The sequence below is a fragment of the Pteropus medius genome, unplaced genomic scaffold (genome assembly GCF_902729225.1).
Source record: "Pteropus medius unplaced genomic scaffold, Ma_sr-lr_union100, whole genome shotgun sequence".
Classification (NCBI taxonomy): Eukaryota; Metazoa; Chordata; class Mammalia; order Chiroptera; family Pteropodidae; genus Pteropus; species Pteropus medius.
This window is the reverse complement of record NW_024351730.1, coordinates 10,313,104-10,457,282: the sequence shown is the minus strand read 5'-3', so window position 1 is coordinate 10,457,282 and position 144,179 is coordinate 10,313,104. Positions and strand designations below refer to the sequence as shown.

Sequence of the window (144,179 nt, the reverse complement as noted above, 5' to 3'; positions counted from 1 at the left end):
GCAATCTGAAGGCTGAATAGGCAAATTCATCCTGAGAAGAGGTGACCAGAGAGGTAAAAAGCAGCTAGGTGAGTGAGAAGAAACGGGCAACTGTGTTCATTGCTAAGAAGGCAAATGAATTAATGAATGAAAAGTGTCCACTGCATTTAGCATAACGGTATTGAGTGATGACCTTAACAAAAGCGGTTGTGTTGGTGAGATGGAGACAGAAGCCAGCTGGAGTGGATTGAGAAACTAAAAGGTAGTTAGTGAGTGATCAAGCAGGAACAGCAAGTGTGGATAACTTTTCAATATGTTAAAGCTATCAAGAGGAAAGAGTGGCTAGAGAGTTTTTGTTTTAGAATGGATGAGGTAAGCCTGTTTGAATACCAATTGAAAAAAAAAAAAACAAAAACAAAAAGAACAGTACAAAGACTAAATACGTAAGGTTTATAAAGTTAGAGAAGATAGCACCAGAGGATAGATGGAGGCTGTAGCCTTTCGTATAGGGACAAACCTCCATTTTAACAGGAGAGAAGATAAAGATGGACAAGTTTAAGATTTGGAAACTAATGGAATTCCTCCCTGATAGTTTCCATTCTCTTAGAGAAACTGGAGGTAAGATTGCCTACTTAGAATGGGGGGTGGAATGAGAGTCACAGGCTTACTAAGAATGGAACATATTTGAAAAGTTCCCTGTAGAGTGGGAGATCAAGCAATAAGAAACATAGAATAAAACCTCCATACATCACTGAGGGTGCTGCTGAGGTTCAAGATCACCTAATCTACAGTGCTATAGATGTGTCTGGTGCACAACAAATAGTGTTTAGCTGCTCATGTGTAAACATGTAGAAGGTAAAAGTTTTGGTTGATCCATGGCTGGGTTTTTAGCAGGGTATGCATCCGAAACACAGAGAAACAAGCGAGTTTCATGTATCTGGAAGATGATGCTGAAACGACAGACCATAGCTAGCTATGAAAGGAAGTAAATTGCAAACTTTTATACATAGGTTAAGCACTTTAATATATTAACCCATTTAATACTCATAACCTTTTGGGTAGGTGCCATCATTAACCCCACAGATAGGGTAACTACGGCATACAGAGGTTAAATAATGTGCTCAAGTCATATAGCTAGTAAACAGAAAAGAATTCAAACACATTATCCATGTGAATGCTGAAGAGCCTAGGAAAAGCCTCTTTTTAATATAACATACTGGCTTTCTTTCATTTCCTTCTGCACTTACCACTCCGTGTGCCTGAAAAACTCTGCCCTCAAATCTTCATCTGGCTGGCATCTAATCACTGAGCCCTTCAATCAGTAGATCTCTAGCATTTCCCATTTATTTTGATACCTCTTATCTAAAATTAACCTCTTCATTGACATGCTACTACTTTGTTTAACTAGAATAAAGGCTCCAAAAGAGCAGGGATCTTGTGTATCTTGTTTATCTTCATATACCCTTGCATCCTGAACACAAGAGGCTCATAAACATTTGTCAAATGAATGAATGGATGCATGGACGGATGGATGGGCAGACGGACAGATGGATGAATTCTTACATGCTTCTTTAAAAATCATTTAGGACTGGTACCTAACAGAAAGTCAGACTATTTTATTGTGTGTGTGTGTGTGTGTGTGTGTATGTATGTGTGTGCGCGCATGCGTGTGTGCATGTGTATACTTTCGGGTGATACAACTGCATTTCCTTATAAAAATTCTGTTCTTTAATTTTTCATTACTTCATTTTATTTATTTTTTTATTTCTTAGGCGAAGCAACCCTTGGTTGACCTCACAGATTGCAAGGACTCTGTCAGATTACAATCCCTTATTTTTTTATTTTTCATGCCTACAGCACCTGGTTTTCCTAGGTGGTCTCCCATCCAAGTACTAACCAGGCCCAACCCTGCTTAGCTTCCGAGATCAGATGTGTTCAGGCTTGTTCAGAGTAGCATGGCCATAGACAATTTTTCACTATTTTACAACAGTCTTCCTCTTAGTCTTAATTAATTCTATTATCAGTCTGCCTCAAAGAAGAATATACTTCTATTAAAAGATATTCAAGTAGGGTTCCCTATACTAACTAGTCAAAATGACAAGAATTCTGTAAGGCCTTTGAGGGAGAAAGATGTTCTACTATCTCTACACTGTAGTATGGCTTCTGTCATACTGCGAGCACTCTACAGATATCATCTACTAAGAAAAATAATACACCGAGAGACTATCACAATCACTTTTTAAGTTATCAACATTTTACATTTTACCTGTAACTGCAAAACTTTCCAGTTTTTTGGCAAGTCTTTGCTTTTCTTGTTCAAGCTGATGAACGACAGTTTCCAAGTCTGATTTTATAAGGAGTTCATCATTTAGTCTCTCTTTTTCTTTATGGCATAAGTTTAATTCCTGCAAATTTTAATACTTCAATTAAGATTTCCAATGACTTTATAAAATACTATAGCACTTAAAATAGATATTTTTGTAAGCATGTTTAAAGAGTAATTCACATACACATATATAAACACAAACACTTTTATCAAATATATGGTTTCGACTAAAGTTAAATTGGTTGTGGCTAAAAGCACCATAAAACCCAAATGTTAACAGTGCTCTTTTCTGAGTAGCAGTATTAGATTTTATTTCCTTTTAATTTGTTTAGTATACATTGTCCTATTTTTTTAAATGAAAATTTTCTTGTGCAATATTTTTACTTTTAAAGGAGGGCAGAAGAAAGATAGTGCTCTAACACTATCATAGGTATTTATAACTCCAGTGGTTATTCTCTCAGCCTCAACTGCACAATGGGAATAAGACTGGTACCTGACACTGAAGATTCACTGATGAGAATGGATCTATGGATGTGAAGCACTCTACAGTGTCCAGGATATGGCAAGTGCTTAATAAATGTTAGTTACAGATATCATTAGTGCTTATCTTAAAAATACATAAAATATGGCACTAACGGAAAAAGTAAGATGAGTCAGAAAGTAATTACAGCAACGCCTTACTGTCAGCCAACACTGTTAAAACTTGGTAATAGTTATGAGACAAGCATTTTGAATCACATTTAACTGTTTATAGTTTGCATATAAACAGTAGCAAACAAACGGCAAAATCCCTACCCTCATGGAGCTTATGTTATGTTTTACAATGTAAAAACATCATCAAACATGTAGATGTTCGTCTCTTTTCTGTTTATTGACCACATGAGAGCATTTTACAATATCCATGAGACTCAAGAATGGACTAATATTTAGCAGGTTTAGCTAATTCGATTATTCAATACTGAATTGAACTGAATCCCTTCAGTTGAATAAAAAGGAAACCATTGTGATATGTTTTCCATAGTAAGCACATAAAAAATAAACAAGAACTTGAGCACCTAATATGTGCCAGTGTATCACAATGGCTTCATTTTTTAAAGCTTTTTCTTTTTTCAACATAGTGATTAGACATTTATATAACTTACGAAGTGATCACCCCAACAAATCTAGTACCCATCTGATATCATACAGTTACTACTATATTCCTTACGCTATACTTTACAACCCCGTGACTATTTTGTCATTACCAATTTGTACTTTCTAACCCCTTTCTCTTTTTAACCAACCCTCTCAACCCCCTCTCATCTGTCAACCCTCAAAATGTTCTCTGTATCTCTGAGTTTTATTTTGTTCCTTAGATTCCACATGTAAGTGAAATCATATGGCATTTGTCTTTCTCTGACTTACTCTACTCAGTACAATACTCTCTAGGTATATCCATGTTATTGCAGATGACAAGATTTCATTCTTCTACTTATTTATTTTTATGTATTTATATATACAATATTCCATTGTATATATATCACCTCTTCTTTATACATTCGTCCACTGATGGACACCCAGGTTACCTCCATATCCCTATCGTAAATAATGCTGCAATGAACATATGGATGCACATGTCCCTTCAAAGTAGTATTTTGGGTTTTTTGGATAAATATCCAGAAGTGGGATTACTGGATTCTTCTTTGTCTGTTATAGTCTTTGTTTTAAAGTCTATTTTGTCTGGTATAAGTATTGTCTGGTATAAGTAAGCTTTTTTCATTTTCATGAAATATCTTTTTCCATCCCTTTAATTTTAGTCTGTGTGCATCTTTTGATCTGAAGTGAGTCTCTTGTAGGCAGCATATGCAAGGATCTTGTTTTCTTATGCATTCAGCCACCCTATGGCTTTTGGAGTACTTGTTTACATTTAAAGTAATTGTTGACAGATAAGTAGTTATTGACATTTTATTATTCATATCTTTGATATTTTTTTCTTCTTAAAGAAGTCCCTCCAGCATTTCCTGTAATATTGGCTTGGTGGTGATGACTTCCTTTAGCTTTTTTTTTGTCTAGGAAACTCTTTATCTGTCCTTTGAGTCTAAATGATAGCTTTGCTGGGTACTCTTGGTTGTAGATCCTTGCTTTTCATCACTTTGCATATTTCATGCCAATCAATTCTGGCCTGCAAAAATTTCTGTTAAGAAATCAGCTGACAGTCTTATGGGAGCTCCCTTGTACATAACTAATTGCTTTTCTCTTGCTGCTTTTAAGAGTCTGTCTTTAACTTCTGGCATTGTAAATATGTGTCTTGGTGTGGGCCTGTTTGGGTTCATCTTGTTTGGGACTCTGAGCTTCCTGGGCTGTATGTCTATTTCCTTCACCAGGATAGGGAAGTTTTTCATCATTATTTCTTCAAATAGGTTTTCAATTTCTTGCTCTCTCTCTTGTCCTTCTGGTACTCTTATCATGCAAATGTTGGTATGCCTGATGTTGTCCCACAGGCAACTTAAACTATCTTTATTTTATTAAATTCTTTTTTGTTTTTGCTGTCCCAGTTGGGTGTTTTCTGCTACCTTATTTTCCAAATCGCTGATTCAATCCTCTGCTTCATCTAATTTGTTGATTCTCTCTAATGTATTCTTCATTTAACTTACTGTATTCTTCATTTCTGACTGGTTCTTTCTTATGTTTTCTATCTCCATTTTCATGTTTTCTATCTCTCTGTTAAAGTTCTCACTGAGTTCATCTACTCTTTCCCTAAGTTCACTGAGCATCCTGATAACCAATGTTTTGAACAACCATGTAGTTAAAAGAGTACAAAATTCCTAAGAACTTTTCCAAATTTGAATTTTGCTATCTACTATATATGAGATTAAAAAATTGTATAAATATAAATGAAACTCAATATACCCATACAATGGAATACTATTCAGCCATAAACAGGAAGTACTGGATACATGCTACAGCAAGCAAGAACCTTGAGAACACTGTGCTAAATGAAAGAAGCCAGATACAAAAGATCATATGTTGTATGGTTCTACTTATATAAATTGCCCAGGATAGGCAAATCTATGGAAATAGAAAGTAGATTAGTAGTTATCAAGGGCTGAGCAGAGGAAAATGGAGAGTGGCTGCTAATGTGTATGAGATTTCTTTTTAGAGTAAGAAAAATGTTCTTATTAGATAATAATGATGTCTGTGCTACTTAGTAACTAAAACAAAACCACTAAATTATACACTTAAAAGCCTGAATATTATGATATGTCAATTAAAAAATATATATATATGTAAAATAAAGCATAAAAATTTTCTTATGGAAAGTTCTGGCAAATCGATATGACATCTACTTACCAGTTGAAGTTTTGCCATTGTTTCTTCAAGATTCCGCATTTCAGAGAGATTTCTTTTAATCTCTTTCTAGGAATAAAAAGCCTATTAGGTAAAACACCTTAAAGTCAAGAATACTTATCACTAAGTCACATTAAAAATAAGACCAAGTCATTTTTCAAGTAGTTCATGTTCCCTCTCACCAGTGGGATCTGAAGCTTTAGCCCTGAGCCTCAATATCAATGAAGAGGAGGCAAAGTTGAGGCTACTCTTTAATTTCTTGGTATCCTGAATGCTCACAGGAACCTATTTGTAATATCTGAAACAAGAGGGCCCCTGAAAATCTTTTTTTTTTTGCCTGTATACTTGTAGGACTTTCCTTGAACCCTGATTTTCAAAATTAATCTTATGGCACTATCATTTCTTGATTTTACTATCCTATTTGCTTTCTCTCCACCTTCTACTATCAACACAGATCCTCTGTACTGCAACTCAGAACACTGAATGCCAAGATGAACCCATAATGCAATATATATATATGACATATTACTGAAGTGTAGACTTGAAACATAATTTTATTAGCCAATGTCACCCCAATAAATTTAATTTAAAAAGTACTACGACCAAATGGGAATCTTTTGTGAGCCAGTTGTCATTCTTGAGCAATGCCAACAGGACATGAGAAGTTGTGTTCAGTATGTTGTGTGCATGAGCACAGAAGATGTAAAAGGAGGTAGAATAAGAAAGGTATGAGATATATGAGTATTGCAATAAAACTAAAGCCACAAATGCAGAATTAAAAGTGCACTAACAATGTTCTTCATCTTTAAGACTGTTTTGGCTATTCCGGGTCCCGTGACATTCCATACGAATTTTAAGATTTTTTTCCTATAAATGCCATTTATAGTTTTAGGGATTATTTCGTTTATTCCCTTTTTGGATTTTAATTATTAGTGTATTGAAACACACCTGATTTTTGTGTCTTGCATTTATATCCTGCAACTTTGCTGAATTTGTTTATCAGTTGTTTTTTTTTTTTGCGGAATCTTTAAGGTTTTCTACATATAAGACTCATGTCATCTGAAAACATAAATTTACTTCTTTCCAATGTGGATGCCTTTTATTTCTTTTTCTTGCCTAAATGCTCTGGCCACGACTTCCAGTACTATGTTGAACAGAAGTGGTAAAAATGGGCATCCTTGCCTTGTTTTTGATCTTAGAGGAAAAGCTTTCAGTCTTTCACCACTGGGATTGATGTTAGCTGTGGGCTTTTCATAAATGGCCTTTATTATGTTGAGGTAGTTTCTTCCTTAGTGGAGGTGACACTGCATAAAATTAATTCAGTGATGTAAAATAGAGTAGTGATCTTCAAACTACGTTATACCTATTTCTGAGATAATATAAAGACTTTCCAAGTATTATGTAAAACTATCATATACACATGGTTTTAAGGACGCAATATCTAGGTTTTTATTTTTATATATTTATTATTTTTTTAAATTTTTTAAATTTATTTTTCCCCCCTCTTTGTTTCCCCCACACTCCCCACCTTCCGCCCCTGACCTATGGATGTTGCCGTTTCCCCTTAAGAACTGGATCTCTGAAGGCGGGGCGTCTCCTCCCACAAGCTCGGGGTGTGCACCTGGGGCCTGGCGCACCCCCAGGGCTGGCGCACCAGGGGTATGGTCCGTGGCTCCACCTGGGGCGCCGACCTAGGACCTTCTGCGTGTAAAGCAGACGTGCTAACCACTACACTATGGAGCCACCCCGTAATATCTAGATTTTTAATTTACATAAAGTCCTTCTTAAAAATTATCTCAGAAACTGCTTGTGGTCTAGGAATTATGTGAGTTCTCCTTTCCCACCTTCTCTCTCACAACTGCCTCTCTCCCACTTTTCAAAAGAAAGGCATACATTTAATGTCACACTGTCTCAAGATATTGAAAAATTGTTGAAGCACCAGACAAAAAGATAATCTGATGTTAGAACTGTCCAAAGCCTTGAATTAAGGCATTATTTTCTCCCATTATATCTTATTGAGAAATGCATTTCCAATAAAATTTTACTTTTGTATTTAATAAGAATTTATGAGCATTTGTACTATATCTGTCTCTTTGATCCACTGATTGCTAATAATTGTAATGATAACACTATTCGGAGGAAAATGCTAACACTTTGAACCTTATACTAAGAATATTTTAAAAAATAAAACATTTCAATTCCTGTATTTGTTTTATTGCAGAGACATCTGATAGGGTGATCAGAAAAAGATACTCAAGCATAAAATATGTTAAAATAGGATAAAATTTTGTGGAGATTTCAAGAAAGGGTCATTTGGATTCTACTGGCTAAGAATAATGTGACAGTGTTATTTTAATAGAATATTAAAAAAAATCGATATTTACAGTAGACCAGATTACATCCTTTGTATCTATTTAAACTTAAAGATGAAAAATGTTAGCCACCAACTTAAAAATGTGCAAGAACATGTAGAGTTTTAAAAAATACATTTAAAGGGGCTCATGAGCACAAAACAACAAAAAGAACAAACTTCCAAAGCTTGTTCACAAAGCAAAGAATAAAAGGACAGAGATGGAGATTTGAAAGGAAAATAGGACAGCATGGAGAGAAATACACCCAAACAACCAGTACAAGCATTTAGAGCATATAAACAACACTTTAGAAAAACCTGAATTACAAAACAAACGAACCAAAAGACTCAAAATCAGATATCAAAAGGGCTCAAGCTCACTATGCTCTAAGAGAATTAGTAGTCCTGCAACCTAGACATACCTTTGCTTCCCCAAGTTCTTTATCAGCAGTCTCAAGCACTTCTTCTTTATGTCTTTCCAACTGCTGTGCTAACTGGTCTATTTCAGTTAATTCTTGGCAGAGTTTTTCATTTTTGTTACTTAAGTTAACAACTTCAGTAGTCACTGTATCCTTGGTTTCCATAAGCTCTTGTATATGCTTCTCCAGGTCTTTATTAGCTTGCTGAAGAAAGTCAACCTAAATTGAATTTGTTAGGTACATGAATTGGAAAATTATTCTAAATACTAAACTTTCAAGATAATATTTCAAAATATTACATTCAAAAAAAATACCACAACTATTTTATATTCACAAACTTATACTGTTTTGATTTATAAAACTGACAATATGGTTTAATATATAGCCACTGACTTTAGATTTTCAAGCATGGAAGGAAAGGATAAGAAATTTGTGTGAACATTTTCCCAACACAGAATTCTAAGAATATGACAAGAATATCGATCACTATGATGATAATATTACTCTAGGCCGTTCTGTCTAATGTAGTAGCCACTAGCATCCACATCTGGCTACTGAGCATTTTAAACGTGGCTAGTCCAGACTGAAATGTGCTATAAATGTAAAATATACACAGAATTTCGGACTTAGCACAAAAAGAATGTAAAATATCTCAATATTTTACAAATTAATTACATATTGAAATACTTTAGATGTATGAGATAAATATTTTAAAATTAATTTCATCTGTTTTTTACTTTTTTAATCTGGCTACTAGAAAATTTTAAATAATATATATGGCTCATATATAGTTTATTTTGGACAGCACTACTCTAGAACTATTGCTGAAACTTGAGCCATACTCTATTCTGGTTGTGCCCAGGCAGCACTGACATGTCTAAATTTGTAAAGGTCATGTGTCATGCTTTATGAAACTCTCCTATTCTTGCACTTTTAGGTCAAATGCATGGCAGGGAATCCATTACATAGATTGTTAAAAAACTGCAAGTTTAATTTTTATATTTATTTTTTAAAATCCTCTTTTTTACATTGTAAAAGAAATAAATATTCATAAAATTTTAAAAAATAAAATCCTAAGGAAGACTATCCCATCACACAAAGATAAACTCTGGTAGTATATTTTGATATGATCTTTCCATTGTTTTATTTGAGTTTACATACATTTTAAAACAGCAAAAAAGATCACATTCTGTTTACAGTTTAGTCTCTTCTCTTAAATACTTAACATTATGGTATATATATTCCTGCCTCATCAATATTCTTCACAAATATAATTTTTCAATAGCTTCATTCTATCTGAATATTTGGGCTCTATCAAATTTTTCCCACTGTTACATAATACTTCAGTGAACAACACTGTCACTTTTACAACCCCAGGGACCATTATAAACACTTAGGAGTTTATACACTTAGTGAAATAACTATAAAAGTCATTACCTGAATATTTAAATGAGCGATAAGCTTTTCATTGGTTTTATTTTTAGTCTCCAGAGAGAGGATATCAGAGGAGCGGCCACCATCCAATGCGATGGAAAGTCGTTCTATTTCTCGTTCTCTTAGTTCAATCTGAAAACATAAAGTCATGATAACATTTTTAAAAATCTAGTTTTCAACCAAAATGATTAACACTGAATAAACATTTATTTAGATATACTTCCATTTTTCTTACGTTGCACAATGTACATATACAAGAGATTAACAAACATTCATATATGTATTCACACATATATGAGATTATGAAACATATATGTAGAACAAAAATACAAAAAACCCCCACAAAATGTCAACATAAGAATAGTCAGCATGGTTTTCATAAGTATTTCTACTGAATAGATTCTTCCTAATTTATTTTTTGGTTTTTATTCCCCTCTGCTAAGATTAGGCAGTGTTTACATAAAAGAAACTGCTGAGTACTAAAACTGCGTCTGAACTACTTCAGTGCCTAGTGAAATAAATGTAGAATAAACAAATGAATTTAAAACACACCAGAAAATGAATTGCTACTGAAATTCAATATTAAAAAGAATAGGAAGCTGGAGTAAATTTAATGATTATTTAGGAAACAACAGTTGTACAAAAAGATCACTATTAATCATGAATTCACACTATTCACACGCAAGAATTTGGAAAAACTCACACACTTTAAAGATTTTTTTTCCCCCCTAAAAATTGAAAACAAAAACCAAGCATTCAATTCAACAACTATTGAGCACAGTTCTAGGTATATAGAGACGAATAAAACATGACTCCTGACTTTCAGGAACACAGCTTTACAAAGAAATCTAGCAAGTAAGCCAATAATTTCTGTACAAAGTTGTTTAATGTTAAAATAAAGGAAATAGGTATATGGCACCAAAGTAGTTAAGGGAATAAAGTGATTTACTTTCCATATGTTCATACCTGTGGAAATTAGTGAAGGCCTTATCAAATAAATATGTTCAAAAAGGTAATAAATGATTCTATAAAGAGAGGGAGGGGATGTTCCAATTAGTGACACAGAAGGATAAAACAACATGGTATGTTTGAGGGACTAGAAATGGCTCAGTATGACTGGACTGTAATGTGCAAGGGAACTAATGGTTGGAGGTGAGTCTGAAGAATTAGGCAGGAACTAATTATGACAAACAATGAATACCTTGCTGATAAGATTACTCTGAACTCAAGAATGAATTTGATAAGAATAAAACCAGAGGCAGGATTAAGCCTAAAACAGTGGAATAGGGAAGAGCAGAAATAAGTTCAAGGAGTACTTAGGCAGAAGAAATGACAGAACTTGGTGAGTGGTATTTAAAGAGAAGAGAGTGAAATCTAGGAAAACTACAAATATTGACTTGGGTAGATGGTGATGTTATCAACCAAAGTAGAAATTATAAGAGGAAAAACAGATTTGAGACAGAAGACAAACAAGTTCAGTACAAAACATGTAAATATAAAGAGTCTTTATTCAAGTAGAAATGCCCAGTATTAAGTTGGATATATGGGTCTAGAGCTCAGCAGAGAGGTTCAAGCCTAAGAGAGATTGGGGAGTCATCAACATACAGACAATATTTTAAATCAAGAGAATGAATGAGATCACCAGAGAAAAAATACAGGGAAAGGAGAATGGGTCAAAGACAGAATCCTGGAAAATAGTAATATTTCAGGGAAAGGGCAGAGGAGAAAAGCAGAGAAAATTATAAGAGGTTAAAAAAAAAAAAAGAAAGAAAATGGAGTCATAGAAGAGTTCAAGGAGAAATTATGAATAATGTCAAATACTGGAGCGGGTCAAGAAAATAAAGACTAAAAGTATCCTTTTGGATCTAGCAATTCATGTCAGTGGTGTCATTAACCAAACTAACTTATGTCCTGGTGGGGTAGAAGCCAGACTGCAATTAGTTAAGGAGTGAGCAGAAAGTAAAGAAGCAGAAACAGAAGAGTAAGGTACTCTAGAGAAGTTTTCATGAGGGAGGAGGAAGCAGTAGCAAGGAGAGGTAGTTAAAAGAGATTTTTTAAAGGGATGGTAGTGATGACGATAATAGCTCCTTCTCAAATGACTGTTATGAAGATTAAAATAATTAATAATTATAAAGTGGTCATATAACTGTTTGTTAAAGAAAGAATAATCGATTAAAGCAAGGTCCTAAGGAAAACAGAGGACATGTGGCCAAGAAAGACTAAGCTTTAAACAGAATACTACTCATTAAGTCTTGAGAGCCTGATTATAGAGGTAGAGATAAGCAGTTGAGACAAAGTAATATCCTGAGAAGGAAGGTGTTATAGATTGGGGAAAGAGCATGAAAAGAACAGCAAAATATAGAATATATGCTGAGAAAAACATAACTCAAGCAAAAAAAAAAAAAAAAAAGACAGGCAACACAGAGGACTCAGCTCAGACTGATAACCACAATACATTGGAAGTTCCAATCACAACGGTCAGACTATTTTCTCCAAACCTCAGCCACCTCACAGAGATAGCGGAGGCTGGTAGGTTTATGTTTATAAAGTACTTAGAAAAAAATGTGATGAAAGTGTGATTATAAGTTGAAAAATATTCAACTCATGTATATCTGATATTTTCATCTGTCCATTAAGGAAGTTTTTGGCTATTATTATGATGCCTTTTCTTTTAACTCTATTTTTATCCAAATAATCTTCAAAATACTTTACAAACATAAGAGTTATACCAACATTTAAGTTACATCTATATTTGCATGTGCAGATCACATTACTCCAAAAAAAAAAAAAATACTGAAAATGAAAAAACGTGTTACCCCATTTAAACTTCAGTAAGTACATTAAGGAAAAAAAGCCTGTAATTACCCAAATCAGAACTTAGTTATGAAACAAACAGAAAGTATGAAAGAACAAAGCTTGTATGGTTATGATCTAACTGTATCTATTAACTCCCCTGCTTCTTCAGAAAACTGTTTTATGAAATACTTAGTATTTGTAGAGAAAACAAAAAAAATATAGCAACACAGAAGAGTAACATTCAAATAAATTTATGTTCAAAATGACAAAAACTGTAAGAATAAAAAAATTAATAAACACACCATGATAAAGCAAAGCACACTTTAATAAAATATCTCCTGAGATGGAAAGAGTAATATGGTTAAAAATTATATATGGGGAAATAGATGATTCACCTAAAAGAAAAACAAAATAACAAGACAAAAAACTACTATTTACCTCAATGCATAATGAAGGGAATGGAGTAGAATTTACCTCAATGTATAATGAAGGGAATGGAGTAGAATTGCTCTAAAGCCATCTAAGCTATTCAGCTATTAACTCTATCAACAAATTGATGAAAAAGATAAAAGCTATATAAACACTCAATATCAGTAATATCAAATATAACCCAATTCTATTTATAATCACAGCATACCCAACTGAAACCCTACTATGCAAATAAATAAAAATCCTACCTGCTTGTTATAATCTCTCAGTCCACTTTCCATCACTGATAATTTTTCTTGTAACTGGTGGACTTCCTGTTGAAGTTCTTGAATTCTGAAACACATTCATAACTAATACCAATATACTTTTGTTAAGAAATATAAAATAACAAGAAATGAAACTAGACACATTCCTTTATAAATTCTCTACTTTGTTTCTCAACGAATTATGAAGTGTTGTGCCAAAGCATAAAGTATATCATCTTGTAAGTTTTATAAGAACAGATAAAAAAATTGAGTTATAAATAATTTGAAACTAAGAAACATTATACAATAAAATACCTACTACTGCATTTTGATCCTTAGGACAACTCTTTGAAATGATGCTAATTCTCAGGTTCAGAAATTGAAGTACAGTCTAAAACTCACAACATTATTAAGTAATGTAAAGGCCTTAAATATGTTTTCTGACTCTAACTAACTCTGTATTTTCTAAAAAACTGTATTTTCTATAATCCTGGAGAAAAAAAAAAATATTGAGAAATACTAAAACTTTCCAAATAACTAAAAAAGCAACTCCTTTCTGGAACTTGTTAATTGTAACAGAATTAAGATTTGTCCAAATTACCTCAATTCTGCAATTGCCCATATGTATGTATATGACATCCAACCTTGCCAAGCATTAACATACATATGACACAACCACTTTCATACTGGAAAGATAAGGCCTGAAACCAGGTCTTCTTTAAGAGAGATTTTCCATGGGGTAGAATAAGTGAGGCTGGACACAGTTCGTCTCTGCTAACACTGGAACCAACATTTTCTACTAATCTATGTTTAAGAGAAGAGTACCTATGCAACTGCACTCATATATATGCAGGAATGACTGAAGACAAATGTGCATTTGCAAATTAAAACAAACAAGATAACCAAGAACTAATGCACCTATAATGGTTTGATAGAAAAGAAAAATGGTGAGAAAGAAAAAGACAGAAAATGATTCATATGCAGCCAAAAAACTTCCTTAAACAATATCAACACATTGTCTAAGAAGGCCTAGATTGTAACTGCAACAGAAAAACACAAAATATTTCAAGGTTAAGGCCAGATAGCTATATAAATAAAGACATGTTATACTGTGTGAGAATAACTGAGCTATGAGAGCCTAATCAGTACTTTACCCAAAGTACTTCTTTAGATTGTTACATTGAGATTAATAAAGTGGAAAAACTCCCCCATAGTCTCTGCATAATCTATAAAATGAAAAGTTATCTGCACTGCTTCCATATTTTAAAATGTTTCTCTATCTATGACCATAGAGAATTTCACTAGTGCTCTCTTGCTTCTTTGAACCCCTTTAAATTTTCTTAATGGTATTTTGTGTATTTCTCTTGTCTCATTTCACTACTGGATTATAAGCTTCTCAAAAGCAGCTATACCATCTTTTTTATCTTTACATCCCCAGAACACTGATATCATGCCTCTCCTAGAAAGCTTAATGAAGTTTTAATTAAAACAGAATTTATATGATTCCAATTAAGCAAACATGTAGACCTAGAGAATCATGAAGCAAGAATTTCAAAGCCAGTTAGTTACAAATCTATCCATGTCAATTGGCATTTGACATAAATATCAATAAAGTCCTGTAAAAGATAACTTAACTTGGGAGATGAAACTAAATGTCAAAGCAACTCTACTAAAATACATTCTAGATGGCACTAAATTGTTTTAAAGCAAGTATGGTCAGAAACATCAGGTATATGATCTCTCTGAAATCAAAGTTTCAAAATAAGTAAAAACATTCTATATTCAGAATATATTCAGAAAGTATTTACTGAGTGTTTATGCCAAGTTCTGCGCTAGGCACTGGAGATACAACAGTTACTACAAAAGCCCTACTGTCAAGAAATATTTACTTAATCAAGTTATCAATTAAATAAAGCCAACAAAAAATTATTTAATGCACCTGTTATCAGCCACTTGTAGGAGGTCTGCAATGTAAGGGTCATCTGGCTGAGGAACTGGATAGGAACTGACTTCGGAGGGAGGGGCTGGTTCGTCAATTTGCATACGCTGGCGCCTAAAAGCAATACTTCTTTTCTTGCCACCTAAAAAAAAGGGGGAATTTTAAAAAATTTTTAAAGGGAATTTTAAAAAATTAAAAAGAAACAAACTATTGTTTTAGAATTAAATATTCCAGAAAGTTAGCCTTTTTGTTATAAAGTCTATCTCTGGCTCATGTTCCATATTGATAAAATATTTTCTCCCTCATTTATACCCACCTAGACCTTAAATTAAACAATGCCTTCCTGAAAAATCTCAGCAAGAACACAGTTATAAAACAAGTTTTATTCTGCATGTTTGGCATGTATGCCCAGATTTAATCTGTTCCTCTACTAAAGACCAGCCTTTGGCAAGATTAAAAGTTGAGTGTAAGTTGTGGTGGTATTCACTATTATGAACTCAAGAAGTCACCATCAGCAGCAAACTGTCAAATGAGGAGCTTAAAGGCAGTGAGAACTAAAATACTAATGTTAATTAAGCAATGTCAAAAGAGCAGATAACTGAAATTTTAGGCAGTAAAATTAGTATACAATGAAGTATCATCTGTAATATAAAATCATGCTATAACCGGAATTAGTGGGTAATGCTTTCTTAATTATCCTTGAAACTAGCTAACGTAATTTCTTTTTTATGAATAAATATACCCTGTTTTGGTCCAAACCATGTGGATAATTTACCTTTTCTAGCATCTAATCAAGATTAGGCATGTACTTAAAAAACTCATTGATCCTCATGAAGAAAAAAATAACCCACAACTTTGTCTTCATTAGAATCCTAATAAATTTAGGATGAAGTAAGCAAGTAAAAAGTATTTAAATGACCTGCCTGTAGTTATACACCTAGACAAGACGAACCATTTTCTTCTTCCCTTATCTACAGGTTTTCTACCTTGGTTGTACCTCAGTTTCTTTCAAAGATCCTCTTTTTCCATTAGTCTCTTAAATACCAACTTCCCTAGGGTCTGTCTCTGGTATTCCTCTCTTCCCAGACTACATCTCACTAGATAATTCCTACTACGTCCATAGCTTCAATTGCCATGATACCCCAATGACTCCCAAATCTGAATCTCAATCAGGGACCACACTTCTGAGAGCAGATCTACACATCTGACTACATACCAGAAATCTCAAAGTGAATATCCTGTGGGTATAATACATCCAACACGTCCCGAAGAAGACTCCTATTCACCTCTCACGTTCTCTCCGTTAAGAAATAGCATCATCATCCACCTACTCATTCACTTGAAACAGAAATCTGAGAATTCCTCTACTTCTCATCTATCACATTCAGTCACTAAATTCTAGTGATTACACCGCCTCAATCTCTCTTGAATCTGTCTCATTCTTTTCTCAGGAAACTTGATTATCCTCTTTTTTCCTCAATCTTCTAGTTATGTCCAAGATCTTTCCCACTTTTCTCCATCTTTGCCTCACAGTCCACTTCTCCATTTCATTTCCTCCCTTCTCAAGTACCACTAATTCTTCCCTACCCTGGCTTCTCAGTTCCTTAGCTGTCAACTCTCATGAGTGCCCTCTCCACTCAACTTCAAGCATACAACCACATGACTATATTTGGACTTGGTCACCACTCAGAACTGTGCCAGCTTCTAGATTTTCAACTCCCATCTGATCATAATCTTAATTCTGACCAAATTATTATTGGTCCTCACCATGCTCTTTAACTCCTCAGTCTCTACATAGTCTCATAATCTAGCACTTTCCTATGTCTCACTTACTTTTATAATCATGATCCCATGGTTCAGATATCTCAATGATACTGTCACTAGTACTAGACATTCTCCCACCAACCTTATGCCTTGACAACCAACTTGGATATGCCCCATCATTCCTTTTCTTGTGCTTGAGAACTACTGAGCATAAAGCTAAAAATAGTAAAATTAAGAAAGTATGTCATTTACAAATTCTTTCAGTATGGATTACTTTTATAACTAAAATAATAATAATAATAGGAAAGAGAATTTAAAATAATGATTAAAGAAATAAAACTCTGGGCATTGAAGTTAGACTTCTTACATCTTAGAAGCTATTATTATATAAGTTTCTAAGTACATGTAAAAAAATACTACCAGGATATTCAAATACTGAAGTCTAAGCACAAAAATCCAAAGTCCTATTTGAGTCCTATTAATGGTTTTAATATCTTTAAAACATTAGATGGGTATAATTGGTTCTGAGAAGGAACAGACTTACCTGGAGTTTGTACAACAGCATGCAAATTCTTTTCCTGAAGTTGTTGAATTCGTTCATTCTTAGCTTTGCTTTCTTTCTCCAAAAGTTTGAGTTTATGAACATATTGGTTATTCAAAAATTTCAGATCATCTGTTTCACACGCGCACTTCTTCAATGTAGTTTTCAACTCTTAAAAGATTCAAACACTATTTTATAGGTCAAGAAATCTATGAAGTTCTTCCATTTCTCAAAATGCAGAAAGTCACATCAGTTTGAAAGGCTCTGCCTGGTTCTTATGCATGGTTAGTTTGAAAGGCTATTATCTTTTCTATCACTATTAACAAAACTGCAAATAAGTTATTAAGCACAAAAGGAAATTATATTTTCTTCTGCTGTATGAGCCTAATATAAACCATGGCTTTTGATCCAGTAAATTGGGTATAATGCCAAAAGATTATAAATTCATAATTCTAGGTTTTAGGCAGGGCTTTCTACTGAACATAAGAATTTATAATAAGATAGCCATATAATTACCCTTTGCCCAGTATTTTTTGAAATCATTCTTATTTTACCTTTTAGCTCAAAGATGGAGTATTAAAGAATCAGAATGATACAGAGCTTTCGACTAACTTTACTCCCTCTACTTCCCCCATCAGAGAGAAACAGAATTGTTCCAAAATCATCTCCTCAGTTTCAGCATTTAATCTTTTCTATAGCAATTATAAATCTAAATATTTAATCCAGATATAGTGGAGACAAATACAGATATGAAAAATAAAAATTTACTTTACTTCTTGGGAACTCTTCAACATATCCTACAGAATTTCATGAGCTGTAGCAAGTAGACCCTTTTATTTTCTAATCAATGGTTTAAAAATTACATTAGCCTTTCCTACATATAAAACAAAAAGGGCAAAAATATTGTATTTTTAAAATCACAAAATTTTACCTTTAATGTGTTGGGCTGATTGTTCTCTCAGTTTCATTAATTCCAGGTATAATTCATTATTTTCCCTGCTCAATCTTGCATTTTCAAGTTTATAAGGTTCCAAAACAAAATCAAAATTGGCACTTTCTTTTTCAGCTTTCACAGAAGATAATTTTGATTTCCGAAGACTTTCTGTTGTATGAACTAGGTCACTAAAATGAAAGAAAAGAAAATGTAAATACGAGGAAACGCTCTTTTAACTTAAAAAAATTTTTTCTTTAACTTCCTAATAACTAAAAATATATTTCTAAATAAGCTTAAATGTGTAAATGCTAAGTGAGCTGAAATCTAAAAACAAAAACACTAAGAGTCTTTCAAGATACCAGGAAGTATTCCAAAATTTCTCAAAACAAGATTAAAAATTATGAAGTAATTTTTCATAATTATTATTTGAATCTCCCCTCTGGTTCATCCCCCACGTCCAATTGGTTGATCCTGGAATCAGTGAAACTTATTTGTTCATTCAGCGAATATTTATTGAGTACCTGCTATCTGCTAAGTGCCAGGTACACGATAAAGAAGAATCAGTTCCTTACCTCTAAGAACATAGGCTAGTGGAATATTTACTCCAACAATATTTATTGAACAGAGAATACAATAAAGAACCCACTGTCCATGGAGCTTATAATCTATTGACAGTTTGTCAAAAAGTTAAAATACTATGGGATAAACTCAACAAAATAAACTTCAGTGCCAAGTATGTGTTCAGCCTGTCCTAGGTATAGCAGTGATAAAGTCAGTCTCTAGTCTCATGGCATTTGATTCTAAAGAGAAGCAAAAGTTTCTGTTCATGAAAGCAGTTAGGGTAGAATGGAACAGCCATGACAAAGTTTTGCAGGCCATATAGCTGACCAAGCACAAGGGCAAGGGAGGAGAGAGAGAAGAAAGAAACTTTGCAGGCAGATATTACAGCATATGAAGAAACCTAGGGTAAGAGTGTACATATGTTTAGCAAGTTTCAAGTCCTTCTCCACATGGGAGATGAATCTGAAAGGACTAGATCAGGAAGAGTTTTTAAGGCCATACTAAAAACCACAAAATATCTTTCATACATTCTCTCTCTTTTCCATCATCTCTTATAGTCCTACTGTGAAAGCTCAATAAGCAATTTCCCTGCTCCAGTCTCAAATCACAGTAAGAGAACTTGTGGAAAAAAACAAAAATCACAAAGAATCTTTCAGTTAAAGTAACATGTAACAGCTAAAGAAATGACCAATTATCACATATTAGAGAACCATTATTAATAGTAATTAAAGACTAGTAAGTAAGGCAGACATAGAACTCCCAACTATAACAGAAAACCACATAAAAAACTATAATTCTACTCACAGAAAATACTTTCAGAAATGTTTATTCTGAAAGGTATAGTGTGAATGGTGACCCCTAGAGTTTTGCAATGTAGAAGCCCTGAATTGATGACAGGGGACCAGGATCTAGGATGAATAGATGAGCTTCAGATGATTTAAGGACTTTTCAGAAACCTACCTATTTCTTTACTAAAGCAAAAAGTTCAATCAGAAACTAGATAAGTGGGATTAAGGATCACATAGGTTTAGAACTCTATTTTCATCTTTACCTGAAAAGTTTTTCTACCAAAGGTAAACATTCCACTGTCAAAGTCTGGCGGTATCCCAACTGATCCAATCTTTTTCTAATATTAATATATTTTCTTTCTGCAGCTGTAGTCATTTTGTCTTCCAAAACTAGTTTTATTCACTTCCAAAAATTAAAGTCCTAAAAGAAAAGAATGAAACATCATTCTATTAGTATAGCTATTATTATTGTTTTATGATAAAAAGAAGAGTCTTTTAATAGGAAGTAATTATTTTTTTCTCTTTAGGCAGATTTAGATCTCTTTAAATCGAATGCTTATGATATTCATGTTGCTGCATTAAAATAAGTAGCTCTTCATAAACTTACATGTGAAACTTAAAACAATAAGGCTTCTTGAAAAAAACAAAGGAGAATATTTTCCTGAGCCTGAGGTAGGCAGAGAATCCTTACAGAAGCCTCTTTTAAAAGCAATAAATATAAAAGAAAAATTTGATAAATTAGATCTCATCAAATTAAAAAATATCTGCTTATCAAAATATTCCATTAAGAAACAAAAAGGAAAATATAAGAGTGGGAGAAAATATTCATAATATCTAACAAAGGATTTGAACATGGGATATATAAATAACTCTTACAATTCAATTCTTACTAAAGACAACTCAGTAAGAAAATGGCTAAAGCCCTGAACAGGCACCTTACAAAAGATATCTTAATGAGAAGAATCATATGAAAAGGTGCTTAACACCATCAGGCATCAGGGAAATAAAATTTAAAGCCACAGTGAGGTACAATTTCACCCATACTAGAATGGCTAAATTAAAAGTACAATATCAAATGTCAAAGATTTGGAGCAACTGGAATTTTTACACTGACTAAAGTGTAAAAGCACTGTGGAAAATGTCTTGGCAATTTTTTATAAAGTTAAACACACTCTACCCTATAACTCTGTAATTCTATTCCTAGGTGAAATTAAAATAAATATCCACTAAGAGGCTCTACAAGAATATTCATAGCAGCTTTATTCATAATAGCCCCAAACTAGAAACAACCTAAATATCTGTCAACAGCAGGATAAGCTATGATATATTTACACAATGTAATAATATTCAGGAATAAAAGGGAAGAACTACAGATACATGTCAACCACACAGATGAATTCGAGTAACATTATTTGAGCAATAGAAGCCAGACACATATACCATATGATTCCCTTTATATAAAGTTCAAGAACAGGCAAAATTAAACCAGGTGGGCAGAAATTAGAACAGCAGTCACCTGTGGCTGGTGGGTGGTTATTGACTGGAAGGTTTAAGAGGGAACTTTCTGGGGTGATGAAAATATAACCTTGATTGGGGTAGTGGTTACCCAGTGTATACATTTATCAATGCTTTTCAAATAGTACACTTAAGATCTGTGTGTTTCACCATGTAAATTTTACTTCAATTATAAAAAAATACACAAACACCTAAGTAGCTCTGGTACGTTTTTATCCTTGTCTTTTAAAATATTAATAAATATATTGTCTATCGATCTGCACAAAAATGTAGTTATCCAAAGATCACTTCTCTAGAAACTTTGCTCTTTTCTAACCTTTCCCAGGCAAATATAGTCCTAGTACTCTAAACCAAGTGAAACACTTCTATTGTTTTATTTGACATCTCTATCGTTCTTCACAATTTATAAACCGTGAACACATGTGAATACATGCGAAACTTGATCCTCACAACTATCCTGTCAGGGAGATGAGAACAACGAAACCCTCCCTATTCAAAGATCAAAGGTTGCCTCAATAGAGTAACCTTCTCAAACCGCAGGGCCACAAAGTCGGTGAGTAGTCAGGTCTCCCGAGTCGTGATCCAGCACTCTGGTTTGGTTTCCGTACCATGCCGCCTCAACTTAGTAATCACTTCTAAGTTAGTACCTCTCCTTAATTATTCCTTTCTACAAATCTTTTCCCTCCATACTCTCCCTAACCTTTTATTCGCGTGGCGGCAACCCTTTGGCCTTTCTCTGTTCCTTCCACAGAGGGACCTGGCTGATGCAGGGTGTATTAGAGAAACTTCTGGAGACATCAGAAATACACCTGTACAACTAAGAACTAACAGGCCTTCACCACGCAAACATTTCCCCTCTTTGTCTGGTACCAAACTGGGTGACCCAGAAATAATACTTCCTCACATACTGCAGCGGGGGGCAGAGGTGAGGGATGAATAAATATGAATCAAAAAAGCATCATGACACAGGATAGATGCAAAAGATTAAAATTCTCCCAAGGACAAAAAACTTGTATTAGGCTTTCCCCACCCATGGAACTACTGTCTCCACCCGCCCCCACACCACACCTCCATCACTCAATACTGTGGCTATACTGAAAGTTTCTAGCAAAACAACATAAAAGGTTAGATTTGGAGGTCCCCCACGCATGGTGTTTAGAACTACCCACCTACTTAAGTCTGGGGGATTGACGTCTGAAAGCCAGCATATCTTATTCTACTAAAGTATCGGTGGGTATGCATGCACATGGGCTAAAAACTAAAACAAAACACAACCTTAACTGAGGTTGTCTCGGAGTCCTTCCCTAAAGACTGGAAGGGAAAGGATGTTTTCAAAGGTGCAGACAAAGGTTAACAAACGGCTCTTGTTCTAACTTTTAGGGGCATTTCTGTGTTTACAAAGAGCACGTATGAGTATGAGTCTAATACGAAGAGGCCATTTTAACTTTTAAATCAACCCATCAGTCAGCAGCTGGCCAGTCTGCACGGACTGCACAGACGCCCGTGGCGAGCAGGGCAGGGGGCAATCAGGCAGCTCCAGGAGGCCGACCTCCCGCCGCAGCTTCCCGGTCGGGGGTCGAGGGGAAGGGGTGTAGGAAGCGGAGCCGGCTGAGACTCTCCGCGCCCCGCCCGGCCCCACTTCCTCCTCCCGCGGTAGCGCGGCCCCCTCCCGGCAGTGCCCGGGCCGGGCCGCGGGGACCGCCCGGGAAGCGAAGGCACCGCCCCCGCCAGCCCTACGTCCCGGGGGCCGCACTCACCAGCAGCTCCGGCCGCGGCTCCCTCCGCCCGCGGCCGCATCGCCCTGGAGCCTGCCTCCCTCGCTGGTTCCTTCCGCCCCAAACACCGGCTCCGGCACAGGGGCAGTTTGAAAATGGCGCGGACAGACGATCCCAGCTGGCGCGGAGGAGGCGCCGCGGTTGCCCCGGTAACGGGAGCGGTGACCGACTCGCGGCGCGCAGCGGCGGCGCGCCCGGCGGCGAAGGCGGTGCCGGGCGCCTCCGAGCCCGGAAGCGGAAGAGCCCCGGAGTGCGCGGACGGGGGCCGGAGGTGGCCAGCAAACCCTTGTGGGCTGGGTGCGTTGACATCCGGACGCTGGGTTAGAATGCTGCCCCAGCCCTGGCTCCCGGTGGGGTAAGCCTTCGCTGGCAAGGTGGAGGCCTACTCACTAGTAAACTACAGCTTAAATGTCACACACATTTCATTTGCAACTTTCCCAGACAGTCACCCAATATAGTTGTTGCTCCTAAATCCGTGTCCCCTTAAGGCTCAGTGTAGGTCCTTATACAGTAAGCCCTCTGAATTTTGCGACTTTAAACAAAGGACATACAATGAAACCAAGTTTATCATAGGCTAATTAACATAAATAAGAGTTAAGTTACTACTACATATTTTTGGTCACAAAAACCACTGAACTAAATAAAGACCCCCAAACACTTATATGAACATTCAAGGAAATGTGAGCTATACATATATTTAAGAAAGATTAATAAAAACAAGATAATTACTTTTCTAACGTCCTTATTCCACTTCAGGGTGGTAGGTGGCCATAGTTTATCCAGGCAGCTCAGAGCACCAGGCAGGAACCCAACATGGACAGGACACCCTTGCCTCGCAGAGCACACTAACACTCAGAGGCCCTAGTTAACCCAATGTGCGCATCTTTGGGTTGTGGAAAGAAAACAGAGTCCCCAGAGAAAACCTATGCACACATAAGGAAGAGCAGGCAAACTACACGGACAGTGACCCTAGCCATAATTGATTTTTTCCTCATAAACGTTATAATGAAAGGCCCTTTAACAAAAAGATGTTATTTGAGGACCTGCCGTATTATAGAACCCATCCCATCAAAACATAATTATTTGTTTATATATCTCTCCCTGCTGCCCCAGTTGTGAATTCCTTGAGTTAGAGGTTATGTTACTCAGCTGTGTTTCTCTAGCACCTACCACAATAAACATTTGTGAATGGAATTAAATTTAAATAAACAGGTTATAGAGAACTGGCTCACATACAGAAAACACATGGTCAAATCCTAGAATTTTTTTCTCTCCCGAAAACTTGTAGATAATTTTAGAGGAACGCAATTGCTTTCTGTTTACTACTCTCCCAAATAGGCCTGCCATCTGAAAATGTACTTACTCTGTATCATGTAACTGCTCTGTAGGTAGTGAATATTTTGTACCCATTCATGTTTTGCTTGATTGTTTCTGTTTTGCGTGCCTTTTCTGTTTTCTTGCATACTTTAATGAGCTGTTTTATGGAATTTCTAGGAAGCAATGAGTTAAGTTCTGTAGATAGCTTTTGCAGTCTTGAACAGGTACAATTAAACACATTTTTTGCCGAGCAACAATTTTTTTTGAAAACAAGGAGCCATAAATAAATTAATATCATAGCAAATTGGCTATGCAACAGCCATTCAGTTTCAATAACTCTTTGGCTTCCCTTTGTCCCAAACACATAGCAATTAGAAATGTAATAATGAGATTATTTCACAGTTCTGGAGGCCAGAAGTCTGAAATTGAGACATCATCAGAAAGCTCCTAGACACAGCTGATATAAATGCATAGATAATCTTTCTTGCAGAGGCTTTTTGGCTTGCTTGCTCAATGCGTGGGTGTGAAAATCAGGGATTTCCTAGGCTCTGAACTTCAAGGCTAACTCTGTTAAGTCCATCAGTTCCCTGCCCTCGTTCTCCTCCCGGTATTACTATAGTTTCCTCTGGCTTCCATTATAAATTATCACAAACTGGGGGGCTTAACATAATAGAAATGTGTCTATTAGCCACTTCTAGCCACTGTTTTGGTGGCTAGAAGTCTGAAATTGAGGAGTCGCCAGGGCCACACTCCTTCTAGAGGCTCTAGGGAAAATTTTTCCTTGCCTCTTCCAGCTTCTGGTGGCTATTAGTATTCTTTGGCTCCCTAGACTTGTGACCACATCTTTTCAATCTCTGCCTCCATCTCCACATTGCCTTCTCCCTTGTATCTATCAAATCTTCCCTGTGTGTCTCTTATAAGGACACTTGTCATTAGATTTAGGGCCCACCAAGATAATCTAGATGATCTCTTCAAAGTCCTTGATTAGATTTCCAAAGATCCTTTTTTCAAGTAAGATAATGTTAGCTACTTCTGGGGGTTAGGATGTAGACATATCTCTTGGGAGGCTATCATTCAACCTACCACTCTCCCCTAGTTCTTGACATTTTTATTTAGTCTGAGTGAGCAAGAAGACAAAAGACCATGTCATGTATCTTAAGAGTTTTACACTTGCATAAAGATTTTTCATTTTTCGTTACCCCCCTCCCTCCATTTTTCCCTTTTTCATTTTAGTTAAAAGCCAGGAACTTTCCATCTTTGTCTATTTGTTTAGTTGTAGCTGGTGATGGGAGAGGGATGGGAAAGCTGTTTAGGTAAAAGTGAAAGATATTCAATGAAGTATATAAGCACAGCCAAATATGAAATAGCATCTTATTGGAAATTCAATTATAAAGCCAGCCTATAAAGCAAATATTACATGTTATCAAATTCACATTTTTAAACACTAGATCACATTCTGAAGAGGAAGTTGTGATTGACAGAGTGAACAGCAGACTCGCATCTTCCACCTCTATTTCCCTGGGGGATATAAAGTAAAATAGTGGGCAAAGATGCCCAAATTATTCAAATTGTGTTTGTCCTTCCTTCTTATTTCTTGGCTGAGAGCATTTTGTTGAGTTTGTGTCAGTAAATACTTTGTAATGGAACTCCTTTATATATTGCTACGGATTGAATTGTGTCCTCCCTAAAATCATATGTTGATGTTCTTCTAACCCCTGATACTTCAGAATATGGCCTTATTTGGAAATAGGGTCATTGCAGATAAAATTGGTTAAGATAAAGTTATATTGGAGTAGCCTGGACCCCTAATCCAACATTCTTATAAAAAGAATGCCATGTGGAGAGAAAGGGACACAAATGGAAGACACTGTGAAGGCACAAGGAGAACCCCATTTATAAGGAATGCAAAATATTCCTAGAAAGCCACTAGAAGTTAGGAGGACAGCATGGAACAGATTACTTCCTCACAGCCCTCAGAAGGAGCCAACCCTTCTGACACCTTCATCTTGGACTTCTAGCCTACAGAGACAATACTGTGAGACAATAAATTCCTATAGTTTGAAGCACCCAATTTGTGGTACTTTGTTACAGCAGTCTTAACAAACTAATATATATATGTTTAGATGCCAGTTGATGGCAGAGAATAAATGTCACAGGAATTCATTTAAAAAAATCCTCTGAGGACAAGAACAACCACTGAAAGTTTCACAGAACAAATAGGACTTGGAACTGAACTTTGAAACAACTAGAACCTGGATGCATAAAGAAGAGGGAGAAAGAGATTTGTGGAGAGAAAAGGAGGAAAGGAGATAACATGATGAGAAAGATATTGATGGGGAAGCATGATTGCTTCAGTAATAACAAAGGCAGCAATATTATGGGGACAGGGATGAGCAGAGTGACATAGATGACAAGATTAGAAATGAAAAGCGACATCAGATTACTAAAGAACTCAGCAAATGTTAGATTTTAGTGCTTGAATTTTATCCACTATGTAATGGAGAATTACGGAACGTTTTTAAACTGGAAAATCACACAACAAAATTAGTTTTAGAAAAATTATTTTGGGTGGTAGAGGATGGAATGGTAAATGGTGCAGAAAACAATGTTATGTAGGACAAGAGTTAGAAGATTACTTTAATTATAAGATAAAGATCTGAGGGAAATATGAGAAATATTACAAAGGAGAAATGGGTGGGGTGTAGTGAGGGACCAGCCTTTGAGTGAAAGAGTGGAAAGAATCCAGGTAACTGTCAAGATTTTGAGCTTCAGAGACTAAACGATGTTTCTGCACAGACTCTGAGATGGTATAATCAGGAAGCCATTTTGAGGTGTGCTGGAGCAGAGAAGAAACAAGGGGCAAATAATAAATTTAGTCTGTGATATAAGGGGCTTGAGGTGATATTACAAAAATGCCAAAGTGTAACATAACAAGTAAGATATTTGGTCTTTGTCTCTGGTTCCTGGCACAGAGCTCCTAAATCCTTGGAATTTCCTCATGATAAGGGTGGTAGAAGGGTCTTTTTTCCTAATGAGGCAATTCTCAGCAGAGCCCTAGATAGCTTCAAAATGAGGGTTAATCACCAGAAAGATCAAGCCTTGATTAGAAGCTTGGAACTTTCAGCCCAATCCTCCAATCTCTAGACAGGAGACAGAGATTGAGTTCATCACCAATGGCCAATGATTTAATCAATCATGCTATGTATTTGAACCTCCATTTAAAAAAAAAAAAAAACAACTAAATGGCAGGATTGGGGGAGCTTCTAGGTTGGTTGACACATTGAGGAGCTGGGAGGGTGGCGCAGCTGGAGAGGGCATGGAAACTCCACATTTGCTCTATGCATCTCTTCCATTGGGCTTGCATCTTTTGTAATAAACAGGTAACAGTAAGTAAGGTCCCTTCCTGAGTTCTGTGAGCCATTCTAGTAAATTATTGTATCTGGGAGAGGGTCATGGGAATCTCCAATTTATAGCCAGTCAATCAGAGGCCTGGGGCTTGTGACTGACCTCTGAAGTGGGAGGCAGTCTTGTGATAACCCATGTCATTTTCACTAACTCTGGGTAATTAGTGTCAGAATTGAATTGCATTCTGGACCAGCTGATGTTCAGAGAGTTGGAAAAGCAGTTTTGTAAAAGATACCATGTATTTGGTGTCAGGAGGGAAAAAACCCTCTCATAGGGTGTCAGAAGTGTTGTGAGTAAAAACAACTCACCAGAAAACAGCTGGGAGTCTGTAGGTAATGTGTAGGAGAAACTTAGAGATAAATTAGCTTCCTTTCTCAGCATTTTCAAAACATTCTGTCTATCTGGACGTTACTGACCCTACTGTAGTTACTGATTATCTTGTTTCCCCCCTTTAGACTGTGAGCTCCTTATAGTACACAAAAGACTAATTGGTGCTCTTAGTACCTAAAACCTAAGCAGAGTGTCTGGAGCTCAATAAAAGATCAAAAAGTGTGAACTGAATCCAATTGAATTGAATGGAGCTGAACTGAATTGAATAAACTAGGCCTTCTGACACCAAGTCTAGTTAGTGTAGCACAGTTACCTCCCTTCAGTGACTAGCCCAGAGATAGGACTAAAAATGTCAATATTACTACCAGTTAATTTAGGTCCTTTTATTTAGGCAGTAGGGACTCGATTTCTCTGTTGCCCCAGGTGTATGGTTTGGCTGGCAACCTGATCATTACTGGCAGATAAGGATAATGATTATGATAGTTCCAGTCTGTCTGGAGCCTTGCAGTGGAGCCTCTGTACTGAGTTGGCTACAAAAGGCACTCAAGCTATGTAAATGATCAGATGTTATGGAAGCTTTCTTTAGTAGCAGAGACACTAAAAAATAATTCTCAAGAAAGGGTTATTTTTAAAAGCACAATGCTGAAGCATCTTGATGATGTAGCAGTATATTTTGTGTGTCTACAAAGACATCAGAAATTTTCATTTCATAATGCTAGTGCAAGGAATACACCTTTTTAAATCACCTTTTTGAGTCAGTAAAAATAGGGATACGAGTAGGAGCTCTACATGAATGAAAAATTGATAAATACTAATATATTTTAAAAAGCCTTCTACATGTCAAAAATTCTATGGTCAAAAGAGAAAGGATAAGCTGGGGAAAACATTTGCAATTATTACCATAGACCTAATACACAAAGAGCTCCCATAAATTCACAATGAAGTGACTATCAAATAATAGAATGTATTAAGAAAATAATTTTTAAATGGACAAAGTTATGAAAATACAATTCATCAAATGTTTCCTTACCATATGAAGAGAGACTCAAACTCACTGAAAGAGGCATGTAAATTAAAACTAACAGAGGTGTTAGTTTTAATTTAATTTCAGGATGAGTAAGTAGCCAAATGAAAGGTGGAGAAAGACAATAAGTGTAGATACTAAAAACCGATAATAGCCAGTGTGTACTGAATGCTTGTTAGGTTCTGTTTTAAGTGCTGCTTTATAGGTACTATTTCCATTAATCACCATAATAACCCTATGAAGTAGGAAGTATTGGCATCCCCATTTTACAGATGGGATTAAGTAATTTATGAGAAGTTACAGGTAAGTGATAAAGAGAACCTTGACTTCAACTCTGGAAGTTAAAACAAGTCTGAATTAGGCAGACTGCCAAGGAAGGGGACTCTACAGGACAATAGCCAATAAAGAGAATATTCACATGATGATCAATTAAACTTTGTGGAGACATAGAGTTGCCACAAACATCAATTAGACCAACTTTCCACATAAAACACAGACTTCCTGTGCTACCTCTTCAACAGATGGCCACCCCAGCTGCTTCTGACCTTACAATGACAAGAGAACTTAAATATTCTTCAAAGCAGCTCATTGCATTGCTGAATTCTTTGCTAGAAAAAATTTTCTTTATATGAAGCTAAAATCTGCCTCTCCTTGACTGTGAACAACTTGTTCCAAGCAATAGAAAGAATGTGAGTTTTTCCTTATACATGTCATGACCCTTTCAGAAATACCCCAGGTCCTTCAACCTTTGCTCACAGGATCATCTCCAAGCCCTTCATCTCACTTATCTGGCTACTTTCTTTGGAGTAGAAACACTCTAGTTTCTAAATTTTCGTGTTGAAATTTAAGAAGTGATCGCATAAGATTACGGCTAAGCACTAGGATATATTTATTTTCTTTGAAATATCTGCGTAGCACATGCAATGTATATGAACAGTTCATTAACCTTTTTTGCAACCGAGTCACACATTCTCCAGTGAAGAAGTATAGTATCCTGAATGCAAATACGAGGTTCCTGGAGCAGATATTAGAGTTATTACTTATATCAGTAACTACCAGTTTTCTTGCGCAACACCATGATATGATGAGATGGTATGATATATTGACATGATGAGAACCAAATGTCACCCTACATGTACAGGATTCTGTGCTGCAAGAGGAACAACACCCCCCCCCTTCCCCCAACCTCCACCTCCAGAAATTAAGAGTCTGGGCGTTTACATATGAAAGGACAGCTCTCTCCCTTCCCCTCTAGAGAAAGGGAGAGAAACCTGCAGCGCGCGGTACGCTAATTTTCCCAGGGAAAAGAAAGGAAAGGTCCTGAGGTCCTACCTTGTGGAATGTAAATAAATGTCATGGGAGGAAGACAAGGAAAGCCAGTCCTGGTTTACAGCTCCTGGAATGTCACCTTGGTTCCAGGTTTTGTCTCTCTTTGAAACGTAAAAACATACCTCCAGGGAAGTAAATCTTTCCAGAGTTCTTTCACTATTTGTTCAGTCATAGTTAATTTAACTCCCAAGTTAAATCAGATTCCAGTAAAATTGGCTCAAAAACTCAACTGCAGAGACAGAAAAATACTCACTGTTGACTTGGGCTTGATCCAAATCTTTTTCCTAGGCTCAGACTGTCACACGTGAACTCAATTTCGCTTGTTCTCTCCCTGACACACTCCTCCTTCTCTCCCTCTCTCTTCTCTCTCTCTCTCTCTCTCTCTCTCTCTCTCTCTCTCTCTCCTCTCTCTCTCTCTCTCTCTCTCTCTCTCCCACTCTCTCCCTCTCTCCCTCTCTCCTCTCTCACACTCTCTCCCTCTCTCCCTCTCTCCTCTCCCGCTCTCTCTCTCTCCTCTCTCCTCTCTCCCTCTCATAAACAAATATAAAACTCTCCTCTCCCTCCCTCTCTCTCTCTCTCTCTCCCACTCTCCCTCTTTCCTCTCTCACTTTATTTCCCTCTCCTTTTCCCTCTCCCTCTTCTCTCCCTCTCTTTCTCCCTCCCTTTCCTCTCCTTTTCTCTTCTCTTTTCTTTTTCTCTTCTATCACAGGTTGCAGCAACTCAGCCAGAGTATCTGTCAGCATGCATTTACCTGCAAGTATCAGAAGGCCTGGGTAATAATTGGTTAAGTAATAAAAGCATTTTGTGGTCTCACTTGACAAAATAGCTGGCAGTCACAGGTCCTAATTTGGCTTGCAATTCAATGGTGCCACTGAGGACCTGACCAATTTTTGTCCTTCTACACTTTCTCCTCAGTGGGGGGCTTTTGTCCTAGAACCTTTTGCCCCATGGTCATAGAATGGCCGTCACAACTCTAAGAAACAAGTCTGCATGCAGTAGCACCCAAAGTAAGAAGTTAAGGCTGGGGACAAAGTTGCATGACAAAAAAAAAAAAAAAAAAAAAAGGTTTTGCCTCATAGGCTTCTTTTTCATCAGGGAGAAAAATTTCTCCCAGAATCCCTTAGAATTCTTTTTAATGGCCAGAACTGGATGCCATGGCCACCTCTAGAGCAGTCACTGGCCAAAAAAGGCCTGAATCAGCTATGATTTATGTCCAAACCAAATTCTATTAACAAGTATAAACATTAAAATTGATCCAAGAATTTTTGGAGAGCTTCTCCCTTCACCTTAAATCAAAAAGTTTAAAGAGCCTGCCTAATGTGTATCCCTTAAGCAAAGGAGAGGATCCTGTTAATGGGCGTTATATCTTAAAGTTTGTTTGTTATATCCTTTCCACAACCAGGTATGAGCCTCATGTGAGAGAAGATCTTGGTTCCTGTACCAGATCCTGTGGTTGGGTCTGGTGGCATCTACTCCAGGCTCCTGAAGTGCCTTCCTGTAGAAGAGGCTGTAGAGCTAAGCATTGTTTCATGGATTCAGTTCAGCTGAAGTTCTACTGTCATTCGCTCTCATGTGAGACTCTCATTAAGAACTGGGTGAAGGAGAGGGAGGGGCAGGATGTCAGGCATCCTTTGGTGGGTGGGTAGTGGCAGCGGTAACATCGAGAACATCCTGTAGCATTAGTGGAAGCTCTGACTACAAAGGAGCTGTGACCCTGGGAGCAGGACCTGTTTCTAGAAGCCTTGCCTAGAGCCTGTTCTTCTAGCCCTTCCAAACAATTTTGTAAGCCTCCTACAACCTAGTTGTCAGTGCCTTTTTATTTAAACCTGCAACTAAACCCTAACAGAAAAGGGTCCTATCTAGGAAAGCCTCCAGGGAAAACAAGGAGTCTTCTGCAGAGGAGCTGGAGATTGTGCTAGCTGCAGGGGTGAAGGAAGTAGTGACAGATCCCTGGAAACAGAGATGCATTTACTCTTGTCAAGTGAGCTGCAGATGAGAGACCCTCAGGGAAGGGAGGACTGGTTCCCAAACACCCATAACTAAAAAGGGAGTCAGGTTTAAACATTCGGCAGGGCCAGAGAGCAGGTGCTGATTCACAGCAACACTATTCAAGACAGAACTTTCCTGCCGCTTTCCCTCCTTGCCCTCCATTAACAATTTGGGTAGAGGAGGAACTGAAGTTGGGAATGGGAAAAGAGGAAAGCAGTGACCACTTCCCTTTTCCTCTGCATGCAGCAGGCCCAAGCTAGGGAACGTGAGAGCTTTAACCATTAAGCCACATTTAAAATTTTGGTTATGACAATGAATTAGAAATTTTAATTACTGACCAAGGACTTATTCTACTCACAGAGACCAAAAAAGTCATGGGTCTGCCTGAGTTATCATCCAGAGGCAAAGGGAAGAACTGGATGCGAGGAAATAAAATTTATGTTTTGAGCCGTTCTGAGTAAACCACACTTACTATCTAATCCTTGAACATCTTTGGCCTCTTTTTTTGCCCCTCAAAGTGGAGGAAGAGCATCCAAAAGAGGAAGATTCTGATGGACAGAACCTGCTTCACCTCACTCTTCCTAACTCACCCAAATTGGATGATAACAGACAGAACTTTCAGGAATATCCTCCACAGAGACTTAAAAGCTCAAAGAGATGGGGCAGGTGTATAAAAATGTTCGAGAAGAGTAGGAGAAATCAATGGATGCCAAATTTGTAATGGGATATTATGAGAAGTTGGTGATATTTTGATAAATACCCTTAATTTTCTAGTTGACAAAACGCAAAGTCAAAATCAACCATGCTCCCTCACCCCATCCCTCTGCGAAAGTGAGCAGGTTGCACTGGGAAGACAGAATCCTGGGCTGGGTGCTCCATGGGTCTGATCCAATACAGCAATTACTTCTGTGTAGAGCTCCCATAGCACCCTAGGCTTCTTTTCATGGCATTTAATTTGCTGTATTGTAATTGATTTTTAAATTTATTTAGCAGCATTGTGAATTTAACTCACACCAAATCCCAGAAGTATGGAGAAATTATAGTTCCTTTGTTAACTCATCCAGCCTTCTTCTTCAGTCCCCACCTGCTGGTAGAGAGTGAAAACAATTAACATTTAAATCCTTCCTGGTTTAAACTTCATCTGATCCAATAATTTCAACAGTCCCTTTAGGCGATGTTAATCTGTCTAGGAAAATAAAAGCTTAGTCTGTCAGATCTCTTATTTTTTCAGCTCTCAGATGTTAACTGGCTATATGTGGGGAGGTGTGGGGTTGTCTGACCATGTGACCTAGGGGAAGACTGTCATTCTTCTGTGAGAACCTCTTCTACTCTTGTTTACCTGGTTGTTCTTAGCATTGCTGGCATTGCAGTTGAAGCCTGTGGCTGCTATGATGCATGAATTTCTCTCTCTCTCTCTCCCCACCTTCCAGCATTACATACTCCTCTGATGGCTCTCTCTGACTTAGTTGGCCTCCCCTGGGCTCCTCCCAGCATTACATACTCCTCTGACTTCTGGTTGTGACTCTCATTTCCTTCTGGCCCATCTTGCAGTCCCTCACCCACCTCACCAGCACCGTGGATTCTCAGTCTGATTCTCAGCCAGTCTTGGTCACAAGGGCCTCATGAGGTAAGTATAGGTGACTCTAAAGTTAAACCTCATGACTTCCCTTCATCTGGGCATGCTGGCCCCACTAGGGTTGAGATGAGGCAGCCTGCAATGAGTCCTCTTCTTAGAGTCTCAAATGGGGAGTTGGGAAGAAGAAACGCTTTCTGCCCTTGGTATCTCCCCCTGTCACCTGACACACAGTCAAGACATGTCAGACTACCCCTCTTCTCTCTTGCTCTCTCCTTCCCACAATCCTGAAGGGACGGGGAGAGAAACGGCTTCTCTCCCTGTTTCCTAGGTAACACACCTTCTTTCCACTACAGTGCAGTTAGACCGCCTCTGTGGGGTATCTTCACCCTAGGAGAGAACTCTCTGAACCAGGTCATCCAGGCTTGGTTTCTAATTGGTGGGAGATGAAAGCAAATAAAAGAATTTAGAAAATCCCCTCCTGATTCAATAGCCTGGTATTTGAGGCTATTTGACTGCGCAATCTTATTTTTAAGGTCAGAAGCTGAATGTTAATTTTATCTCTCTCTTTCTGTTATGAGTAAATTGCTTAGAACAGTGCCTTGCACCCAGTAAACAATCAATGTTCTCTTTCTGCCACAATCTCTTAATTCTTCTCTGAGACTGGTTGGGGTCTTGGGCCAACTAGGTAAAATATGTGCTAAGAAAAGCAAAAGAGAAAAATTATATTAATAATTTCTAAGATATTAACTTTATTAACATTTACATTTTACCATATTTCAAAATTATCAACTAGTAAATGCTTGTAGAGGAATTCAAACAATATGGAATTATCAAGATTACTAAGTGAAAGTCTCATTTAACTTCTAATATTTTCCCTGTCCTGGTCCCCATTCTACTCTTTTGCCTAAGATAATAATGACCATAAGCATTTTATGGTTGGATTTCCTACTTATTCATCTCCCGCATAACGCTATGAGCTTTTTGAGATGGTTTCTGTAGTCCCACAGGCCATCGGTAAATGTTTGCTGACTGAGTAATTGATTGAATAATGAATAATCAAATAATATAGAACGAATGAAATAACTTTAAGAAAAAATTACTATAATATAAGTTTATTAGATGTTACTTAGTTTTGAGTTTTCTTGATAGAATTACATCTGGTTAAAATAGAGCAGAGATTAATTATGAGGCCTCATTTTCCTAGGCTCTGGAGATAGAGAGGTGAATCAGAGGCAGGATCTATGCTCTCAAAGAGCTTATCTTCTAGTGGCGAGTGTAGGTGGGAGACAGAAAATAAATGAGTAAAAAAATAAGTAAATAATTTAACTACAGATTATTATAGGTGATATGAAGAAATGAGATGGGGTAATGTGAGAGCATAATGGGAGGCAGGAAGCTACTTTACACTGGGTAATCAGGAGAGACCTCTCTGAGGAGTAGCATATGAGCTGAGACTTGAATGACAAGGAAGCAGATCTGGAGTCAGAATATTTCAGAGAAAAGAAATGAATTTAATTTAGTGGGTTCATGGGACAGGAAAAAGGCAAGTGTGTACAGCAAATGAGGGTGAGAGGTAAGAGATGAGTTCAGAGAAGTAGCTGGTGATATCTAGGCTGCATAGGGCCCCATGGGCCATGCATATTAAGGAAGCGAAATTTTTCTAAGAGCAACAAGGAGCTGTTGAAAGAATTTTCTAAAGATACTGTACCAATGAATATCCCATTCACATGCTATTCTTATAAAGTGACTGAAACTCTCTCATTGAGAAATGAGGTCTATGTTCCCTTAATTTGAGTTTAGGCATGGGGCTTGTCACTTCTCTGACCAATAAAGTGTGGCCGAAGTGAAGCTATAGGACTTGTAGGTAGGGAGGGATAAGGGTTAAAGAAGTACAAATTAGTAGTTGATAGATAGTCACAGGGGTGGGAGCTTGGCATAGGGAATACAGTTAGCATTAATGTATTGGCTAGGTAGAGAGCCAGAGGAGAGAAAGAGCAATTAGGGGGATCATTTTATAAACTATATAATTTCTAACCAATGTACCATATACTTGAAACTAATAAAATACAATTAAAAAAAAGAATTCACACTTAAAAAAAAAAGAAGAATGCAGTCTCTCTTCTCCCTTCCCACCTCCCTTCCTCTTTCCTTTCTTGTGATACCTAGCCACCATCATGCGACATAGTCCAAACTAGTCTTCACAGAGAGACTCTTTGGAATGGCCTGTGTGGAGAGGTGCAAAAGCTTCCAACAGCCAGCCATGGGGCAAAATGTGTCTTCAGGTGATTCCAGCCCAGGCTCTGAGTGCACCAGCTAAGCTTCTAGACATCATGGAGCAGGGACAAGCCATCTTTGCTATGCCTGGTCTTAATTCCTGACCCACAAAATTTGTGAGCATAAAAAAATGGTTGTTTTTCCCCACTACAGTTTGGGGTCATTTGCTATATAGCAAGTATAGTAACTGAGACAAAAGGGCACAAACAAGAAAGTTTGTGTGATCTATTTATATTTTAAAATGTCATTTATGCTCTTGTGAGAAGAATAGATTATATAGAGTAGAAGAAAAAAGACTTATGAAGACTCCCTAATATGTCCCAATTAGAATCAGTTATTCCTTCTTATACATATATCTAGCAACTCTCCTATAAATGTATTATATTTATCGGCCTACATCTCCGTCAAGGAGCTTAGAGTTTAGTAGATAGTTTTTCTTTCTAGGAAAGCTATAATAGATCTTTAAAAATCCTGAAAGATTTCCTAATGAAAATAAATCATTAAAATAGTTGCCTTCTTAGCCTTGTTTGGCTATATATCAAAGGAACAGAAGCTTTATGAATTGGGAAAGGCATCAAATTAATAAACATTAATTTATTAATCTTCTGGTAATACTTTGGATTATCTGAGTGAAGACATTATACTCATTGTGCCTCTCTTATTTGTAATAGTGATAATAATGCTCATCTCGCAGGGTTACTAAAGGCTAATGAAATAACATTAGCAAGTTATTGAAGACTTTGTGGATAACAGCTTCTCAAAGATCTTGATGAGGCTCCCCCTATCCTGAGAAAATGTGTGCACATGTGGTGGAGGGTAAAGTGGGTGGTGAGGAATGGATCCTTTTTGGGTATCATCATTTTCTTGGACAAAGGATGTTGTTCCATTTCACCCATTCACCCTAAAGAGTCAAGTTCGACTTTTCAACTATTGCCAAGAAACATGATTTGTTCACTTCTTTAAAAAATTGAGTGTTTATTAGCACTGTGCTAAACATTTTACAAACATTATCTGATTTAATCCTTACAACACACTTATGAGAGGAGTACTACTACTTCCATTTTACAGATAAGCATACTTAAGCACAAAGCAGCTAACTTACTACAACAAATCTAAGATTTGAGGCCAGTTCTGACTTCAGAGTCTGAGCTCTTAGCTCAAGGCTATACTGCTATTGATCTTCATGGATGCTGCAGTAACTCAATCATGTCCCATTTCCTTTATAAAGTCTTCCTTGACTTTATCAGACCACAGATACATCTAACTCTTCTGAGCTATTATAGCATTTACTATCTGTGTCATTCACTTAGCATCTATCATTTATTGTCTTATGTAGTTTATTTGATTTTTGTGTATATACATGTTTTGTGCCTGCAACAATTGGGGGGATCTTTGGTTGCAAGCTGCAGAAACTAACTTCAGCTAACTTAAGTGCTCCTTACCACTCCCTGACTCCATATAGGGAGGAATATGGGGTGATTCACAGAGCCAAAGGAAAACAGAACCACCTTGGGAAAAATAGAATCTGAAGTAACTCTGGAGACCTTCACAGAATAAGTTTATGGACAGTCATTTTGGTATGACCATCGAAATAATTTAGCTCCAAGTGTCTTCATTCCAGCCAGTGTCACTCTACTCAAGATTTGGATTCTTGTCAGAGGCAGAGAGTCTGATTGGTCCAACTAGTATAATCATCTGCCTGATCCTAGCAGAGCATGGGGACTATGATGGATAGACACTAGGATCCAGAATAATTCTACTGTAATGTAGAATGAGCAACTGTTCTATTCATTTCTGGAGTATTTTGATCAATTTTATGCCGCCCGATGAAAAGCAATGTAATTTTTTAGGCAGAAAAAAAAGGAACTTTTTTTGGTCCAAACGCAAGGCTAAGAGGGAGGAAATTATTCAAAAGACGAGGGACCCTGGGAATAAACAGAGAAATCACAATTCTTAGGATGATGTACTAGGGAGAGGCACATTACTTCAGACTTCATCAGTAACAGTCAGATATTCAATCTACTGCACTCTTATTAACTGTCCTTCCTCTTTCTCCCATTTAGAACTGTTCACTGTGACAAATTTTATCGTTTGATCAATCTTACAGAAGTTTACGTCTCTTGAATAAACAAATATGGAAACTAATTTTTATCAGCACAGGTTAGAAGTAGCACATTTATAGCTATAGTTAAAGTAAACTTGGTTTATAAATTCCAAGTAAAGTTATAATAAGTAAATTTTAATACAAACCAGTTCAAAAATTTTTTTTCAAATTAAAATTTAGGGCCTACGAACTTTCTTATGAAAGCATGTGGTATTTTGTATTAAATGTTGTGTTATTCCATTACTTAGAAATCCTTTCAGAAAGTTCTCTTTCCTTAAGTACTGTAATATTGACTGGTCAATGCTGAGCTCAGAGTAGTTGTGGAGAATCAATATTGGCTTAGCTACAGCTTGGCAAAGCCAAGGGCGTAAACTAATGAGAGCTGTTGGACCAGAAAAACCATCTTAAGACCAAAAGCTCTTTTTAAAAGTATAGCAAATACAAGATATGTTCAATCCTAAAGAAACAGTATAAAATTTCTTCCAAAAAACTCTCAAATCTCCATGTACATATTATTTAAATCATCTACAAAATACCAAAAAAAAAAAAAAATCATGATTGTGCTTCTCAAGACCCAAAAATGTTAAATTACTTTACCAATGTTACCCAGTAAATCAGTGTAAAAGTTTGGGTAAGAATTTTTTCATCATATATTTAATCTACTATGCAGATAAAGTTAAATATAAACCTCTAAAGACTAGTAGTAACATATAACCATTAAAGAAATTAAACTCAATTTTCTAAAATTTCAAATAATTGTACCTACTCTGTTGTTTATATATGTTATTTTTTACACATTTCCTATTCATGTATACATGTCATTCTATATTTTTCTGTGATTCCTCAATATAAGCCTCCTACCATTTTCCCTCATGCTGGACAAAAGGAAACCAATCTAATCCCTCTCACTTGAGAATGCTCACCAGGGCATTTGTATTTTAATATAGTGAAGTTTTTAGTTCATCTTTCCTTCCCAAACAAGTGCATATCTTCTGTTCTTGACTTAGCCCTAAAGAACTAATGGATATATGACTTTAGAACTAATGCGCTAGTTCATTAGCTAGTTAAAACAATAACTTCATACTTCTCTTGATTAGTAAAATCAAGTTTACAGAATCATTAATGAAACAAAAAAATGATCTCCTAATCTACAACAGAGTGTCTGCTACCACATCTTACCTTCTATTAATTGCATATGAATGGAGCCAGACTGCTGCTGATGGAATATTCCTTTTCTTTTCATAGACTGCTTCCAAAAAAATAGATCACTACCCTGTTATAGATCTCATATTTCGAGAGGTACGTGGAGATTCTAAAGTATGATTTGTGAATAATAAAATTTTTATTTTGATTAGTGTCTAGGAAAATCCTCAGGTCATATTTAGTAATCAGATGCATTACTGAATATAATTCAGAATAGGTACACTTCAAAAAAATTATTTATTTTATAGTTTCAAGTATACAGTACATTGGTTAGACATCTATACAGTTCATAAAACTATTCCAATTGCTTCCTCCCTCCACCCAGCCAACGTATTAATGCTAACTGCATTCCCTATGCTGTGTTCCCCATCTCCGTGACCATCCATCAGCTACTAATTTGTACTTCTTTAACCCTTTGCCCCATTCTCCCAGCTCCCCAAAGGGAAGTCGTCCATCATTATTTCTTCAAACAGCTGTTCAACATCTTGATTTTCTTCAGTTACACCGATCAGACAGATATTTGGACTCTTAATGGTGTCCCATATACTCCTTAAATTATTTTCATAGTCTTGGCATCTTATCTCTTGCCATTCTGATTGCGTGTCCTTGGCTTTCCCATCCTCTAGGTAGGGCATTTGATTCTTTTCTTTATTCACTTTGTTTATTCAATTTAATATACTTCTCATCTCAGATAATGTGTTCTTTTCAGACTGGTTCCATTTTATAATTTCCATTTCCATTTTTATGCTTTTTATCTCTTTGTTGAAGTTCTCACTGAATTTATCTACACTTCTCAAAAGTTCATTGAGCATCTTTATAACCAGTGTTTTGAACTCTGCATCTGTTAGATTACTTGACTCCATTGTTTCTGGATCTCTGTTCTCTTCTCATCATTTCTGCTTCTTTGTCTTCCCATTTTGGCTGCCTTTCCATGTCTGTTTCTATGTCCTAAGCAAAGCTCCTAAGTCTCCCGGTTTTATTAGTGTGGATTTGTGAAGTAGGTGTTTGTCTGGTGACACAGTCCTGAGAGGTTCAGCTGCAGGCCAAACTTAGCCCAAGTCTCTACCCCTCTAGGGCCACCTGTTAAGATTCAGCAAGCAATCTATAGATGCTATGCTTATAGTTGCCTCAAAAGGCCACACCAGAAACTGAGGCCAGCTGCCTCCAGTGTGAGTCTAGGCACTGCTCAGCAAGGAGTACCTGACTTATTGAGGACACACCTGGATGTGACTTGTGTGGGGTCGTGAGTTGGGGGAGGTGGGGTTTCAGGGAATCCTCTGGGCGGAGCGATCTCTGTTATCCAGTTTGATGTTGTCAGGGCCATGGCGGCACTGTGTCTGTAAACTGGGAGTTGGGGGGGCTCAACAGAGGAACAATAGATACCACAGGCACTTCTGTACAGAACTAGTCTCTCCTCGGTCCTCACTCCGACAATGTCTCCCTGTAAGTCCGTGGTGCCCGCTGTGCGCAGCCAAATCAGCACTGGTGCTCAGAGCGAGCAGGTCCATCACTGAGAAAATCCGCTCGTGAATGTGGCCCCTTTAAGAGGTGTCTGCCGCTGCTGCAGCCTTGGTCTCACTTATCCGGTTGGGATTGGGCAGCCCCGTGACCTTGCCCTGTCCTACCTTCTGCCGTTGCAGGGTGATTTCTTGAACTTCTCCCTAGCTGTATGGCTTGTTCATCTAGATTCCAGGCGATTTTTCCTCGCTGTTTGCTCCTTGTTTCCGTCAGAACTTTGATTTGTTCGCCAGAGAGATGAACAGAGCTTCTATCATCTATGCCATTTTTCTCTCTTCTCACCCTGTACTATAGCATTTTCAGTTTTAGAATTTTCATCTCTCTGTTAACACTGCCTGTTCTTGCATGCTACCTACTTTAGCTATTACAGTGTTTAATGTATTAATCATAGCTGTTTTAAATTCCTTGTCTGCTAATTCTAACATCCCTGCCATATCTGGTCTTGTTCTGGTGTTTGCTGTCTTTAGTATATGTGCTGCTAAAGCGAGCACAGTGATCTCTTTGCCTTTTATTATGCTTTGTAATACTTTGATAGCTGGACATGATGTACTGGGTAAATTGAACTGCTGTGAACAGGTCTTTTGTAATGTGGTGTGGTAAATTGAGAGAAGTGTTTTATAGTCCTACAAATAGCCTCCATCTTTTAGTGAGCGTGAGCCTGAATCTATGGTCTGTGAACTTCACCTGTGCTTTTCAATCCCCCTACTCTGTTTAGGTGGGCAAGAATGACTAGAGTGGGTTGAAGTTGATTGGGTATTTCTCTTCCTTCATGTAGAAAGCTGGAGGCAGCTGGAGTTGAGTATTTCCCTTTCTCAGGTCATTTAGGCTCTGGTTAAACAGTATCTCCTGAGGGCAGATTTGTTAAGAACAGAACACTCTGGCATATTTCAAAATGGTTCCATTGCCTTCCCCCTGCCAGAAACACAGATTTTTCTCCTGATATTCACTGTGAGAATCTGGTAGAGCTACAGGAAATAAAACTCAAAAAAGTGTGTGTGGGGGCGTGCAATGACTGGGTTCCCCTGGAGTTTTCTCAGACATCCACACACAGGCTTCAGCAGTTTGTCAATTATAGTTATTCAATTTTTCCTACCTCAGCACTGTGGACATTTTAGCTTGTGGGTTTCTGCTCTGGTTAAGTTGTGCTCTGTCAGTCTCTCTAATTGTAGCAGTAGTTTGCCTTGTGACTTCACTTCTCTTACAGATCTAAGAGTTGATTTTTCAGTTTGTTCAGCTTTTTACTTAGGATGGAGAGGCGACTTCCAAGCTTATGTGCTAGACTGGAAACAAAGTATGCACTGAATCTTTAAATTTGGGAATAACTGCCATCTGTACTGTGTTATGTGTTCTTATCTGGAAACATGAAATATTCCTCCACTTTAGACCTTCTTTAATATCTTTCAGTAGTTTTAAAATTTTCTGCATAAAGGTCTTACATATCTTGTCAGGCCGCCATAACGAAATACCATATACTAAATGCCTTAAACAAGAGAAATTTATTTTCTCAATTTTGGAGGCTGGAAGTGTAAGATTAGGGTGCCAGCATCCTGGATTGTGGTGGGAGCTCTCTTCCTGTCTCGCATGTGGCTGCCTTCTTGCTGTGTCCTCACATGTCAGATAGAGCTCTCATTGTTTCTTCTCATAAGTGCACCAGTTGTACTGGATCAGGGTTCCACCCTTAAGACCTTATTTGACTTTAAGCACCCCCTTCTCTCTAATACAGTCACCTGAGAGGACTTCCACATATGAATTTCAAGAAGGACATAATTCAGTCCATAGCACATTTTGTTATAGTCCTAAATACTAAATATTTGTATGCTATGATAGATGATTTTTCTTATTGTCTTATCATACTTTCGTGTTTTATAGTAAATGGACATGTAATTAATTTTTGTGTATTAATTTTATATGAACTTTGTGTACTGACCTGTTAAGCATATAACAGATCTAAGAATATCAAATTTCGACTTTTTTGAAAATTTCTTTACTTCAGAATCATTGCTACACAATCACATAATCCTCAAAATCAGAGTTTACAAGTGATCATCATGAGATCCTTTATCCATATGCACATTCGCTAGACACTGGGAAAAAAAATCTGTACAATATTTTAGTAGTTACATGATTTGTAAGCAATAGTGAATTAGTGAAAGATGAAAAACTCCCAAAGCATTACTCATAGAATAACCACTTACAAATACAAGAAGCTAGGCAATAAAGGAAAATTTTCTATTCAGTCACAGAAAAATGCTAAAGGCATTTTATGATGAAAAAAACACTTTAAGTTAGTACACAACCTATTGGTCAAATAAAACTGCTCCATAAGTTGGTACTTTTGTTCTTGAATATCTGTAGTATGGTATTATCCATTTATCTGACATTTAATACTACATAAAATTTCAAATCTGGGTTCTCAAAACAATTGCTGATATTTTTGAATAGTGTCTGGTATACTCAGAGTGCTTTTTTCATTTATCTTTTCTTTCATAAGGTTTAGTGGGACTGTGCAATGCTGGAGCAATAATCTAGAATGTCTTGAATAGTGAATTCCATTGTAACACCAGATCCAGGATAACAGCGAGCTATCAAACCTTCAAAGTGCTTGTACTGGCGTATAAATTCATCTTGCATGGAGTGCCACACCACCTATTATAAAAATGAAAATAAAACTCATTAAACTATGAATGGAATTAATACATAATCAAGTATGTAGAAACAATGTTAAGACATGTTTTAAGAATTTAGCCAAGTGTAATACTTCAAAACATGTATCCGAGTTCCTTCTATTTACAAGATATGGGATATTGCCACTCTGTACCTCAAATTCTTCATCTGTAAACCAGGATGATAATACCTTCCTAAGTTTCTTGTGAGGATTAAATGAGTGAATGTATGTGAAGTGTTTAGAACAGTGTTTGACACAGTAAGCACTCACTACATTTTAGCTATTATTATATCTACTACAATATCTAACACAGATGTGGAAATACACAGTTATGTATGGAACCAAGACTGTGATTAAATGAAATGCAATAGCTCATGCTTAAATTTCATTTCGAATAAAAGTTTAAAAATTTCTTTGCCTAAAATGGAAGATGCAAAACAATGCTTGATGCCATGGAAGACACCAAGAGAGACAAATGGATTATCTGTAATCCAAGGAATTTATAATCTAGCAGTGGAAAATAATATGTTGACAACCATCAAGATAGAATCTGATACACACATTGACATATTGGCTAATACTAATAGGTTACATTTATTGACACTCTATATCAGCACAGTACAAAGCGCTTTATGTATATGTTATCTTATTTTAATCTTATCATAACCTGGTGAAGAAAGGTATTCTGATCATCATCCCTATCTGACAGTTGAAGGAATGTATTCTTTTAGGATTTTTCCTTATAAATCTTAAATCTTATAAATCCAAAATTCCTGTCAATTTAAGACTATTAATAGTATTACACTTTTTGCTTTTCAACTTTTAGCTCATGGTTATTTCTTCCACCTGGAATGCCACTTCTCCCACTTTATCTGTTAAATTACTATCTGACTTTCAGAGGCTAACATAAATCTAATATTACACATGAAGCCCTTGAAGATGTTGAAATCAGAATTATTCTCATTCATTTCTGTGTCTTTGGTATGGTTTATAAAGAATGGCTCAATTTGGGATTTAAATCTGGCTCTACCATCCATCAGCTCTGGGGTCTTGGTCATATAACTCCACCTCTCTAAGGTTTGATTTTTCTCATCTATAAAATGTCAATGACAATAATAGTAATGTCTGCTATTATTGTCTACTATATGAGAGGTACTTATTTCCACTTTTCAAATAAGGAAATTGAGGTTCAGAGAAGCTAACTTGCCCAAAGTCACACATCTTAATCTGGGCACAGATTATGAACCAATTTCTAACTCTAACCCTGATGATGAGAATCACTCCAGTATACTGTACTATATGCTATTTAATTACTCCTCTCAAATCAAAAAAACAATAACAAGAACAAAACCCCTACAAAAACCCATCCCCAAACAAAAAGAAAGCTTAATGCCTCAAAACAATAAAACAGAAATATAAAATAAGCAGAAACAGCCACATAAGTTTATATAAATGTTGTTCATTTCTTCCTTAGAATTCTTTAATCTGGTCTGTACTTCCCTCCTGCACTAAAATTAGAAAATCTGTAGCATTTCCAGAGGAATATTTTGAAAAACAGTAATATACAAAAGTATGTGCAATCTAGGATGATTAAAAAAACTAAGCATACCTGAAGTAAGTTTTCCTCTTCACATAAATGTTTATCAACCTTCTTGTAGAGGTTATCTAGACCTTTTTTCACCTCCTTTCCAGGATACTCTTTAATAACTTTACGAAGTTCTTGTTTGTTAAATGCAAGTTGATAGCTCACTTCCTCCTCTCTTATACCCTGTGCTACACGAGCTTCAACACCTTCGAAGAAATGCTTCAAAGAAATAAAAAGAAATAATGGCTAAGAATTGCTTTTATTTTCATATAAATTTAAGAAAAAAATCAATTATAAAATTGTATATATTCATTAGATAAAAACCAGGCAATGTGTAAAAGTATAAAATAATAGAAAAAGTATAAAAGATAAAATAATAATTACCTATTATGATACTATTCAGAGATAACCACTGTTAATATTTTAAATTTCCTTCTAGTCTTTTGATGTGTGGGTATAGAAGAGATTAGAATTTTGTATACTGTATTTTCCATTTAATTTGTTTTTTTCTAAAGTATAACTTTTAATGTCTGCATTATATTCCATCCAATGACTAAACCACAATTTATTCATTTCTCCAGTAATGGATATTTAGTATTTTTCACTTATTTTCCAGCAGCAAAATCTATTCAGAGTTTTAAAAAATCTATTATAAATACAGTTGTCATAAATATCTTTTGTATATAAGTATTTACTTACATTACTGATTACTTTCCAGCATAAATTTCTAAGACTATAATTCCTCGGTTAAGGAGTATACTTATAAGTATTCTGAAGATTCTTCATATACACAAATTGCTTCCAAGAAAAGTTCAATCAGTTTATATTTCTGTCAACAGCATATGAGACTGCTACCTTACCATACTATCAACAGCATTATCACAATAAAAAATAATTGTTGCCATTTTGATAAGTGAAAAAAGTTTATTTGTTGTTTTATTTCACAATTCTTTGGCTACAAATGAAGTTAACTTGCTTTTGTATGTTTAGTAGTATATTCAGAACCCTTGCCCATTTATAAACTGGGATATTAGTGCTTTTCCTATTGATTTTAAAAAAAGATCTTTTCTATTAAATATACTGGCTTATAAATATTCTTCTCAGGTTGTCTTTCAAGTATATTTATTTTTTAAATATGCAATTTTTATCTATTGGCATGCCTTTATTTGAGCACTATACAATATGATTTGATACTGACAAGCCAAATCCCCTTCTATTACTTTTCTCTAAAATTCTCTTAGCAAGTATTATGTGTTTGTTCTTCATTATTTTATAATAATTTTTTGACAAGTCTATTTCTGGGGCTTTTAAATTTTTGTTTCACATAAACTTTTATTTGGTTATTATGACATACAGGAAATAAATTGTTTTTTGATATATTTATTTTGAATCCTACTTTACCAGAGACCAGTAATTTCAGAATATTATATATAGGTAAATATAATCTTTACTCTCATTGATGTATCTTTTATTTATGTTTTAGGTCTTATTACATTGCTTAGAGCTTTCTTAACAGTGTTAAATAATAAAGGATCTAATAATATTTCTGCTTTAAATATGATTTTAAAGGGAATGCCTCTGATATTACAATTAAGTATCATGTAAAGTTTGATTTTCTTATCTATAAAATGTCAATGACAATAATAGTAATGTCTGCTATTATTGAGACTGCTATTATTGAGACGGACCTTTTATTTTAAAATATCTGTCCTTAAGTTTTATAAGGAGCTGATTCTGCATTTGATTAAATGTCTTTTAAATATTTCTTTGAATTGTTAACAGAAATATATTTTTTATTTAACTAATTTTAAATTAAAATCTTATAAAAGATGTCTAATCACATTGTGGACAAAGTTAGAAGGGTCCATTTAAGCATCTACAGTTAGTCTTAATGTCGTCGGTAGGTTCTGTGACTAAGCAAAATGATGCATAACAAACCAATTTTACCATAGCCTAATTGATATAAAGAGTTAAGTTCCTGGCATCTCATCAATGTTATAATGAAAAGACATCGAATGAAACAATGTTATTAGAGGACCTGCCCGTACTATATTGCAAAGTTTTCTAAAACTATCATTTCTTAATTTTAATGACTGGACTTGCTCTGGGACTGATTCAAGTCAGGAAAGGAAGGGAAAAGGCAATAAACAAAACAATTTTTATTTTATCTCAATAAAGCTTTGAAATTTTCATCTGAACTAAGGATAAAGATTAGCCATTTGTAAGGTAAGAAATGAGAAAGACTGGTATAACAGAAAAGCCTATTCTAGGGTTCATCCTCCAGCTTTGCTACTTGCCAGTTAAAACTTCAAGCAAGTTTTTTTTTTTTACTTTGTTTCTTCATTTATAAAATAGGAATAATACTATCTTTACCCCATATCATTGTTTATAAGAACAAAAAAAAATAATGTAAGTAGAGTACTTAGCAGTCAGTGTCTTGGCACACTGGCAGTTTCAGTAACTGTGTCCCTTCTTCATTATTCTTCTGCATCAATATATGAGCAAATTTAAGATAAATATCTGTTGTATTCATATACAAACATATATGTATGTGTTCGAAATCAGGAAAAATATACTAAATGAAAATATACTTACATTTAGTTTTTCAAGAGGTTGTCCTAAAGAGTAAATGACGTAAGACTGAAGGTGATCTGTGTATTTTTGTTTGGCTTCTTTTTTTTCAGCTTCTAGACACGAGATTTTCAAACGAGAAAGTGTTGCAAAAATATGGTGAAAGTTTTCCATCATGACTACATCCCTAGGCGTCTTCTGGCTTTCGTTTGCTACTTTCTCCACTAAATCAAAACAGAAAAAATAAAACATCTCGAATATATGCAATCGAATCATTTATTTCAAATTAAATGACATGTTCACACTGTTTCTATACTTCAATTGTGGGATTTGACATAGGAAGACAGTGAATTATATTATTTTAGCATTAATCTACCTCATGTGACAGATATGAAAAATGAGGCCTAAAGTGACCTGATTTGCTTAAGGTCACACAGACATCACTGCCTGTCACCTCCAGAAGACTCTTGCTAAAATGCAAATGTAATCTGGGAGGTCATTTTTTGTGTTTATAAAAATAAATTCAATTTTGTATAATAAGCCCATATGTACTCTAAAATGTAAGTGTTTCCTGATGAATAAGAATGGATTTTATATACTGCTTGCTTTTCAAATTTAAGAAATCTTTAATTTCAGAAAACTTAAAAAAAGACTTTAGAATATGAGAAGTAATGAACATACCTGCTTCCCAACTTCTGAGTTATGAGAAATAATAAAAACAACCAACCAAAAAATTCTTTAGGACATAACAAAAGCTTACCATTAACGAATACTCCTCTGATAAGTTTAGTATATGCTTTATCTAGATCTCCACGACGCTCAGCATTTTTAAAGATTGATTCTGCAAGGCCAGCAAATTCTTCAAATTCAGCAACAAATGGAAGAATTCCCACTTTACTCTTCTTTGAGATCTTTACTTCTTCCATTTGCCTTATTTGGTTACTCTAAAGTTAGGCAGAAAACAAGGAAAAGAAATAGCCAAGAAAACTTCTTAGAAGCAACATATATAATTATAACCAAATGTATACATCATAGAGGATCATTTAGTACCTATAACATTTTGGATGCTTACTAATTAAAGATTAATACAATAGAATTAATGAAGAAAAACTACTTCTATAGATTAAAAAGTACATATATTTTAAGAAAATTAAGAAAAAAAAAATCCAATTTAAAACAGGATGTAATCAAGGCCTGGGAACCTTGTCTTTGTTCAAAGTAAAAACCAATAAACTTTTTATCATTTATAAAAGATAAGTATAAGGTTACTGCCCATTTTGGGGCACAGACGATAAAAGCATCCATAGGATCTCTCCAAGTTACTTCTGGTTGGAGGCCACAGGGCCAATTTTGAGAACCATAGCCAGTTCCAATTTTCATTTGCCTAAAATGATTGGATAAGCAAGTTCTGTATTTTTGAGTGTGAGAACAGAGAGGAAAACAGGCACTTCTACTACGGATTTGCATTATATAGTTTTCCATTATCTATTCACAACTTATTCTAAATGAGTTCAGCAAAGTGCTTGCGTATGATGGTGACAAAGTACATAATAGATGTTTCACATAGAATCCAGACATTTGGGTTCAAAAGATCCATGGATTCAATTATGGTTCTGTGTACCTCTCAGGGCATCTAAATCTATTAGTAGTAAGAATCACACTGCCAAATACTGTTGGATCATTTTCAACTTCTACCTAAAATTTCATTGTGTTGAGATTTTTGGGGTTATAACTTAAAAACCACATGATGTACAGATTAGAAAAGTAATTATTTAGGCTACAGGCATTTCGTATAAGAAAGCCCTGTGAGTACTGTTAACCATTTCCTATTATCTTTACTACTATTCTCCTTCATCAGTATTAATAACTGTGAGGAGTAAAAATGGATGCACTGAGGAGGGTAGTATAAGACTGTAGGCACCGGAACCAAACTGTGGGGGTATGAATATCAACTCCTTCACTTTTTAACTATTGACATGGGGAAAGCAGCATAACTTCTCAGAGTGTCTACCCTGTATGGGAGGGAGGGGGTTGTGAGGATTAGATGAGATAATGTGTGCAAAGTGCTAGATCAGTGCCTGGTACATTGTAAGCACTAATTTGTGAATGCTGGTCTATTGCTATTAAGCTATGGGAAGATTTTTGTTCTGTGGCATTTAAATGCACAGCATGTAATTATAGCCTGAATATACTTGAATATTAATAGGAGATGTTCTAAAGGACAGCTGTCTTCTTGGGCTTTGTAACTAGTAGGGTAAATGGCTCATTTAAAAAAGAGCTATCAACGAACTAAATCTCACAAAAATAAAAATTCAAGCTAAAGTTGCACATAATTTCCAGCTGATTGCCAAATCATACTGCCATCACCAGAAGGACATGTAAGTTATTCAGTGTTTAACACTACGACTTTGATGCTAGCCACATATTATGTTACTTGTCCATCCTTTGTCCATGGCAATTTAACTAAATCATGTCCTTCTCATAGGGTTGAGTACAAGTCTATATCACTATAGTGTGAGGAATCCTGAAAAGCAAATTAAACACAGTTAAGAAATGTACTGGGCTGCAGAGCCTAGCTTGGTAGAACCTGATGTGTCAGTTACTTTCTAATTTTAGCTCTAGCTAGGCTAGGCTAGCTTTCTTAGCTCTGTTCTTTGAAGACCTGGGAACAGTACCCTTCTTTCTCAGAGCCTTACTCTAAAAGCACCTCCTCATTGTTCTGAATCCTTGCCAATATTTCCATGAGCACCTTTATATTACAAAGTTTTCTGTTAATAATTGCAATCCATATGTCCTAGTGATATTACCCTTTGGTAAAAATGCCTGCTTTGCAGTATTTTGCACATTAGACATTCTTAACATGGCAGCACATTCTGGTTTTGAAGCTTTCCTTTTGTCATTTTTCCTTCTAAGTAAATAGTAGTATTTTCTAATTCTGACTTAATTCTGTTATTTGTCATAAGGGGTTTAGTTTAATTCATGAAGTAAAGTTGCATACCTATGATGTAAAAAAACAAAACAAAACAAAAAAAACCCAGACCACCTGGGTTTGAAAAGAGCTAAACTCAGGTGCTATCTCCTCCATTTTCTGCAATTATCTGACATTCATACTTTTGGCTCAATACACACAGACTCATTCATTACTTTTTCGAGGTATGCCCTAGGTCTTGATCTTGTCCCAAATACCAAAATATGTAACACTTACTGAGCACACACAATCTACCAGAAACTGTGAGAAGATACAAGTTAAAATAAGAGACAGAGATGACAAGCAGCCAAAGAAACCGTCCTTCCCTTTAGTGACGGAAGGCAGATCTTTTAGAAACACATGCAATTTACAAGAAAATGTGAGTTTATACCTTTGGCTAGGTTAATTTTACTTTGCTGCCCACTGTCCTGTCTTGAGAGTAATATGAACATTCTTTAATCTTTTAAATTACTACTACTATCACCACCACCTCCACCACCACCATTACGAGCTATCAGTTAATAAGCTCTCATTTTGTGCCAGACAATGTGCTAAGTACTTAATATGAATCCACATCTACCTGATACTACATCTTATGCTTTTAATAATTATGTTCTACTGGGTTGAGAGGTATTACATAAAGTTATATTTTACTGATAAAAGCAACAAAGTCTTCATACTGTGGAAATGTACAGTGTCCTTAAGATTCAGTGTTCTAGCTACGTCACATGGGATTCATTATCTTAGCCTTTGGTAGCCCTTCCTTTTGCTATTAGCTTATAACAGACCTTCTAGGTTTATCATCACCTCTGGAGAAGGTGGGGGAGGGAAGAAGATAAGTAAATTGCCAAATTTCATAGTATTTCAAATAGCAAGTAAAATCATTTGGTAGGGAAGGGGGAGTAACACGCCTACTGAGGGGACCTTTAGGTTTCTACAGTGGTAACAGACTGCTTTTATACTTTCAAACACTCAATTTTAGTTTTTAAAAGTATAAAAGATGATAAGGATTTTAATAGCCCTTAATATTTTTATCTCCTATTACTCTATGGATATTCAAGAGCTGGATATAACTTAAAAGTTACATGGGAGAAATATTCGTGATACATATCCACTTTTACGTACTATATACATTAGTAAAAAAACCTTCTTTTTAGAACCTGGCCAAGCCCAATTCACACCTACAAGCTTACTAAAACCTAAAGACAAAAATAAAGTTGTTAATGATTTTGTTTTTTCTATAGGAGAAAATGATAATTGCTGTAAGTTATTATAAAAACAATTCTTAAGCAATGATTAAGTAAAGCTATTAAACATAAAATTAACAAATTAAGTAATTTAAACAATCAATAGAAATAATCCAATTATTAATTTTCTTATTAGACTATATTAAAATAACAACAATAAATCCAAATGATAGTTTCAATAAATATGGTCACCAATCAGTTAAGTGAGATTTCAGTTACCTAGTGGATCTCTTAAGTAGCTGGAGTCTCTATGCTACCTACTCCAGAATTTGGCAAGATTCACCATGTAGAAGGGAAGTTAACTAGCATAGTACCATCGAACTACCTCTGTTCATGTATATTGTAGCCCACACCCTGCTCAAGGCTTTGGGAGATGTGAACAGTAGCTCCCCCAATGGAAAGCTGTAAATCCCCTGATTTAAATACACTTCCCTATTTTTTGAAATGATTAGAATTTTAAGTTTTTTTAAAAAAACTTACAATGCATTTGTCAAAGTTCCTTTTGACAGTCACCAATACATTTCCCAAAGTAGTACTCAAAAAAGAAGCAGGGTCCACATTTTGTGCAGTCCACACATGATGACTCATTTTGACTAGCATGTAAAGGGAGTTAAAGCTATCAATTTTGTCTCCTAATGCAATTAGGTTGTTCAGTTCTGGCTCAATGCAGCGAAATATTTTGGTCATCATTTGACGAATCATATCTTTCCTGTTCAGAAAACACACAAAATATAGAAAGTTACTACAAGCTTCAGGTGTATTTATCTTTAATCCACTGCATATATACGAAAAGACTAAAAATAATATTTCCATAGTTTTAATGATTTCCCATATAAAAATATTTTCTGAAGTTAAGTTTTATACTCAAAATAACTTTGTCATTTGTAAAGCTGGATTTGAAATGCGCTTTGTGATTTCTGAGAAATACATGGCAATTCAAATGCTACTTCTTACCAGCAAACATCAAAATTGATTGCAATTTTTGTGATTACTAGAGTAAAAGAGAACTGCAAAGACATACAACAGTACCGATTTTCAATTTTAATTCAGTAAGACACATGTTGGTGCTCTGAGTGCTGTCAGGTTACTGAAAACCATCTGGACTCCTCATTGAGCAGCACTCCTCTATGCTCAATGTAAAAGTTTATTTTTTTCCAAAATAAAGAACAGAGAGTAACAAACACATACTCAGATGAAACAGGCAGTGGTGCGCCAGAATTATGTTGCCGTGATAACGTTCCTCCGTCTAGGTCATCTGTTTCAGTCTGCAAAAATTATTCAGGTACTTTACATGATAAAAGACCAACAATTTGACTAGTTTATATAGCAAAAGCCTGCTCAGTCTTAAAATTCCTAGGAAAGAATACATTATGAAAAATAATGATTTTTAAAGGTAGTATTACTGATAAAACTACGTAATTTAGTATGCTGTTTAAGAATGTTCATGAAATGCTTTCTTAGATTTTATCCAAGAATAACTGTGGGGTGAGAAGTTGTGTTTGTATGTGTGCACATGAGGGGAAAGTGAGGGGAGAGAAGGTAAAGGAGGCTGGGAGAGGGGGAGGTCAGAATAGGAAGGCAGCTCAACAAAACCAGAAAACGTCTAGAAACAACTTTCAAGAGAACTTTAAAAATTAAAGCAAATCTCAGTAATCATTCTAATAAAACTTTGGCATTTAAAAAATGCTATCAACAATTCTTACAGAAGCTAAGAAGTAAGTAAATGTACTACTATCACCATCTACAATAATACATTCAACCATTTGAGATTTCTCATTCATTTTGTGACTGCTTTTGATGTTCTCTTTTTAAAGATGACCTTAATTTTAAAATCACTTTATTTGGATTGTGCTTTTAAGTTCTTCAAAATGTCCTAGCAAATATTTTCTCATTTTCTTATATTTTTGCCACCTGAGAGGAATGCTAAATAGGCATTATCATATCCAATAAAGAGATGAGGAAACTGGGGATTAAATAACTGGTTAAGGTCTCATAGCTAATTAGTAACAAAGCCATAGAAAGATTCAGATTCGAGGCCTCACCTTTCCTTCCTTTCTTAACTTCCTCCTTCTCTCCCTCCTTTTTCTTTTTTTTCTTTTTTTGCTAGACCATGTATAATAAACATCAAACACCTTTTTTTGAAAATCATATATTTTTCTTGATGATTAATAAAATAATGCTAAAACTGCTTTTCAAATAATTTATTTTTGCAAAGTAAATTCAGACATTACCCTCCACCCCCAATAACTTAGAGAATGTTTAGGCCTAAGATGGATGCCCAAGCTATTACTGTTTTTATTATCTTGTGGTATAACAAAAATGATTTTAAAAGTCCTTACATCATAAATTCTTTCTTTTTCTGTTCTGATATTTAAATTGTGACAACATATTAATTAGGCTAATTATGCTACAGATCATAAATACTAGCCAATAAATAAACATGAGGCATACCATAGTTCCAGGCATACTTTGATGTTGCTGTAGTTTGAAAAATTTACTTATGAAGTCCTGTTCTGCTAGACACAAGGGCTCCAGTTCACTTAGTACCTGTTCAAAGATCTGAAGAAAACCAAAATGAAAGAACTGCACCAAATACTTAAAATAACATTTCACCTTTAATTTATAATTTATGTAGGGACCATAAATGCTTTATCCATAATCGAAAAAGAATCCCCCAAACAAACTCTTCCAAGATTGACAGGACAATGCAGTATTATCAAGGTATAACAGGGCCAGAACATATATAAAATAAAACTCATAACAATTATTCACTTGAAATCTGGAAAGAGGAACACAGAGACAAACTTGTAGCTTATTTAATACATTGCAGAGAACAGTTTACCTTCATGAAAGCTGTTACTTCCTCTTTGTATTTGCTCAGAGAACTTAAATTTGAGATGCAAGTATTTTATGAATTATAACAAACTGTAATAAAGCTACAGTATCATTTAATTGATAATTCACTTTACTTGCTGTTTGACTAGTATTTTTTTCAGATTCAGAATTGGAAAGTAAGACATGGTTAATTGAGAGAGACCAAATCATTGAACATACTTAAAGCAATAAGGAACTAACGCTAGAAAACTAATATAAATATTTAAGAAGTACCTGTTATTTTATTTTACCTTATCAAATTTGGTTCTGTCGGCAACATCGAGATCAGAGGCAGACATGTTTCCCATATCCAACAAGGAAGATGACTGAGATCTGCGATTCCCTGAACTCTGAACACTGAGTTTATTTAGACTAGAAGTAGATCCAGTTAATTTCCCAGAACTTCCATGAAGACCTAAGAAATAATAAAACTTTGAAAGTTGTGACCTTCATGAATAGAAGACCCATAGCATAAATCAGGGCTACCTACCACTGTCTCAGTCTTCCAGGGCTCATATAAGTTACTGCACAAGTCTACCACATGGGACAGGCTGTAGTGTCCTTTTCTTTCAGTAACATTTGTGTCCTATTCCTGAGCATATTATAAAGAGTAGTGAAACTAGACAGATCTATAGAAAAAGACTGAAAGGGATCTTAAAGATCACATAACTTATGCCCTGCCCAGTCTCATCATAAAGTTGCTTAATGATAGCTCTAGACTAAAGTAGATGAGAATCTTTCCCATTCAAAAGACATGAATATGGATATACTAGCTAACATGACTTTGTTGTATTTCTGAAGAAAACTGCCCTATTCCGCCATTACTCGCCTCCACGTTAAATCAACATATTAGGTTGAACCATATGAAACTGCTGAACTACATCATTCTTACCCTACAAAAAAGTCAATTATATACAATTCAACTTAATATGTTCCTGAATGCAGAGACTCTGCTTTTATATTAAGTGACTTGATTAACTACAGTTCTTTAAAAACTAAACAAAAAGGAAAAAAACACACTGAAAACTTGTTATATTTACAATACAACTAAAATATAATAATACATCATTAACTATATTAATATGAGACATGTTTTTAGGTATAAACATAGGTATCCATCATAGCCAAGAAGAAAAATTAGAACAATATGGCTACATAATATTCTACACATGTCAAGGAATTAAAGGATTCTATTTGTATAAGAAAATGTGAAACTTTGATTCAGAATTAAATATAAATAAAATTTTTTTTATTCTTAAGTCTCTCAGTTAACCTATATTTTTTGCTGATGGTCAGAGGGACAAATGAAGATATGATAAGGACAATTAAAGACAAACTTTGGTTTCATTTCGCAAAATCTGACCACATGTAAAAGAATGTTTAGTTTCTAACCATAGCCTGAAAACAGAGGTATACTGGTTAAGACTTTTTGTAATTTTCTGATTGCCCACCATATATTTCTTTGATGTAGCCACACCACTACCATCGTGTCGGTTTTCTTTCACCAATACCTGGCAACTCAGAGCAATCAATATTTTTGGTGTCACTTTTTTCAAGACAAAACTAATTTCTAGACATTAAACAAACTTGAGAATACCTACTAATACACTAAGCATACTCACTCTCTGTTTCCTGTTTGACAGCACTTTCTTTTCGAGGAAGTGTAGCTGTGATGGATTAGGTTGCAAGCATCAAAGACAAAGACAAGTTAATAAACTGCAATTTGCACAAACCATGCACAAGAGGAAGTTAAAGCTCTAGTTTAAAAGACACATGCAAAGAACCATGAGCATCAAGTAACAAGAGGTGCAACATATGTTTAGTTGGTCAGCTACTGTTTGAAAAATTATGAGAAAAAACTTCACTAGTCTTTTAATGTACTATTTTACTCAAGTATTCAGATAAAAATACCTATATTTGTGAAATCACCCTTATACTTTTAAATGATTGTTTTAAGTTTGTGTAGCTGTCATACTTAAATTTAAAAGACTGCAAGTTTGGTTTCTGAAGAAAATATGGTTCAAGTAAATAATGTAATACTTAATGTGTAAATTTATTAACGCTATAGATTTAGATATTAAATGCATCAACAATTACATATTCCCTGAAAGCTCCTGAAAGGAATTTCCACTGTACTAAATAATTTTATACTACATCTGATAAAATTATGAGCGGGTTTTAAAACCATTTCAAAATATCAAGCTGCACTATTTAGTAACTGATTTGTGAACATATAGAAGGTATATATCAAAACACTACCAGATGAGTGGATGGAAGGGTAAAGCCAAGGGAATAGGTTTAATACAGGAATTTGAGCTTTCCAAGGATCATTTAGCATTTCTTTTATTCTAAAACTTCTCTCTATATAATATCATTCAATTTCAGAGATCATCTTGTGAAACATTTTGTACTCAAATTAGAAGCTGATGTGAAAGTCAAAGAAATTATAGAATGAAACAAAATTAAAGAACATAACCTAGAAATATTTTAAAAACAGACAACAATGTGTCAACTGTCACTGCCATACTTCCAGGCAAAAGCCCAAGCATAAGCTACTAACTTGTCACATCAATGACAGTGTATCTTTCTAGCCTTGGCTACCTGAAGCTCGAGGAAATATGAAATATAGGCTGGACATTAAAGAGGCAAACAAGGATAATGCTACTAGCTGGCCAATCTGAACAGTACCTTCTGGTGGCCTAAAGGTGTCACTATACTAAGTCACCAGTTCCAGAGCAAGGCCTAATACTTCACATACTTTTTTTTTCAGTAGCCAATAAAGAATACAGTAGTAATCTGGGGCTCATAAAAAGTTTGTATTATTTATCAGCAGCAAGCAACAATATTAACATAAACTTTTACATATCTTTAAATAATCCCTAGTAGACTACAAACTTCATGAGGGTAAGGTCTCTGCTCATTGCTGCATGCTCAGAACCTAGTAGTGCTTATTATATAATAGGTAATTAATAAATATTTAACGAGTGAATCTTCCAGCCAGCCATGAATTCAGTCTTCTATTTGAGACTCCATTAGGAATCAACAAAATTTCTTTGCGGAGAAACAGAATGAAAAAATGATTTTGATATACTATTTTTAAGACTTTAGAATATTAAATATGAGAGAGGCAGTGCTTATGTAAATGTATATGTTAATGGACTAAAATAAGTGTATGTATGTTATCTTAGCTGTAAGAAGAAAAAACTGATTTTTAAAATAATTACTAAATTTCCTTTGCCTGCCATATCATTACGTACAGTTGCAGAATACATAGGAGAAAAAACCCACCAAAATAACAACCTTGGGGATGTCGAAATAACTCCTCTGAGGATGTCAAAGTAAAGTCTAATAATCAAAAAAGGCAATGGCCTACATAAAGACCTTCTCATAAAGAAAAGATACTTACTGGCATTTTATATATCTATTAAATTATTTTGAATTATTGAACTAAGTAGATGTAAAAGACTTGAGTCCAGAGTGGTTCAAAAAGAGAGTAGTCCCCTTAATCTCTGACTACACAATTTATTTTTATAACATATATCCAATTTGACTTTCTATTCTTATTAGCTTCTATGACCCAGCATTTTCAGAGCAAGTGAAAAACAGAACACATTTAAATATTATTTATAATTACTAATTTTGACTCATTAAAAAGTTAAATTTCTAAAATTTCAGGTTTCTATTTTAATTATAATTACTATTAAAAATGGATTTAAACATAATTAAATTTTTTAAAATTTATATTCTACCTTATTTAGAACTTAAGTCATTTGTATTTAACTTGAAATTTATTTTTAAATGCTAACAAGCTAGATCTTCGAAGATGAACCAAACCATTTTCACCCTTTGAATTGTTTATTAGTTTTTCTTCTCTTACAGCTGAAATCAAAATAACTGAAATTATATAATTTTCTGGTATCATCAACCATCACAAAGTACTCTCATCCCTTATTATTTAATAGATACATAGAAGGGATATAATTTTAAGGTTTAAAACTATAAAAGTGCCTTCTATACTTGTATTATGTTAATTTGAAAATATTTTCAACAAGATAATTTAAGAACTTTTCAAGAGGTAAGAAAATATTTAGGTTTCAGGTTAATGCAATGATACCATTAAGATACTATTATACTTGATTTAAATTATATTTTTATTATGTCATTTAGCTAAATGTGAATCTTAGGCTTGATAAACTATCATGAAACTGAGATTAATGACCTCTTATGGAGATATTTTAGAAAGATTTCCCTTTTACCTCCGGTTTTCATATACTGTGGAAGAGTTCTCTCAAAATAAAATGGTCCACTAGCAAGAGGTGACAAATATACTAAATGAAAACATTAAACATGAATTGAATAATATGCTGTTTACTTAAAAAAAAAAAAAGCATAACACATCCACAGTGAAACATTAACAAGGATATAAACACACTGCTGTTTAAGAACAATTAACCTTTAGGATGAGTTAGCATTTCTGTTTCCGAAAGCCTATTGTCCCAAGATCCTCATCAGTATCTTTACCTAAGTGTAATAAATTTGTACACAGATTCAAACCATTTCAAAAGTCCAGACTAGTATAATCAATATATTAGTGTTATATTAAAAAAAAAAACAAACAAACCAGCCAACCAGTGAATTATAAAATAATTACCCACTAGAGACAGTCTTCTCTGTCCTAAAGAAAAGAATGGAAAGATGAGCTCTCAATTGCATTCCTGTTTCTTGATTACTGAAGTTGCTTAGGGCACAGGCTCCTTTCAACAAGCAAATGCTAAGCTCATTATTCTAAAGGGAGCTATGCAGACACATTGAGGAGTACACATTGTAGCCACTTAAGGCCAGGTTTTGACTCCATAGGCACAGAACTCCATCCAAAAGGAACTCCAGAGATGGGTACATGCAAGAGCAGAATGTGGCCTTGGCAAATCACTTTCCTCACAACTTGATACTTTCACTGGTTATCCTTTCAAATCACGTGTTTTTGTTTGTTTGTTTGTCTATTTCGCATATTTAGAAGCAACAACAAATAATATGCTTCTACAATATCTCTTTGGAAAAATAAAGTATAGTCGCAGGAGAAATTTGGGTGACATATTCATAGCCTCTTGGCAGGAGAGAAAAAAACTTTTTTTTTTGATTCAAAATAGCCAGTGAGAAGTAAGAAGCCAGGGATCACTTTCATTTCCCTGCAGGAAGCAATGACTTAAGAAAGAGATCAGTGATTTGCCCACAACTATTAAATAAAGGTTTTTTAGGAAGTCAGAAACTTAACTCTCATCATGTCTCTCTAAGTCTAATACTTTCTCTACTAGACTGCACTTCATTCTCTGGCCAACTGCTTTTCCTATGAATACATACTTTAATTAATGCATAAATATACAATTACTGTCAGATTCACATACTGCAGAATTTTAATTAGCAAAAAAAACATGTTTACAGGCATATTTCTTCTGTGAAATACCTATAAAATCAAACCAATGCATCACTTACTCTTTCCTTAATTCCACTGTATCTTCTTCCTCCTTGCTTAAAAAGTCTTAGAATTAGCTGTCATAAATAAAACCATTTTTATATAGAATAGAAAACAATGAACTGAGATGCTTAAGCTTACCAAACTTCTTGCTTTCTTTAGTTGTGCCAGTCATCTTGATCTTAGCAACTTCAAAGAAATCTTTAATTTCTCTCTCATACAGTCGTGATAAATAATCCATGTAATTCTTAAATAAAAATAACACGATAAATAATCCATGAAACTCTTAAAAGTAACATGTACTTCTCATTAATAAAATAAATATAACAACTTCCATTTTTAAATCCCCCCAAATCTTTCATGCTTGTTTCAAATTTTCAGTCTAAAATTTTGATACATTTCATAGGATATAAAAAGTTGGCTATTTTGTGTCTTAAAAAAAAGTAAATAGGCATAACATTAACAATTTACAAAAATATGAAGAACATAATCACATTTATATTTTCATTTTTCTACGTTAAATTTCACACATTTTAAATATAGTTGCAATCACATGTATAGGATATGAGTCAGAGCCATCACATTTCTCCAGTCTCACACCTTAATGACTGCAAAGTATTGCACTTTGTTGATGTACCACAATTTAGTAAACCAGTTGTCTAACATAGGTCACTTAAGTGGTTTTAGTGTTTTGCTATATGATAGGCAATGTTTCTTTTTTTCTTCTTTTTTGGCAATGTTTCAATAAGCTTTTCATTTCTAACGAACTGTTTCCTTAGAATAATTTCCTAAAGGTGGACTTATAGGATCAAAGAGTATGGGGATCTAACTTTTCCTCCATGATGCCATGTTGCGCTAAAATTACTATACCAATGGATGGTGTCAATGGCAACAAAGGAGTACATTCAGTCTCACTGTACCCTAAAATAGGTTGTTTTCAATAAGAATTTAACTAATATATGTTTTCATAATTAAGTAATTTATTTTTAATAGACAAATTTATTTTAGCTCCAATGAAAACATCTATTATTTAGCACATAAATTCATTTCTTCATATCTGCTTATCATCACATAAAAATATTTTATACTCTCAGGAAGGATTCTTCAACAGTGGGAGACCATATAGTTTTCCAAGTACTAAATTACATGCCATACACATAGTTTGACTAAATATAAATAAATCTACAGCAGAAAAACCATACCTGGCTATTCTTTTAAATTTATCATGGATTCAAGCTTCAACTTCCTTTATTATTTCAAGTTAATACATTGAGTTTTAGAACAGGTTTACCTTGTTATAAACATCTAGTGCACCTTTCAAAAGATATATCATGTAAATATTTGTATACTGACTCATAGTTCACCACCGTTTCCCATTTTATAGATATATCCTTATGAAACAGTATTTGAATGAAACATAATATAGACTGCTTTTTCAATTCACACTGTCTCTGTAAGAAAAGTTACTCAAATGGGTAATTCTTTCTCATGACTCTTGCATAGCTTTAAAAGCAAAAAGTAATTCCTAGTTTACTGGGCTCACTTTTTTAATGTCTCATTTTTCAAGTTTAAATTCTTATAGAAATGGCATTAAAAAAAATAGAACAAAAAATCATCAGATTTGTAACGGAATCACAAAAGACCCTGAATAGCCAAAGCAGTCCAGAGAAAAAAGAACAAGGCTAGAAGTATAACACTGCCTGACTGCAAATTATACTACAAAGCAACAATAATCAAAACAGCATGGTAGCAGCAGAAAAACAGACACACAGACCAGTGGAACAGAATTGAGAGTCTAGAAATAAACCCCATATATATGGGCAAATAATTTTTGACAAAGGAGCCAAAAATATACAATGGAGAAAAGAAGGCCTCTTTAATAAATGGTGCTGGGAAAATTGGAAAGCCGCATGCAAAAGAATGAAACTAGACTGCTATCTCTTACCACACACCAAAATTACCTCAAAATGGATCAAAGACCTAAATATAAAACCTGAAACAATAAATTGCATAGAAGAAAATCTAGGTACTAAACTTATAGACCTTGGATTCAGAGAGGATTTTATGAATTTGACCTCAAAGGCAAGGGAAGTCAAAGCAAAAATAAATGAATGGGACTATGTCAAGCTAAAAAGCTTCTGCACAGCAAAAGAAACCATCAACAAAACAAAGAAGCAACCACACCTCCGATTAGGGGCTAATATCCAAAATATGTAAAGAACTAATACAACTCAACAACAAAAAAAAACCCAAACAATTCAATTAAAAAATGGGAAGAGGATCTGAAAAGACAGTTCTCCCAAGAAGACATACAAATGGCCAACAGACATATGAATAGATGCTTAACCTCACTAGCTATTAGGGAATTGCAAATCAAAACCACAATGAGATACCATCTCATACCTGTTAGAATGGCTATCATCAACAAGACTATAACAAGTGCTGGAGAGGTTGTGGGGAAAAAGGAACTCTCATATACTGTTGGTGAGAATGTAAATACAAAATAGCTATTTTTGTATCTAGAAAACAGTCAATTGAGCAGACTATTTTCAACGAGCAGAACTTTTTCAATGAGATTCAAATTATTGGATGATTTTTTCCCAGGTGCTCAATAGAACTCACTGGTGGGAAATGCCATAGACAAGTGTGAGTACCAGTTCATTCATTTTCCAAATTCTGAAAGATGTCTCTCACTGTGAATAGTATTCCTCTTAGCACCTTGTATACAGCACCTAACTTAAAACTTAACTATCATGAATTTAAATATTATCTCAGGCAGTCCTTTCAACTTTATTTTGTGCTGACTATAGAGTCTTATGGAGACCTCTAAATTTTACTTTTCCTTTAAACAAAATGGCAAATTCCATAAGTATAGACCTGTGGGTGAGGGAAGATGTCTGAGTAATCTTCAAGACTGACTGTCAACATCAGGAGGTAATGAGGAGGGGAAAGCTCATTTCCCACACAGGCAGGGATGGACCGCCTCTGTTATTAACTGCCCTACCTATATAACCCCTGCATAATGCAAACATAGGGGTTGTAGTCTTGGGGAGGAGGAAATGTGGGCAGCTGAGCTCATTACATGACCAAGGCACCTCTATTTCCCATAGCCTCTATTTATGTATACCCCAACTCAGTGCTTTCCTTAGATTCCAAATAGATTCCAGTGCTTAATGACTCTTACCTAAAAAATTTGAGACAGGCTTTTCCAGTTATCAGAAAAAAGTGTGTACACCCAACCGAATGCAAATAGTATCTGGATTTAATTATTATTATTATTTTTTACTAAAGAAACTCTTGGTTGCATGTGTCTTTCTTTCATTCTTTTATTCCTTTCTTCCTTCATCTTTTTAAATAAACTTCCTGTTTTTAATAACACTTCAGCAAACAAATTAGATTATGAGGTAAAATGCAGTCTGTCAAAAGTTCAAACCACAGGATCAAGTAACATTCTTGGGAAATAAGTCAACTTCATTTAAAAAATCTGATTAATATTGTCAATCCAAAATATACTGTGAGCAAAGAATGATTCCATAAATCATCACTAGGTTGGCTATAGTCTTGTTTCTTCACTTTAAATTACATTTATGAATATTGCATTATATATAAAGATAAGGCAATAATACTCACTGAGAACACAATTAGGCAAAAAGCTTATTGATTACTTATTTGAATATTCACTAAGGGACAAAGCACTTGTTGGCCCAAAACTCTTAAGGAGATATAATAATGTTTAATTATTCAAAATATGAATCCTCCTAAAACTTCAAAAGGCAAAGAATTCCAGTAATGTAAATATTTTTCCTTAAGTTATCTCCAAATCAGAATTCTGTAGAATGAAAACAAAACAAAATATAACATAACAGTAGAGTTGCATAACACTTAGAAGACTAATTCTGAGGAACAAAAATAATCTTGCCTAAAATGGCTAGCCAGATAAGATGTATATAAACTCCTCGGGATATTTACATGCTTTGTGAAAAGCATTTTTATTATAGTTTATAAATATTATTTATTTTTCCAAGGTTTATGTCCCCTATCTTATGATCTCAGTTTAGAAGTAGAGGAAGCCAGATTTTACTTTAAATAGGCAAAGGCACTTTTAAGAGACAATACACGAAGACTGATATATAAGAATGTCCTATTGCCAAATATGTTGATGTTAATACATTGGTAAGAATGTACAATCTGTCTTTTTCTTCCATCATACTTATCATAAATTTCTACCTAACTGGTTCTCTGCCTTCTCATGAGACATGAACTAATGCTACTGCATAGGAGCTACAATAATTATTTCAATAAATATAAAGACAAAATGGGTTCATATAGAAACATTAATTGCCTGAGAGAGAATAATCTCCACTTATAAAACACTCTGAAAGATAGCTCTACCTTCTGAATAAAACTATGCAAAAAGTAGGAATAATTTATGCTAGCAAAACTAGCAAAAAGTAGGATAAAATGTTATCTAAATTCTTTGTTAGGAAGTTTTTGCCACATGCACATGGGTGGAGGGGATAAGCCTTTACATTAATAATTCCAATATTCTCACTCCACAGAGACAAAACACATAATTCTATCAAATTCAAGAACATCTTTTAAGGCTGTATTTTCCACATAATTAAATTTACTAGTTATTAAAATAGCTTATGCATTACTTGGGTTTTTTATTTTTAAACTCCAAATTTGTAAAACTTACAGATAAGATTCTACATGTCACTCACAGTATTTCAGATTTTAAGTAAACTGCTCTTACATGTAATATATAAATAAAGCTATTTATATATTTATGTTAGAGATCAACTCTTTAGCTCCCTAAATGACAAGGTTAATTCTAATACTAAAGGTCACAGCATAAATGCCAGAAAAACACTATATCCATGGCTTCCGGCTACAATGGCCATTTATTAAATCTAAGTCAGACCACGTCATTCCACTGCTCAAAACCCGCCAATATCCCTTTCCCCCCATCTCCCTCACAGTAAAAGCCAAAATCTTATGGTGCAGAGTCTGCTCCAGATCTGCAGTGCCCCACCTCATCTTCTCTCTCTCACCTGCCCTTCTAAGGTCCTGTCCCTTGTTCACTGTGCTCCAACCACACGGGCCCCCTCACTGCTCCTCAAGCACACAGGCATGCTCTTGCCTTAGGGCGTGTGCACTGCCCCTTGAAAGCTTTCTCCAGGTGGCTCCCACCACCTGCCCCTGATTATAAAATCTGTGCTCAAATGCCACCTCTCATGATGCCTTCTTTGACCATCCTATTTGAAACTGTAACCTTTCCCCAGACCTGGAATTCCTGCTTAATTTTCTCCAGAGCACTCAGCAGCACTTTTTAACATATATATCTTTTTTTTTTTTGTCAGTCTTTCTCCAACACAATATGCCCTCTCAGAAGGCAAACGTTTGCCTGTTTCTTTCAGTGCTATAACTCCAGCATTTACAACAGTGTTAGTTCGGTATGTAATAGGTATTCAATTCATTTGCTGAATGAACACATGAATAAATGATTCTTACTTTCCCCAGTTGCTGACATTGTGATATATGCTACAGCTCTTCTAACCTCCACGCCTGGCAATCTGGCATCGACCTTTCCCTCCGGTCTTTGGATTTTCTCTTTTGGTTTATATTCTCTTTCTATTCCTATCACCGTTGTCCTGGTTCAAGATTTCACTTCATTTGAATTATTACATTAGGTTCTTAATTAATTCCCCCCCATCTAGTCTTTTGTCTTGTGTAGGGAAAGCTGTTAGAACTCATAGCTCATCTTTTTCAACACAATTTCTGTCTGCTCTAGAATACGAAATTTGCCTTAGTCAGGCTTGTCTCCTCAATGTCCTGGGAAAAGGGCCTATTTTCCCACCTTTATCTGCACATCCTGCTCTTCACCCCTGGCGTGCCCTTCCACTTATTTTTGACTTATCTAATCTAACCCCACTCATTATTTAAAACTCAATTCTAGTCCAATATCTTCCCTAGTTTTTCCCCCATGGATTCAGGACATGGATTTCCCTTCTCTAAACTGCCATATATTTAAACTTATTTTCAGTTTTGTACTTAATTTTTTGCTGATTGTTTTAAGTATAATTGTTCTTCCCAGACTTAAAGTTCTTTAGAACTTTGTTAGGCCACATGTGCCTGGAATTGTGAAATGCTCGCTGAAAAAAGAGGCACTTTGCACTTGCTTAACAGAACAGATCATAAATTCTCAGAGGGCAAATACCTCACTCACACACCTTCATACTCCCTAGTTTCTATACTGCACATAAAGAAACTCAGGAAATAATTATAACATTTAACAATTCAAGAGAGTGTTGAGCAAGAGTTGAACTCTGATCATGACCCTAGAGTGAGTAAATGATGCTTCAGGCTATATACAGTATGGCCTAATCCTATATTATACTGAAATTGAAAATTTAACTCTTATTTACCCAAGTAAATAAAATAAATGTTCTCCCTGGTTAATGAACACTCAGAAATTCAATTATTTTCTGCTTTGCTAAGAATGTATGATAGTATTTCAAATGTCACTTGGGGAACTGAATACATGGCCTCTTGATTCTAAAAGATTATGCTCTATACTCAGTGATGTCAAATCCATACCTTTGTTAGTCCCTCATATTTTCCATAATCTGTACTCTTTAGCCACTCCATCAGCTTGGCATATCGGAGCAAGTCTCTATGAAATGGATGATGATTAGGTAATGTCAATTCAACAGAGTGTTGAGCAAGAGTTGAACTCTGATCATGACCCTAGAGTGAGTAAATAAGTAAATAAATATTACTGGTAGTATAAGGAAACATTGTTGTAACTGAAAATTCTAAATGATGACCAAATGTGGCCAAGCAAAACCAACAGAACATAGAAAAATAAAAACTGAGTACTTACTTGTTTTCTTTTATCAGTCTGTGAATACCAACCGAACACCATTACCATAAGATAATCAAACACGTAAGAATGGTACTCTGATAAATCCATCTACTCATTTCATCTTCTAAAGGAGTTGAGAATGAATGTTTTAATCAAGCTTATTTCTCCCATACCATATCATTTTACAGTTTACTAAGCAAATAAATGTCCAAATCTATGGTATTTCCATTAGAGTCTACAATATTTAAAACTGATAAAAAATATATAGAATATAGAATTTTAGGACTAGGAAGGACTACAGATGACTATATCCTGGACTTTTCAGGATAATCCCTAATGATAATATAATTTTAATTTTTCTTTTAACTTGTTAATCACTATATGATTTTATTTTTAAACCTAGATAAGACTTTTATATAAGTAAATTAATAAGTTATCATATAGTCTTAGATAGATGATATATCCTGACTTTTGTTTTAGAAAATATAGACCTGGTAGATTATCCAATCCAATAACCTCACTTTCTAGAAGAACAAACTGAAACTCAGAGTAAAGTGATTTGCTCAGGTCACACAGGAGGAAAGTAAGAATTAGAATCTTAGTCAGGTGAGTCTCACTTCTGTTTTCTTTTAAAAATATGCCAAATGAAATCATTTTACCCAAAAAATTGCAACTGCCTACTAATAACAGGTATCTAAAAAATAAAAAATAATAAAAACCTTCTTTTGAAACAATCTAGCTCTCCTCTTCTGCTACTTAGTTAACATTTGTCATGGAACTCAAAGGCAGTGTCTAAGAGATGGGGAGTTGGAAGATAAAAGGAGAAGATGCCCCTTGAAAACAAAAGTTCCCAAGAATAAGGAAAAGGCAAAAAAGGACACATTTATTTGAAGTCATTCTGACTCAATCTGATTTGCCTAGTCAGAAGTTATTAATTAGCATTTTGTGAACATTGTATTAAAATGACACAAACTGCTGGAACTTTGGGGTTGTTAACTCATTTCCTGGTAAAACCTAAAGCTAATTAATATGCACTATACTAGCTGTTATACATTAGCTTATAAACATCTTGAATTTAAATTGTTTTAAGAGACTTCTTTCTTCTAATTTATATGCTGTATTACATATACAAAATAAGAATGTAGTGGTAATGGATTTTTAGAAACAATTTCTTTTAAATACAGAGTATCCAGAAAGAAAAAATTCCTGGCCTAGGGAAATAAAGAGTAAGAAAGATGACAGTACAAGATATACCAAGTACTAAAACCATCATTATCTGAGCTCCTTCCTCATTAAAGTTTATAAAAAAAGTCTGTTAGAGAATTTTCTCCTTATAACAATATATTCCTAATTTAAAATGAAAATTTTTAAAAATAAAGACCCATTATATTCAAATTATGTATAAAACTGTGTAGAACCAATATACTTTTAAGATTAATCTTACTGATATCTACGTAGGTTAATTTGGAAAAGTGAATCAGAGATAGCAGAAAAGTATGAGAAAACAAGACTGACTGATTCAAAACAACCAGAACCAGATGGCAGAGGCAACAGAAATTCACACTATCATAGATGTAATATACAAGGTATATGATATATATAAGGTCCACGATTCCTTTCTGTAATTCTAAAATCTAAAAAGCTCTGAAAACTCAGTTTGATGCCAAAACTATTTTGATGGCAAAAGTAGACCTAAACTGACATGAGGCTATTTATTAATAATGTTTAGAGTAACTTTTTTTTTTTTTTTTTTTTTGCTGTAGAAACAATTATGTGCTTGATTATAGGGCTCTGCTCCAGACCCTGCGGAAGTGGTTATATAATATAATAATATAGAGTATATGCACACTATTATTTTTCTAACATCTGAAAAATTCTAAAAACACAGCTGACTCCAAGAGTTCTGAATAAGGGAGCATACACTTGCGTGAACATTCTTTTCTGGATGGCTGGCTGAATATAAAACAATCACATTTTCCAATAAAATCATCCAGCACTAACAAATACCATGTTGAAAATGGAACTATTCTACATATTCGAAATGCCTAGGCGCCTACGTCTTTTCTGTGAAGTAAAGACTAACAATAAACATGAACAAAATTAAAAATACTAAGTAAAACACACCAGTATTGCCACCGATCTCTAATTATAGTTGCCAAAGGTCAATACAAATATTACTTTACAGAAATGTTTTTTCATGACCACAATAGAAGGATCACTGGGATTCCATTAAATCACAAGTATCAGAAACTAAGTATAAACATATCGTTTTCGATCCACCAATGTCTCCAAATTGTGTATCATAATTGGTTACACTGATTAAAGAACATTTGACAGACTTGTTATAGCCTTTTAAATATTTTCTAAATATTCAGTCTTAATTAAAACAATATTAGGTCTCTTTCGTTTTCTAAAACAATCTTCCTCATTAATTTTTCTTAATGATTCAAGACTCAAAATTATTATTTATATTCTTCTACAATTATTTACCGAGGCCATTACATGTTAAATTATATTATTTAATTTAGTGTCAGGAAAGCTCTTCAATTAAAACCCTTTTTCTCTTCTGAAAATGGATTTTACAGTGTATAATATATTACTATTCAAATCTTTCTTCAGCAAAGAGCTTCTTAAGATCATCATCACCTGGAAAATTTACTTCTGATATGAAGAACACGGTTACCTTCAAACCATTACTATTAATCAGATTAAATGTTATTGGTGTTAACAAAAAGACTTAATTTTAGAAAAAATGGTTCCAAAATAACCAAAGAGAATAGGAAAAGTAAATCCTTAAATTGTTTAATCAATAATATAATTATCACGTGTAGAACTCTAATGTGGGAAGAATTTTATTCTTTATATAGTTTTTAAATTAAGACATTGTTTAAAGTTTCTTAATGTAAATAATAATAAAGTAGTAATACTAACAATTTAATGAATACCCACTACCATTCTAGGTACTTTATATACATAAATTATAATCTTCACAATAACCTTGCAGAGTACATTTTTTCTCATTAAAAATAAAAGCAAAACTTTATGAACATAATTGAAAAATAATATATTAGGTTTTGTCCAAATTAAGACAAATGCATTTTCCAAAAACTCAATGAATTATAAATTTTTATTAGTATATATAGTACTAGAATTTATAATAAAATTAGCTAATATTAAACAGTTTGCTATAATCGAGTACTATTCTAAGTGCTGAACATTTATTATGTTAATCCTCATAACTACTCTGAGATAGATATTTTTATTACCCCATTTTTAGATAAGGCATAAAGAAGTAATTAACCTGCCCAAAGTCACCCAGCTAGGCGGTAGTAAAGTCAGGATTTCGAATCCAGGAAGTTTGGCTCCAGGGTCTGCACTCTTAAATACTTTGCTATTCTGACAAACAAATGATAAGATCATGTGGAATGTTGAATAAATTTTCAAGATTCTGGAACTCTTCCTTTTTATGTTATAGCATTTTTTATTTTTTTCTTAAAGAAAAAAGAAAATGTGAGCAAAGTTCCAACAAATATCATGAAAAATGATCTTAATAATTCTTTCTAAGCTTTTAACCATAGATCATTAACATGTTTAGAAAACTGTAAAACCTCTGTGCTTAAGGAAACAATTTTTGTGACATGAACGGAATATTGGTGGTCTATTACTCAGGTTTTATTTTAATATATGATGTTTCTATAAACACGTTGAAAGAAAAGTTTCCAAATTTAAGCACATTAGCAAAAAACCCTACAACTTAGCTTTTTCCTGGTTGTATTTTTAGTTCTGCGCATAATCAGTCTCATCATGTTGCTAAAGGCAAAGTACAGAATCATGAGGTCTCTTTAGAACCAAAGAGGGGGAAAAAAAGAAGGGCAGAGGACAGTTATCCTTTTAAGGCAAATCTTTCAAAAAACAACCAAAAGAATTTTTAAAAGGACATATTCTTTATGCAAATATTTCCTCAATCTTATTAGTCTTAATTTCACTGCCTAATTAGGATTAATCAAAATCCTAATTAGTATAACTGGCCTTCTTCTGACTATCTTTCCATATAATCTGAATCCCTAGTAAATGTAAAAATTATAGGTAAGAGTCAATAATTTCAATGGAATCCGAGTGTATAAGATCTAAAAGAGCCCAAAGAATCTTTCAATTATTTAAAATATTATTCTCATAGTACATTACAGTAAAAAGTGAATATTAAATAAAAATGCATTTCAGGTTTCATTAAAATGTAATTATGTAGAAGTATTAACATGAAAGTTCCATCACAGATAGCATGCTCCGGATCAGTGATTTCAAAATGTGAAGATGTTTTACTAGCCTACAGGAATAAGAAAAAAAAATGATGGGAGTTAAGTTTCTCATAGAGGGAAACGAATTAATTTTAGAAGTCTGAAATTATGTTTTTTTTTTTTTAGTGACAAAATGTTATTTTAAAAATAAAAAAATAGTGAAAGTAGATGGCAGTATTTCTTTTTAAAAATTTTTATTTGGTAAATAAAAAATTGGTGACTTGGTCTCCAAATTTTATTTTTTAATTACTAATGTGTGGATTTTAAAAAGACTGGGAATTACCACTCTTAAATTACTGTTGTGTTGTGATCAACATATTACTTACACTGGATTCTTTTGTACAGTAGTTATGTTATAATATATATACATTTGCTATAAATTGCATTGCATGGACTCTATTCTTGTGCCATCTGTGATGCTATATCTGACTACTTAGATCCTCAGTAAACTCATTTTTGATTATACCTGTTAGCACTTATACTTATGTATACTATGTATACATAGTTATACAATTAGCAAATTTAATATTTACACTGCTATAGAGCTTTGAGTACATTAACCTCCTTATAAGCATCTTGAGGGTGGGAGTCATTTCTTATTCTTACACATGGACAAGTACATACTAGGGACACAATGAAAATTTGGTGATTGACAAAGAGATTTACCATATATGGTAATCAAATTTTCCCAGGTAGTTTGTCCTACGACCAGGAATAGAAATACTCATGTTTCTCAACTCTTGCTAAGTGACCTGATACACTGAATTCAACACACAGAAAATCTCCTTTCTGTACTTGGGACAGCCTATTGCAGCTTCTTCAGCACATTCCAGGGTGTTGCAACATTCTGGTTTTTAACATGCACCATTCACATGTAATAATACATATTAGATTTTCAGAATAAGGAAGCATTCATTTTAAACAAAGCCATTAGTTTACAAGGCAAAGCAGCAAAATAATAAATAACTGAATGTTATAACAGTACAAAAAGGATTACTGACTGGTATTTTCAATACCATCTACGAATGTAGATAATGTCACCGTCAATAGTGTCATTTAAAAAAACCTAAGCAATTGTGTAGAAATAGACATTGAAATAATATTGCAAGAAAAATGTGAATTAGTATTTCCTATGTGACTTCTAGGTTTACTTTTTCCTTGACACTTCAAATCAAGTGAAATGTTAAGAGATTCTTCCCCCATTTTCCCCTCACATGCTTAGTTAGGTGGTCTTCCTTTATGCTCCCATAGTACCACTATCACATTTACCCTTCCTGAGTACGTGTTCATCGCCCTCCCCTAGACTGTAATCTACTCAAGAGCAGAATCGGCTGCTCATCTATCCCAAGTAAATGTCTGGTATACGTCTCAATCATCTGGCAAATAATTTCTAAATAAATGAAGGAGCAAGCAAGTGAGTAACAGGATGGCAGGAAGAAAGACAAACAGAATAAGATTAAATGCCTTTTTTGGCCAAAATAAACTTTCTCTATGGGACACTGAAAAACCTACAAATATGGTTAACAGGTAGTTTACATCAGTAAGTTATAATCTATAAAGATTTTGCTGCTGTTAAGTTTAGCAAACTTTAGAGAAAATAAAAAGAATAAGAGAAGCTTGAGCCAAATTTGATGTACTCACAGGCACCGAAAGAAAGTAGGACCTGTTATAGAGTTGAAGGAGGGCCTGAGTAAACTAATCAGAAATAAAATATAGTAAATACAATTGTTTTAGAATTCTGTAAAATGAAAACAAAATAAGAATCCAATGTTTCAGAGAGCATTTCTTGATGAACAAAATTTCCCTCATTTTTTTTGCCCAATAATTCTAATAAAAGAGATGAAAAACATAAGAAAACTAATTTATTACACCAGATATTAAAATGCCTTCTATTGGAAACCCTCTGAGGTACTCTAAATATTATTAATATTTTTGCCACAACTTTAATTATAACATCCCTTTTCACATACAAATGCAGACAAAGGCTTTATGTAAAATTAAATCAACTGGAATTTACAATTGAACTACAGTCATTTTTCTCATGTATATAGACATATATGGAGCCAGTAAAATATGTAAAACACTGGATCAAGTTCTAATTCTCACCTAAAATACTGAAAAATAAAACAGGCCAAACAGCAAACATGTAACAAGTTTGGACTTTTTATAAATAAGTAGGTCTAAATGGTATATGCAATAAGTAAGCATAGTTATTTGTGATTTCTAGAATCTGAGAATTTTAGCTGAAATGAACTAGACTGTCTACCTAAGGAGGCAGTTGGGGCCCAAAAATATCTCTGAGCAAATATGCACTTATTTAAAAAATCTTAAAATCAAATAAATATGTGAAGAAATATGCTGTGATTCCAATCAAACACATTAAAATTTTTTTGGGAATTCATGTTTAAGGCAATATATAAAAAAGCTACAGGAACATGCTAGTATTAATAAAAAATAAAATTACCTGTTGAACAAAAACATTGTTGAGATGACTGGCCAGTCTCCGGGCAAAATGCTCTCGCAAATCGCTGAAACGCTGCTGCTGCTGCCTGACCGCCAGGAGCATGTCGTGGCCTGAAATCAGAATATTTCTTGACTGTTTTAATGGGTAAAAAGATTTTGCTGATGTTTAACGAGTATATTTATAACAGTACCCATATTTCAGTTCTGAAGAACCCAAAGTTTTATGGGTTTGTTTGCTTTATAAAAGAAAAATCAAGGAGTATGTTAGCAGGAAAAGAGTAGGGGTAAGAAACATGGCGGAGAGAGAGACGTCGTCAGATCTCCCCCCTTGAAAAAAACAATAAGCTGAACATCTAAAACTCAACAAAAAACACCCCGAAAAGCATACCAGTACTTCAGAGCGTGGGATCTGCGCATAAGAGCCACCACAGGTCAGAACCCCGGGTGTCGGGCGATGGACTGGGACAAACAAAGAAGCTGCCTCCCTCAGGCGGAGCTCCTGCAGGAGGAGGGGTAGGGAAGAAGGTGTGGCGACTTCCCTGAACAGCCCTGCCTGGGAGACCCGGAAGCTCCACGTGGCTGGCCACATTGCCCAGTCATCAGGGCAGAAAGCAGAGAAGCAGGGATGACAGAGAAGCTGGGATGGCAGAGAAGTGGGGATGGCAGAGAAACAGCAGTTGATTTTTAACAGCCATGGCTACAAAACAGAGGCTGAGCCACAGACTCCAACCCCCAACCCAGAGGGACCCTCCCCCCATACCCTCGGAGACACGGAATGCAGTGGAGCCCCAGGGGAATCTGAGCAAATGCTACCAAACCTGTCACTAACACTGACTGGACCGACCACTAAGGGTAGCAAGTGTGATTAAATATCTATAAGGAAAAAAACTTTTATTATTAAGACTATATATAAAGCAGGGATCCAAGAGGCTTTAGACACTGCCTACTGGAAACCAAAAGAAAAATGCCTTCTTTGCAACAGGCCAAAGAGAGACCTTTATATAATAAATCTTCTTTCTGGAAAAAAAGCAGAATATACTTCCATTAATGCCCAGGTGGAGAAATAATCCATTAAACAACATGAACAACCAAGGTGACAGGGCAGCTCAGAAACAAAAAAAATCTCCAGAACATAAGCTTCCAGACATACAGATATGCTACTTAAATGACAGAGAATGCAGGATGGTACTTCTGAAAAACCTCAGTGAGATGTGAAACAATTCATATCAACAATTTCAGGAATTGAAAAAACAATTAGATTAGCGGAATAAGTTCAGCAAGGAGACTGAAACCCACAAAAAGAACCAAATAGAACTTCTGGAGATAAAGAACACATTGCAAAAGATGAAAAATGAAATAGCAAGCTTGGGAAATAGAGTCAACCAAATGAAGGAAAGGATCAGTGATATCGAAGACAGAAATCTAGAAATAAACCAGAAGGAAGAGGAGAGAAAATTAAGAGTGAAAAATAATGAAAGAAATACAAGAACTAGCTGATACCATCAGAGAGGAAACATAAGAATAATGGGCATTCTCAAAGGGGAGGAAAAGGAGCAGGGATTAGAAAGCATTTTCAGACAAATAATTAGTGAGAATTTCCCAAATCTAAGGAATGAGCTTGGAATTCAAAAAGTCAATGGAACACCCAATTATCTCAACCCAAAAAGGCCTTCACCAAGACACATGGTATTAAAATTATCAAAAATCAATGACAAAGACAGAATTCTCAGGGCAGCCAGGGAAGACGGTTACCTATAAAGGAAAACCCATTAGATTATCATCGGACTTCTCAGTACAAACCTTGTAAGCCAGAAAGGAGTGGAATCGAATATTCAAACTATTAAATGAAAGGAACTACCAGCCTAGAATAATGTATCCAGCAAAGCTCTCCTTTAAATATGAAGGAGAAATAAAGACCTTTCCATATAAAAATTGAGAGAATTCTCTGCTACAAGGCTTGCATTACAGGAAATACTGAAAGGGGTCAGCTCACCTAAAATAAAATGACAAAAAAATAATTAGGAGTAAGGCAACTAGCAGGCAGATAGAAAGAAGCAGATGAGTGCAACCCTTACTAAGAACAGAACATTATAAGCTTAAACAATAAGAAGAGAATTGCAAGGTAATAATGAATGTTCAGCACACATAAGAACAAACTGAGACGACAATGACAGAAAAAGGTATGATTCAAAGCTCCAAATTAGCAAAGGGGAATGGAATATAGCACATGCAGAAGAAAATGGATAACTGTATATATAACTATCCTTTACATATTCACAATGGTAACCACACGCCAAAGATTCAGAATTGAAGTATATAACATAAAACAAGAAGGACCAGAGAGAAATCCCGCAAAACTCAACCAACATTAAAACACACACAACGACAAGGAAGCAATGGAAACACCAAGCTACCAGAAAGCAAAAGATAAAATGGTTATAGGAAAACCTAATATTTCAATAATCACCCTAAACGTAAATGGACCGAATTCATCAATAAAAAGGCACGGAGTTGCAGATTGGATCGAAAAACAAAATCCAACCATAGGCTGCCTTCAGGAGTCACATCTCAGTTCCAAAGACAAATATAGATGCAAAGTGAAAGGGTGGAAAATGATATTTCAAGTAAATGGCATTTACAGAAAAGCGGGAGTAATGGAAGAAATAGACTTCAAAATAAAAAAGGTAAAGAAAGGTACTGAGGAACACTTCATAATGATAAAGGGAATCCTGCACCAAGAAGAAATAACAACTTAACATCTATGTTCCGATTCAGGGAGCCCCGAAATATGTAAAGCAATTACTAACAGAACTAAAGGGAGAAACAGACCAAAATGCTATCATAGCAGGGGACCTAAATACCCTACTGTCGGATATGCACAGATCATCCAAACAAAATAAGGAAATAACATCCTTAAATGACATATTAGACCAACTGGACATAACTGACATTTACAGAGCCTTCCATCCCAAAACAGCTGCTTATACACTTTCTTGAGTGCACATGGAACGTTCTCAAGAATCGAGCACATACTGGGACACAGAAATAGCCTCAACAACTATAAGAGGGTTGAAATCATACCAACCACATTCTCTGATCATAATGCTTTGAAGCTAGAGATCAACTGTAAAAGGAAAGTGGGAAGAACCACAAATACATGGAGATTAAACAACATGTCACTGAAGAATAATTGGGTCAGAGAAGAAATAAAAAGAGAGATCAAGAGATACATAGAAACGAATGATAATGACAGTACAACATATCAAAACTTTAGGGACACAGCAAAAGCTGTCATAAGAGGAACGTTCATATCATTACAGGCCTATCTCCAAAAACAAGAATGAGCCCAAATAATCAACTTAATGCCTCATCTTAAAAAACTAGAAAAGGAAGAACAAATGAAGCCTAAAGTCAACAGAAGGAAAGAAATCATCAAAATTAAAGCAGAAGTAAATGAAACTGAAAACAAAACAAAACAAAACAAAAAATAGAAAAAAATAAATGCAACAAAGAGCTGGTTCTTTGAGAAGGTTAATAAAATTGACAAACCTCTGGCTAGACTCAATAAAGAAAAAAGAAAAAGGACACAAATAAACAAAATCGGGGATGAAAGAAGGGAAATTATGACTGACATTGCAGAAATACAAAGGATCATGCAAGAAGACTATGAAAAAGTATATAACACCAAATTTAATAATCTAGAAGAAATGGATCAGTACTTAGAAAAATATAATCTTCCTAGACTGAATCAAGAAGATCTGGAAAATCTAAACAGACCGATCAGCAGTATGGAAATTGAAACAATCATCAAAAACCTACCAAAATGTAAGAGTCCAGGACCAGATGGCTTCACCAGTGAATTCTACCAAACATTCAAAAAAGATTTAATACCAATTCTCCTCAAACTCTTCCAAAAAATCGAAGAGGAGGCAATCCTTCCCAACTCGTGTTATGAGGCCAATATTATTACCCTGACACCAAAACCTGGTAAAGATAACACAAAAAAGAAAACTACAGACCAATATCTCTCATTAACACAGATGCAAAAATCCTAAATAAGATACAAGCGAACCGAATACAGCAACACATTAAAAAGATTATACACCACAAACAAGTGGGCTTCAACCTAGCGGCACAGGGATGGTTTGACATATGCAAATCGATTAATGAGATACACCACATAAACAAATTAAAAAATAAGAATCATATAATTATATCAATAGATGCAGAAAAAGCCTTCAACAAGATACAGCATCCATTTATGATCAAAACACTTAATAAAATCGGTATACAAAGAAAGTACCTTAACATAATAAAGGCCATAAATGACAAGCCCTCAGCCAACATTATACTTAATGGTGAAAAACTAAAAACCTTCGCTCTAAGATCAGGAACAAGGCAAGGCTGTCCACTATGTCCACTGTTATTCAATATAACATTGGAGGTCCTACTGAGGGCAATCAGGTAAGAGAAAGATATAAAAGGCATCCAAATAGGAAACAAAGAAGTCAAAATAACACTATTTGCAGATGACATGATTCTCTATATAGAAAACCCTAAAGACTCCAAAAGAATACTACTAGAAACAATAAGCAAATACAGTAAAGTTTCTGGATAAAAAAATCGATGTTCAAAGATCCATAGTGTTCCCATACTCTAATAATGAAGTGTCAAAAAAAAAAGTGGAAAAAATAATTCCTTTTGCAATTGCAACAAAAAGAATAAAATATCTAGGAATAAATCTAACGAAACATGTGAAGGAGCTATATAATGAAAACTATAAGACTGTATTAAAAGAAATCGAAGAATATAAAAAAATGGAAAGATATTCCGTGTTCTTGGATTGGAAGAATCAACATAGCTAAAATGACCTTATTACCTAAAGCATTATACAGATTTAATGCAATCCCCAGCAAAATCCCATCAGCATTTTTTAAAGAAAAAGAACAAAAAATCATCAGATTTGTATGGAAGCACAAAAGATCCCGAATTGCCAAAGCCATCCTGAGAAAAAAGAACGAGGCTGGAGGCATCACACAGCCTGATTTCAAATTATACTACAAAGTGACAGTAATCAAAATGGCATGGAACTGGCAGAAAAGCAGACACACGGACCAGTGGAACAGAATCGAGAGTCCAGAAGTAAACCCATATTTATGTGGGCAAAAAATTTTTGACAAAAAAGTAAAAAACATACAGTGGAGAAAGGAAAGCCTCTTTAATAAATGGTGCCGGGAAAACTGGAAAGCCACTTGCAAAAGAATGAAACTGGACTGTTGTCTACCACCACACACCAAAGTTAACTCAAAATGGATTAAGGACCTGACTATAAGTCCTGAAACAATAAAATGCATAGAAGAAAACATAAGAACTAAACTCAAGGACTTTGGACCTAAAGAAGATTTTATGAATTTGACGTCAAAGGCAAGGGAAGTAAAAGCAAAAATAAATGAATGAGGCTACATCAAATTGAAAAGCTGCTCAGCAAAAGAAATCGTCAACAAGGTAAAGAGACAACTATCCAAATGGGAAAATACATTTGCAAGCAAGGCCTCCGATAAGGACCTAATACCCAAAATTTACAAAGAACTCATACGACTCAATTACAAAAAAAACCAAACAAACGATCCAATCAAAAATGGGCAGAGAACATGAACAGACACTTCTCCCTAGAGGACATATGCATGGCCAAGAAGTATATGAAAAGATGCTCAACATTGCTATAAGGGAAATGCAAATCAAAACCACAATGAGATAACCATCTCACACCTGTTAAAATAGCTATTATCAACAGGACAAGTTAACAAGTGTTGGAGAGGATGCGAAGAAAAAGGAACCCTCATACACTGCTGGTGGGACTGCAAATTGGTACAGCCACTATGGAAAAGAGAATGGAGGTTCCTCAAAAAACTAAGAATTGATCTACCATATGATCCAGCAATCCCTCTACTGGGTATTTACCCCAAAGACTTGAAAACCCATATCAGAAAAGATATTTGCACACCGATGTTCATAGCAGCATTATTCACGGTGGCCAGGACATGGAAGCAACCGAAGTGTCCTACAATAGATGATTGGCTAAAGAAGCTGTGGTACATATATACAATGGAATATTACTCATTTATAAGAAGAGATGAAATACTGTCATTTGTGACAACCTGGATGGACCTCGAGATAATCATACTAAGCGAAATAAGCCAGATAGAAAAAGTTGAAAATCATATGCTATCACTTATATGTGAGATATAAACCTAAAAGCAACAAATGAGCAGGACAAACAAACAGAGACTCATGGATATGGACAATAGACTAGTGGTTATCAAAGGGTGGAGGGAGGAGGAAGGAGGGAAGTAGATGGGGTTAACGGGTCAAATATATGTTGACAGAAAGAAATCTAACTATGGGAGGTGAACACACAATGTAGATATATATGTGTCCTACTGTTAAAACGCACAGTAATCTCAAACTTACCAGATTGCATTAACCAATGTCAACATAAAAATAAAATTAACTTAAAAAAAAAAAAGGTCAGGGAAAAAATAGTATAATGCAATGGACAGCAAAGTGCCATCCTTACTCAGCAACATCTTGGAACTGTTAGAAGTGTGGATTCTAAAGCCTCAGCCCAGACTTACTGAATCTGGGTGTGGGGCCTGGCTATCTGTCTTTTAACAAGCCTTCCTGGTGATTCCGATGCCAAGTCGTTTTGGAACCACTGGCTCAGCAAAACCTTATGTTCTCTGGTCTAACCCAAGCATCCACTTTGTTCGAGGTTTTATGGACTGTAATGAAGAAAAACCATGGTGTTAACTTGAGCCACTGATGGTCAGTCAGAAGGAAATGAAATGAAAAAGTTCTCAGTGCCAATAGAAATATGTTTGTAAATAAGTAGAATGTGTTTGTATAGCTAATGATATAACCCTAAACCACTTGCCCACATAAGCATTATACTAATTTACAGGCTTAGTCTCAGATTCTTGGTCAGATTTTATCATCTCCAACAAGCATACCTGGTCGGAGAGCTACATTCATGCACTGCAGAAGGGCATCGGCGGCATTGGTGCAGGCCTCGATGCCTCTGGAAGAAGCAAGATCTCCTTCCTGAAGGGCCTTTATGTGACCTTTGGCCAAGTCCATGTGGTTCTGGAATATATGTAAATACACCAGGTACACATGTAATTTAGGAAAATTTATAGGTAAGTGGCTACTCAATCCTATCACTAAGTCTTTGGAATTATTTTAAATCTTGCTCTCGTAAGAAAATTTGAAAATGTTTACAAATGGCTTTTATATATTATCATGAGATTTTTTTCTTTTATTGTTGGTAATTTATAATCGCACTTACCACAAGGAACTCTATCTCAGATAGGAGCTTTACATTATTAGTGTTACTAAGATGAATTAGGTGGTTGCTTTCAGAGATCTGATCCATTTGTTCTTTCACACTTTGGAGCATTTCCTCATAACTGCTCAGTTTCAATTCAATCTGATCCACCTCTTTTAAAGCCTCGTCCAGCAACTTCATAAGGATATTCACTTGTTTTTCAGAGGCCATGATTGACTGGATGTTGGCCTACGAAGTTAAAAACAAAAGTAACACTTCACATTATTTAAATATGTATAAGAAGTATAAAGATGAAATACTGCCAAATCTCATTGACAGCAGAGTAACAAAGGTTGACATGTACATCTATACATTTACTTTATCACTTTATGTTTACATTCCACATTTTACACAGTATTTCAAGATAGTATACTTACTTGCCTCTTACATCAAGGTTAGGAAACAGGTGTCAATATTTTATATTTCCACAGACCACACAAGTACGGTTCTGCCCTACAACGTATCATCATTAATGAATGGTGTATTCTCATTTTTGTAAACTGAGGGGCATTAGACTACTTCATCAGTAACGTTTCTTCCAATTCTACTAGCTCTAGGAATTTTTTATACTTAACATTCATGTAAAATCCTAAATAAAAGCATCATCACCTATGTAATTCCTTAGTCAAGAAGGTAGCAGTGGTATACCAGCCTTTAAAAGTCACATGGAACTAATGCTAGTACAATTTGCACTAACAGAATACGGAAGAGCATATGGCCAAAAGATAGCTCCTTCTATGGTCTTCTTCTTCTTATCTTTCATTTTCAACTATGTTTTTTTCCAAGCAAAGCAGTAACAAACCACCATCTCTTTACCATTGTTTTTTTAAATGATTCTATTGATTCTAAATTCCCTGAAATATGGAAGCTGCCAAATCCAAAATAACACTGCAAAGCAATATGACTTGGAACATATATGCAATATTAATTAGAAAAGAAAATATAAAGCCACATTAAGAAGGCAGGTAACTTGCATTGTGTGTTCACCTGCCATACAAAAAAAAAAAAAGGCAGGTAACCTAGTATGATGAGAAAACTTGGACAAAGAATTAAAAGAATATCATTGTACAGCTGATGCTGTAATTTCATATGTGCTATTTTATATAATATTCATAATCACTGAACTGTTAGTATAGCCAAACTATAAAGTAAGGAGGGCTCAGACACAATGAAATCTTAGGCAGCAGGGTTAGGGCTTGAATTTGTCCAGGACAATTTCCACTTTAACATCTAGGAGTCTCTCTTAGGCTTTAGTTTCAGTAACATTTGTAAATTCATAAGCTTGACTATTCACGTAATCTCTGGGCCTAATTTCAACCTCATAATTTCTGTACCTATCATGTATAAAAGATCACAACTATTTAAGTCTTAAAATATTCCTTATTCTGGCTTTGATACCAGGCCTTTTGAGCCATGCTTCTCTTGCTCAGGCCCACTTCCACATCTGGAGTGTACTTTCCCTTCTAATAAAGCTTTTCTTCTCTACTGTAAAAAAAAAAAAAAAATCCTTATTCTCTGAGGGTTTTTCTTAAATGCTTACCTTGTGTAAACAAAAAACAAAAAACCCCAAATGTTTGTTAGATTTCTTCACATTTAGTACTACTTCTGGCTCTTTTACTTTCTAAAGATGTGCATTTAGATAAAGATTCAGAAACTACAAATTAAAGGATCTATTCCAAAATATTTTAGCAGAAGAATCAAATATCCTTTTCTTCTGACTCTCCTGTTTTCATCACACTTATTCTGCTACCTTTAGGTAAATGATTCACTTATTTCAGCCCAATTCCTCTCTAATTTGTACTTATTTTTTTCAAACAACAAAAATGCTATTCTTCTGTGTTGAACTATTCTGAGGTGTTTCAGAGGCTGGAGAATCAACCCCCAAATTGCCTCTGGTTGGCTACTTTTTAGTTCCATCAATTCATATTAGGAACCTTCCAAAAGCTAAGACTGGAGCCAACTGCCTTCATTGGCCTAATAAGAATGATCAAGAACATTGAAAGACTGATGGCAGCTGGTAATGCTCTTATAGAGAAAGACAGCAATAATCACACTGAGGCAGTAAAATGTGAACACCAGTCTTCTCAATTCACTGCACATCACAAATCATAGATTGCAAGAAAGTCTTACCCCATCTAGCACCTGCAGCTCTCTGGATAACTTTTCTGCAAAGGCCTCAGCATTAGAGATTGCACATTCACAGCCTTCCATCATTATTTCAATATCTTGCTCTTCTCTTGCATTTAATTCTTGGTATTCATCTACTGCTTCTTCATCACCTCCTGTCACACTCTGATTTTCTCCACTTGGAACAGATTCTTAAAGAGGTAAAAATTAAAAATAAAGTAGTAAAAAAGTAAGAAGGACAATAATATGGTACTTATAGGTAAGGTCAATTAGAAGCACAGGTCACATTTAGTGGCTGAAAAATAAAATTCAAAATATATGAAAAAAACTTATTTTTATAAAGAATGGCGTATGTTACTATAACGTTTATTGTAACAAATAAAAAGCATGCAGTCTAATTCACTGACTTACAAGTGTTAAAACAGGCTTTAGTCACAATTTCCCAAACACAATTAAAATAAAAGACAAATACAAAACAAAACAAACACATGGAAAGAAGCCTAACTCTTCTTTCCTACCTGAGGTGATTGCTGCTCTAACAAAACAATGATTATGAATTCAGAACACATGAAAACAATTTGCTTTCCTTTTTTTTTCCCAGGTAACATTTTTCTTCTGTTATTTTTGTCTTTGTAACATTTTTTCAAGTAACTTTTAATTGAAACGAAAAATGCATCTACAAGTCACAATTTACTTTGGGCACTGAAAGTATTAACTAAATTTTCCATTACTTTGTTTAAACAAATTACACACAGATTGATAAAATTTCTAAAGGTCAGTTATAGGAGTGTTCTCAATAACTCTATGATAAAAGAGCAACAGCAACAAGGCTGTTTGAAATTACAAAATATAAATGGTCTTCGTGCTTCATAACAAAAGACCAAGAGGTCAAATCTGAGATGCTTTCTAGATAAATGTTTCAGTTCAATTTGTGAGATTTTATATAAAGCTGAGGTTGAGGAAAAATGAAAAAAATAATTTTTACCCCTAAATAAACCTGTAATTAAAGTTACAGATTTTCATCAAATAATGGGACAAGATTTAAATCACGAACTCTGGATGCTTTAAATATTCATTGTTTTCTCTGAAAACAATGAATATTTACATTCTGGATGCTTTAAATATTCATTGTTTTCTCTGAAAACAATGAATATTTACATTCAACGTGACTTTACATACCTTATTTTGTCCTTACAACAAAAAACAGCTAATTCGAATTAACAAAGGACTTACTCTGAAGAATACTAATTAGGCAAATTTAGATAATGTCCCAGAAAAAAAAATGAGACTTAAAACTTTTGGTACAGGCAATTGTAGGTTACAGTATATAAGTTTTTCGAGTGGCATCCCCAAGCTCTTTGTCCTTTGAGTAAGTACATTTTAGTTCACTGTGGAAATGTTAAACTTTCATGTGTGTGACAGTGTATCAGCCACTAGGAAATAGGGACTGACCAAAACATTCAGTACAGCTCTTTACACAAGTAGATATTTAAAATAAACAAATATTTTAAATGATCATAACCGCTTCAGAAGTATTTTCTCTTCCATGAAACAGTCCTTGGACGTTAATAATTAATACTATCATTAATTTTATCACCATATGGATTTTGTGGTAATAAACTTGTCCCTGAACACAATTTCATAAAATATGCAACCAACAGTACATAACAATGTCAAGTAATAAAAATATACAGAATAGAAAAAGAAGGAAAGGTGTTACGCACCTTCTGTAACTTTAGGCAGTTCTGGAGAATAAAAAGGTATGAAAAAAGCAGAGGAAAGTAAGCAAAGAAGATTAGCTGGGTAGAAAATATACAGGTTTAAATTTTTAAAATACTACCCATATTTCATTTGAATTTCATGCTAAAATCAAGGTTTAAAGACAATGTCAATATAAACTACAAAGTGGAAAGATCCATAAGAAGCTAAATTTCGAGAGTTCCTTTTACTTATTTATTTTCTGACAGTTACTAAAAATACATTTATCTTTCTATTTTCTCTTAGTCTTTTCAGAAACAGTACTGACTAGTCCTTGGAGGAGAAAAGTGGGAAACAGATCACTTCCTGGGAATTATTTTTAGGTCAGCTGTGACTCATGCATTTAGTCTAGTTATTTTCATTCAAAGCCCCAAACCTTTATCTAGACACACCCTCACAATGGATTAGTCATAAAACAGTTAGAAAGGACAAAATTGAAGCAATTAAAAGAACATACAAGATTCCAGTTCAAACCAGCATTTAAAGATTCAAGTCAAAGATTTTTAAAAATTTAGTTGCAAGAATGAACAAAAGGCCAAATGAAAACTTCACTCTTCTTCAATTGCTAACCAAGTCCTCTTTTGAAAACCATATTCTACTAAGAAACCCCAATTATTAGCATGAACATTCAACTGTCACCAATAAAAAATACTAAAGTCACCACTGCTAACATTCACAATGAATAGTCTTACTTACTTGTATGATTATTTATCTCTTAAAAAAAGAGACGGTGATAATTTGTTTTCTAAAGCTTAGAGACAATCTAACTTTTTTAAAATGGTAATTACCAGCCATGATTTTAAAGTCCAGTAAAACATTAAAACAAGCTTGTAGACATTAAGAAAGCTACTCCCTGAACTCTACTAAACCAAAGTAATGGTTATTTTTATAAATATTAACTCAAATTAAGATCAATTTTAAGAATACTGAGAAGATCCTTAAGGATCCTTAATGAGGTAAATACAGGTATGTTCTGATATTGTTGACTTAATGAAATATATTGGTTTAAAATACATCTAAGGCAATAAATAACATCTGGAGGTATGTAATATTTGAAAACAGAACGGCAAGCTTTTAAATTCACTTAACAGAATGTTCAACCCTAAAATAATAAAATAAAATAAAATAAATTAAACCACTATTCAAGGCATGACAAACTACCATAAATTTCTTGAAAGTCATTCTCTCAACACACTCAATCACCAAGACATTGGGGTCTAATGTTGGTGATAGGGCAACCCTGAGGGCTCCTACACAAGGCCAGCCTCACTGTGGGGAGGAGCACAGGGCCTGACGATGTGACTTGTCTCTGCCAGTTCCAAGGATTAAGCCTGAAACCCATAATGGAATCACTAATTTATATCCGATGAGAACGAATACTACATTTAAAGAGAGGAAGATCCATGGCCAAACAGGAAAGGAATAAGTGAAACGAAATAGAGAAAAGACAGAGGCAAGTGACCAAGTAAAGGAATAGTCTGAAGCATCTGAAACTGTCAATTTTATAGGTCAGAATGGCAGAATATTGCCAATTTCAGATGTTTCAACCTGACAAAAGCTTCTAATTTTAAACGTTAATATACAACTTAGGACAAACTTAAGTTTTCTTTCAAAAATACATAATTTAGGATAAATCTAAGTTTTTTTTCTCAACAGAGCAACAACTGTTTACATGCATACTGTCATTACAACTGCCCACTTTGAGATAAAGAATACAATACAAATTGCATCCATAAGGCATACAGAACCATTTTCTTACAATGTTTGTCTTTATGAAAGAAATTTTAAAAGAATAAAATCTCCTATTTTCAATAATTAACAGTAGAGTTTTTTATTTTGTAATACAAAAGAATCCTTAGTAACATTCCTAAAGATATATAGATCAAAATTATCTAAGGATTTTATCCTGTTAATAATAGTTAATATTTATTGAGTACTTACTATATACCTAGTATTGCTTTCATCATGTTCATATATTAACTTAATCCTCACGACAATCCTGTGGGGCAGATTCTATTATTATCTCTATTTCTGAGGCAAGGAAAACTAAAATATAGAATAACTCAAAGTCACATATCTAGTAAGTGACAAAGCCAGGATTTGAACCCAGGCAGTTGCACTCCAGTTGTGTTCTTAACTGCGACAGCTATATTCTGCACAAAAATATAGCTACAAAGATATTCATCTCAGAGTTTTATAAAATAAGCAAAGATTGGAAAATTAAAAATGTGAGTAAATAAATTACGGTATATCCATACAATGGAATACTATGGTGCCATTAAAAATAATGTTGGATAAGTATTTAATAACATGAAAAATGTTCACAATACATGATATGAAAAAGTATAGTAGGAAACAACGTAGATTTCTTTATTTAAAACATATGCATACAGAAAAGGTTAGAAGAATATCTAACAAAATGTTAACAGTAGTTTTCTGAAGATTACGTTTATGTGTAATTTTTATTTATTTAATTTAATGTATCAATTTTCTGTAACAAGCATGGATCGCTCCTGCAATAAAATATTATTTTAAAAGTGTTCTAATTATTTCAAATAATGTCAAATTATATATTATATATTATGTAATATTATATATTCAGTTATACACACATTTGATTTTACATGTTCATTTTCATTTAACTTTACCTTCCAAAAGCTGTGAACTAACATTGACAAAATCAATTTTCTTTCGGAGATAGCGCTGATTCAACTTCCAAATGCATGAAATAAATGCATTCTTTTCAGCAGTGCTGCTGGCCACCCATTTATATATTTTTTCAAAATGTAAATCAAATTCAGGATTTTCCTGAAATAAAAATATACAAAAGATAATTGTTTTTGATCATATCCCATTTTCATTATTGTAAAATTTGTATTTCAATAAAACAAAAAAAGTTGAAGCTGTTCTTGAAAAAAATCACCATTAAAAATCAGCTAAGTGACTTGCAGAGAACGGCTCGCGGAATTCAAATTATAGCAAAAACTTTGTTTTCTTCCCAGAAGCAGCTGGATAAAAAACAGCGTTTTGGTAATTTTTTTCCTAGTCCCCTTAGGTCTATGAGTAGAAGTACAAGATGTCTCAGTTTCCTAGTGTATAAGATGACAGTGGTCTCTAGTTTTGATGTAGACCTAATTTTTCTTTTTAAATTGCCTATGGGATTTTAGAGTTACACTTTTTCTTTGATAAGGTACTATTATTCATAACTGTAATTTGATACTAATTCCTTGACAAAGAATATATCTTCTAATCATAACACATAAGAAAAAAAATACAATCTATATCCTGGAGTGGTTTTCAAAAACAAATCAGGTAAAAAATAGGAACTGCTCCTAACTGTTTTTAATTCTGAACATATAGAACAAATAAAGGTGTCTCAAAAGTAAGGAAAAGCTCAAGTCATGTGAAGGAACTGAACTGTGCTCTCTACATGTCTCTTGAGTGACATGATAGCAATAATTTCATGCTAGGCTAATTCTCCCTTGAATGTAGAACTACTTGACTACTATATAAAAAATGAAAAAAAAAAAGATGTATACTTTTCTTCATATCCAAGGAATTAAAAAATAGGTTCGAATGTCTTAATATTCTACTGAAGGCTAACTACAGTATATTCAATCAATTTAAAGTGTTATTTACGGGGAACAAAATTTAAATAAAGACCTTAAAAGCAAGGGAAGTTATATCAGACTTTTACTGTGAAGATTTGGGATAATTTAGGGATCAAGACTTGACCTGTGATACAATTACACTAGAGCAGCATGGAACTACTAGTTTAATTATATCTCAATAAGCAGAAAAGGTAATTGCATTATTACTTATGAAATATCTAAGAGTATTGGCAATTAATATGAAACTTGATGGGAAATGGTCTCTTCCCTGGGAATATTTCCCATAATGCCATAAGAGTAAATGAGTGCTCCAGTGGCAACACTCACACAAATCAATGTGTGGTACTAAATGGCTAATGTTAGGCTATGTATAAAAATTTTATGTTTTATATCCATATATAGCGTGCACACACACACACACACACACACCAAGGTGCCTACATAAAATGAAAAAAAAAAATCCATTAAGCAAGTCAGCAATGAGGCATCAGCTGTGAAAAAGCCTTCAGCAATGTTAGAGAATAATGCAAACCAAGAGGGTTGTAAAATGCAAAACTACTGAAGGAAAAACGTTTTTGTTTTTGTTTTTTAATAAAGATGTGTCTAAATGTTTTTTAATAAAGATGTGTCTAAAATGTTCTTACAGTATTTTTTCTTAAACAGAAATCTACCAAAAAAGTCTCTACTCTTGATCCTTTCCCATGGTAACAGAAATTATTTGTTAAATAATTAGTTCTCTAAAAATCCCATTTTAATATTCTTTCCAATACATACACATGTACAGACCCAAAGCATCTGCCAAATCCTGTTTCCACATTTTTCTAAAATTTGGTTGCTCCTTAGGAATAAAGGAAAGACCTGCTTTGCCTAAAATACTTAAAGGCATTCTCTATATTTGAAAGAATTCTACAGATATGCAGGGCTCTCCTAAACTTGTTCTTGCTTCATTTAAAAATTTTTTGCATCTGACTCAACTGCCTGTCATTTTGTTCAGCTTTTATTTCCTCATGGCCTTATAACAGGGTAAGGGTAAAACCAGCATTTTGTTATTACATTATTCTACAAAGGTAGTTTTTACTCCTTTGTGCCTTGTTAATAAATGTATGAGACTTGCAGAGTTAAATCAAAGGGCACCTGGAATGACATTAATCTAAGGCTTGCTATTAGCCCCATCAAAAGTATAAGTGGATTTGGTCCAAGCATTCCCTGGCATTCTGGAGGTACTGTTGGGCCGCAGAGGAGGATGAGGGGCAGAGTTAGAGAGGAAGAGGAGGAGGAAGCACTCGATTTAACCTAAGAAGCTCTACTTGATTTCTTTAGGAAAAAAAAAAAGGTATTGCTGTGAAAAGCCTTGAAGTGTCAGGAATAAAGGTGGTCCTTTAACATGATTATCATCTTACTCGACTTTCTTGGAGTTTGAATATGGCCTAATTGAAAGGTGTAAAATTTATAGTCTTATATCTTATTCTTTAAGTTCCTTAGGATAAGGTGTGTGACTCACTATCACTTCCTTTATTTGAGCCACAAACGTTAGACCATGGCCCAAAAGGTGAGCTGCCTCAGTTGATGATTCTACATTAATAATGTAGACTAATAATGTGAGGACTAAGACTCATTTTGATATTATATATGATTTTGAACAAAGTTTTACCAGAACAATGATTTTTTTAAAAAACCACTCACATAACACACCACTTTAAAATCTGTACTAATTTATGGATTTTATACTAAGTCTACCTGATCTAAACAAATAAATGTATAAAGTTTGAGTCAAACTTTGCTCTCGTTTATGTAGCTTGTGCACAAACATAATTGTAGCTCAAAAAAAATGAAACAAACATACTATGTACTTATTTTTAGTAGCCTGAGAGTGGGGAGTGGGGGAATTAAAGGTTGAGTAATGTACTTTAGACTAATTCTTGATTAGCTGATGGACTAGTGAGTTACACACACAAAAAAAGGTTAGATCATTTTAGAAGACATAATACTATGGTATAAAATGAAAGATACTTTTTGAACACAGGTCAAAAAACTAAATAAAACATACTTTAATGGCATCCTTGGCATCTACCACAGCAAGGTCTCGAAGGGCCCAAGCAATTTGCCTTTTGTAGAAATCTCCTTTATCAGATTTCTTGACTTTGACCACCTTCACCTGCACGGGGCGTTCAGTTGTTACTGTTGAGTAAAATACACACTTTCATTAGAAATATCATTCACTTACTTCTTCCTTCATTCATTCACTCACTGAAAATATAGCTGTCAGGTGCCTGTACACAATGCTAAAAAAAGGAGTAATACTTCACAACAAATGCTATGACTGAGCAATGCTCAGAATACTAATGAAAGTTTCCAGATCAGACTAGAAGGTCAAAGGCAGATTCCTTGAGTAGTAAGACCCTTAAAACGCAACAGTAAGAAAAAAAAATCTGACTAAAAAATGGGCCAAATACCTTAACAGACCAAAAAAAGATATACAGATCACAAAGCATATGAAAAGATGCTTCACGGCATGTAGCGTAAGGGAAATGCAAATTAAAACATTGCAATACCACTACACGCTTATTAGCATGGCCAAAATCTAGAACACTGACAATACCAAAGGCTAGAGAAGACGTGGAGCAACAGGAACTCTCATACATTGCTAGAGGAAATGAAAATGGTACAGCACTTTGGAAGATAGTTTGTCAATTTCTTACAAAACCAAACATACCCTTAACATATGATCCAGCAATCATGCTCCTTGGCATCTACCCAAAGGAGTTGAAATGTATGTCTTCATAAAAACCTGCACATGGATGTTTATAGTTGTTTTATTCATAATTGCCAAAACTTGGAAGCAACCAAGATGTCTGTCAATAGGTGAATGGATAAATAAACTGTGGTATGTCTAGACAATGGGATGTTACTCAGCACTAAAAATAAATGAACTATTGAGCCATAAAAAGACATGGAAAAACCTTAAATGCATATTACTGAATGAAAGAAATCAATCTGAGAAGGCTATAAACTGTATAATTCCACCTATATGCCATTCTGGAAAAAGCAACACTATGAAAACAGTAAAAAGGTCAGTGATTGCTAGGGGTTATGGAAGAAATGAACAGGCAGACTGCATAGAGGATTTTCAGGGCAGTAAAAATACTCTGTATGATATTATAATGATGAATATGTTATTATACATTTGTACAAACCCACAGCATGTATGATACCAAGAGTAACCCCTACGGTAAGCTATGGACTTTGGCTGACTGTGATGTGTCAATGTAGGTTCGTTCATGGTAACAAATGTACCACTGCTATGAGTGGTATTAATAAAGGGGGAGTCTATGTATGTGTGGGGACAAAGGCCATATGAGAAATCTCTGTAGCTCCCTCTCAATTGTGTTGTAAACCTAAAAGTGCTCTTAAAAAATAAAGTCTTAAAAATGTATTAATGAGTTATTATTATGATAGTATCAAAAACATCTAGGAATAAAGAAATACCTGGGAATAAATATAACACATGTGCAAAAGCTTTTAAAACTGTAAAACTTATTGAAAGCCTTTAAAACTGTAAACCTTACTGAAAGACATTAAAGACCTAGATAAGTGCAAACTGTACCATGTTGATAGACAAGATTCAATATCATAAAAATGCAAGTTCTCTCCAAAGTGAACTATCGATTCAAAACAATTCCAATCAAAATCCCAACAAAAAATGGAACTTGACAAGTTCAATCTAAAAATTAGGTGAAAGAATACCAAAACAAGACAAAATAAAAACCAGATATAAGAACTCAGAAACACACACTCACTACTACAAACATGCACACAGGTAAATTAAAGACTAAAATGTGAAAGGTAAAATTTTTAAACTTTTATAATATAGGTGAATACGTTTATTACTCCAGGGGAAGGAAGATATCTTAAATAAGACACAAAAAGGAAAAGCCATAAAAGAATAGATTGAGTAATTTGATTTCATTAAAATTATAAATTTCATTATAAGTCATCATAAAAAGTAAAACATAAGCCACAAAATAGGACTCATATAACCAACAAAGGATTAGTATCCAACTTATATGAAGAACTTAAATAAATCAGTAAAAGGACAACCAATACAATAGGAAAATGAGCAAAAGGCTTAAACGGGCAATGTCTTAAATAAGGAAACTAAATGGCTCATCAATTCATGAAAAGAGGCTCAATTTCATTATGAAGGAACTACAATGTAAAATCTCGATGAAATACTATTTTACATCCACCACACTGGAAACAATTAACAGTCTGTTGGAAACCGAGTATCAAAATCAAGTTTTGACTAGGATGTGAAGAACTCAAAACACATACTGCTTGTGAGAGTGAAAACCTGTACAACTACTTTTGAAAATAATTTGGTATCGGAGTTGAAATCCACATGCCCATGAGCCAGCAACTCTGCACTTAAATATAGACCCTAGAAAATTATTGCCTGTATACATGAGACAAGGACAACCAGGTCATATAAGTACTATTTGAATAGCAAAACCTAGAAACAAACCTAATGTTCATCACTAGTAGGACAGGTAAGTAAACTGTACTCTCATAGAGCAGAATACCACACAGCAGTGAAAATGAAGGAATTATGGCTATATGAAAGAAGAGAGCTAAAACTCACAAACATGAACATAATATTGAATGGAAAAAGTCACAAATGAATACATGAACTATGATTCAATTTATGAAAAGTTCAAAGACGTGCAAAACTAACAATATATTATGTGATAATTATAAATAAATATGATAAAATGATAAAGAAAAGCAAGGAAATAGGAAACCAAAATTCAGGATACTAGTTACCTCTTAAATAGGGAGGGAAAGGAATGGGATCAGGGAAAGGCACACAGGAAACTTCTAAGTAATGGTAATATTCTTCTTATACTGGGTGGTGGGGACACAAGTGTTCTCGGTGTGATTAATCTTCACACCTTATATATATGTTATAGAAATTTTTTGGTATCTACTCAGTATTTAATTAAAAGCAATTAAAAAATGCATTTGTTGGCCCAATAGTTTTTTCCACTTATAGAGACAATGAGAATATTTAAAACGAAGAGGAAAAGTCCCCTAGGGGATAAAAGAATAAAAGAATGTCAAACAAATTTTTCTTACCAAATACCCACCTGTGGCACACAAAAAACAATTCTTTTTCTTTTTTCCTGCTTTGCAGACATTGACAATACTCAGCAAGCGTTCATCATTTGGTGTAAAAATGTCTCTTTGTAATGCATGCTTGATTGCTGTCATCTTTACTCAGCTGAAAAAGTTCAGAGTACAGCTATTACTCATTCTCAAAATCATTCTTGTTCCATTTATGACTAAAAAAATCTTATTTTTGGCTAACTAGCATAGGAAGAATGATTTAATATATTAACACACCTACATTATAAGAATAAAAAGGTGTATGTTTGGAAAAGAAATTAGAGAACCAGTGCTATCAAATTCTAAAATCTTTGGAAGTGCTCACCAAGTATTATAATGCGAAGAAAAAAAAAATTTAAGAAAATAATTTAAAACCCATGCTAAATCTTTAAATATAATGTTCCTATATATAAAAAAAAACTCTTACAACTCAATTATAACTCAACAATAAAAAGAAAACTATCCCAATTAAAAACTTAGCAAAGGATTTGACTAGACATTTCAACAAAAATATTCAAATGACAATAATCACACGAAAAAATGATCTACAGCATTAGCTTAGGGAAATGCAAATTAAAACCACAATGAAATACCAACCACTTTATACTCACTAGGATGGCTAAAATAAAAAGACAAGTGTCAGTAAAGATGTGTAGAAAAAGGAACTCTCAAATCGCTAGTAATTGTAAAATGGTGCAGCCACTTTGGAAAACAATTTGGTGGTTCCTCAAAAAGTTAAATATGGAGTTACCATATGATCCAGCAATTCCACTCCCAGGTATATACTCAAGAGAACTGAAAACACATCCACACAAAAACATGTACATGAAGTATTCACAATAGCTAAAAAGTGGAAACAAGACAAATGTCCATCAACCAATGAGCTGATACTACAATATAAAATATAATGCCCACAGTGGAATGTTATTTGGCCATAACAGGAACAAAGCACTGATACATGCCACAACACTGATGAATCCTTAAAACATTCTGCTAAGTGAAAGAAGCCAGTTAAAAAGCACATGTTAAAAAAAAAAAGGACCACATATTTTATAATTCCATTTACATAAAATGTCCAAAGTTGACAAATCCATAGAGACAGAAAGGTTTGTGATTGTCAGGGGCTGGGGGCAGAGAGAAATGGTGAGTGACTGCTAATGGGTATGAGGTTTCTTTTTTGGGTGATGAAAATGTCCTTGAATTAGTAGTGATGGTTGTGTAACCTTGTGAATATACTTTAAAAAACACTGAATTATATTCTTGAAAAGGGTGAATTTTATGGTATATGAATTATATCTCAATAAAGTTGTGGTAAAAAAATATGTTTCTACATTTTCTCAAATAATTCAACATCTTTTTAAAAATACCAACTTGTTTTTTTTTAATCTGTTCAATTTTATTTTTTGAATATATATATTTGTGTGTACATATATATTACTATTTTACAATGCAAATGTAGTATTTCATATATGTGAGCTTGCCTAGGAAATTAATTTCTACTTCGAATGCTGTTTCTATGGGAAAATAAATTATGAGTTTTAAATAAATGATTTAGAATGAATTTTTATAACGCAATGACACTTTTGTAAACTAGGTATCTCCTCTGTTTTACTTAATCTGTGAAAATTTTATCTCTGCTCCAACTCAAAAAATGCTTTTCTCACAAAAATCAGATCCTCCCTCTTTCACATTTCAGCCTCTAGTCTTCTGACCTCTTTCTCCCTCCTATTCTATCTGGCCTCCAGTTTAATTTCTTCTCCAATCTAGCCTGGAAGCAGTGTTCATTTCTCTACACCCACACCACTTCTTCAGTTATCTTACTGTTTGTAGACCAGTTCATCCTATTTATAAAGCTCCATAAACTGTATTCTTTCTCTACTTCTCTTGGGCTACCATGTGCCACTTAAGAAGACCACATGTCCTTCAATGCATTCAGTACAAATGTCTAAATCTAGTCAAAGCTAGACTCTCAGTGTTGTTCAGCAATTCTTTAACATTTCCCTTGACAATTCCTCTTCCTATTCTCCATCATTGTTGTTGCAAATTCTTACTTCTTTCAAGCCCCAGCTCTGGTGTCCACCCTCTCTCTCTCTGCAAAAGACTTCACCATCTATCCTGCAGAGAATATAGAAGCCATGAAGTACAATTTTACCCATTTGCTTTCTTTTCCATCTCTCTGCATCATCTATATTAACCTCCATTCTGCCTATTACAAAATGGCTTTGTTACTAATTCAATATGTTCTAGGGCTCACACACTGTGTTAAAAGCTGTACTCCATCTAATGCCCAAGCCACACAGGATACTGACCGGTTTAATTTTCCATCTCTGAGTTTTGTTCATGCAATTTCCTATTCCGGGAATTCTTTTCTCCCTGGGAAATTCCAATTCATTCCTCAAAATCCTGCTAAAATGTCGCCCCTTTTGTGAAGTCGTCACACACACACAAAGAATAGTTCCCTTTCTTCCTCTGTAACATTTCCTCTCTACTCTGCTTACAGAGCACTTACAAACCTAACTAGTTGTATTCTCTCTCACTAAAAGTAGCTTCTTGTAGGGACCATGTCTTACTCATCTTTGTATTCCTAGAACTTGGCAAAGACAAAGCAGGTATTTAATAAATTAACCAAAATGATAGTACCAAACAACAGCTACAGCTTCCCAAAGGTTCCGCCTTTCCAACTCTCACATCTGTAAGCCAATGTCCAGGTTCGAAATCTGTCATATTTAATTCTCCTCCTCCACTGTGAACATAAAATCTGCCACAACATTCTGTTGATTTCCCCCTTATTTACACATAATTTATCCTCTCATTCTGTTCCCACTGACCACACATTAACCCAGGTTCATGTCAACTATATTTATTTAACACTACAGTATCTGGTTATCTCTTTGCAAGCTTCCATAACCCCAAGACCCCCAACAAACAAGTAATACAAAACACAGCTTTCATCACATGCCCTTGCTCAACGTTTTACTAATGTTCCCAAATCCAAACCTTACACTCCGAGCCCTCTTATCCATTCTGCCCAGTTGCTTTTCCATATCTAAACTCTAATTACACTTCATGGTTCATATGAAGTTGATTCGATAAAGATCTTCATCTAAACTGATCTCTCAATTGCTATAGCACTTACTGTATTTACTAATCAATCAAGCACCTGCTGTCTAATTGCTTCATGAAATCGTGTCTGTGGATCTCAAAAACTTTCTTGAAAGAGAGAGAGAGAGAAGGAAGAGAGGAAAGTGAGACACTCCGGCAGTTTTGTGTTCTTTCTTAGTAAATACTCAGCAAATGCCTCTTGAGGAAATCTGAACTGAATGGTTCAGGTTAAAGCTGGCCAGATGAATAATTATTAGTAGCCAACATTTACCACACAGTCCCTTTTTGGTTAAAAACAACAAATGGTAAGTGGGGGGAGAGAGAGAGAGAGAGAGAGAGAGAGAGAAGGGAGGGAGGGAGAGAGAGAGAGAGAGAGAGAGAGAACACGAAACAGAAAGAAGACCAGGCATACTTCATAAAGGAGTTAGGCATAATGAAAGGCACTATGTGACCCTCATTCATTCAGCAAATACTGATGCCTACTGTGAGGTACTCTTCTAGGTTGCAGTGGTGAATATGACAGATATGTATGTGTCATGAAGAAAAGGCCACTCATGCCTCCATGGCATTTACATTCTAAGGGTCAAGTGATTAACTCTACAGTCTTTACCTTACTTTTCTGTTAAGTCAGTGAATTCATCACTAGAGATCCTCTAAAACTATTTTCCAGATTTAAGAATCCATGCTTGACCACGTTCCAGAGGAGTGAGATACTGCTTACTCTGTATTGGTTCTTTTGTATTTAAATTCAGTTGGACCATTCTATTCATGACAAATAGCTTGTCAATGTGTGTCCATGTGGGTTGGGCAGCGTATGTAATCAAGACAGCTCAGCACATGGAGCACTGTCATACAGAAAAAACTGTGCACGGACACAGGGAAATATACTTAAAAGATTTAAAAGAATGTGGGTTTGGACAAAGGGGAAGACATTGTCACGCTCTCCTCTCCTGGTCTATGCCAAAGAGCAAAATGATCAGGGCCGTTTTGGCCAACTGAAATATGGTTTCTACGGGCGGATCCATAAAGAGATATGTGAGGATTGCTCTCCCAGCTCCCAGGACAACAAAGATATGGGGGATGCTCCAAGCGGACTTTGCGCCTTACCCAGACAGGCGGGGAAAGGAAGGGAGGCCTGACAGTAGAGTAAGAGGTATCCTACCCCGGGCGCTGAGCCTGCAGGGGAACTGAGGAGCTGCCTCAGATCCTGGCGCCTGTCCGCCGCCACCGGGACTACTGTGCAGCCGCGGCCTAAGGGCTTACCGCGAGGCCGGACCGAGCCCGGCTGTGCCGAGGCGGGTCCTCCAAAACGGAGACGGGATGCGGCCGCGGCAGCCACCGCTACTAAGATGCGCCTCTCAACTGAGCCGTGAGCTGGAAGCAGCCGTTCGGCCACCACTTCCCATGTCCGGGCACGTGACAAACCTCCACGCCGGAAGTCGACCCGGTGCAGGAGGAAGAAGAGGAGGGATGGGCGGGGGGAGGCGGGGCAAGGTCTAGCCGTAGGGGCGTGTCAAGGAGGGCAGGGGCGGGTCCCTGTCGCTCGGAGACCGACTGGGGATCTGGGGGTTTGGTGCTGTACGATACCACTTTCTCTAGAACCGTTATTTATTTATTCAGATATTTTCAGCAACTCATTTAAGACAAGATCCGATTAAATGTTAACAAGATGACGCCTGTGCACAGTTAAGTTTGAGAAGCACAGGTGATGCCAATGTTGCTGGTTGCAAAGCAAGTGATTCATTTATTCCTTATTCCGTCTCTACGCCTCATTCCAATTGGCATCTGTTTTATTCCAGGCAATTTGATGGAAGTGCAGAGGCGATTCAGACATGAAGAAGTTCACAGTATGGTAGGGCTAAACAAAATATACATACAAAACATATAAAGTAAAACAAAGTAAGCGACAGGACAGATAAGTGTACTGGGAATTTAAAGGAGCGATTTCTTTGCTCCTGCTCAAAACTGTTTTTTTTTGTTTTGTTTTGCAAGGATTCAGCAGGGATCCATTCATGCATGCATTCATTTATTTGGCAAACAGGCATTGTGTTAGGTGCTGGAGCTAGAGACAGAGGGCTCCCACTCAGAAGAGTGTGCACTCTCATTGGGGAGACAGAATTAAGTAGATGGATAAATTACAGTCTAGTGAGGTAAGCCCAACAACAAAGGTATAGAAAAGAGACTAAGTACCATGGAAATGCAAAAGAGGTAGTAAGTAACTCACTCTATCGGGGATGGATTCACTGAGAGAGACAAATGAGCTGTGCAAAGGGTCTTTCAATGTTTATCTAAAGATATAATTTGGTGGAAAAATCTGCAGAAATAGTAGGGACCACTTTGCTACTGAGATAAATATACTCTAGAAAGTCTTCTAATTCCGATATACTTGGAATGCTTTACAGTTTCATTGAGTAATTTCTCTTTTAAGAGAGAGATCTGTTTCTAGTCCTACTTTTATAAAGACCCCTTAGGTTCTTCCTGTTTGGTCCCATAATGCTTATTGTGGAAACTCTTTACATAACAATTGCATGTGCTATTGTGTCCTCTATATGCTTTTAACTTTGTTTACATCCCTCTTCAAAGTTGGAAGTGAATGGCATTTCAGAAGCTTGGACTTCTTCCTTGAACTCCAGATTTGTGTATCTACTGTCTCCCCAACATTTCCACCTAGATGTCTGTTAAGCATCTCAAACTTACATGTATAAAATTAAATTCTCCTCTCTCCTTTTTCCTCCTAGATTCTTCCAAAACTAGAGGCTGAAACAAATGCTTACATGTTTGTGCAGTCATTTACTTGGGGAAACATATTCTAATGGTGGGTTTTAGTCTCACATAATAAATTCACTCTAACATTCCTGCTTCTCTAAATCTTCTAATTTCTTTCTCAATGCTCATTCAAAATTATTGTGAAGTCTCATTTAGCACAGGTCACACCCGAGTATAAAGGAAACACCAAGGCTGTGTATTAGGACTGACTCCAGATGTCCTTGCCGAAACGTTAAATCCAGAATCATAGGTAAATGGCCTCACGTCATAAGTTCACCCCCATCCAGCTTTATAACCTGATTCCTCTGGTTTAACACTAAATATTCACTCTCACAATTTTCTCTTGGTTCCTGTTGGTACATGTTGGCCAGTTCTGCAATTCTTTTTGAGTTAATCTCATTCAGTGGTTTTCAACTGGGGGTGATTTTGACTCCCAGAGGACATTTGGTAATGTCTGGAGACATTTTTGATTCTCATTACTGAGAGAGTTCTACAAGCATTTAGAGTAGATGACAGAGACACTGCTAAACAAACTGCAATACACAGGACAACCCTCCACAACAAAGAATTATCCAGCCTAAAACATCACTAGAGAATTAGATGATTGAAAAATATTACATGAGATAAAAAAATGTTTGTTTCTTTAAGCACCCCTACAATATCTGGGAAATAATTATATTAATTCATAATTTCCTGGCTCATACTTCCCCAAGAAGGGAAAAAAGGCTGCTCTCACATCATAAATAAGCTGCTTTCAGAGGCCGGGGAAACAAGTGGGCAGAGTGTCTATCAGTTCTCTTTATCCAGACTTGGCTTCGCTAACCCAAGAATTGAAAGTTTTCAAGCTTCTCCCACTAACCAGCTGTCAAGGTTAATAAGTCAATGGAGTTGCAGGATCGTGTACTCATTGGCTACTGGCTTAAGGATAAAAAAAATGTATATCATTTGCAAATGTGAAGTAAGACAACTATGAATCAAAGAAATACCTTTAAAATTTAGGTCTCCTTGTTACAGAAAAATAAATCTGGTCTTCCAAATAAAATCTAACTTTTATGTTTATAAAACGTCTGTTGTGGCAGGCACTGTAATATGTGCCATGAGGAACTCAAAGATGAACTACCTTTCACCATGCCTTCAAGGATCTTGGAATGAAAGTGATGACCATTGGGAATATCCACTCTGGACTTCCTTGTCTATGCAATGCTTTGGTATGAACTTTTAATGAAGCCTGCCTTTTTATCTTTTTGAAAGTAAAAATAAATAAATAAAATTTTAGGTGGCATATAACTCTCCCTAAAGGAGATTCCCAGAGCCCAGGCAGGCAGAATGCATTCCTTGCTACCAGCCATCCTCCCAACCTCCATCTAGGTGAGAAAACAAAGTCAGAAGGACTCGGGTTTCTGAGAGTAGCAGGTGAGCAAGAAAAGCAACATGAGGAGTTTGTTACATTGAGTTATTGGTCTCTATTCTTCCTCAATATTTCTATTACACTTTCACATTCTTAATATAACCTCGTGGTGTGTGGAGTATATTTCCCTGCCATTTGAACTTGGTCTTAGCCTAGTGACTTGCTTTGACTAATGGATAGATATGATGTGAGCAGAAGTTTGAAATATGCTTGCACAATTAGACTTGCCCTTTGTGTTCCTGTTTTTGATCACAAGAAGAAAAAGTTCTGGATAGTTGTTTGTCCAAGAAGGAAGAGAGAGGTGAAGCAAACCTGAAGCTTGGAGCCCAGTGCAGCTCAGTCCAGCCAGCTAAGATCGGCCATATTCTAGTAAACCTAAAGATGTATGAGCAAGAGCTAAATTCTTGTTTTTAAGCCACTCAGACTTATAGTTGTTTATTATATGGCATTATTGTGAAAATAGCCAGCTGATAACAAAGACATGCTCAGAATATAGTCAATAGGGAGTGTGAACAATTGCTAGAATGAGAATATTCATAGGTATTCTCCATGAGTGCAGATGAGGGTTATGAGGGAGGGAGCTTGTTACACAGGAACTCCAGGCCTGGAACTTGCACCTGGGTTTGGATATTCTGGAAAAACTACCAGGAAGACCGGAGGAGAGAGAAATGCCGTTTATTACTCATGAGGTAGGGAAGCTTCAGCAGCATCTGGTCGGAGCTGCAGGAAAAGACTGCTGCTGACCAAGAGCAAGCAGAGTTTTTTGTGCCCACAAGCAGAGGGAGGGGCAATCTCACAAGGGGAACATTTGCCCTCTCAGACGGATGAGAGCGAGATGTGCTGCTTGGTTACAGGAGCAGATAACGTCCGTGGGAGCATCAGGAAACGTCCTTGGGAGTAGGCACTTCTGAAAGCTCTTTGTGCACTGCCTTACCTGGCTGCTGGCCGGGTAGCCATCAGTCTTCAGAGTACGTGGAGGGGCTATGTTCTGAGTTAATCCTACAGAGCTCTTTCACACTGCTCCAGAAATCAGCTTGCTGGCCTGGAATTGTAGATTGCACCTGTAAATTGTCTTCTAAATTAATTTATGACTGTAAGAGGAATGATTTTTCTTTAGATGCGGTCCTCTTGTGTGGCACACAACCTGAATACCTGTATGAGTGACTGCCAGTCTTGGCAACTAGGCCTTAAGAATTTCGAACTGCTTGCGGTAGCTAAGATAAAAGAGCAGTAAAAGAAAAAAAAGATATAAGGAAAGAGTATAGAGTTAAACTTAAAAAGAGTGAGGGGAAAAGACACTGAAGGCAAAAGGGAGAGGAGAGAAAAATAAAATAAGGCTAATGTAATCTGGTTTTCAAATAAGTACCTAAAAAGTCAAATTTCCTTTATAAGCATTACATGTCAAGAAAATAAATACTCATATCTCGAGTACCTCCTGTGTTTAATCCAAAGGTGAATAAGATACTATCTTAATTCTCTTTATAAAGACATCACTCCAATACAGGAAGTGGTCACTTTTGTTAAACACACTCTGAACTTTTTATGTGAGGAGCAAACACATGAGCTACATGGATAGGTTTTATTAGTTGGAAAGGACAATACAAGACTTGACAGGATGTATGAGGTTTTTTCCTAGTCTATCATCATTTGAACTGCCTGCTTTGACAAAAAAGTGTTTTTACTTGTCCTCAATTAGAGGGCATTTTCATTTTCAACACAACTAGATAACTAGGTGACAGTTTCAGAGAGTGAGATGCAACTAACTCATTTTTTCATATTTTGATATTGTTTGTATATATAATGGACTTCACCTTTTAGCTACTTCATAGAAATCAACTGAAATAGGTCTAAAAATCTTAGTTTCAGAAAAAACATTAACCTTATGGAACAATTGCAAAGATAGTACAGAGACCTCCCACATACTATTTGCCCAGCTTTCCCCAATGCTAGCATCTTACATAACCATGGTACAATTACCAAAAATAAGAAATTAACCTTAGTATAATATCACTAACTAAATTACAAACCTTATTCAGATTCCTCCAGTTTTCATACTAATATCCTTTTTCTGTTCCAGGATTCAATCCAGGATCCCACATTGCATTTAGTTGTCATGTCTTCTTAAGCCTCCAATCTGTTCATCAGTGTTAGGGGTTGAATTATGTCCCACCACCCTGCCCCCTGCGAATTTATATGTTAAATTCCTAACCACCAGCACCTCAGAATGAGATCTTATTTGGAGATAGGGTCTTTATAGAAGTAATCAAGTTAAAATTAGGTCAGAATAGTGGGCTCTAATCCAATATGTCTGTAGTCCTCATAAAAACAGGAAATGGACCCAGATGCATACACAGAGGGAAGACGATGTGAAGATACCAGGAGAAGATGGTCTTCTACAAGCCATGGGGAGATGGAACAAATTTTTTCCTCACAGCCCTCAGAAGAAACCAATATTGCCAATACCTTGATCTTGGACTTCCACCCTCCAAACAGTGAGACAATAAATTTCTGTTGTTTAAGCCACCCAATTTGTGGTACTTGGTTATGGCAGCCCTAGGAAGCGAATATATTCAATCTTTCTTTGTCTTTCATGCTATTGGCACACCTTTTATTATTATTATTATTATTATTATTATTATTATTATTATTTATGCCTACAGCACCTGGTCTTCCTAGGTGGTCTCCCACCCAAGTACTAACCAGGCCCGACCTTGCTTCGCTTCCGAGATCAGACATCGGGCTTGTTCAGGGTGGTATGGCTGTAGACAATGGACTGTGGCTCCACTGGGGCACGAACCCAGGACCTTCTGCGTGTAAAGCAGATGTACTAACCACTACACTATGAAACCACGTATAAGCACACTTTTTTAAAATGACTTGGTATGGATGTCCCACTAATAGGTGATGGAACCAGACCGTTATTACATCTACTAATTTTAAGAAGTAACATTTACTGTATGCTTACTGAGGTCACTCTGTTGGAGCTTTCATTGCCTATCTCACTGTTAATATCCTCTTAAGAAGGCTTATTATGTATCTAACATTGGCTCTGGATTCTCCTATTTAATTTTCGCTGTATCCCTTTGAGGTAGGTACAGGAGAAATCTTCTTATCTAGAATGCGTCTTTGACCACATAATTGAAAAAGGAGAAGAAAAAAAAATGGCGTAGATGATAGAGGCTCTGTTCATCCCTCTGGTGACCGAGTCAAAATTGTGACAGTAATAAGGAGCAGCAGCAAGGAAAAATTGCCTGGGATCTAGATGAACAAGCCTTACAACTACAGAGAAGTCCCAGAAATCACCCTGCAACAGCGGAAGGTAGGAAGGGGAAGGACCCAGGGCTGCCGGGTCTCCAGAGGCTGAGCGAGATGGAGCCTGCGGCAGTGGCAGTAGCAGACAACTCTTAAAGGGGTTGCATCCGTGAGCGGATTTTTTGCGGTGACAGACCTGCTCGCTCTGAGCACCAGTGTCGATACAGCTGCGCTCAGGGGGCACCAGGGACTTACAGGGAGACATTGTTGAAGTGAGGGCCAAGGCGAGATTCGCTCTGTACAGAAGCGCCTGCGATATCCATTGTTCCTCTCTTGAGCCCTCCCCACTCCCAGTTCACGGACATACACAGCACTGCCATAGCCGTGACAATGTCAAACTGAATAACAGAGGTCACTCCGCCCAGAAGATTCCCCGAAACCCCGCCTCCCCCAACTCGAGGCACCACCTAAGCCACATCCAGGTGTACTGTCAGTGGGTCAAGTGCTCCTTGCTGAGCAGTGCCTAGACTCACACTGGTAGCAGCTGGCCTCGGATTCTGGTGTGGCCTTTTGAGGCAACTATAAGTACAGCATTTGTGGATCGCATGCTGACTCTGGCCCCAGAGGGGCACAGGCTTGGTTAAATTTGGCCGGCAGTCCCTATCAGGACTGTGTCACTGGTTACCTACTTCACAAATCCACACTTATAAGACTGGGAGACTTAAGAGCTTTGCTTAGTACATAGAAACAGACACAGAAAGGCAGCCAAAATGGGAAGACAAAGAAGCAGAAACTGTGTGAGAGAACAGAACAGAGATCCAGATATAAGGGTGTCAAGTAATCTAACAGATGCAGGATTCAAAATACTGGCTATAAAGTTGCTCAATGAACTTTTGAGAAGTGTAGATAATTTCAGTGAGAACTGAAACAAAGAAATAAAAATCATAAAAATGGAAATGGAAATTATAAAAGGGAACCAGCCTGAAATGAAGAACATATTATCTGAGATGAAAAGTATATTAAATAGAATAAACAAAGGAATAAACAGAGTGAATAAAGAAAAGGATCAAATGCCCTATCTAGAGGACGAGAAAGCCAAGGACACTCAATCAGAATGGCAAGATAAAAGATGCCAAGACTATGAAAATAATTTAAGGAGCATATGGGAAACTATTAAGGGTCCAAATATCCGTCTGGTGTAACAGAAGAAAATCAAGATATTGAACAGCTGTTTGAAGAAATAATGATGGACAACTTCCCTAACCTGGTGAAGGAAATAGACATAAAACCCCAGGAAGCTCAGAGAATTCCAAAATTCAGGGATCCAAAGAGGCCCACACCAAGACACATCATAATTAAAATGCCAAAGGTTAAATACAAAGAAAGAATATCAAAAGTAGTAAGAGAAACACAGATAATTATTTGTAAGGAAATACCCATAAGACTGGCAGCTGATTTCTCAGAAGAAACCATGCAGAGCAGAAGGGCTTGACACAAAATATTCGACAGGATGAAGACCCAGGATCTACAACCAAGAATAATTTATCCAGCAAAGTTATCATTTAGAGTTCAAGGACAGATAAAGAGCTTCCCAGACAAAAATAAGCTAAAGAAATTTATCACTCCCAAGCCAGTATTACAGGAAATGTTGGAGGGACTTCTTTAAGAAGAAAAGACATGTATCAAAAACAGGACTAAAGAATGGTAACAACTACATTCCTATGAATAAATACCTTAAATGGAAAAAAATTAAGTGTTTCAACCAAAAGATAGAGTGGCTAAAAGGAAAAGAAAACAAGACCTGGCATATGAACAGGAAGGGGATGGGAAAATATATTGCTTTGATGGGCCTAGAAGGTATTTAAATCAGACAGAGAAAGATAAACACTATACGATTTCACTTATATGCAGAACCTAAGGAATAAAAAGAACAAACTAATCAAAAACAGATTCACAAATATAGTGGGCAATTTGGTGACGGACAGAGGGGAGGGGGTTTTGAGGGGCTGGGAGAATAGTATGAAGGGTTAAAGAAGTACAAGTTAGTAGCTGATGGATGGTCATGGGGATGGGGAACATGGTATAGGGAATGCAGTTAGCATTAACAGTACATGATGGTTCCCTTTTCTCCACATCCTCACCAACTCTCGTTATCTTTTTGGGGGTGGGGCAATAACCATTCTAATAGATGTGAAATAGTATCTCATTGTGGTTTTGAATTGCCATTCCATGATCAATGATATTGACCATCTTTTCCTATACCTCTTGGCCATCTGTATGTCTTCTTTGAAAAAATGTCGATTGAGATTTTCTGTCCTTTTTTAAATTGTTTTTGTTTGTTTTTTTGCTGTTGAGTTGCTTAAGTTCTCTCTATATTTTAGATGTTAGCCCTTTATCATATATATGATTTACAGACATTTTCTCCCGTTCAGTAGGTTGTATTTTTATTTTGTTATGTTTGAAGAGTTGTAACTTGCAGAATGTCCCTCGATTTGGATTTGTCTGATGTTTTCTCATAGTTAGATTAAGGTTATAGATTTGGGGTAAGAATATTACAGAGATAATGTGCCTTTCTCAGTGCATCATATCAGGGGGCACATAATATTGATATGTCCCCTTACTACTGGTGATATTAACCTTGATTCCCTGGTTAAGGGGCTGTCTATAAATGTCTGCCCCTGTAAAGTTACTATTTTTTTCCATTTTAGTCAACAAATATTTCAGAGAAGCCATTTTGAGGCTATGAAAATGTCCTATTTCTCCTGATACATTTACTCATTAATTTTGCATTCATTTGTTGATTTTGCCTGCAGCAATTATTACTTTGATTTTTAATGGTGATTTTCTATTTGTAATTTTTTTCTACTTTTTAAAATTTCCCTCATGTTTTCTACTTTTATTACTTGGAATTACACCATAAGAAAGAGTTGTTCCTTTTCCCCTCATTCATTCATTTCTTTCAGTATGAACTTTATTCTTTAGGTTGAATTCTAATACTTCCATTGTTTGTTATGTAGCTCAAATTATTCCATCTCTGGCTATTGGAAGCTATTTCATGTTGTCTCCCATGTCTTGTTGCCCTCATTCTTTTTTTTTTTTTGAGCAGTTCTTTGCCCTATGGCACTATAAGATATTATAGTTTCATCTAGTATTTTCCCTGCCCTAGCCTTTCTCAAGGAACTCTGGCTTCTTTAATAGGAGAGTGATATCTCAAAACGATCTTTAGCCTTTGTGTCTGAATGATAGATGTAAGTATTTTTAAATGTTTTATTATGAAATATCAAAAACATACAGAAAAGTAGAGAGACTGACGGAATAAACTCCCATGGATTCACCATCCAGTTTCAGTAATGATTATGCCAATCCTTTTTTAAATTGTCCTCCATTTATTTTTTCGGAAGTATTTGAAAATAAATGCCCACTTCATGCCATATCACCAGCAAACAGCCCAGTATCTAACTATCTTATGTAATTTATAAGGATTTTTATGAAACATACCCATCACATCTTTATCACACTTAACAAAATCGACAATCATTCTTTAAAATCTAATACTCTCCAAATTCAGATTTCCCTGTGTCAAAACCATCTTTTTATACTTGGTATATTCAAATCAGGGTCCAAACCAGGTCCACATGTTGTATTTGGATATTATATTTCTCAAATCTTTTCTATCTTGTAGGGAGCTAAAGCTCCCCAAATTCAAAAGTGTGAATGGTTTATCTCAGGAGGCCTGCTTGCATAAAAAAGAAAAGGCTGGTTCTGTGGAATTTCAGGAAGAAGAAGATTAAGTATAGCCTAAGGGAGTGTCGAAGGGAGTGTCAAAGGAAGTGTCAATTGCACCTGGATCTTCAGGATGTTACTTTTATGTTATTTTGGAATGCAAAAAGAAACAGATTGTGTTTAAAAGAAGGTTAAGAAATAAACTCGGAGAGACAGTTGTGAGATCTGCTCTCCCTCCTGCACCCTGTCTGTCTTCTCTTTTTTCTCAGTCCCCGCTCCCCCATTCAGGTACCCGGTTTGACTTGGTCGGCTGGCTTCCGACACTATCTTAAATAAGAAAATAATAAAGTGTTCCTGCCCACACACACTTTTTAAAGCTTGATTTGTTAGAGAAACTGAGTCACTGATGCTTTGGAATTTCGAAGTGGTTAAAGCTAAAATATTGATTAGATTTGAGTTCCCTTTTTAGGTAAGACTCCTTCATTGGTAGTGCTATACTCTTCTTACTATATCACATCATGAGGACGTAAGGCTGACATCCACTTTTAGAGATACTAAAATTGCTTATTGGGTTTAGATAATGTTGGCCTTGTCTCTCCATTATAAAGTTCTCCATAACCTTTCACCTAATGGTTTCAGCATTCATTGAAAATTGTTGCCTAAATCCATTATTTCATTAGAAATTGCAAAATGGTAATTTTCTAATTCCGTCACTCCCAATGCATTTATTATTTGGAATTCTTCTTTAAAACTTTCCCCTTATCATCTATTACTTGAAATAGTTTGTATAGGAAAGGCAAGATACGTGCTTGAGTCTTTCCTTTATCAATTTTCAGGTGTTCCAATGATGATAAATGAGATTTTTCTAGTATTATTAAATTCATAGACATATATTTGCTGTGTTTCATTCTATTATAGTCATTTTCTTAATAATGCTCAAATTGTCCCATCTTAGGCCAGTGGAGCTATTTCAAATTGGATATTTTGTCCTTTGGCTGACTCTAAATTGACTATGATAGCTTCCTTTCTTCCTGGTACATCAAGATGTACATTTTCTGCCTCAGACCTAGAATCAGTAATTTCTTCAAACAATCTTCATTGTTTTCAATGGGAAATGGTATTTATAGACAATCTTGCATGCTGAGATGCTCATTGCTTACAAAGACTTTGCTTCAAGATCTCAGGACAAATCTAAGAAATGCATGCTTATTTTTTAAAAAGGAGTTTATAGTAATAAGTTTATATTAATGTTTCTGATTAAATTTATTATTACAGAGTTTTAATTTCTTTTATTTTATACTTGTATATTCTCTCTCTTAAACTTAAAAATTTTTGGTTTCTAATGACATTAACATAACATATGCTTTATCTTACAATACTCAGTACTCCTATAATAGTGTCCAAATAACACTACCAATATTATAGTACTATGATTAAACTTCTGAATATCGTTTACGTTTCGATGGATTTTGACGTGTGTATATAGTCATGTAATCACCACCGTAATCAACATATTTCTGGATATAAAAATGGACAATGGCCAGGCTATATATAAAAATAGAACTCTGATGCCAAACCTGTAGCAACCAGCTGTGGAAGCCATCCTACTATGTGCAATAACCAGTCCAGGAAGTCAAACTACTATCTGTAATAACCAGTCTAGAAAGCTGAATAATAACCCCTATAGAAATGGGCCCAAAATATCCACATCCAGGCCTTGATTAATAATAGCTTCCCTAATTTTGACCCCCACTTCAAACTTAGGGCCAACTGGAGAAAGCCAAATAATCACCTTCAATCAAACACATAGGATGCTCTACTTCCAGTTGGACCACCTACAGCTTCCCCATGTCAGCAGCCTCTGATAAGGGCACACCAGAATTCTTCCTTCTTTTCCACTTTGTACTGCTGCACGTTGCCATATTGTGTATGTGTTCCTTAGTTTATGCAATTCATCCTCTAGTGATGGATATTTGAGCTATTAACTGAAATATTTTGCTCTTATAAACAATGTCACATCCTTGTGCATGTGTCATTCTGTATATTTGCTGAAGTATCTTTGGACTAGAGTCCTAGAAATAAAGTTAAATTGCTAGGTCAAAGTGTAGATGTATATATAGTTGTGTAAGATACTGTCAAATTCCTTTCCTATGGGATTTGTATCCTTTTTACTTCTACCAGCAATAAATTAGAGGAACTGTTTTCCCATTTCCAATGGGATATAGTCAAAGTTCTGGATTTTTGCCAAAAAATGATGAGGAACATAATCACCTGTAGATTTAAATTTCTCTTATTATGGGCCAGGTTGAGCATTTTTGTCATATGTTTATGTGCAATTCTTTTTTTTTTTATGAAATGTCTGCTCAAATCTTTTGTTAAATTTTCAGCAAATTGTATTATTGAGCTTTTTGATCCCTCATTTTAAGAGCACTAATATATGAAGGATAGTAGCTTATTGTTATATAAGTTGCAATTTTTTCCAGTTTATCATTTGTCATTAGTTATTTATAGTTTAATGCAAAACTTCTATATTTATGTAGTTAAATTAATCATTTTTTCTTTATTATTTTTGGATTTGAGTTATAATCAAATCTAGCCAGAAGTTTTCCCCACTCTGAGTTTATAAAAAAATTTAACCATGTTTTCTTCTAGGAGACTTAGGTTGTCCTTTTTTTTCTTTTTAACAGCTTTATTGAGGATATAATTAGCATACCATACAATTCGCTCACATAAAGTGTCTGTCAATGATTTTTAGCATATTACATTATTTTTAAATTATGATAATATATATAACATTAAATTTTCAATTTTAACCACTTTTAAATGTGCAATTAAGCACCATTAATTATATTTACAATGTTGTGCAACCACCACCACCATCTATTTCCAAAACTTTTCCATCATCTCAAACAGAAGCTCTGTAACTATTCAGTGGTAATTCCTCATTCCTCCCTCCTCCCAGCCCCTGGTAACAACTAATATTCTTCCTGTCTCTGAATTTGCCTATTCTTGATATTTCATACAAGTGGGATGATACAATATTTTTCCTTTTGTGTCTGGCTTATTTCACTTAGCATATTTTCAATGATCGTCCATGTTGTAGTATCAGGACTTCATTGCTTTTTAATGGCAGAATAACATTTCACTGTATGTAGATACCAAATTTTGCTTATCCATTTACCTATTGATGGATGCTTGAATTGCTTCCATCTTTTGGCTATTGTGAATAATACTTCAATGAACACTGGTGTACAAACATCTATTCAAGTCCCTGATTTCGGTTCTTTTGGGTACATTCTCATGAGTGAAATTGCTGGGTCATTTGGTAATTCTGTGTTTAGTTTTTTGAGGAAATGTAAAACTTTTCTACAGTGGTTGTACCATTACGCAGTCCCACAAGCAATGTATGAGGGTTTCAATTTCTCCACATCTTTGCAACACTTGTCATCCTAGTAGGTGTGAAGTGGTGTCTCATCGTGGTTTTAGTTTGCATTTCCCCAATGACTAATGATGTTAAGTATCTTTTCTTGTGCTTATTATATATCTTCTTTGGATAAATGTCTATTCAAGTCCTTTGTTCATTTTTTAACTAGGTTATTTGTCTTTTTTGTTATTGAGTTGTAGGAGTTCTTTATATATTCTGGGTATTAAAACCTTATCAGATATATGATTTGCAAATATTTTCTCCCATTTTGTAGGTTGTTTTTCACTTTCTTGACGATGTCTTTTGATGCAAAAGTAATTTTGGTAAAGTCTAGTTTATCTATTTTCTCCTTTTGTTGCTCATGCATTTCACATTATAAGAATCCATTGCCAAATCCAAGGTCCTGAAGATTTACCCCTGTTTTCTTCTAGGAGTTTTATAGTTTCAGGTCTTATATTCAAGTCTTTAATCCATTTAAGTTGATTTTTGTGTATAGTGTAAGTTTGGGGTCCAGTTTTGTTCTTTTGTAGGTGGATATCTAGTTGTACCAGAACCATTTGTTGAAGAGATCATTCTTTCCTCTTTAAATAAACTTGGCACCCTTGTAAAAAATCAGCTTATCATAGGTGATGGGCTTACTTCTGAATTCTCAATTCTATTACATTGGTCTATACTTTTATCCTTAAGCCAGTACTACATAGTTTTGATTACTGTAGCTTTGTAGTATGTTTTGAAATTAGAGATGTGAGTCCTTCAACTTTGTACTTCTTTTGCAAGATTGTTTGGCTATTTGGTTATGAATTTGAGGATTGGCTTTTCCATTTCTGCAAAAGAAGCCATTGGAATTTTGATAGGAATTGCATTGCATCTGTGGATGGCTTTGAGTAGCACTGATATCTTAACAATTTAGTATTCTTATCCATGAACGTGGGCTATCTTTTCAGATATTTAGGCCTTTTAAGATACTTCTTTAGTGGAATACTAATTTAGGCAAAACCATCTGACTCCTTCCAAAGTTTCCAAGGAACACATAGGCAAAAGTCCTTACTGTTGAATGATTACATTAAAACACATTCTACTGTAATTCACGAAGCATCACTTTATTTTCATATAAATAACAATCACTGACAAAGGGAAAAAACAAAATCATGACTATAAATATTACTTAGGGAACCATTTTCATAGAGTAATAATGAAAGAATAAGATGTACATTTTCAGAGTGGCAGGGGACACAGGGACAGGCACACTAGATTGAAAGCATAAAAGCATATTCTCATAAGAACCAAGCAATCCTTGTTGTTGGAGGACCAAATGGAATCATCATTAATGTAAGTAGAATCAAAGTTCACGATCTGTAAGTCTTTCTTAAGATATTCATGATTCAGCTTATTCACAGTTCGAGCAAAGGCATATTTAGAAGCACAACTATATGCTTCTAAACTGTACACTTTCTTGAAGTGCAGATCAAAAAATGGATTGTCCTAGAAGAGAAAGAGAGACATGATTTTGTTTGTAGTCAAGAAAGTGACTAGATTTCCTGGATTCTCTCATATTCTTTTGTATATGCTTATTGATTATAAAGTATTAGTACCAAACATTTTTCTACAAATGAGCTTTTCAAAACTTTACCTGCTTCAAACACACTCCTTCATAAAAGAACAACAATAAGAATTATTTTTGAAGCATCTGTAATTTTTCAATTACACAAATAAAACATGTCTCAGAATGTGCAGTTATCAACTCTTCTTAGGGTAGTAAATTTGAGAGGATGGGTAAGAAGGGAAGCAGAGAATAAATTCACTCAGACTTCTGGAGGGAAGAAAAGGTTTCTCCTTTTCTCTACCAGAAGGTTGGTTCTTTGTGCTATTCCAAAGATAGAAGGGGGAAATACAGGATGACTAATTAGCTTTTGACACACTACACATCACCAACTTGATGAGTTTGAAGTTAATAGCAAGAAATTACCTTTGAAGTTAATCACAAGGTTCATTAAATCATTTAACTGAAACTGAAAATTACTAAAGACTGCTTCCAGGCTCTTGTTATACTTCTAGTGGAGATGTTTGGAGAAAAAGCAGACATCAAACCTGATCTAAGTCCTGTGTGTTAAAATAATAATACTTGCTATTGTTACTAATAGCAGTAACAACAATGCCTTGCATTTATAGAGTGCTTTTCAGTTTACAAAATGCTTTCACATTCATTATCTGCCTAACTCCTACCTCTCCTTGAGGGCAGAGGGTTTGAAATATTTATCTTTGTGTTCCTAGTGTTTATCCTTGGCAACTACTAAGTTCTCAACAGGTGTGTGTTGAATTGATCTGAAGTAGCCCTACAAAAAGAGAAGTGGAGGTAAACATTGCCTTAAATGACAAGGAGGCAAAGAGAGACCAAAGACAATGAATAATTTGTTACCATGTAGTGTGTAAACATTATATACAAATAACTTAGGCATTTACAATTTTTTTTAATAGGATAATTCTTACAGGAAGCAGGAAAAAGAAGGTGGGTTTTGAAGTTAGACAATCATTTTGAATCTCTGTTGTAACTACAGGCAAAGTACTTATGTAATCTGACCCTCACTTTTCTCCTCTTTTTAAATAAGGTTACTATGACTTTTAAATGAGATTAATCATATAAACTGCTTAGTATGAAGCTTAATAAATGATAGTTCCCTTTCCCAAATCTGCCCCCAAAGATTATGATACTGATGTTAATACCACTTTGCTTTATACCATTAACACATTTTAAAAAAACAAAACACTTTTTAAAAAGAATGGACAAGGGTGATGTGACTTTAAGTGCAGTGTTCCCTAGTCATATCTTGCAAAATTTTCCTAGCTGTCATAATTGCAGCTTGAAAGATACTTGCGCAATCTCAATAAAAGGAAATCATACTCATTCCATCAGCAAATACTAATCACACTCCTAATGTAGTTTCCTCACTGAAACATTTTTTCTTTATCATGTAGAAAATATCCTTTATGCTTTTGAGATACTTGGAAAGGATTAATTTTTTTTCCTTTAGCCTAATAATTAGAGCCTGAGCAGGCATGTACATAGAATATAAGTCCTCCTTCTTTCCTTCCTTCCTTCCTTCCTTCCTTCCTTCCTTCCTTCCTTCCTTCCTTCCTTCCTTCCTTCCTTCCGTCCTTTCTAGAGTAATGAATTTCAGAGGATGGGTAGGGATAGAAGAAAAGAATAAATCTACTTACAGACTTCTGAAAGGGAAAAAAGGTTTCTCCTTTCTCCTTGGTGCCAAACATACCAAAATTTTAATATAAGATCCTTCCTCCCTCTCTCCCTTTTTCCCTCTCTCCCTTTTTCCTTTCATCTTTCCCACCCTCTCCCCTTCCCTCTCTCCTTCTTTCTTGATAGAATCCTAGAGCTAAAAGGGGATCTCACAGATCATTCAGTAATCTCTTGTTTATAGCTGAGATAATAGTTTTCAGAGAGGTGAAGCCCAGGTCATACATGTAGTTATTGGCAGAGGCAAGACAAGAACTAAGATCTCAATCGACCCAACACCACTTTTTGCTGTATCATCCTCTCTCCTGTTGCACCATGTCAGTCTTCAAACCCCCAGTCATTTTGATTTCTGCTTTAGAAATTAACTTCAGCTTAAAATCCATTTCATTTTACAGTCCAATTTTCTGGCTCTAAAGTGCTCTATTTAAAACTGTATCGCTGCTATTGAAAAAATATATATGCTGACTCCTGAGGATTCAATTCCAAGAGAGAGGAGAAGTAGAAATTCCCAGAACAACTGGGATATTTTTACTTTATCCATAGGGGAAAAAAAGTCTTTAAAAGAACTACTCTTTGGATATTATAGTTTTTCTTCTGGAAATTTAATATGTTAGGTCCTAAAGGGATGAGGAAAATAGAAGTAGTCAACTTCTTTTTTGTATCTTTTTTGTAAAGAGAATGATCTTTAAATAGGAAAGAGAAGAATCAATATTGTTGTTATAGAATTAAAGGCCAGGAAAGTGAGGAGAAAATAGAGCACCGCTATCTGCTTTCAATGAATCTAAGTTGACAGTCTTGATGAATGCATCCTCAGACGCTGACCAAACTTGTAGAAATAATTATGACATCAGTAATATTTGAGAACTTGAGAAAAAAATAAGAAAAGAAAAATGGTCAGAAAAAGAATGTGGGGATAGTTAATTCCTGAAACTACAGATTAGTGAACTTGACATTGATTCCTGCTAAAATTTAATGTAGTATAGAAATTTTGGCAAGTACATTAATGTATAAAGAAGAAAGAAAATAATTAAAAAATGTGTAATCCTATCTTACAGAGATAATTATCATTAAAATATTGTTTTGTTTAATAGATACATATGTATATACCTCTATGTATTTTTATATTAAAATTTAAGGTTCAGATTTCAGTTTTCAATAATATGATAGACTAAATATGAAAAATGAGACTATTGTAGAAAAGTTTTGTATTACTGACTTTTTAAAAATTGATTCAATGGTTAACAATTGTGTTCTGAGGTATCTTTTGGAAACATGATTTTTAATGGCTGTGTTTATTCCAGCATATTGATATACAATAATTTATTTAACTACTTCCTAAGTGTTGAACACTTATGTAGAATGTATTCTCAGAAAAATGCCATATGAGTACTTAGGAAAGAAAGCAGTGAAATCCAGCATGCTTTTACCAAGAAGTCATGCCAAACACACCAAATCTTAAAGATAGGATTCCTAGGTGATATCAAGATAATAGCAGATCGCATATATTGATTTCAGTAAAGATCTTAAGGACAAAATTTAGGTATTCAGTCTAGATAATTAAGGCAGAATTAAGTCCTTCTGGGTATCTAATTCTCCACTGTATCCTCAGAGCTTAGCAGGGCCCGACATACCATAAATTCCCAATAAATGAATGAATGTATATGCATTTTAGATGTTAAACAAACAGCACACAGAAGGCAAATTAATAAATTTCTGCATAAAGTCTAGCTTCACCTTTTAAAAAAAATTTTATTATTAGTTTCAAGTATACAGTACATTGGTTAGACATTTATATAGTTTATGAAACAATCCTCCTGATTACTCTTTCTTTCCTCTGTCTCTACACATAGCCATTACATTACTGATGACTACATTCTCTATGCTGCGTTCCCCAACCCCGTGACCCTCTGTCAACTACTAATTTATACTTCTTTAATCCTTCACCCCTTTCTCACAGCCCCCATAACCTCCCTCCCCTCTGGCCTTTACCAGACTGTCCTCTATATTTGTGAGTCTGTTTCTGATTTGTTTGTGTTTTTTGTTCTTTAGATTCCGCATGCAAGCGAAATCATATGGTATTTATCTTTCTCTGTCTGATTTAATTTACTCAGCATAACTTCTAGGTCCATCCATTTCAATGCGAATGGTAGGATTTCATTTTTTTATGGCTGTAGCTCCACCTCTTAAAAGCTATGTGACCTTGGGCAAGTCAATTAATCTCTTTAAGTCTGATTTTCCTCATGTATAAATTGGGAGTAATAATAGAATCCAATTCATGGAGTTTTGTGATGATTATGTAAAATTATATTTGGAAAGAGCTTTGTGTAGTTCCTGGCACCTGATAAGAGTTTACTAAATGGAAGATGGTAGCAGGTAGCAGTACTACTACTAGTAGTAATAGTAATGGTAATGATAATCTATCAATTACCTAGGGGTATGAACTTAGCCCTGCCCACTTCATCAATTTTATTATTGACTTGAATGAAGTCCTAAATGTTGTGCTCATTAAATCTGCATCATATTACAGTGAATATTTAAAAAAATCAAAATACTTGAAGATTTGATAATAAGACTAAGAATAAACCAGAGTAAGAATATGGCATTGCGTGGGATTTAGAATAAATGAACTTAAGTTCTAATTCATCCAACAATAACAAAAATATTAAGAGTGCCTAATATCAATCATGCAGAAGGCTATGATAAAAGATGAAAAGCCATAATCCCAGCTTTTCAGAATCTTTCCATCCAGAGAAGAGGCAGAAAAAGCTAACAGTTGCAGTTTGTAGGATTATGGCTATAACACATTTATATCCACAATTTGATGGGGGTTGAGAGCGTAGGATTTTACCCAATGGGGAATCTGGGAATAGGGCAAGAGATAGAGGTGATTGCTCATTCTAAACCTCAAGAGTCAATAGTTAAGCACTGCGGATGTATAAAGTTTAAGGGGGAATGACCAGGGATAAAGAAGCCAGATCACCAGGGCCTTTATTTAGATTTTATTGTGTGTAAGTAAAGGGTATGGCAGATCAGATTACATGGCAAATCATACACAAAAGACTCAAGGTTTCAGTTAATTATTTATAGAAATAAGGAATCCAGAGCAAAGGAAATACAAACTAGTCACGCTAATTCTAAAGTACTGTATTTAATTCTAGAACACAGAAGCATTTCAGAGGAGAGAAAATAGTGTACTGAAGGGTGTTAAAGCAATGACATGGAATAAAATAACACCAATGCTACTATCTCTTATTGTTGGTGTTTCTCTGTCATATTATCTTATATGATCTTCATATGAAAGTCATTTAAAGAATGAAATGAGTACATTTAGCCTAGAAGAGAGAAAACTTGAGGGAACATTGTAATTGTCCTCAACATTGTAAAGGCTGCTATGTGAAAGGAAGATTGGATTTGTCCTAGATTACTCCAAATGGCAAAACTAGGACAGATGGGTGGATGTTATAATGATCAGATTTTGGTTAAACATAAGCAGGAAAATTATAAATAAAGTATGGCAATTCAGAAATGGAATGGACTCTCTCATGTGACAATGTGTTTTCCACAGGTAGAAGAGTTTGAGGAGAGACTAAGAAAACTACTTGTCACATAGTCAAGTGGAGAGATTGGAGTATACACTTTCCCCCCACACTTTGACTGTAAGGTTGTAGAATTTCCAAGAGTTATTGATCCTTCTGGTGCATTGAGTGACTAACTGAGAGTAAAATTTAAAGAAGATGAGGGAAGAAATCCCCAAACCTTATGGAGGAAATTGGGGTGGGTAGAGAGTAGTGGTGGAAACATTGTATATTTAAAGTTTCAGAATTGACTGGAAGGTTGTATTTTAACCTGTTAAGAAGCTCTTGGAAAAAATGCTTTTAAATTTGATAGACGAAATTCAAATTTAAACTCATAAAAACAGAACAACAACAACAACAACAAAAAAACAGTAGTTCATCCCAGTAGATTAAACCGTACAACTTAAGAACAATATGTCATCTTAATACTTAGTTACATGCCAAGAATATATAAAGGAGAATATTGAACATAAAGATCTCCAGCGTATCGATCCCACGTCTCCTTTACAAAGCGTAACACTTACGGTATCTGCTTCTTTTCCATCAATCATCTGCAGATCATTCAAAGACCACTTTTTTGTTACTTCATATTTTTCATCTAAACCTATTCTGTAGTGTTTCACCATGATTATTTTTACTTCTTCACTTTTGGTCACTGCAGGACAGAAAAAACACTTAGTTTACATAAATTCTTAGATGATAATTATTCATCATCATACTTTTCAGTATTTATATATCTCTTTTTCATATACTAAGCTTGAATCTACATTATATCTGCACCCCACCCCATTTATGAACTCTGATTTATCTGAACTTTCATGAGTATGCCCCAAATTTGCTCAGTGTGTTAACTTTATTTTTGCTACAATTGTGGTTACATACAACCACAATAATGTCTGTCAGATAGAACATTAAGTTATGTGCTTTCAGCTATGAGATTTGTGGTGGGGAATGGGGTTCAACTCAGGGCAGGAAATAAGAGGCTTAGTATTAGCATACAGCCAGTGCCAAAGTATTTACCAGAACAAGTTGGAATTTTAATTTATGACAAATAAGAAAGTGAGGTCAGGAAATAAACAGTTCTGTTCACACAGCAACACAATGTTAAGAGTGACCATGAAAATACTCCCGTGTACACTGTGAGATTTTTGATGTAGAAGTGCTCGCATCACAGCTACTGTTTGGTATTGTTTGAGATTTTTAATCCTCTCTAGTGTGTCTCCAAAATTCTAGTATTGAAAATGTGCCACTCAGGCAAAAAGTTTTAGTACTATACTTTGAAAGGTATTAGAAAATTATTGCTTATTTTATGTAAACAAAATAAGAAAATAATTTCTTGGCCTTAAAATCATTCTTTGGTCTCATAAGAACACATAAGAATCAACCTTCGGTGTTAGAACTCCCGAATTAAAAATTACCAATGAGTCTGAATTATAAAGAAGTATTTACTGAGTGTCTATTTGCCTGATAGAACTACTATAGATACTGCAGAGGGTACAAATATGAGACACGGTCCCTGTCCTCTAGAAAGTTATGGTTTTGTTGAGGAGACAAAGTTAACACACGTGAGTTGCATAAAATATATATTATAATGATATATATGTATAATTATGTAGCGATGGCAATCGGAATTGAGTGTCTTAAACGTTCTTTCAAGATGGTTGATGCAATTTTGAAAGTACCACTTGGCATGCCCTCCTTGTCAAGAAGATATAAAGGATTATATTGCAATATAAACATAGTGATAGATAAGCAATCTGGAGCCAACCGTATATGTTCAACAGTTCTAGGAAGGGAGAGGATTGGAATAGTTAAGGAAGGAATTATGAAAGAAATATAATTCTAGATAGAGCTTTAACATTAGTTCACTTTGGAAAGGCAGAGATGATCTGAAGGCATTTCTAGGTAAAGGACAGCATGGGGAAATGAGTGGACAGCAGGAGCTGAAATGCACCATGTAGAATTAGAGAAAGTGAACTATATAGATTGGTCGGTGTTAGGATATGGGGGCAAGAGGATTTGAAAAGTGACGGAACCACTATAGACTTGTAGTGCCCGAATCCCCACTCTGGTAGGAGGGACGGGTGGCTGGCCTAGACAGTGAGGGCTCCAGAATTGGGGCTCATGAAGGGAGTAATTCTCCTCTGAAGGTGCAGGTGATTCTGAAATTAAGGCAATCAGCTGAGCTTAATGTTGATGACAGAGCTGAAGTCATCCCCTACAGAAAGAAGACTGAGCAGGTTGGCAAATCTAAGAAGAGGGCAATATGTCAGGTGTTCAGTGAAAGCTCATACAATAATACATAGTTAATAGGTTTCTTTCCTCCTTGAACAGGAGACTAATACAGTGGTGTCCTGTTAAAGGAGTATTTTTCTGGAAGTAATGATGCACAAGATACATTGAAGAATAAAAGAAAAAGGAACTGGAGTTCCCTGGAAGAGGCAGCGCGACTTGAATTCAGATACTCTGGATTCAAATCATGACATTGCTTCTTACACTGTAGTCTGAGTAAACTACTTAATCCCTCGGGAGATTAAACCTCAGTTTTCTCATGTTGTAAAGTAGACATCAGAGAGATACAAACTCATAGAGGGTAAAGATTAAAGATAAAGTATATAAATAACTTAGGATAGTGCCTGGCTTATAGCAATTATTAAAACGTTTCATTTTGTTTGTTTTAAGAGAGTTGTCATAATCTAGGCATAATATGTGGGCTATTATTTTCATAATAGAAGTGGCAAATCCAAGTAAGATTCAAATAAGGCATTGATAACACTGGATGGAAATAACACTTGATGGAAATCAAAATAGAAAAGTATGGTTGGGTGGAATAACGATGTATCTCAGAAGAGAAGGAGATAAAAGAATATAGTTTAAGAATAAAGATATGGACTTGGAATTTTCTATGTGAACAGGTTTGCAAGACTAGGTTTATAGAGAAAAGAACAGAAGAAAGAGGTGAGGCAGAATGGAAAAGAAAAGGGTACCAGCAGAGAGGTATGAGAAGATGAGAGGGGCCATCAGAAAAGAGACAATCTTAGAAGTACAATGCTATGGAAATCAAGAGGACGGAGAATTTCAAAGATTTGGAGACAATTCTGTGAAGTCACTTTGTTGGGTAAAGTAAGAGTTCATTCGTGGCACTGAATCTGACTTGGGGAAGATCATTGATTTCTTCCCTGAGGGCAGTTTTTCTAGAATGGTGAAGGCATATGACAGCTTGCAGGGGAATCCTGCATGCACTCACTAACTGAGTGAATATTGTCTGCCAGTTCCTGGGTTAGGTAGGATTTAAAAAATAAATAAGAAGAGACTAAAAACTGTGATTTACATCACATATTACAAGAATTTGGAAGAAGAGGGGTTGCATATTTTGGGGACAAAGAGAATGATTGAGGGCCATGTTCCGGAGGGGACCTAGAGCAAAAGATCTTAACCAGGGGTAAAAAAAAAATATGACTCAGAGTTCTGAAATTATGTGTAAAAGTCAGTGGATTTGTGCCCATGTACATTTCTCTCACCCTAAAAAGGGCCATTAGTGGACAAAAAAAAAAAAAAGAAAAAGGCAGTTGTACCTTTCCAGACAAAGGCTCTACTCTAGAACCAAACTACGATGTTCTTGTTCTGGCTAGCAGTCTTACTTGCTCCTTAGAGGGTGGGAGAGGATGGGGATGAGGAGAAATAACTGGATACTGAATGAAAATGTAATTTGAAGCAAATTCCACTGCCTCATCTACATGTTCTGATGACTGGTTAATTGGCTATAGACCCACTGATTCATTTCATTAATTGGATAAATTTTTGATTGCCCTTTTATTAAAGGCCCTGTGCTAAGCACTAAAAAAATGAATTCCCATAAGACACCGTTCCTGTGCTCACTGAGATCACAGGGAGTGGGAGCTTCAGAAAGAAAACATATAATCACAGGGCTGTGAATGAGACATGGATGGGGTAATTAGGAACATGGAGAAGGGACATCTTCATCTGATTCAGGGTCGGAGAGAGCTTCTTGAATGAGGTCATCTGCACTGTAAAGAGCAGTGGGAGTTAGCAGAATGAAGAAAGGGGTAAAGGGAGTTCTGGAACAGCATGTGTACAAAAACATGAAATACTTGGCATTTCTGAGTCCTCACAGGCATTGGTATTATTGGTCTGGAGTGTGACAGTTGGGAAGAAGGTTAAGCAGGAGCTAGTTTCTGAAGGGTCTGGAATGTTAGGCTCAGGAGTTCAAATGTTATCCTGAAAGCTATGTGTGTGTGGGAGTTTGGGGGAAGGGTTGTCACTAAAGGATTTTAATGAATAGATAGGCCGAGCTATAAATTTTAGAAAGTTTTTTGGGGGGCAGTTCTGTAAAGGATGAGTTGTTGGGAGAGAATGGAGAAAGATGTTTAGAAGGTAGGATCTACCAGTTATTAAGTTTTCTTATATTAATGATCACTGGCCCACTAATATCAAACTAAGAAAATAAAAGAGCTTTAGAAGTTAAACTTTTGATATAATAACGCAGCCCAGATTCAGTTTTGCCTCAACAATTTGGCAAAATAGCCTCCTCTAGAGCCAAGGAGGCTCCAAGAATTGCCCTTAGCTAAGAGTCAAAGAAGTCTACTCAGGCTGGAGTGAACCCAATCCCTAATTTCCACACTTGAGCTGTGCTACCAGCCAAAATTAAATGGCCATATCCACATTAATGGAGTGGCAAAGTGGAGATATATCAATTGTCTTAAAACAGAAATGTGTTTATGTCGTCAAAATGTTAGAGTTGGTTTCAGTAACCTCAGCGGTGCCATTGTGTAATTATTACTTAGTGAATATATCTACAGATCCAGGGAATTTCAGAATGAACCTGCTCCAGTTTTAATATTTTAGTTAACATTTTCAGAATTACGATCTTAAATCATGACAACCATTTATTTTCACTTTTAATTTCAACATAAACATTGTCATTAATAACTACCTCTATTACCACGGTAAAATAGCCACTAGTATTCATGAGGCTAAGTGGAAGGAAGATTGGCCGATTGAACAAATACAATCGGCGGAATAGAGGGAAAACAGTAGCTCATGAGGAAGCTGCACAAAAATGATTTAAATAAACAAGTGACTGTTCTTTTCCAAGACTAGTGCTATATAATTGTTTTCATCACTGAAATTAAAAATAGGGAAAAGTTATTATAGTTATCAAAGACAAAAAGCTTTATTGAAAATGTTTCAATGTATTGATGGTGTCTTGGGTCATTGCAAATGCTATTATTGATTTCATCAAAAAAGTAATTTTCATATGATATTTTTTCTGGAAATATTTTTACAAAATCAATTTTTGGGTTATACTGGGTACTATAAATTGAATGTTTATGTTTCCCCTAAAATTCATAGGTTGAAATCCTAACCTCCAAGGTGATCAGGTCATGAGGGCAGAGTCCTCATGAATGAATGGCATTAGTGCCCTCATAAAAAGATCCCAGAGAGATCCTTTGCCCCTTCTGCCATGTGAGGTAACAGGAAAGATGGCAGTCTGTGAGTAAGCAGGTCCTACCCAGACATGGAATCTGCCAGTGCCATGATCTTGGACTTCCTAGCCTTCAGAATTGTGAGAAATAAATGTTCGTTGTTTATAAGCCACCCAGTTTTCAGTATTTTGTTTCTTTTTCTTAACTTACTCTTATTTAATACTCTTATTGTTAACACTTATTGTAAATTATTTGTTAGATTCTCTAGCTCACAGAGAATTAGTTCTGTTCTGGCATCAAAATGTAATATGTATGGAGAAATTATGCATACTATTTTCATAATTCTAGTAAGTGCCAATTACTTTCAAATTAATGTCTATGAATGGAAAATGTTCATTCTTAGACATTAATTACTTAAAAATAACCTGTATCTGAATATGTATATAATTTTTATTTATAAAATGTACAATTTAATATATAATTAATTATATATTAAATATACATACTCATGTTTACTGCATATTTTATTTTTATTATAAATCTTTACAGTATATACTACTTACACATATATATTTCAGCATATATTTTCACAGTAAATACATTTTTCTTCATCTTTAAAAATACAACCCTATCTTTTATTTTATTTTTTTGGAACATAGTTTAACATGTTTGCGTTTTCCTACTGAGGACTTAACAGGAGAGCACCATGTGAGATATAGGTGTTATTATTTCCATTTTGGAGATGTCACAGAGATTAATTATTTTGCCCCAAATTTCATGGCAGGCAGGTGAGCAAAGTAGAGTTAGGTTTTACACTAGATCTGTCTGATTCCAAGACTTTCAAGGACCATTCCACCATGTCTTGCTACTTCCCATGTAATTATAGTTAATGATTTATATTCCATTTCGAGTCTTTCAGAATTTCTTTAATTCATTTCACTCTTATCATTGCACAAGTGACTTATCCTTTTCAAGTGCCCACACATAAAAGAGCTCCTCTCTCCTTCATAAGAAGATGCTGCTTTTAACTGCCAGGGATAATGATGTTCTAGGCTAGGGGAAGCTAATCCAAGGAGAAGTGACCATGCAAACCCAGAAGTGAGAGGAGACTAAGGTGCCAAGAAACCCCCAACATAAATCCTAGCAAACTATAGAGAGAGCAATTGAGTTTACGACATCTGATTTTATTACATTGACAGGAAATCACAATCATCTGGTCGCGAGACTCCTGCAAGTGACAGATTGTGATCGGATAAATAGAAAGTTTAACTTATTTAAACATATCTTCTTTAATTTGAAAAATGCGTGATGGAATTTGACTACTCTAGACCTGTGATTCTTAAAAATTTAGAACTGCTGGATTGTAGGACATAAAAAGCAATCATAATTATGCATCTCATTACTTCCTGAAGGTGATCAACATTCAAAATTTGGAGTTACCTGCCTCAACAATTGTGATGTGACTTGTTTGATTCATATCAATGGAAATTTTCTGAGTAAAGCGTGGTCAGAGATTTAGGACTGTCAAGCATTGCATTGATTTTACCTTAAATTACTGTTCTTGTCTTAATGTATTTGAAATGGCCATAAAGAGACGTTGATGTTACATTTGGGGAAAGTGCTTTCTAATTGATGGATGTGATATAGAGGAGAGTTGTGAAAAGTCAGTGAACTAATATGACTTATAATGTCAACTTTTGCCTATAATATTACAGTATAATCTTCTTTTCCTCACATCTGAGAGGACCTTGTTTTCCCTTGCTTCTTATATGACAGAATCATTGAATTTTACTAATGAAAGTGATCACCTACTTTAGTTGGTCATTTTCCAGATGAGAAAATTGAACCTTATAGAGGTAGCCTTCAAACATGTTAACAATGCCAACCCCTTGACCTTCCAATCCTGGTTAAAAAGATTCATGTCATTTATGAGAAAAGACAGCAAGTGACCCCAGCCCACAATATTTTTCTCAGAACTCAAGGATATTGGTGGTGGTGGTGGTGGTGGTGAGGGGGTGGGTGGAAATCACATTCAATTCCAAAAATTTAATTCTAGGACTCTTTATTTCTCCCAGTTAGAACAAGTTTAGTTAATTATATAGTTAAAGGGAGGTGTTAAGATATATTTTGGTAAATTAGATATATATTATTGTGATTATTTTATTTTTATAAGTTTTTCTATAAAAACACTTATCTATTAATGTTACATGATGAGTAATTAGCTTTATAAAGTAGGATCACAATATGTATAAAATTATTAAATATTAATGTTGGAATAAGCATCTTCTCTAACATATTAAGTCAAAATACTTTAAGATTTGATGGTTAGGATACAATATAATTTCTAAAATTGTTTTATTTAACTTTTTTCCATACTTTAAATTATTTCCTTTTCCTGAGCTGGTTAAACTTTTTACCTTGCTGTACTCATATATTTTGTATTTAAATATTCTTTATATTTTGAAGTGTATTCATAAACTTTCTATTTATATAGCAAAATATGCTAGGTAAAGTGTTAGATATATATCACTGTTTTTATTATTGAGTAAATATGATAATTAATAGGAATGAAAGAATTTTAAATAATTCTTAGCACTTTTTTTAAAAGATGTTTTACTTCTCTTACAGTACTCCCTTTTGATACTATTAGAAAGTCCTTCTAAGCTCATTACCAGAAGGGAATTATAACAAGTTGTTTTCTGAAAATGCTGAAGTGTGTGCCTTATAAAGGAAAGTCCACAATGAATCCTAAGAGTTTCTAAGCTCTTTCCTCTGAAACCTTGAAAAGTATTAAAAGGCATGGACTGGGAAAAGGGAATGCTGTATATTAAATTCAATAATGGCACAAGTATTTCTGTCCAAACTCAGCAAAAAAGTACAGGTTAGGCAAGTCATAATTAAGTGGAAAAGCCAATTTCTACCTTTGGGCAATATTCATGAATTTTAAAACCATGAGGGAAAATATTTTAGTTTAATAGTTTAGAGCACATGCTTTAACCTTAGAGTTCCATCTTCATGAACTAATTTTTACCATTAAAGTATTATTTCTGTGAGCATGCTTCCTACGAGAGAAAGAATTTTTAAAAGATTATTTCTCTATTCAAAATAAGCCCTCGAAAGAAAACTGAAGGTCTTTTTTCTTTCGTAACATAGAAAGGGAGAACCCTAGTTTTCTAGATTAATTGGAAATGGAGCTCAATTCTCCAATGTATTTAAAAATATACGGAGAGCTCTGTATAATGAGCTCTGCAATGTTTAAATACATTGGAGAGCTCTCTGTTGAATTGTTAAAAATGAGCTCTTCTACAGTAAAACTGCATGCCATGCAAGTGAATTAGATAAAAGATTGGAGACAAAATAATCAAATCAGGAAAAGGATATACCCAGTTTCATTTCTGTACAATTAGTCCAAATATTCTTAATACAGTATTTTTTTTCTGTCTTCCATTTTAGCACCTAAAAAATTTGTGTAGAATCCGAATTTTTAAACTTGTCATAGTTAAGTTCTATCACGAGAAGACATATGTGCTGTTATTATACAGGAAAATAAATACAAAAACCTCCCCCTTATCAGCCAAGCATTAGAGTTATTTACATTTAAAAAGTATAACAGAAAGAACAGATTACCTGACACACAGAGGTAATACCTATCCTGGACCGAAAACTCTATTTCGATAAACTCGTACAGATTCTGCGAGAGTGGCTTAAACAGTTTCTTCTCCAAGTCCTCTTTTACCAATGATGACATTTCCTCCAATTCCACTTGGCCTGATATCTTGTCTCAAGCTCACCCTTTTTCTCCTTTTGCTGCCTCGGTTGCCCGTTTTGGTCTGCAGCTCCTGGAGGAGTCGGGCCCACCCCCCAGCCTTCACTCTCTTAAGTTCACCCTGCTGGCGGGCCTGGGCTCCCAGAGCGCTCCGCGCGGCCAGACCCCTCGCTGCGGTATCTGCTTAGTGGCAGCGGCGGCAGCAGCAGCCAAAATACAGCAGCAGCACTAGCCCCACCGTCACTTTTCAGCATCCAGGCTCAGGCAGGCTGCTCTCTGGAGCTCTCCTGTGGTTTGTTGATCGGGAACATTGAACACCAGCAGATGTACTTGTGGAGTCCCCTGCTTATCCTAGTCTAGCAGCCCTTTCCCCTTTCACATCGCTCTTTAGAGGAAGACCACTACTTCAGCTTGATTCCATTATATAAATCAGCTGTCTGGCTCTATTGATTAGGATCATTTTCTATTAAGAACTTTGCTATCATCAGTAAGAGGAAAAGCATGCTTGTTTGCTCCTGATACTTCCAACAAGTCTCTTTCCTCCTTTCTTTTCCCCTCCTGCAATTCATTCAGACCTTTGCTTCCATGAGAGCACCAATTCCTGGTCTAAATTGTTTTAAAACTGGGCTCACTTTAATGTTATTTATCCCTCTACTCACAAAGAAAATTTTACTATGTACTTATAGGGGCAAAGCATTATATTTGTTTCTTGGGAGAGTGACTTTCTTATCTTCAAGGAGAGTTTATAATCAAATAAAAGTGAGTACACAAATAACTATCATAAATGTTTAAAAGTGGAAAATGGCACAAAAGAGAAGAGAACATAGAAAAGATGTTTGTACCTGGAAAGTTCTACTGGAGAAGAGCTGAAGCTTGAAGAATGGAAGAAAGTACTGAGGTGGAGAAAGAAGAGCATGTTCTGTGGGAGGAACATTGTCAGCCAAAGCCCTGCACCAGGAAAGCACAGGGAGTGTTTGAGAGGAAGGGAATAGTCCAGTTTTTCTAAGCTGCAGCATGTGCGAAGGTAAAAGATTAGGCTAGAAAAATAGAGTGGGGCCAGTGAATGCCAGATTAATCCTTCGGACTTTATTCCCTAGAAGTAAAGAGCCAGTAAAGAATTTGGGGATTTTTTTATTCCACGAATACTTTTGGAGGGCTGACTCTGTGTCAGTCTCTATTCTAGGAACTGGGAATATGGCAAATGAAAAAGAAAGTAGACCAATTAGTTGTTATCTTAGTGCTTAGTGGGGTAGATGGAAAGTAAAGTAATAAACAAAGCACAAGTCCATTCAAGGTGCACTCAGCTGCAATTAAGAGAAATGTGACGTGAGATTGTAAATAGGAAAGACTTTAAACAATCTCTCATAGTAAGAGGTGTACAAGGAGGTGGCCCTAAGGCTCACAGATGAGGGTCCCAAGTGCTTTCCATTCTTTGATCCTCTGTCTTCAGATGTTTGTTGGCTTTCTGTCCTCAGGCTGCTGTTCATCTCCAAAGACAGGAAGAAAGGGTTTCTGGGGGATTGTTCCTACTTAATTTCTCTTTTTGTCAAGCAAAATGTTCCTCAGAAACCAGCTAACAGACTTCCCTCTGCATCTTAGTGGCCAGAACTAGGTGGCATGGCCATCCCTAGGAAAGTGAGAATTTGTCATTTTTGTCTCCTATTATGAGAAGAGGGATTTTCTAACAAGGAAGAAGGGGATGAGAATGACTGTAAGCAGGCACTCAGTAGTGTCTTCCATAGCTGCTCTGAAGAAAAATTAATGGCATGTCTCTGGCTAGGCTGAATTGTGGGGTCCTGGGTGAAATGTTTACCTTTCTGATCCTCAGGTTCCTTATCTGAAGGATGCTCTCCAGGTCTTTTCCTACTTTAATATTTTTCTATTCTGTTTGTGATTCCGGGAGTCTATTAAAATAATTCGGATAAGAGGACCAGAGAACTTACTGCGCTTTTGGATATAGAAATAGAGAAGAGGGGATGAATACAAGATATGTTTGGATAATAAAATCAATAAGCCATGGCACCTAATTAAATGCTAAAGTGGAAGGTGGAGTCAGTATGACACAACTATGTTTTATTTCCATCTAGAGAATGAGTAAATGGGCTCATAGGAGGTAGGTTTGCAGAAGAGAAATTATTTCTAGCTTTTACACATGAAAAATTATTTCCTGGTTGTTTTAGTCTTCATATGGAGAGAAAATTTTTAAAAAGACTGATATGACAATCAGAGCAACTCGTCAGCAATATTGTCATTGAAATTTAATTAGATATTTGATTCTTTTACGTTTTTCTCTTCTGCTAGACTGTATGTTCATGAAGGCAGGAACTATGTTTTCCCTGCTTTCGATAAATTCAGGATATGTGATGTGCAGTGCCTAGCACACCATAGGCATTTTTGTGTTTATTGATCCACTCAATTTATTCGTGTTTACTAAAAGACTAAGTGAATCAGAGAGTCTAGTAATGACTTAATTTGTGTGTGTGTGTGTGTGTGTGTGTGTGTGTGTGCAGTTGATTTTGCAGTTATGCAGTTATCCGCACAGCTAGAGTGGACAGTTGTTAGTCTTACCAATCATTTATTCTGTATCAATACTCATTTCCTTTTGTTGCCACGAATGTATGATCTTCAGTTGTGAGAATATCAAATGCACTTCCGGAGGAAATATTACGGGTTTTCCTGGAAGTTCTTAAGAGTGGCTATGTATTTCAGTATGGTCTTAAGTAACATTGAAATTAGAGGCTCAGGAACTGACATAGTGATCTATAAGTTCCAAAATAAATGTCTGCTATTAACTGTGTTCAGAAACAATTTGCCAATTGGTTTGAAAATTCTTATAATATCAATTTGACAATTATAGGGAAAAAGTCATGTTAAAATGCTAATAAATGTCTTCCTTAAGGTTTGAACTAGTTCTACTAGAACAATCTATCAAAACAGTATCTAAGTATAAAACATAATACAATGTTATATTATAAATATACATATTACATGATTAATATTCAAAATACATACATTTTCCATATGGCTTAATTTTATAATGAATATGTAATAAAGAAATGAAAACAATGGGTTATTTAGTATGAAAAAATTATATTTATATCTTACAAAAATTAAGTTATAAAGAATCAAAGGATTCAACCTTATTAGAAGTGCAAAAGACAATTCATTAAAAGTGGAAATAAAGATCATTTTTACAGTCTCTAATTTGTTATTTGAAAGGAATACAGTACTCTAAACATTTGAAAACTAACATTGACAAAAGAGGCTATTAAAAAGTCAAATAGATCCATAAAAACATTCATTATAATATTTAATAGAGCTATTAAAACATTCTTCCCTCATAGCCAAAGATTATTCTAGTCTGTACATTTATTTTATGAGAGCTATAGAATAGTCAATGGAGATGAGGAGGAAACCATCAAAAAATGGCATTTTTCTGGAAACACTTGTTTTTAAAACTCCAGCCTTTCCCAAATGTATTTCCCATACGGAAGGAAATGTTAATAGCTACTGCTTCACTATTGCAGTCTAGCTAGTCTACCATCATGGGTAAAGTAATGAAGCATGTGTCTATGTAGATATAGCCCAGCTGGTGTACAGGGAGGCATATTATTCAGAAGAAAAGACCTCCTTGCATATAAGACACATAGATTAATTAATCTTTGGATTAACTGAGAAACTGAAGCCTGAATTCAAAAGACCCACAGCTAGAGGAGTAGACTATAATTTCTAAGTCTATAAATAGTCCAGATCTATTTTATTCTTACTCATTTTTTTTTTCAGAGACTGAGGAACTATTTTTCTTTTAATTTTTCAGTTTTGGAATCTTGCCTTAATCACTTCCCAACCTAGTTTAAAATTTTTACATTCTCTTGCAACCGCAGGATTATTTATTTGCTAAAAAAATCTGAGAGTAAGTATCCTACCTGTCCATACATACCAGGATAATAATGTGTGCATATGATTCACCCTTTTGCATATTCACAAATTATAGAAATGGTGGGTTTACATGGAGCTCTGGGCTGAGACAGTTAATTGGTTCTATGGAATTACAGAATTAGCCTAGTTGGGAATTCGTTGAACCAAAGTTCTGCTCTTCTCAAAGTCACTGTGTAGGTGCACAAGAAGGTAATGGTAGACATTGCAAAAAGACGCTGGGCCCTAACTTCTGAGTCTTCTTTCAGACCCACATTCCAAATCCCTTTTGCTTAAGAAAAAAGGCTGGTTGTATATGCCCTCACATCACTGTGTCCTCGAGTGGCCTCCAGGAGAAGAGAGAAGATACTATTTAGCAGTACTTATCAGTGCTAGGCTCTGTTGTTGGCTTTTGAGATACACATTGTTTAATTTAATCTTTCAACAAAGCTAAGAGGTAGATATATGTAATAGAGTCCTGAACTTGATACCATTTGATGTGAATGGTATAATACATTGAAAAATGCCAGTTCTATAATGTGTTTCTTAAACTTTCATTTGTGGGAATCAGAACAATATTGGCATCAAAATATTATCTATTACCCACAAATTCTATTACCATATCATATCATAGTTTACTTAATCCAAGAAATATTTGTTCTTTAATCAAAATACTTCTTTGGTAATTCTAGTTAGGAACATTGTGTGTGTGTGTGTGTGTGTGTGTGTGTGTGTGTAGGTGAATAAGTACAACAAACTGAATGTGTTCTCCCAAATTCATTTGTTGAAAAGCTAACCCCCAATATGATGGCATTAGGATGAGTGGCCTTCGAGAGGTGATTAGATCATGAAGTGCAGCCCTCATGAATGGGATTAGTACCCTTATGAAAGAGGCCCCAGAGAGTTCCCTCGCTCCTTCTGCCAAGTGAGGACACAGTGAAAGAATCAGGAAGCAGGTTCTCGCCAGACACTGAGTCTGCTGGTGCCTTAATCTTGGACTTCCCAGCCTCCAGAACTGTGAGAACTAAATGTTCGTTTAAGCCACCCGGTCTATGGTATTCTGTATATCAGCCTGAACGGACTAAGACAGTGTGTGTGTGTATATGTGTATGTGTGCACATACATTTTGACGATTTAGGATAAATTTCAAATGGATGTACTTTGTGAGGTGTTTTTTCATGTTTCCATTTATTTTCTTCTGGTTATGGATATTTAAGATAGTCCCTTAACTCTGACTGTTATAAGTTATTAGAGAATACAGCCCTATCCCTGAAAGGAGAAGCAAAGCAGTTTCTTCTTATTGTGACCACTCTTCCCTGACATTCTAACATTCACCGATGAGGACTTGCTGAGATACAATATTGGCATCAAAATATTATCTATTACCCACAAATTCTATTACCATATCATATCATAGTTTACTTAATCCGAGAAATATTTGTTCTTTAATCAAAATACTGCTTTGGTAATTCTAGTTAGGAACATTGTGTGTGTGTGTGAAAGGGCTGCACTTGATATTTCAGACTTCAGTTTATCACTAATATTGCAGAATATGTCACAGTAGAAGGCTTCAGTGGTTCACAGTCAGTGCCAGAGTCCTCATTAAGAAAGGGTTCTCTGACTCAGCCAGAGACGGAGTGCATTTCTTGCTCGGAATAGTCTAGTATCATGTTAAAGCATTGGATTTACAGAAGCAGTTTCTTTTTTAAAGTGAAAAAGAAAAAGAAATTCTAAAAGTATTACATAAAAAATATTCTTTTGACAAAATATATACACAAATCTATGTTCAGGGAAGATTTTGTCTTTTCATACAATTTTACAAACATTTAAAAACAGATTATAAAGAAAAGATTTGTATTTTCTTCTGTTATTCTGCTACAGAATAACACCAAGAATAAGTTTTTGCTTGCTTTTCTCTATTTAGTCCTATTGAATACCTGATTTACATCCATAAAGAGGCTACTTCAATGTTATAAGATAGTAAAAAAATAAAGTTATTTCCATAGAATGGTCTCTTTTGTGCATGTTAAAATATATACAGATGTTTTCAAACAAGTTTTTTTCTTATTTTAGAGATAAAGAGATTTCAAATTAGTTAATGGAGAGAAAGTCACATAGCTGATATCTGACTAATAATAGCCAATTCATAATAAACACTAATAGTCATATAGTGCTTACTATGAGCCAGGCGCTGTTCTCAGAGCTTTATAGATGTTAGTTTTAATCTTCTCAACATTCTTATTAGGTAGGTATTATTGGTGTTTAAATTTTTCATGAGTGAACTTTGGCACAAGTTGCCTGTTACTTGCCCAGTGTCACACTGAGGTGGAGCCAGATTTGAATGCAGTCATTCTTGCTCTATAGTCTGTACTCTGAACCACTGAGCCATACTGCCTTGTTCCAATTTGTCCATGAGTACTTAAAAGCTTTCCTGTACTGTCATAGGCATATTTCTTAGGACATTTTAATTTGTAAATAGAGGTACCATATTCTGTCTCAACCTTTTCCCAATTTCCTGCTCATTTTTAGACCTTTCGATTCTGCCTATGTTCGCAAAGGTGCCAGTAGTTCAGCACTAGGAAGGATGCGCTCTTCTCATAATAGGTGCTTAATTAACATCTCTTAAATGAATAAAAATGCAGTTATTAGTCTTACAGAAAGGCCTTAATTTTTTCTTTCCTATACTCACACTCTCAAATGGAACCAAGACACTTTAAGGTTGATATAAAATATACAAAGGCTATCTCTTTTTCTTTGCCTAGCACTCTTTCCTTTTTTAGAAGATAGAAAGAAGAATCCATCTTTTCTATGGAGAAACCGTTCCAAGTGTAGGGATAGGGCTGCTCCCCCTGCCATTTGCTTGACCATAGCACAGGCATGAACACATGACCATTGCCTAGTCTTCACTAATGAGAGTCCTCCTTCCTCTGGTCACAGTGACTGGTTCAGAGCTGTGCATGTGATCTAAGCAGGATGGTGCCTAACCTATTGGCCCTTACCTCCAAATCCATACTTCTTTGCCTTGCTTTGTGATCTTGGAGCTGGGCCCTGTAAACATTTCTCCTTTGCCTGCTAGTGGAATATTAAACTTTCTCAATAGAGGGCAATAGTGTGACCCTACAAGTCAACAACAGCAGGAAGATCCTTCCCTTCCAGGTTCTGGTTCTCTGTTATTATTATTACTTTGAGTGGGGACCTCTCAGCTGCACAGGGAGATTCTAGCGTGCCCTCAGGGTATGCTCTCCCCATCAGTGGCCACCTATACCCTCTGGCAAGGGTTGCCTGCTTCTGTAGACCAGTTGCAGCTTGTCCGCGCCCTCCCACAACAGTAAGCTCCTTCTAAAGACTGGTCCTGACTGGTGTCCCATGGTAAGCCAGTTAGCAGGCTTCTGGTTCCTGTACAAGCCATACTTCTTTCAAAGAGACCTGAATTGCATCCTCAAGGGGAAGGAGGCTTCTTTTGTCCTTAGTCTTTTCTTGTTTACTCATCCTTAGTCTCAAGTTAGTAGCTGCTGTTGTATACCTGCTATTTCTGAACCCATTAGACTCTCTTTTTTGTTTTGTTTTGTTTAATAACTTCTATTTTTAAAAAGAGGGTTAATTTTAAATAAACTACCTTCTACTGTTCTAGTTAAAAATTGTTTATGTTAAATTTTCCCTGTTTAAATAACCAATGTGGTTTCTGTCTCCAGACTGGATTCTGACTGACATAAGTTCTATCAGTTTCCTCATTGAAATTTTACATAGAGATTCTAGGAAAAGTAAAAGCTTCTCTCTCCTTATTGGGTCAACAGCATAAAGTAGGCTGGAGCTGCTTAAGGACATTGTCCTCAATCACAGAGAGGCTATTTTCAGTTAAAAAAAAAAAAAAAGATGAGATCATGCACAGAGAGAAATAGATGTGGGAGTCAAACGAAGATGGAGAGAATTCTGATGATATCATTGGACCCCTTAGATTCAGCTATGCCCAAAGACCATTTTCCATTCATATTACCAATAAATTCTTTTTTTTTTCCATAAGCAAGTTTGAGTTGAATTTCTGTCTCTTGAAATTGAAAGAACACTAATTATGATATAATGTAGCTTTGCCACAAAAGAAGTAATCACTCTTTTTTACTTTTTATTTTTGGTTTTAATATTATCTTTAACTTTTCAAAAGATCACTTATTTATTGAACTTTTATTTGTAATCTCCTCAAGGTAATCTCTGAAGGCAGTCTGCTGTCAGCCCTGCTTCACTGAGTGCGATTGGGGTGACACATTGCATTGTTTTCCATGTTGCAGTGTCTATCTAACCTAGTCTGAAGAATCAGAAGAGGGCCTCCCTAAGAAAGTGACCACCAAGCTGATGCACAAGGATGTGTTAGAGTTGTCCAACTCCACCAGACTTAAAGAGGTTTTTTTTTTTTTTAAAGATTTATTTATTTATTTGCTTAACATTAACATGTTATACTAACCTGGTCATTCACCAAATACTAACTCTTTCCTTACTGTGTATGAAGTATTGTAGTGGGTGCTAGAAATGCAAAACCAAATAAAATCCCCTACTTTTAAGGAGATTGTATTAACCATGTGTTTTATTTTCAGTAGTATGCTGATGCTTTGACATATGGGGCCCTTGATGCCTCTGGAGGGACTTCTTCCAGGTTTAGCTAATTCCTAGAGATACTAAAGAACTCACCTGTGAGTGCATCTTTCAAATGCAAACCAATCAATCCAGAGCTTACCCCCATTATCTTCCTTATCAGGCTCTTGTACTCCAGCCATCTGTCATAACCACCCGAGAGCCAAGTACTAGACTTCTAGGGACAGCCCCTAAGTCCATAGCCCACTGATACTAGCCAATCCTAAACTTGCCTACCCTGCGCTACCCATTCCTTCCCATGGAAACCACAAAAAAGGCTTTTGTTCATGATTTCCCCTCTTCCTCAGCTTCCTGACAGACCTTGGTGCTTCCCTGAGTTGTCTGCCACGGTGTGGCATGGCACACCCCCTCTTCTGGAGATCTGTGAATATAACAAACCATCTTTGCAATGGCTACATTCTGTCTCCTGATATGTGTGGGCCTTATTGAACCTCCAATTTCCTATTCTACACTATACTTTAAAATAGAGACTGTATTAGGGAAACTTTAAAATATTTTCCTAGTTTCGGCTAATCTAAAACTTCCTGAAAATAGAGATTACAACTGCTTTATTCACCACTGTATCCTCATTAGTAACTCGGTTACTATTATAATTGTCCCACATGGATTTCTAAGCATTGTTCATCTAATATCACTTATATTCATTCCTTCTTTCTGATTTCTACCAACTCCACTTCACTTTAGGCTCTTATACCTACCCAGGCTTACATTTTTGGTCAATCCATTTACGTTCCTTGTTTCAGGTTCAAATGGTACCAGATCCTCACAGCCTCTCCTGACCTTCTCAACTAAGTGTAAGCTTTCTATTTCTTCAACTGCCACACTAATTTGTTTCAACTTTTCATTGCATACTCTACCTCTTGTTCTAGTTATCTGTGCCCTTGTTTTATCTATTAGATTGTAAGCCCCTTGAAAGAAAGAACTGTATTTTATTTTTTGAAAGAACTATATTTTAGACATCTCTGTATTTTTGTTTCCTAAAACAGTGCCTGGTAGGAAGTGCTCCATAACTGTTTGTTGAATATATAGAAAAATGGGGGATTATAAACTCGTTGAGGGCATGGACTGTGTTTTACATCTCTTTGTATATCCTGGAATACCTAACACAAGGTCTTGTCCTTAGATGATCTATAAATATTTAGTGAATTGAGGAAGCCTTTAAGGTAGGTAAAGTAGTATTAATAATCCCATTTGACAGATTAAGCAACTGAGGCTTCAAGAAGTTAATGCTTTTCCCAAGGTCACCAAATTAGTGTTAGGTAATATAGCTAGATTAGAACCCAAGTGTTTTACCACCTACTCCAGAGTATTTCCCATTGCCCATCATTGCAATAATAGCTAGTATAACTGAGTGATTCTTATGTGCTAGGAAGATGTCACTGAGAAGTTTCTTATGGGGCAAAATCTTATTCTCTTTTATATACATAGTTGTGGACTGAATGTTTATGTCCCTCCAAAATTCACATGTGAAAACCTAACCCCCGATGTGATGATACTAGGAGGTGTGGCCTTAGGGAGGTGATTAGGTCACGAGGGTAGAATTTTCATGATGGAATTAGTGCTCTTATAAGAAGAGGCTAGAGAGTTAGCTGATGCTCTTTTCTCCACGTCGAGATACAAAAGGAAGTCAACAGTCTGCAACCCAAAAGAGGGCTCTCCCCAGAACCTGACCATGCTGACACCCCGACCTCAGACTTCCAGCCTCCAGAACTGTGAGAAATAAGCCATTCAGTTTATGGTATTGTGTTGTAGTGGCCCAAACTGACAAAGATATATGTTTTGAAACCCTCTTGATTTTCATAAGATTAGATAAGTATCATGACCTTTATTGACAACAGATATTTGGCTATATCTCCAGTATTGATTTAATAAAAGATGAAGGTTTAGAATATTATTGCTGCATAAATTGAGGAATTGGAAGGTATGAGGAGTTTAGCATTATTTTATTGAGAATGACACATTGTAAGTTGATCTGAATCTCTTTGGTTTCCCAGAATTTTTACTGGCTGAGTTTATTCTATAACCTCTCCTCCCCACCTTGGCAATGTCTCATGAGCTATTGATAAATTATTAAACTCTGTTGCAAACACCGTGCCAGAATTAACCCTAAAATGGTGTATTCATCAAGGCCTAGTCAAGAGGCAGAAAACATAATAGTGATTGTGACAGAGAAAATTGAATATGAAGAATTGCTGACTAGATATAAAGAATCTTTATCTGAAAAGCAAAAGAAGAACTCTATGTCATGGATGTAGCAACTCCCACTCCCCAGGACTGAAAAAACAAAAGAAGAGGTCAAAATAATTAAAACATAGAGACTGAGAGGGGGGACCCTGTGGAGCTGACATTCAGGTCTCTGAGGAAGGTTGCTGTTCAGCTCGTGTCTTGAAAATGTACCTGGGATTGTTTATAATCAGGCATGGTAAACATGCAGACACAGAAATTATTTTCACAAAGGAAGAAGTTTATACTCACAGCTCTCTAGAAACAAGAGGCACAGCATTTCATGCAGGACCACATAGGGAAGTACCAGTGTGGGTCAGGAAACAGGAGGAGGAGGAGGAGAAAGCATTGGCAGAAGCCTTTATTGTTGTCTTTTGGGGAAAGGCAAGGTAGTGAATGTTAAATAGTTTAGAATTGGTTAGTTTGAATAATTTCTGCAGACTCTGGACTGTAGTGATGGTCCCCGGTTACTTGACCCTGGAGTGATTGAGAGCAGGGGCAATATTGGCTTGGTGTGTGAAAATTGATAAAGGAGGTGGAAGCGGGTATAGGCTCTGGACTACTTGGTTTGCACAGAAAGGCATGCTCACTGGCAAGTTGTTTGCCATCTCCAGGAATTTGCTAACCCTGGGAGTGGCCATTTGTCCTGAGTCTGTAAGGCCTCCAAGATGTCACATCATAACGTATAGAAAATAAAAACCATAACATCTACAATTGGGTTGGTGTTTCTAAGTTCTGGGGGCTGCCAGTTGCTTTTGGGGGGCTGCCAGCTGCTTTTTTGAGGTTTTCTTCCCATAAGTTAAACCTCTTCTCTCCTCCAGGATCAGAGAGGGTAGCTACCATCTATCTTTCAAAGGGGAGGGAGCTTCTGGCACTAATCATTGAATTTACAGCAATCCAAAGATTCCGCACTATAAGTGATTGCCTAGATATTCCAGATATCCTAGAAAAACATACACATTCATCTCCTCATCTCACTTGAAGACCTTCTCTTCTGCGTTCTACAGTCATTAATAAACATCAAATATCTGCTGATAGGGGAGATGTTAAACTGATTTTTAAACTGAAGAGAAAAATGGGTCTGTGATGAACATTATAGTTACATTTTACCTCTTCTGTCCCCTTTCCTGTATGTCACCCTCTTTCCATTACCAGGACTCAGAGGATCTCAGAAAAGAAGGTCTATGCACAACAATTGCTAGCTGAGTTGTGAAAGGATGGTTGTAATTTTTTAAGAGATTTATTTCTCCAGAATTTAATCTTTTATAAAATGATTTGGGTAGAAAACAGAGCCAAAGACAAAGCTTTCATGTGAATGTTTTATTTAATGTTTTATTGCGATCCCAGGACAGCAGGAGTGATGGGACAGGATCGTAAGGCAGAGAAGGAGGGTGGACCATTACCACACTGGCCATGGCTTCAAAAGAAAACACAATTGGTACCTTAGTCACACGGGATGCTTCTAGGTAGGCTGTGTGGAACCACTATGTGTTGAAGCAGTTCATTGTGAGAAAGAAATGAAATGAAATGAATTTATCTGTTGGTTTCTTCCTGCATTATGACTCTCATTGGTCAAAGTTTGCCCCATTTTTGTTGTTGACCCCTTTGGATAGCGGATGGAAAATCCACATCTCATGCTATGTAGCACAGAGCCTCTGTGGGCTCGTAAGATTTGATTTGGGGTTGGAGCTGCCATGCTAGGCCTGCTGGAGGCCATGCCAGCCTCTAGCCTTCCCTCTTGAAAGAAGAGAGGCAATGGTGGCAGTGGCCAGAGTTTCCCACTGAATAAGTTGCAATTGACAAAGGGCTAATGTGAGGATGTACATAAATTGGATCTGATATGGATAGTAATGGGTAATCAGTAAGTCAGAGACTGGAAATATTTGTAAATACGAATGAAAGTAATTGGAGAAATGGAAAGTTCCATAAGGATATGTCTGAAATATGGGTTTATAGAGCATGGGATATAGAGGGCTCGGTCAACACATGGAACCAGAATGTTAGTAGGCGACAGCCCTGCCCCAGGAGGCAGGAGACCTGGTCCCAGTTCCCAAGCTTCCCTTAGCTGTGGCATGGTCTCGGATTAGTCTCTTCATCAATCTGAGCCTCTGTTGTCTTATTTTAAAAAGGAGGAGAGAATCAAAGCTGACTTTTTTAGTTCTCAGATATGTTTCAGACAGACAATTTTGCAGGAGTAATTTGCATGTACGATCTTTTCAAATTTCCCTATATAAAAATGAAGAATTATTGTCAGGAGCATCATCAGACAGAAACTCTTTTTGTAACTTAAAATATGCACTAGTTGGTCTGACAAAAAACTACCACACTGGGAAGTCAGCCAATCTGAATTCTAGACCTGACTCTTTCAGCAGACAGCTGAATGTAAATCAGTGAACATCTGTCTCTGGGCTTCGTCAAAGTACAAGCTGTGGTCTCCAATCACCTTGGCTGGAGTCCTGGTGTTAGCACTGACCAGCTCTGTGACCTTGAGCACGTTACTTAACCTCCCTGATTCTTTTTCCTTATCTGACTAGTGGGGCTGCCAAGAGCAAATGCATATGGAATATCTGATATAATTGTATACTCGAATGTTAATTAGTATTTTCTTAATTGTAAAAAGAGGTAGAGCCATTGACCCCTAGGACCCATTTTAGCTTTAACATTCCATGATTCCATACTCTGATTCATTACTTAATTATTACAGATGCTTAGTTAGCATTTAATACATGTGTAGTCCTGTGCTACTTTGCCCTCAGGAAGCACACAAATTGGCTGAGACAGTCACATAAGATTAGAAACCATATACAGTAATCTACACTGTTGTGATAAGGGATGGTGCCCTAAAAGTATAATAAATCTTATTTAGAGTTCTAAGATTGATGACTTATCCAGCACATTATTTTGGGAAAAGACTCTTTGTCAGTGTTGGGGGAGATATTTATGGTGGGTCCTTACAAATCTTTAAAAAATTATTTTATAGATGCCCATTAGTATATCTTCAACTAATAACTAATGGAGTATTGTTCGAAGCAGTGTCCACCTAGGGTTTTAATCTAATGTCTGAAGCATGGTAAATTATATATCATTGCTTAGTGTAGCTGCTGTTTATAATGATGTCATATTTCTAATGGAAAAAATTAACATTAAAATTAATATTAAACTGGTGACTTGAGTTGAATTGAAATGGAAATGCTTAAATGGAAATGCTTTCTGTTGCCATGAAGGTTACCGTGGTTAAGTTTTTAGACTCGATACAAAATACTCTGCACAAGAAATAAAGGACAATGTCTTATTCATCAGTAGCAAAGACTCTCCAATTGTTTAGCGAGCAATGAATTCAGTACTCAAAAATCCTGTTTGAATTTTGAAGTTTGAAGTTTAGCGAGCAATGAATGCAGTACTCAAAAATCCTGTTTGAATTTTGAAGTTTGAATTTTGAGGATAGAGAAGAAAAATTAGGAAAAACATATTACTTCAAAAGTGTGTTTGGATTAGAAAAAAGTTCATTTTTAACAAATAATGCTAGGCAACATGGAAAGATCTATCATATTAATAAGCGTTTAATAATAAAACATGAAGAAAAGTAAAAAGGCTTAAGGCACAACTCTCAGAACTTTATTTTAGGATATTCAGGAAGATGCTACTGTAGCATACAATGTGTTATGGTGATAAGGTGCTAAACTTTGATTTAGAATATGTTGGTTCACCTCAATCTGCCACTTACTGTTTTGGGTTACCTTGGCCAAGGGTCCTACCCACTTCATGATTTGGTTATTTATAAAATTGAGGGATTTAAAATGATGTCAAATTTATTATGATTATTCATTTATAGTATTATCAAAATTGTACATCCATATAACCTAGTGATAAAGTTTTACAAAGCTTGTTTGAAAACAGCATCCCCCCCAACACGATTTTCCCATCTTCAGAAGAAAATACTTCCAAATCTTAGAGCTCTTTTTTAGTATATACCTCTGTATCTCTAAGTTATACTCTAAATTGCTAGTTTTAAAATATACATAAGATTTACCATTTAAACCATTTTAAGTGTACAGTTAAGTGGAATTAAGTACATTCACATTGTTATGCAATCATCACTGTTTATCATCTCCATAATTTTTCATCATCTGAAACAGAAACCCTGTACTTATTCAATAATAACTCCCCTATTACTCCAGGCCTTGGTAACCCCTATTCTGCTTTTTGTCTTTATAAGTTTGACTACTCTAGGTACTTCATATAAATGGAATCATTCAATATTTGTCCTTTTGTGTCTGGCATCTTTCACTTAGCATCATGTCCTCAAGTTTCATCCATGTTGTAGTGTGTGTCAGAATTTCTTTCCCTTTTAAGGCTGAATGTATGTATATACAACTTTTGTTTGTCCATTCATCCATTGATAGTCATTTGGGTTGCTTCTACCATTTCACTATTGTGAATAAAGCTGCGATGAATGTGGGTGTAAAAATATGTTTGAGTTCGTGCTTTCAATTCTTTTGGATATAAACCCAGAGATGGAGTTGTTGAATCATATTTTTAATTTTTTGCAGAACTGCCACATTGTTTTTCAGAGTGGCTACACCATTTTACATTCCTACCAGCAGTGCACAAGGGTCTCAATTTCTCCACATCCTCACCAGCACTTGTTATTCCTCCTTCTTTTTTAATATGGAAGCTTTCATGAATTTGTGTCTTCCTCGTGAGGGGCTATGTCGATCTTCTCTGTATCATTATACTTTAATATGTGTATTGCTGAAGTGAGCACTCTACGTGATTTTGCTATCTACTTTCTGGATGATTTTTAAAATTTTATCTTCCAATCCACCTATTGAATTTTTTTTGTATATTGAAATATAATAGACAATCAGTTGTTTGTACTTACATTGTATAATTCAATGAGTTTTTTTTTTCATTTATAGTTGGGATACAATAATATACCAGTTTCAGTTGTAAAGTATAGTGACCAGAGATCCACATAACTTGCAAAGTGATCACTCCACTAAATCTAGTATCTCTTTTCCCCTTACATATTTATTACATTATTAACCAACTTCCCCATGCTACACTCTACATCTCCATGTCTATTCTGCAACTATCCATTTCTACCTTTTAATTCCTTTGCCTTTTTTTGTCCCCCCCCAGCACCCCTCCCATCTAGTATCCCTCTAAATATTCTCTGTATCTATGAGTTTATTTCTGCTTTTGTTGTCATTGTTGATTTTGTTCTTTAGATTTCACATGTATGTGAAATCATGTGATATTTGTCTTTCTCTATCCGACCCATTTCATTCAGTGCAATACCTTCTAGGTCAATCAAGGCAATATCTTATTCCATCCTCTTCCTTTTAGTCGGTGTGTCTTTTAATCAGAAGTGAGTCACTTGTAGGCAGCATATGTAGGGCTCTTGTTTTCTTATCCATTCAACTACTCTAATTTTTGGTTGG

The 144,179-nt window shown here is 35.4% G+C and overlaps 3 protein-coding genes and 2 pseudogenes across 8 annotated transcripts in view; all 5 read right to left on the bottom strand.

The window, feature by feature from the left end:
- CEP135 (centrosomal protein 135) overlaps nucleotides 1-23,261 on the bottom strand; it is a 66,089-nt gene extending 42,828 nt beyond the window's left edge. The window contains exons 1-10 of one of the 2 annotated variants that reach the window (XM_039845264.1): nucleotides 23,105-23,261; nucleotides 20,096-20,253; nucleotides 18,481-18,671; nucleotides 17,553-17,720; nucleotides 15,245-15,386; nucleotides 13,309-13,393; nucleotides 9,839-9,967; nucleotides 8,405-8,620; nucleotides 5,636-5,701; nucleotides 2,246-2,384 (exon numbers count right to left, since the gene is read on the bottom strand). In XM_039845264.1, the coding sequence (XP_039701198.1) occupies nucleotides 2,246-2,384; nucleotides 5,636-5,701; nucleotides 8,405-8,620; nucleotides 9,839-9,967; nucleotides 13,309-13,393; nucleotides 15,245-15,386; nucleotides 17,553-17,720; nucleotides 18,481-18,671; nucleotides 20,096-20,208 (1,249 nt within the window). In that variant the 5' untranslated portion in view covers nucleotides 20,209-20,253; nucleotides 23,105-23,261. Of the gene's footprint in view, nucleotides 1-2,245; nucleotides 2,385-5,635; nucleotides 5,702-8,404; nucleotides 8,621-9,838; nucleotides 9,968-13,308; nucleotides 13,411-15,244; nucleotides 15,387-17,552; nucleotides 17,721-18,480; nucleotides 18,672-20,095; nucleotides 20,254-23,104 lie in introns of those variants that run through there. The other variant, XM_039845265.1, reaches the window with a different exon arrangement.
- On the bottom strand, nucleotides 1,828-1,946 carry LOC120588676 (uncharacterized; annotated as a pseudogene).
- Nucleotides 23,262-43,157: 19,896 nt separating the features above from the next.
- EXOC1 (exocyst complex component 1) lies at nucleotides 43,158-98,783 on the bottom strand. Of its 4 annotated transcripts, none has more exons than XM_039845258.1 (19): nucleotides 98,606-98,783; nucleotides 94,222-94,355; nucleotides 91,125-91,255; nucleotides 88,115-88,274; nucleotides 83,712-83,899; nucleotides 81,543-81,770; nucleotides 81,208-81,340; nucleotides 74,199-74,308; nucleotides 67,172-67,321; nucleotides 60,713-60,818; nucleotides 56,724-56,768; nucleotides 55,353-55,516; nucleotides 54,679-54,786; nucleotides 53,416-53,492; nucleotides 52,708-52,936; nucleotides 48,773-48,956; nucleotides 48,037-48,236; nucleotides 45,466-45,660; nucleotides 43,158-43,837 (listed from the first exon to the last, which is right to left on the bottom strand). In XM_039845258.1, exons 2-19 carry the CDS (start codon nucleotides 94,343-94,345, stop codon nucleotides 43,685-43,687), a joined length of 2,685 nt encoding a protein of 894 aa, XP_039701192.1. In that variant the 5' UTR covers nucleotides 94,346-94,355; nucleotides 98,606-98,783; the 3' UTR covers nucleotides 43,158-43,684. The 4 variants fall into 4 exon arrangements, with proteins under 4 accessions (XP_039701192.1, XP_039701193.1, XP_039701194.1 ...); XM_039845259.1 differs by lacking the exon at nucleotides 98,606-98,783 and adding an exon at nucleotides 98,450-98,572; XM_039845260.1 differs by lacking the exon at nucleotides 98,606-98,783 and adding an exon at nucleotides 97,953-98,125.
- A 5,384-nt stretch (nucleotides 98,784-104,167) lies between these two features.
- LOC120588470 (uncharacterized) lies at nucleotides 104,168-104,283 on the bottom strand (annotated as a pseudogene).
- Nucleotides 104,284-112,994: 8,711 nt separating this feature from the next.
- On the bottom strand, nucleotides 112,995-128,168 carry EXOC1L (exocyst complex component 1 like). Of its 2 annotated transcripts, none has more exons than XM_039845840.1 (3): nucleotides 127,815-128,168; nucleotides 119,265-119,395; nucleotides 112,995-113,397 (listed from the first exon to the last, which is right to left on the bottom strand). In XM_039845840.1, exons 1-3 carry the CDS (start codon nucleotides 127,933-127,935, stop codon nucleotides 113,131-113,133), a joined length of 519 nt encoding a protein of 172 aa, XP_039701774.1. In that variant the 5' UTR covers nucleotides 127,936-128,168; the 3' UTR covers nucleotides 112,995-113,130. The 2 variants fall into 2 exon arrangements, with proteins under 2 accessions (XP_039701774.1, XP_039701775.1); XM_039845841.1 differs by having other exon boundaries at nucleotides 127,835-128,168.
- Between the last annotated feature and the right edge of the window lie 16,011 nt (nucleotides 128,169-144,179).

Coding starts and splice junctions, on each gene's coding strand:
- EXOC1 (XM_039845258.1), bottom strand. CDS start 94,345: ATGACAGCAATCAAGCATGCATTACAAAGAGACATTTTTACACCAAAT. Junction 81,341..81,542: donor CTGAGATAGAGTTCCTTGTG/GTAAGTGCGATT, acceptor CATATATTCCAG/AACCACATGGACTTGGCCAA. Junction 55,517..56,723: donor TGTCAAACAGGAAACAGAGA/GTGAGTATGCTT, acceptor ATTATTTCTTAG/GTCTTCATGGAAGTTCTGGG.
- EXOC1L (XM_039845840.1), bottom strand. CDS start 127,935: ATGTCATCATTGGTAAAAGAGGACTTGGAGAAGAAACTGTTTAAGCCA. Junction 119,396..127,814: donor GTATTACCTCTGTGTGTCAG/GTAATCTGTTCT, acceptor TCTGTCCTGCAG/TGACCAAAAGTGAAGAAGTA. Junction 113,398..119,264: donor ATGGAAAAGAAGCAGATACC/GTAAGTGTTACG, acceptor TTTCTCTTCTAG/GACAATCCATTTTTTGATCT.